Source organism: Candoia aspera, chromosome 1, assembly GCF_035149785.1.
Source record: "Candoia aspera isolate rCanAsp1 chromosome 1, rCanAsp1.hap2, whole genome shotgun sequence".
In the NCBI taxonomy this organism is placed as follows: Eukaryota; Metazoa; Chordata; class Lepidosauria; order Squamata; family Boidae; genus Candoia; species Candoia aspera.
The window spans coordinates 12065789-12209967 of record NC_086153.1 but is presented as its reverse complement, the minus strand read 5'-3'; the positions used below and the strand labels follow the sequence as shown (position 1 = coordinate 12209967).

General features: G+C 42.3%; 1 protein-coding gene and 1 pseudogene across 3 annotated transcripts; one reads left to right on the top strand and one right to left on the bottom strand.

Annotated features, from left to right (window-relative positions):
• Positions 1–49569: 49569 nt before the first annotated feature.
• On the top strand, positions 49570–142785 carry AUTS2 (activator of transcription and developmental regulator AUTS2). 3 transcript variants are annotated; one of them, XM_063297397.1, is made up of 15 exons: positions 49570–50313; positions 56554–56602; positions 94790–95255; positions 96579–96847; positions 100114–100355; positions 104252–104296; positions 110921–111016; positions 117644–117715; positions 121394–121423; positions 125803–125874; positions 126411–126552; positions 126995–127072; positions 129839–129922; positions 136494–136716; positions 139971–142785. In XM_063297397.1, the coding sequence occupies exons 4-15, from the start codon at positions 96754–96756 to the stop codon at positions 141199–141201; spliced, it is 2409 nt and encodes an 802-aa protein (XP_063153467.1). In that variant the 5' UTR covers positions 49570–50313; positions 56554–56602; positions 94790–95255; positions 96579–96753; the 3' UTR covers positions 141202–142785. The 3 variants fall into 3 exon arrangements, with proteins under 3 accessions (XP_063153467.1, XP_063153459.1, XP_063153476.1); XM_063297389.1 differs by lacking the exon at positions 49570–50313 and having other exon boundaries at positions 56558–56602; positions 100114–100334; XM_063297406.1 differs by lacking the exons at positions 49570–50313; positions 129839–129922 and having other exon boundaries at positions 56558–56602.
• Positions 137790–138009, bottom strand: LOC134488753 (U2 spliceosomal RNA; annotated as a pseudogene).
• Positions 142786–144179: the final 1394 nt, after the last annotated feature.

The window sequence follows — 144179 nt, the reverse complement described above, 5'->3', positions numbered from 1 at the left end:
GCAAAGGATGTAATCAATCTGATTTCGGTGTTGTCCATCTGGTGAAGTCCATGTATAAAGCCGTCTCTTAGGTTGTTGGAAGAGAGTGTTTGTTATGCAGAGTGAATTGTCTTGGCAGAATTCTATCAGCCTGTGTCCTGCTTCGTTTTGTTCTCCCAGGCCATACTTACCTGTAATTCGAGGTGTCATTTGACTGCCCACCTTAGCATTCCAGTCTCCTGTGATGAAAATAACATCTCTTTTAGGCGTGTTGTCCAGTAGATGCTGCAGATCCTCATAGAACTGCTCTACCTCAGCTTCTTCAGCATTTGTGGTTGGGGCGTATATTTGGATCACTGTGATGTTAGATGGCTTGCCCTGAATTCGAATTGAGATCATTCTGTCGTTTTTTGGGTTGTATCCAAGCACTGCTTTAGCCTTGTGGTGATTTGATGAATTTTGTGGATAAGTAGACTTTATCCCCCACAGCAAAAGTAGGTTCGCGGGAGCGTTTAGCATCGGCATGGCGTTTGTAGGTGGTTTGGGCATGGTTCAGAGCTTGTTGAATGTTGAGCCACGAGCCTTTGAGAGTGTCAGCCCAGTCAGTGAGAGAGGCTGGGAGTGGCTGCGGGTGCGGGAGTTCAGGGATCGGGACGAACTCACGCCCGAAGACAGCTTTAAAGGGAACTTGACCAGTGCTTTCCAACAACCTAAGAGACGGCTTTATACATGGACTTCACCAGATGGACAACACCGAAATCAGATTGACTACATCCTTTGCAGCCAAAGGTGGCGGACATCTGTACAGTCGGTAAAAACAAGGCCTGGAGCTGACTGTAGTTCCGATCACGAACTTCTTCTTGCACAATTTAGGATCAGACTAAAGAGATTAGGGAAGACCCACAGATCAGCTAGATATGAGCTCACTAATATTCCTAAGGAATATGCAGTGGAGGTGAAGAATAGATTTAAGGGACTGGACTTAGTAGATAGGGTCCCGGAAGAACTCTGGACAGAAGTTGGCAGCATTGTTCAGGAGGCGGCAACAAAATACATCCCAAAGACAGGGAAAACCAAGAAGGCAAAATGGCTGTCTGCTGAGACACTAGAAGTAGCCCAAGAAAGAAGGAAAGCAAAAGGCAACAGTGATAGGGGGAGATATGCCCAATTAAATGCAAAATTCCAGAGGTTAGCCAGAAGAGATAAGGAATTATTTTTAAACAAGCAATGCGCGGAAGTGGAAGAAGACAATAGAATAGGAAGGACAAGAGACCTCTTCCAGAAAATTAGAAACATTGGAGGTAAATTCCAGGCCAAAATGGGCATGATCAAAAACAAAGATGGCAAGGACCTAACAGAAGAAGAAGAGATCAAGAAAAGGTGGCAAGAATATACAGAAGACCTGTATAGGAAGGATAACAATATCGGGGATAGCTTTGACGGTGTGGTCAGTGAGCTAGAGCCAGACATCCTGAAGAGTGAGGTTGAGTGGGCCTTAAGAAGCATTGCTAATAACAAGGCAGCAGGAGACGACGGCATCCCCGCTGAACTGTTCAAAATCTTGCAAGATGATGCTGTCAAGGTAATGCATGCTATATGCCAGCAAATTTGGAAAACACAAGAATGGCCATCAGATTGGAAAAAATCAACTTATATCCCCATACCAAAAAAGGGAAACACTAAAGAATGTTCAAACTATCGAACAGTGGCACTCATTTCGCATGCCAGTAAGGTAATGCTCAAGATCCTGCAAGGTAGACTTCAGCAGTTCATGGAGCGAGAATTGCCAGATGTACAAGCTGGGTTTAGAAAAGGCAGAGGAACTAGAGACCAAATTGCCAATATCCGCTGGATAATGGAAAAAGCCAGGGAGTTTCAGAAAAACATCTATTTCTGTTTTATTGACTACTCTAAAGCCTTTGACTGTGTGGACCATAACAAATTGTGGCAAGTTCTTAGTGGTATGGGGATACCAAGTCATCTTGTCTGCCTCCTGAAGAATCTGTATAATGACCAAGTAGCAACAGTAAGAACAGACCACGGAACAACGGACTGGTTTAAGATTGGGAAAGGAGTACGGCAGGGCTGTATACTCTCACCCTACCTATTCAACTTGTATGCAGAACACATCATGCGACAAGCTGGGCTTGAGGAATCCAAGGCTGGAGTTAAAATCTCTGGAAGAAACATTAACAATCTCAGATATGCAGATGATACCACTTTGATGGCTGAAAGTGAAGAGGAACTGAGGAGCCTTATGATGAAGGTGAAAGAAGAAAGTGCAAAAGCTGGTTTGCAGCTAAACCTCAAAAAAACCAAGATTATGGCAACCAGCTTGATTGATAACTGGCAAATAGAGGGAGAAAATGTAGAAGCAGTGAAAGACTTTGTATTCCTAGGTGCAAAGATTACTGCAGATGCTGACTGCAGTCAGGAAATCAGAAGACGCTTAATCCTTGGGAGAAGAGCAATGACCAATCTCGATAAAATAGTGAAGAGCAGAGACATCACACTGACAACAAAGGTCCGCATAGTTAAAGCAATGGTGTTCCCTGTAGTAACATATGGCTGCGAGAGCTGGACCATAAGGAAGGCTGAGCGAAGGAAGATCGATGCTTTTGAACTGTGGTGTTGGAGGAAAATTCTGAGAGTGCCTTGGACTGCCAGAAGATCAAACCAGTCCATCCTCCAGGAAATAAAGCCAGACTGCTCACTTGAGGGAATGATATTAAAGGCAAAACTGAAATACTTTGGCCACATAATGAGAAGACAGGACACCCTGGAGAAGATGCTGATGCTAGGGAGAGTGGAAGGCAAAAGGAAGAGGGGCCGACCAAGGGCAAGATGGATGGATGATATTCTAGAGGTGACGGACTCGTCCCTGGGGGAGCTGGGGGTGTTGACGACCGACAGGAAGCTCTGGCGTGGGCTGGTCCATGAAGTCACGAAGAGTCGGAAGCGACTAAACGAATAAACAACAATGACCAGTGCTTTGATGCACAGCGTTGTTATAAGCGACTTCAGCAAATGGGAGTAAGTCCACCCAGTTGTCCTGTTGGTAATTGACAAAAGCTCGGAGGTATTGCTCAAGTGTAGAATTAACTGCTTCAGTAGATCCATCCGTTTCCGGATGCGATGCGATGGATAGGGCTTGTTTGGTGCCAAGCAGTTTCAAAAATGCCCGCCAAAACTGTGACGTAAATTGTGTGCCTCTGTCACTCACCAAACGGGCGGGGATTCCGTGAAGGCGGTACACGTGAACGAGGAAGAGGCGTGCCAGCTGTTGCGCGGTGGGGATGGAGGCGCATGGGATGAAATGAGCTTGTTTAGAAAAAAAATCTTTTACCACCCAAATGACAGTTTTTCGTTGACTGGGTGGTAGGTCGACAATAAAGTCCATGGATATGTCCTGCCATGGGAAGGATGGGGTGGCCACCGGTTGGAGGAGACCTTGAGGCTTGCCAGTCTTGCGCTTTGTAGCCGTGCAGACAGGGCATGCAGTTACATATGCCTTAAGGTCTTTTAGCAAAGTTGGCCACCAGAATTGACGCCTAACTAGGTGAAGTGTTTTAAGATATCCAAAATGTCCAGCCAACTTGTCGTCGTGGCAACGCTGGAGGATCGTTTTCCGCAAAGCGTCAGGGACATAGAGATGATCGTTTTGCCAGGCAAAATTGTCAGTGAAAGTTACAGTGTGTAGGTTCGCTTGCAACCAAGTATCAGTTTTAAGGTGAAATAGCAACTGTTGTTGCAAGTCTGATGGAATTGGCAAGCGCAGTGACCGGGAGGGAGGCGAAGCGGCTAGAGGTTGAGTTTGTTGCGCTCGCGCTTGGCTGCGTGTCACAGCTGCCAGACTCAGTTGCTTTTCCGTCCACACAGTACCCTGCACCGTTGGCCCTGGGCCAGCATCTTGGGGTCTGCGTGACAGCGCATCAGCTAAAAAGTTTTTCTTGCCTGGCATGAATTTGAGGGTAAAATCAAAACGACTGAAAAATTCAGCCCAGCGAAGTTGTTTGGGGCTGAGTTTTCAACTGGTGCTTAATGCTTCCAAGTTCTTATGGTCAGTCCAGACTTCAAAAGGGTTTGAAGCCCCTTCTAATAAATGGCGCCAAGTTTCCAAAGCAGTTTTTACAGCAAAAGCCTCTTTTTCCCAAACATGCCACTGTCTCTCTGATTTGGTGAACTTGCGAGAGAGGTAAGCACAGGGTTTCAAGGTGTCAGACTGGTCTGACTGGAGCAGTAGTGCCCCGACGGAGAAATCAGAGGCATCCACCTGTACCACGAAAGGCTTGGTGGGGTCTGGATGCTGCAAAATGGGTTCGGTAGTGAAGATTTGTTTGAGCGCCTTGAATGCCTGTTGGCAAGTTGGAGTCCATTTAAGGAGCGCTCCTGGGTTTTTAGAGCGTCGTGTATCCCCCTGCGCTTTAGTTTTTAACAGTTCAGTAAGGGGGAGGGCGATTTCGGCAAAATTTTGGGCAAATGCCCTGTAGAAATTGGCGAATCCAAGGAAACTTTGTAATTGACTCCTGGTACGGGGAGGCTCCCATGCCACAATCGCTTCAACCTTGGCAGGGTCCATTTCAATACCCTTAGCGGAAATTCTATATCCTAGATAATCGATTTGTGATTGATGGAAGGCACACTTGGACAGTTTAGCATACAACTCAGCTTTTCTCAATTTAGTAAGCACTTGACGCACCAAGTGAATATGTTCTGACATGGTTTCAGTATAAATCAATACATCATCCAAATACACCAGTACTCCCTTAAACAGGTGGACGTGCAAGACCTCATTGATAAGTTGCATAAAAACCCCAGGTGCCCCCGATAAACCAAAGGGCAGGACTTTGTATTGAAAAGCCCCAAGAGGACAGTTAAACGCTGTTTTCCACTCATCCCCTTCCCTTATGCGAATGCGAAAATAGGCTTCTCTCAGATCCAATTTTGAGAAGATTTTGCCTCTGGCCAGATGTGATAACATATCTTTGATAAGGGGCAAAGGATATTTATTTAATATTGAGACTGCATTGAGCCCGCGGAAATCGGTACACAGCCTCAAGGAGCCATCCTTTTTTGGTCTAAAGAGAACAGGGGCCCCCACCGGGGAGTTTGCAGGTTCAATGAAACCCCTAGCCAGGTTTTTGTCAATGAATTCCCTCAGCGTAGTTAACTCTTTGGGAGACATGGGATAGATTTTTGGGTGAGGTAACTTTACATTAGGGAGAAATTCAATGGCACAGTCTGTTTTCCGGTGAGGTGGCAAGCGATCTGCTTCTTTCTCCCCAAACACATCAGCCAAATCCTGGTATTGGTTGGGCAATCCTTCTAGCGGTGTAAGTGTTTGTACTGTAGTATTAGCCACCCGTCCTCCCTCCATGTCCTCTAACAAGTCCTTTTCAGGTACTTTATAAAATCCATCAGCAAACATTACAGTTCTATGCAGCCAGTTGATGAAAGGGTTTTGTTGCACAAACCAAGGCATTCCTAAAATCACCAAAGGCCCCCCCACTGGAGCTATGACAAAAGGCAATTTCTCCCAATGAGTTCCCATCTGTAAAGCCACCAGTCCTGTAGAGTGGGTGACTGCTTTCCCCCCCGTCATGGTGCCATCCAATTGCGTGAAGATCATGGGCCGTGGCAAAGGGAACGTGGGCAATTCTAGGGCAGCTACAACATCAGGATGCATCAGCGAACGGGAGCAACCCGAGTCCAGCATGGCCCAGAATTCAACAGTTTTGGTTGTAGAGCCCAATTTTATTTTGACAGTCATTGTAGGGAAGTTCCCACTCACCGAATCGTGGCCGCGCCCGATTTCTTCCACCTGCCCAACGGCGCCCTTCAGGGCAGGTGGAAGGCTTTTCCCGCTGGCTGGTCGAATTGTAATTCCTCTTCCTCTTCTCCGAATGGAAGGTCTGGAGGGTCGAGTTCGGCACATGCAGCCTTCATCTTGCGCGGGAGGGATGGCGATTTCCCTGGCGCTTTTCCTGGCCGTTCCTCTGTTCGGCATCTTGGGCACGAAGTGGCACAATGCCCATCTTTCCCGCATCTCAAGCACTGACCTTTCGCAAATCGTCGTTCCCTTTCTTCCTCCCAGGTTTTTGGTTTAGGGCGACTTGAATATCCTGTAGGACGAGCTCCCTTAGCGATTCGGGTTTGTCTCAGTTCCTTACTATGGGCATACATTTGTAAAGCGTTTTCCGCACTGCCCGCCAACTGAATCCAGCCGTATAACGTTTTAGGATCGTCCCTACACAAAGCCCAATGGAGGATTTCCATCTCCAGCCCTTGCTTGAACATCTCTACCAAGGTTGACTGGGACCAGTCCTCCACCTTTCCCGCCAGGGCTTTAAATTCCAAAGCGTAGTCTGCGACAGAGAGGGTTCCTTGATAAAGTTTTCTCAGGGAGCTTTTCGCTCTCTCTTGAGCCAATGGGTCTTCAAAGTGCTGTTTAAGTGACCACAGAAACTCATCAAAGTCCTCTAACTCCGTGGCCTCCGCTTGGCACAGCTGTACGTACCAATCGGCTGCCCTCCCCTTCAGCTTGTTGGCAATAAAATTAATCTTGCCCTGTTCTGACCGAAAACTTCGCCCCCAATCCTCCATATAATGTCTAGCATTTGTGATGAAGAAGGAGAGCGTGGTAGGATCCCCATCAAACTTCACCCCAAAGGGTGGAAAGGTTCTTACCGGCTCCACCAGCTGTGGTGGCTCTGCAAACAACAGCGTACGTCGAGCGCCCAGTGGTGGTCGATCTCTGGATGCCCTCAGCTCCCTTCCTCCCAATTGTCGGGGAGCCCGAGTCTTACTTCTTCCCCGGAATGATGACAGGGACCTCTGTCTTGGGAAAGCCAGCTGGGAGGGGTCTTCTTCCCAGTCTTCCTGTAGGGACCCCGGGCCCCTGGGGATATCCTTTAATAGGGTTACTATCATATCCATTTTGTCCTCTATTGCTTTCATGCGGGCAGGGGTGACAGGCTCTTCCAAGGGTCTATTGGTCACCACCACCCTCGGTGATAAGGGGATTTTGGGTTCCCAGGATGGTTGTGGAGATCCCCTCCCCGGTGCTGCTTCCACCTTGGGTTGGGGCTGGAGTACACCCCCTGTGGCGCCCTGCACTGCCAACAATAGATCATCCAATTGGACATCCCGCCTCTCCCGACGTGCTGCCCTTTGCGCTCTCGAAGTTGGAGCTAACAGAGTCTTCGTCGAGTCCGGCTCTTCTTCGCTCCCTTCACACTCGCGAAGCGGAGGTTTGATCATCGCTAGCGCTCCTCTTTACCCAAACTTTGGATGGGGCTAGCGGAAATGATATAATTGTTTCTCAGCTTTATGTAATGGTTGCCTAATCCCAAATACTCAGTCTCACAAGCTCGGGCTTAAAGATAACTGATTTATTAAAGGAATAGTATGCAAATACAGAGAAAGCTGAGAATGAGCCAAAGCGCACGAAATACAAACTTAAAAGCCTTGCCTTCAATCCAGTCCCGCCCCAAGCACCCGTCAGCCCGCACCCCCTCCCAGGTGCTAGGATCCGTTACACGCGCCTGGGAAAGTAACCTTGAATAGGAGTGCAAACCCAAACATACATTCCAAAGTTCCAAAACAAAGCAGAGCGCAGGAATGGAAAAACCCAGCCATGAGTAAGGCGGGTATACACGGAAAACGGTTTGACATGTGAAACGTTACGATGTTAACAGAACATTGAAACGGGGAACATGACAGTGGATTGCTGAAATCCTGTGGGATCCCCCCGTTGCTTCTGTAAGATCTCAGGTCCATGGTCTAGGTGTGATATCTTGTGTTTGTACTCTTTTCATGGCATGTGAGCAAGCAGTAAAAACAGCATCTATACAGTCAGTCTGCCATCATATTTGTGGCTTCTGGATGCCATTGCTGTAAAGCTAGGGTGCAAAAGGAGCATCAGATTTTGCTAGTACAAGACCAGGGTACTACTCAGGGAGATCTTATGCTCCTGTTTAATGTAGTCAGGGACATTTCGTATCTTCCTATAGCAGTAGTTTGGACATAGGACAGCACACTGTTGTCATGGTGGACATTGTCAGCATTGTGCATGGGAACTTACACTATATTAAGGAGTTATCTAGAAGCTGTTGTCTTTCTAGGAGATGTCATGAGTAAGGATGGCGAGCAGGGGGCTCCCATCCAGACTGTTAAGCGCATGCGTAGCAGTGAGGAATTGGTCAGCCATTCAAAGAGACACAGATCGGGGCCGCCTTAACCTTTGGGGTTTATATGTCTGGGTTTTTCCCACGCTTCTTCAGTTTGTTAGGATTCCTGTTATGTACAAGCAATAAAACATTAGAGACCAGTTCCTTGTCTCAGCGTGTTTCCTGGCTGTTAGGACAGGAATGCTGTTTATGCATCAGAAATCTATGCACGAGGAACACATGCATGTGCATATAGTTGACACTGTCAAGAACATGCCCTGGATTTTAAACCATACAGTATCTATGTTTATTGCTGACTGGAAACCCTTTGTAGACGTTTTGAATGAAACCGAAAAAAATGAACTTTTGATTTATGGCTTTGATGATTAAATAGAATGGATTATAGAAAGAACAGAGCCACTTTATTTCCATAGAGCAAGAGTTCTTGTTGTTTATTCGTTTAGTCGCTTCCGACTCTTCGTGACTTCATGGACCAGCCCACGCCAGAGCTTCCTGTCAGTCGTCAACACCCCCAGCTCCTCCAGGGACGAGTCCGTCACCTCTAGAATATCATCCATCCACCTTGCCCTTGGTCGGCCCCTCTTCCTTTTGCCCTCCACTCTCCCTAGCATCAGCATCTTCTCCAGGGTGTCCTGTCTTCTCATTATGTGGCCAAAGTATTTCAGTTTTGCCTTTAATATCATTCCCTCAAGTGAGCAGTCTGGCTTTATTTCCTGGAGGATGGACTGGTTTGATCGTCTTGCAGTCCAAGGCACTCTCAGGATTTTCCTCCAACACCACAGTTCAAAAGCATCGATCTTCCTTCTCTCAGCCTTCCTTATGGTCCAGCTCTTGCAGCCATATGCTACTACGGGGAACACCATTGCTTTAACTATGCGGACTTTTGTTGTCGGTGTGATGTCTCTGCTCTTAACTATTTTATCGAGATTTGTCATTGCTCTTCTCCCAAGGATTAAGCGTCTTCTGATTTCCTGACTGCAGTCAGCATCTGCAGTAATCTTCGCACCTAGAAATACAAGGTCTTTCACTGATTCTACATTTTCTCCCTCTATTTGCCAGTTATCAATCAAGCTGGTTGCCATAATCTTGGTTTTTCTGAGGTTTAGTTGCAAGCCAGCTTTTGCATTTTCTTCTTTCACCTTCATCATAAGGCTCCTCAGTTCCTCTTCGCTTTCAGCCATCAAAGTGGTCTCATCTGCATATCTGAGATTGTTAATGTTTTTTCCAGCGATTTTAACTCCAGCCTTGGATTCCTCAAGCCCAGCATGTCGCATGATGTGTTCTGCATACAAGTTGAATAGGTAGGGTGAGAGTATACAGCCCTGCCATACTCCTTTCCCAATCTTAAACCAGTCCGTTGTTCTGTGGTCTGTTCTTACTGTTGCTACTTGGTCGTTATACAGATTCTTCAGGAGGCAGACAAGATGACTTGGTATCCCCATACTGCTAAGAACTTGCCACAGTCTGTTATGGTCCACACAGTCAAAGGCTTTAGAATAGTCAATAAAACAGAAATAGATGTTTTTCTGAAACTCCCTGGCTTTTTCCATTATCCAGCGGGTATTGGCAATATGGTCCCTAGTTCCTCTGCCTCTTCTAAACCCAGCTTGTACATCTGGCAATTCTCGCTCCATGAATTGCTGAAGTCTCCCTTGCAGGATCTTGAGCATTACCTTACTGGCATGTGAAATGAGTGCCACTGTTCGATAGTTTGAACATTCTTTAGTGTTTCCCTTTTTTGGTATGGGGATATAAGTTGATTTTTTTCCAATCTGACGGCCATTCCTGTGTTTTCCAAATTTGCTGGCATATAGCATGCATTACCTTGACAGCATCATCTTGCAAGAATAGAGCAAGAGACAAACTTATAATTGTACTTATAAAGGCTGTAAAGAAAATCGGAAGCCACGTCTTTGTACCTTTTTTCTTTCTTTGCTACTTTTCTTTTACCATTTTACTTTCCTTGCACTGTTGGCCTTTTCTTTGATTTCTTTCTTTTTCTTTTTCCTACTCGATATTAGTTTGTGCTAGTTTTTGTCTGTTTTTGTTAAAATCTTTAATAAAATTATATTTAAAAAAAGGAAGAACATGCGCTGGATCTTATCATATATTAACCAAGCACTGTGGGTTATATAACATCTTAAATTCTTTGACTCCAGCTAAATCTGCCCTTAAAGGTTTGTGCTGCACTTCGTCTTTTAAACCTCTATTAATCGGCTCTTTTTGCACATAATGTTCTTTTCTTTTAATTTCCCCTTCCAAAAGGGAAGGGGGGGGGAGACTTTACACTCCCACAATGCCCAATTGATTATTTTTTCCTCCACATTGACAGTTAACATTTGCAAAATATCTCCATTTAAAAGGTTTGACTCTCCACATGGGACCTGCAGTAAATCTATCTCCTGCAACAATTGGAGCAGAGGCCACTTTGAAAAGAATTAAAATGTTCGGCTAAATGGAAAAGGACTGTTCCCTTAAGTGCCGGATGGTTCTTCCTGAAATGGAATGAAACGTGTAAGTGGCATATTGATAGGTTTAGTCTGCAGCCTTGTGGATCTGGTTACATGGAAAGAGATTATTCTGCCAACATGTGGGCAGCAGTCAGGTGGGAATGGCATTCTGGATAGAAGATTACTCTCCACAATGCGGAAGGTTGAGTTGATTTGATTTTTTTTTCAGTGCTTGTATTAATGCACCACATTGTAATGCGCCCTTGGAAAATGGTTTGGAAGAAATGCTTTGGACCTCACCTGAGCATAGCACCATTCATTAAAGCAGCCTGACCTTTTTTCAGGTCTCCACATGAATCTAAAAAAAAGCTGTGGATGCTTAAAAACTGCATCAAAGAAGAGACTCCTTGGGGCAGATACATCCAGACTCAAAATAAGGAGGAATGTCTTGGCTGTGGGAGCTATTGAGCAGTGAAACAGCCTGCCTCCTGAAGCTGTGGGTGCTCCATTACTGGAGGTTTTCAAGAAAAGACTGGATAGCCATTTGTCTGAGATGGTCTGAGGATTCCTGCTTTGGTTAAGGTGCTGGGCTAGATTTCCAAGGTCCCTCCCAACCTTCTGAATCTATGATTCTAAGAACTTAGACAGCAGAAGAAACAGACCACCATGTCAACATCTTTCCCATTATTGTACTTCCACTTAAAACTGAACCTAATGTTCTGTCTAGGAAAACCAATATGAAACAGGAAGGTCTTCTTTATGGCCATGGGCCCTCAACCCTTTGCTCCTTGCTAGTTCATGCAGTTAGTTCCTCCTTATGAAAGTTCTGTTTGTTTTCATTTTTAAAAAAGGTTGCTGACCTTCCCTCCTTTGTAGGTATTTTCATCTGTATTGATACATTAAATTATGTGCTGTGCCCCTTCTAAAGAGTACGGTTGGGATCATCATATTAACTTTTGGACTAGTGACCTAAAAGCTGACTAAGGGCATAATTGAATGTTGCAAAATTGGATTTTTCTCTTTGCAGAACAGTTGAGAGTAGATTTGGAGTAAGTGTGAAAGGTAGTACAGCATGCCACAAAAGAGTTGTCTTCTATATCTTGTTCCCTTAACTTGATGAAAGAGAAGTTGGTTTTGAAAATTCAAAATGTCGTTCAAAGAAGTTGCCATGAATGGCGGGTGGTGCTCTTCCTGCACTTAAGTAGTTGCAGAGTCGGCAAGTCGTATGGGTGGGTGAGGGTCCTGTCGTTCATTGCACAATCTTCTCCTTCACAGTCTGTAGTCTCACTGGTTTTCCAAGCTACAGTTCAAATTCCCCATCAAGGAGCCCCTCCTCCATCGGCCCAGTTAAGTTTCTCATGGGACCAAGTAGGGTTACCTGAGGTGGGTTGCGATGACCACTAGATGGCAACAAAGACATTTTCTGTTTCTTTGCTGACCTCTAGTGGTCCTTTGGATTTTTGTAGCCCAGATCAGGTAGCCCTAAAATAGCTCTATTGTGAGATAAATTGAAATGTTCAGGAACCCCCACCCCACCCCACCCCACCAGATGTTGTGATGCTGATGCTTATAATTGGCAACTCATGATTCTCAAAGCATTTTCTGTGAGTTAGCTTGAGTTGCAAATTCTTCAGGATGGCTGAACTGTAGCCATTTCTATCCAGTTTTAATCAACAAATTGAGTATCTTTCTGCTACAGCCTGGAGATTCCTCTCCATGCTTTTCTGCAAGAGCTGAAAGAAGAATCTTGCCAAATTGGGGGGGGGGGAGATGTCCCCAGAATGGGGAGAAGGGGGATTACATGATTTAATTTTCTTCAGCGTTGACATCACTCCATCCATGCCTGTCCTGTTGGCACCTATCAGTTTGCTAAATTTGTTGCCAGCGTGAAGGAGGTGTGCAGGTAGAAGGTGGAACTAACATACAGCCACTGGAAAAATAAGTATTAGCATGCTCAATAGAAACCTAAATTTGACCATGCAAGCAAAACAAACCCAAACTAGGACATGTCTGCCCCCAGATAATATACCCCAATAAGTTTTGAGTATGCTCAGTAACGATAGTGTTTTAATAGTATATTAAAAGAAACCTGGAATGTTTGGGGAGAGATGGGAAGAGGGGAACGTGGGCTGGATGGGTTGGAATCTTATATCCTAAAAGAGAAGCATTCTTGTTTGATACGGAGGGCGCTTTCATGTTGTTGCAAATCTCCCTTGCTGGAAGAGGACACGCAACCACAAGTCATCACACCTTCAGCGGACTCCTTTGGCACCTCCCCACAACCATCCTCCCCCCACCTGAAATCCGGATTTGACTCTTAATTTTTATTACACACAAAACCACCCCAATCCGACATCGTCCCTTCCTCCAGTAGCTACATGAGTTACTGTCTGTGTACAATCTATCCTAGTTTGACTACCTTGCCAACAGGTTTCTGTATTTCTCCCCCCCTCCACAAATGCCCTTTTTTTTTTCAATGAAGCTGTAATATTGAGTCCTCTATCTCATTGTCAGGATGATAATGTGAGAAAATCAGAGCTTGTTATTTCCTCCATGGGAAAGGCAACTGATTCTCTGGCAAGCTCTCCTTTGCCCACCCCTCCAGCTACCTATTTTTCCTGCCAGCTTTCCATATGCCTCAGCTGCCTTATACTGGCAGTTTTGATGTAGTTTCTGCAAGCAGCAGCCCGGCTGCTGGAGACTCTTCCCACCATGGTTTCCTGAGCAGGTTGGGGAAAAGATCTGTGTGTGTGAATGTGTGTGTTTGCACGTGCGCGAAAGGCCTGCAATAAAGGGCCGTGAATAATTCATGTGTGTGTGTGTGTGTCTCCACAAACCTACCCCCCATGTATACATGCATACATGCCCACCACCTCCATGTGCAACAGACATATCTTCATCCAGAGGTCTTAGAAATCATTGTTCTCTGTTAGCTGAGTCGAGCCACTGCTGAAATGCTAAAGTCAGTTGTGCCTTTGAGCTGCGTATAACAGCACCCTTTGGAGATCCATTTCATACAAAATTTGAAGCCTGTGTTTATTGCCCATTAAAGCAACCTTTATTTTATGGCAAATGTTGCAGTAATTGCCTTTTACGAAGAGCACTTTGTAACACGCATGCACTGTTGAAAGAAAACCACTCTGGTATTGTCTATCGGGACTTAATGGCGCAATTAATTTTACTCCATCTGTTCCTGAGACTTTAAAGGAAAATGGATTTTTTTTTCCTGAGCACACTTTAATGAAGAAGATAAAGCGGGCCGGCTGGTGTCCCACTGGCTCAGTGCAGTAAGTTCAGATTATTGCTCAGTCTGTCAGAATCGGCTGCGTCCCTCGGCAGCCGCCACAGCGAGCAGCCCTTGCCGGCCCCTCGCCGCGCCATTCCTGATGACATACTGCCAGCCGGCTTCCACAAAAGCACGATTAAAATGTCAACATAGGATGACGAAGGGGGGCAGGAAACCCCTTGGAGACAAACTGTGTTCGGTATGAGTTAATACTTCATTGCGGCTTTAGAGCGGGCCTTCTTCCTGCTGTTTCGCAGGCGTGCGGAGGAGGGGGACAAATAAGCTGGTTAAAATGGATACAGATTGCTGTGGCGGTGGACCCAGTGGGTGTAAAATGGCGCGGGGCATGGCCGCAAGCTGGAGGAAGCAGCCACCCGGCGATCGTGGCGTCCAGACCAAGTGGTGAGAAAGTCGCTTTGCTAGGAACCGTGGTTTGGTTATGAATGCCAGCAAGGGCCCCTCGTTGCACTTTCATTAGGAGAGTCCAGGTGGGTTAGGCTTGAAGGCCTGCCACGGTCCAGTGTCTTGTTTCACACGGAGAAATGTTTTCGAGGACCCCCAAGAGGCTTTTCCAAACTGCCCTATCATTAGGGGATTGAGGCAATGGTCCCTGGCCACAATCACTGGGAGCAACAGGAGCTGTTTCTCTTGAGCTTCCTCAGAAATTCATTTTCTTGAAGGGAGACAATGGATGTGGCCATGGAGCCCATCATGCATCATTAAGCTAACATGCTGCCTTGGGTGGCTTCATATAGAGGAAACTTGCTTGTCTTGAAGTACATTTCAACTGCCAAGCCACTTGAGTTCCATAATGGGGGTGTGGGGTGGGGGTGGTAGGCAGTATCTACACAGTCTTGTGCTTTACCTTACAGGTCTAAATGACTTGAGCTGATCCTGGCTGTTTTTCTACAGGATCAAACCAGCTTCCAGCAAATGCCATTCAGTGGTAAACTACCTCTGAATTGCTTACTGGAGAAATTGGAAGTTGCATTATTACTGGAGAAATCCATCCTTCCTATTTTGTTTGGTTTTTTTGCCATTCAACCTCATTTGTACTTCCTAAGTGAATTGGTGCATCAGAAAGCAGTTCTCCTTCAGGTCCAACAGCACAAGTCTTGACTCAGAAATACATACCAAAATATGTATAGTGTAAATACAAAATTTTAATGTCCAAATTCTATATTTTTAATGCAGATAAAATGGAAAGGGAGCGAGGGAAGAGGAAGGAAGGAAGGAAGGAAGGAAGGAAGGAAGGAAGGAAGGAAGGAAGGAAGGAAGGAAGGAAGGAAGGGGTGGTCCATCACTGGAGGTTTTCAAACAAAGGTTGGACAACCATTTGTCTGGGATGGCCTGAGGATTCCTGCCTTGCACAGTGGATTGGACTAGAAGACCTCCAAGACTCTTTCTCCAAGACCCTCCAACTCTATAATTCTATGATTCTGTGAATGTGTGTTGAATATATGCAACATTAACACCATTTGGAAACTAAGGGTTCCATTAATCCTCACATTGTAGCAAATAGCCATTAAGAAGCCTGGGATCTGTACAAGGATGCCTTAGATAATATGAAAGAATATAGAGGACTCCAAAATCACGTAGTAGAGCTAGAATAGTTCTGCTATCCAATAAAGTAAACAATCTGAAGCAAAACAGTGTTTAAAACAACATGTTGAGATGAATCACCATTTCATGAGTTTAAGGACAAATGAAAATGTCCAAGGTCCTCCTTTTATCTATGCCAGAGAAGAACATATGTGAGCCTGGGAATGAAATAATTGATGTAAGCAGCCCACCTTGATTACTTTCAAAAGCTCAACAGGATTAGATCTGATACTTGGATGGCAGAACACCAGGAAATCCCAGGGTTTTAGGCTACTGGGAAGTAAAAGAAAACAATCCAGAAGAAGGCAATGGTGAAACACTTCCATATTGTTGCCAAAAAAAACAAGGATGTGCTTGTGAAGTCATCAGGAGCTGAAATTATTCAAGTGAGAGTTTACCTTTATATTCATGGCAAGCTATCACTTACCATGACATCCAAATATGGTTGTAAGATTGAGCACTTTAGGATTGTCAGACAGGCCAAATGCCATGTGTGAAACCTAATCAGAATTGGGCATGGATTCAACATGGTGCAGCAGATAGAGAGAAGTAATACAATGTTCTGAGCCTTACCAGATATACCCACAACAGTCATACCTTCTAGGGTAGAAGCTACAGTTTATGAGCAATTCCATCTAACAGTCTGAGTCTTGGCAAGCAACAGGTTCTCTACTAACAGACCATATGGCAGAATGATAGAGTCTGTGGCATTCTGTAATGGCCATTTGGTCCTCCCTGGTAATCTATAGCAGCTGGTAAAGCCCTAAGCAAAAAAACAAAACACACAAAAAAAACCCAGTTTGTTATGAACAAGCATTGGGAATGATTAGGAAGTGCATTGTGAATAAGAGAGAAAGTGTCCTCACATCATTTGTTTCTTATGCTGTATTTGTTCACTTTATTTTTTTCAGATCAGCTAGTTGCTCAGTTTAAGTTATCATCATCATTGTCACCATCATCATCACTACCATATTGTCTGCTCCCTCTAACAATGAACTTGGGCATGTTTCATCATGCCTGGAGCTCAAACAGAGCCAGGGAAGATTGACTTATTTAGGAGACCAGCAGACATTATAAAATAAAACAAAGCAGGATAATGGGACAAAAGAAAAATGACAATTCCAAAACAATCACGTGGGGTGTAGGATAGATCATTCCAATGGAGGAAAATAATTTGAAAACTGATGGTGGCAGGAAGAGGTCATAGAGTGGCTTACTTGGAGGGAGTAAATTGTGGGAATCCTGTAAAATGAAGAATAGTTTTAGAGGATATGCTGCAAAAATGTTACAACTCCTTCTTGTGAAAATAATTGGCAGATCCTAGATAGAGAACCTATCATCAGATACTGAATGCCTGCAGGAATAACAGCAATAAAATTTGTCATTGTCCATGAAAATTAGCATAGAAAAGGACTGTGGTGGTGGATCTCCAGGGAAGTCATCACAGAGCCATCTCCAGGGGCCATCACAGAGCAGCCTCTACTCTTCATAGAGGTAAAGATGTGCTTAAGTTGAGGTGACTACACAGCAACAATGATGTGGTTCCCTTGATGACAATGAAGAAAAAGTTTGCTATTGCTTTCTTCAGCAATCATTTTTGGTTTCCCAGTATAGTCTACAGATGGTGTCTCATACAAATATTAGCCATGTCCAACCCTACGTAGTATCCGAGCTCAGAGATGGGTAGTCAGGTGCTGTCACCACACCCACGTCTGATGACAATGAGAAAGAGAACGTCCCTGATGGTGGACTTCTTGGGTTAATGGCTAGGATGTCTGAAGGATGGGTGCTTCTTATATGACTCTACCTGCTCAGCTAGTATAAAAAAGGAGTCTGGCCATATTTCTATATTTCAAAATCTGTACTTGCTAATATTTTGTATAAAATGCCTACAGAAATGTGCATATTATATATACTACATTAGGAGAATCAGTTACAAAAACCTGTTATTAGGAAAAATGCATACTTATAAGGTATTGGGAGAAATATACATGAAAATTTGTACAAGTTTCTTTGCAAGCTTTCCATCATATGATAGAAAACCAATGAAGGAATGAGATGGAATAAATTTAAGTATGAGGACAAAACTGAGAAATTGAGCATAATCAAACTCTGGGATATTGTATTCACTTCTGGCCAACCTATCATTAAAGGATATTGTAGATGATAATTGGAAAAGTGGATGAGGCATGGGGGGATGATGAAAAGGACCCCCAAAGAATTTAAGAATGTACATGAAGCACTAGAGTTCAGGGTCATGCCCTTAGAGTCAGGAAATATGGAATCAATTGCCATGGAGGTCTTCATGATTCTAAGGTTAGACAGCTTTGAAAAAGGATTAGATGGATTCAGGAAGGATCGCTTCCTGGCTATTAGCAATGACAGCTGAGAATGGAATGTCCCAAGTTGGAGGCAATGCATCTCCGATTACCAGACACTAGGGACAAATGCGAAGAGTTGGTCAGTGTCTTCTGCTGCTGCTTATAAGCTTCCTGGGAGCATCTGTTCACTGCTGTTAGAAACAACATGATGAGCTAGAGAGGGACCTTCACGCTCAACCATTGATTACTTTATAGCCTACTAAGGGGAAAGGTTCTAAAACAATTCTCTTGAGTCACTACACTAGAGCCACTGGATCTTGCCTGAAAATCCTTATTAAATGTAACAACATTGGGGGGGGGGGAGAAAAAGAGAGGGAAGCAGGTTTCTTAGGGCAAATGGAAACAGGTTCCATTTTGAATTTCCCTCCTGAGCTCTAACTGTGCTCCTACAGGGCAGCAAGTGTGAACCGTGAGCTGGTGTCTAATGATAAGGAGGATAATGAGCCCATCTCCGGCTGGTAGGTCAGCAGTTGTAGGATTGAAAGCTCCTCAGAGAGCAGGAAGTTTGATAGTTAGCACTTGCACTTCATATGACCTGTTCCTTTCTGATGGACTTTTAAGACTTTGTGATGGCCAAGAAGGGATGGGGTAAGGGGAGTGGGGTGGGGTGGGAGGAGAAGAGGCTTGTCTGAATTTCAGTGGTATATATTACCTCCTTGAGATGAAAGGCAATCAGAGTCCTTCTGTGATTATCTGAATAATCAGCACAAATCTGTCAGGGGCTGGAAAGCGGAGGCTGATGCATGAAGCAAGTCAACACCCTGGAGAAAAGGATGCATTGATTACCTGGCTTGGCATTCTGCAACTGGTGCCTCCAAATGAGTCAGTCTACAGCTCCCAATATCCACAGCCAACCTGGCTTTTCTTTGGACCCACTGCCATTGGGTTGGAGAAAGCTGGTACAGCCTTTTTCTTGTGGATGGAGGCTACAGGGTCTGAAGCTTGCATGGTTATCTGGAAGGAGTTTGAGCCCGTTGAACCTGAAGAAGTGGATGGGGTTCTTGTAGCTGTTAGGTTGGCCACTTCTATGTTAGATCCGTGCCCCTCCTGGCTGGTCAAGGCTGCCCGGGAGAGGACATGTGATTGGGTCTGGGCGGTGGTTAATTCCTCTTTGAGGGAGGGGTGGTCCCACTGGCTCTTAAGGAGGCAATGGTGCACCCCCTCCTGAGGAGACCATTGCTCAACCCAACCAATCTGGAAAGATTTTGTCCAGTCTCCAACCTTCCCTTTATGGGAATGTTGTTGAGAAAGTGGTTGCATGGCTTCAAAGGGCTCTGGATGAAGTGGATTATCTGGACCCCTTTCAGTCAGGATTCAGGCCAGGAGATGGGACTGAGACAGCATTGATTGCGCTCTTGGATGACCTCTGGAAGGAGCAGGATGGGGGCAGTGCATCCATCCTTGCTCTTCTTGACCTCTTGGCAGCCTTCGATACCATCAATCATGGTATCCTTCTGGACCAGCTTTGGGAGTTGGGGGTGGGAGTCACTGTGTTGCGTTGGTTCTCCTCCTTCCTCCAGAGTCAGTTCCAGTCCATGTTGGTGGGAGGGGAGAAGTCCCATCCACGGCCCCTACTGTGTGTGGTTCTCTCACCCCTCTTATTTAACATCTACATGAGGCCGCTGGGTGAGGTGATCGGATGGTTAGGGGTGAGGTATAATCAGTATATGGATGATGCCCAGCTTTATATCTCCTCCCCGGGCTGTCTGAGTGATGCTGTGGATGTCCTATCACAGTGCCTGGAGGCTGTAGTTCTTCCATCTTTGGTCCTGGATGGGGTGGCACTGCCCCAGACGGACACGGTGCACAATTTGGGGGTCCTCTTGGACTCACAGCTCCTGCTGGAAGAGCAGGTGGCAGCCGTGGCTAAGAGGGCCTTTGCACACCTTTGGGTTGTGTGCCAGTTGTGCCCATTCCTGGACCAGGAGGCACTACTCACTGTCACTCATGCCCTTGTGACCTCCCATTTGGACTGCTGCAACGTGCTCTACACGGGGCTGCCCTTGAAGAGCATTTGGAAGCTTCAGCTGGTACAGAATGCAGCTGCCTGGGATGTAAATAGTGTTGGCTACTCTGCACACGTAACACCTCTGCTTCGGGAGCTGCATTGTTTGCTGGTGTATTTCTGGGTGCAATTCAAGGTGTTGGTTGTCACCTTTAAGGCCCTTCATGGCTTGGGACTGGGTTACCTGAGGGACTGTCCTTTCCCAGTTAGTTCTTCCCATCCAATCTGGTCCAGCAGGATGGGCTTCTTCCGAGTCCCGTCATCCAAGGAATGACGGCTGGCAGGGACCAGGAGATGTGCCTTTTCTGCTGTGGTGCCTGCTCTCTGGAACATCTTCCCTCTTGAGATTACGATGGCCCTGACCCTTTTGGCTTTCCGGAAGGCCTTTAAAACCTGGCTTTGTGCCCAGGCCTGGGGCCCTGAGTGCGTGAAGGGCCCCGTTACAAGGTTGTGCTAACACCAATGGTTTTTAAGATCTCTTGGCTATATTTATGTCTATATTTATTTTTTGTATTATTTTTATTGTTTGATTGTTCTTTTTAAATTTATTTATTTATCATATTTTTATTACCGCCCATCTCCCCCACTCGGGGGACCCTGGGCGGTTCACAATAAAACAGTATAAAATATAATAAAATCAGAATAATATCAATAAATATACATATACATATACATATACATATACATATACATATACATATATATATATATATATATATATTATTTTTAACAGTTTTTATTACTGTAAGCCGCCCAGAGTCACTGGTTTGGGATGGGCAGCTATATAAATTGAATGAATGAATGAATAAATGAATAAATAAATCTAATTGTCATCAACTTCTGCAACCCAAACAGGATAGCCCTAATGGGGAAGAAGGGAACTTTCATGCTTTGTACATTGGCCCTTGCTACATTAATAAAAAACCAAAGCAAAACAAAAGGGATATGCAGTACAACCGAGTTCAAACATTACACAACTGAATTATGGTCCAATCAATGTGGGGATTATATTTAATTACATTTCGTTTCATCAATGTTGACAACATCAATACTTATAATAGAAACAGTTATTATGCCATGGCATATACAAAGAGGTGTGTTCGTTTCATCCTCATTCCTGGGGAAAGTATAAGGCCTTGAAGGAAAGGAAGAATTTCTCCCACCTCCATTACCAAGGGAAATATGAGGCCTTCTATGAAAGAGGGAGCTTGTTTCAACTCATTGCTCAAGGGAGATGAGAATCCTTAGATTCATGATTGAATTTTGGGACCACTCAGAGGAGAGACACATTAAATGTTGGCATACAGCCTTATTTCAAAACATGAGATTACCTAAGAGGCCTTTGGCAATGAGTAAGCAATATGTTTGGGTGTGTGGTGGGAGTGTTTCTAACACTTGAGATGGACTTTTTCACCTCTATCATGCTACTGGTGTATATGAGGATGCAGTACAAATCTGGTGTTAAGTACTTGTACTTAGTTGGCAAGTGAAGTTAGGGTTAAGCAAGTTCTGTCTGTAAGTCACTGTTACAGGAAAAGGGAAGAGACACACATTCAGCCAACTTTGACTGATTGGGCCATGGAGATATGGAAAGGATTTGTGTGTTGGAGGCTTCATCACAGGTAGGGAATTCTCATTAGGATCAGATGAGATAGCTATGATGCTTGCATAGCACACCTTTCTGGGTGAGCAGCTGAAGTGAAGCACACTTCAATTAATAGCAAGTCATGTGTCTTATTTTACAAAGAGTAGTCTTCTGTTTGAAGTCCATTTTCAAGATTCAAAAACCATCATCAGAAGTTGTCCATCACAACTTATTTAGTATCTAGACCAGCGCTTCTCAACCGTGGCAACTTTAAGATAGATGGACTTCAACTCCCAGAATTCCCCATCCACAGCTGGCTGGGGAATTCTGGGAGTTAAAGTCCACCTATCTTAAAGTTGCCAAGGTTGAGAAACGCTGGTCTGGACTGTGCAGGCTTGTAAGTCACCTATCTGCAGCTTTTCACATTAGGGAGAGATGCCTTGTATTTCTGTTAATGCAATAATAAATTAAAAATTGGCACCTATGCATCCAAATTAGGTCTGTTTTATATACATTTGGACTTTGTTGTTGTTGTTATCACCTTTTGGCAACATCTAAGCAGCCACCCTAAGATTAGGGGGGAAAAAAGTTTCTCAAATAAACATTCTTTTGTTAATACTGTGTAACTATTAGCAGAACCCATTCTTACCTTGAACATCTTCCTAGTAATTACACCTACACATTGCTGTTACAACACATTAGACAAATTCATGGACAGCTATAGGTCTGTCAGTGATGTTAGCAATAAGTGCTAAATGGAACACATGTCTTCAGAATCTGTGTATCTCTTAATGCCAGTTGCTAGGGAACAAGATGCGGGGAGGGGGGGAGAGAGATGTTGAACTCTTTCATTTCCTCCTTATGAACTTGCTAGAGATACTTGTTTGCCCAGTGTTGGAACAGAAGATGGATAAGATGATATAATACTTCCATACCTTCTGTATTTGATGGAAGGGAGTAATAGAATTGGGTGCTCTCTGACTATCGCAGAGGATTCATCTGAAGGCTCTTGGCATGTCGATGTTATATGTTGAGGAATAAAAATACAGCCCTGTGGAAGTTGGGTTCACATTAGAGGTGTGTGTGTTAGGTCCTCTGGGATCAGTTTTTGATCAGAATTTAACCCAACATGGTACCATCTTGACTTTCTTGACTATACACTGCAGATACCCTTGGGCTGTTCTGCTGATCTAAGTAACTGGGTATTCATAGCAGGAGAACATCCATAGCAATCATCAGATGACTGCTCTTTGGGGTAGTGGGATGTCAGATACTGGCACCAGATATTGGAAGGTTGGCAATGATAGCTGTCCCCAGTGTAACTGGGGCAGCACTTCTTTGTGCCAACCGTCTCTGCTGCTTCACCAGTCAGGCGTACAGGTAGATTGAGTCAACCATGAATACAGCCAACATTTCTGTATCCAAAGCAACTCACTTTTCCTTCACTGAAAAGGCCTTCCCTCGCTTGCCATTTCTCTAAAGAAGCCCTCTTGCATATATTGGGCGTGCAGAAGGCTTTCCCGCCACCAGGCTGCTAGAAACAGCATCAGATGAACTTTGCAAAGAGTTATGTAGCCATTGGCATTAGAATATTACATGCATGCCTGTTCCCAATCACTCATGGGGAGTTATTTTGTAGTTAACCCCCATAAAGGACTGCGCAGCTGAACCGAGTCCTGTCAGATGCACATTATTTAGAAGCCTTTATTATGATTTTATAGCCTATCCTTGACAGCTGAGGAAAAAACCAAGCATTTTAATCTTTCTCTTCCTTTCGTTTGCAGCAGCAGAACTGTGCATATGTGTGTGTGTATGCGTGTAGGCTTTTGATTAATATGTAACAGAGACGCAATTCTCTGCAAAGAGAGAAAGGGAGAGAAAGTAGCTATACTGTTGGAGGTCTGGAAAACAAACGGCACCACAATGGTTTAAATCTCAGTCCATTGTATTATACAGACATCATAAATAATGGAGAGAAAGCAGATATTGCAGCAAGCTTCATCTACATAGCACATCTGAGCTCTTTATAATGTGTTCAACTTGTCACTTTTACTACAAAGGAGAGGCAATAAAGCACTGCAGCTGACGAACCCACACCAGCCTTGGGTTCCTCAGCTCCACGGCCAACGATCATTAGGCAAGCATAGTTGTTGTTCTTGTTTTCTAATCAGTAACTCTTTAAAAAGATAATGGAAAAGTTACCGCGAGTGGTTAAAGGATACCTATGTCTCTTAAAACATTCCGTAGCAACGACTTCAGCCCTAGAATAAGGCCTACGGTTGTGATATCCATTGGGATTGGACTACTGGCAGGAGGTCCACGGTAGAAGGTCCAAAAAAGTCAAGATATAGTTGTGACTGCACCATTGAAGCCCCACCCCTTTTTGACAAGTGTCACACAATGCTTGTACAAAGGGGATGGGGTTTTGATTGTGCAGAGGCCAGCTGGATTTTTTTGACCCCTCCTGGTAGACACTCCTGGCCACCAGGCAGTTTTAGGGCTCCAGGGTTTGAGGAGCTCCAGTTTCAGTATTATATACAACTTGTCTTCTTTTCAAAACAAATTCCAATAATTTCAGGTGGGCTGTGTGCTCTATTGTTCTCCCTTGTAGAGACAAGTGGGGTGGGGTGAAAGAGAGACTAAAGGAATGCCCACTATGTATGTTGCGGGTGACCACAGAGGACATCTTGTCCCAGGTCTCTTCTACCCAGCATTGCCACTCCTTCTTTGAAGTGATTAGACTCAGTGGGATTTATCCCCGCTAAATAAGTCATGTGTGGATGCAGTCAATGTCTTAAACCCTAGTCAAATTTTGTGATTTTTCTCTTTAGAAATGGTTGGAAAGCTTAAAGCATTGGAGATATGGTGAGCACATCTCATATGATTGAGGAGGTCTTTAAATTTCATAAATAAATATTATTACGAATATCCACTGCATTAATGACAAGTACGTTGTATGTTTAATGACAGTGCTATAGCCTTATGAGTTTAATATAAACTTAATTCTGAAAAGGGGGTTAAAATGATTGGGGTTTGAATAGCTCCCCAGTGAAGAAAGACTACAGCAGTCATTAGGTAGATAAGTTATTAGATGGGTAAGAGGAAACATGACAGAAGTATGTAATTCATACATAGGATGGAAAATGTGGAGCAAGGACTGTTCTTCCCTCTGTGAGGAAAAAAAAAAGGGTGGGATCATCTATTGCAGTGTTTCTCAACCTTGGCAGCTTTCAGATGTGTGGACTTCATCTCCCAGAATTCCCCAGCCAGCAAAGCTGGCTGGGGAATTCTGGGAGATGAAGTCCACACATCTGAAAGCTGCCAAGGTTGAGAAACACTGATCTATTGACACTAAATGCAGGAGATTCAGGACTGATAAAAGGCAGTATTATTTCATATAATGCATAGTTAGTTTATGGCACTTACAGCATCAGATATGATGATGGCCACACATTTAGGTTTTCGAAACAGGCCAGACAGATTTCTAATGGCCTGGCCTATCAATGACTATTTTTGAGGCCATTAACTCATCCTGATCAGCATAACTTAAAAACTCTCTGCAACAGTGATGTTTCCTTCCTGACCATAGCTACGAACCTCATGGACACTTCTGGCTGGCCACCGTGTGATACAGAATGCTGGAGTGGATGAGCCTTTGGCCTGAGCAAAAATGTCTGTTCTTACGATCTCAACCATCCATCATAGTTTACTATCCTACGTATAAATGGAGGCTTCCTACAGGCCGGGAGAATAGGGATGTGGGCAGTTAGTTCGTATTTCACTTTTTATTTTTCCTGGGGTTTAGGTCTCCTCTACATCCCTCTATCACGTAATGCCGATTGAAACAGAATTTCTGAAATTCACTCCAGAACTGTTTCCCGCGGTTACACTTTTCTTCTGCTGATTTACAGCTTTTTATTCTCTTTTATATTATTGAAAGCAGCAGCGGTCTTGATGTGATGTATAGCATGAGTGCACCAAAATGGTTTTCACTGTGTGTTCTTCTGGGGCTAGGGAATCCTGGGTTAGTTTCTGGTTCCTTGTCTGTTTCACCTCGGTTCAATTAGGCTGATCTCATTTGTTTCCCAGGGAGGAAAGATATTAGAGAAAACATAAAGACAAAAGCAACTTAACCTGCATTGCTTCAGGATGAATGCATTTTGTATACTTTTTCTTTGACGTCGAACTATGCTATAGCCCTCAGATGCATCCATCTTGTAAATGACACCTGTCTTCTTCTCTGTGTATTGGTCCAAGTTTCAGCTGACAAGGTTGGATACGTCTTCGGTGGACAGCTCTCTCCATGAATCCAGTCTTGAAGCTTTCACCTGAATACGAAGGCCCTCCATGTGCAAATTCAGTACATCTTTGAATAAAAGTTGCTGGCCCATGTGAGGCCAGTGAGAATCGCAAGGAGTTTCTAGAGCCACATAATACACTGAAGTCTAACCTGATCAAACCGTTGTTCAGTTGTTTTTTGTTGCTCACACCAACAAAAACCTAGGCAAAGCTCATGGTTACCAAGATTAGCATGTTGTGTTAATGTAGCTACAAGGTTTTGACTGAACTGCCCAAGTATGTTGTGCAAGGGCGACCTGGAAATGTTTCCCTAACAAGAATGGTCTGCGGCAGCTTTCAGAATGTGACCAATGAACGAGAGATGATTCTCACTTGGAGGAGAGTGCCAGAGCCTGGAGGCAGCTACCTCTTCTTACTCCCAGTTTGGCCATTCTTGGGGTTGTCTAAGGACATTCAGTAAGGATTCTAAAGGCAGTTCTTCAAATATCCTAACTCAGATGTCAGCCAACTCAAGTATTTTTTTTAAAAAAAATAATGTTATTAAAGGGACACGGTGGCGCTGCGGGTTAAACCGCTGAGCTGTCGATCGGAAGGTCGGCGGTTCGAAACCGCACGGCGGGGTGAGCTCCCGTTGCTCGTCCCAGCTTCTGCACACCAAGCAGTTCGAAAACATGCAAATGTGAGTAGATTAATTGGTACCGCTTCGGCGGGAAGGTAACGGCGTTCCGAGTCGTCATGCTGGCCACATGACCCGGAAGTGTCTATGACAACGCCGGCTCCAAGGCTTTGAAACGGAGATGAGCACCGCCCCCTAGAGTCGGACACGACTGGACTTTACGTCAAGGGAAACCTTTACCTTTACTAATGTTATTAAAGATTAGAATTGCAATAGTAAAAACTAATACAAACTAAAAGAAAGGAAGAAGAGCAGAAATAACAAAAAGTGCAAAGGAAAAGAAAAACATAGAGAAAGAAAGAATATAACAAAGAGAAAAGAAATATATAAAGAAGTGACCTCCAACCTGCATCACAAGTATAAACCATCTTAGTAACTTTTCACCACCTCTTAATTTACGACCAATGATCTCTTCATCCCATATCCCATCTCTTATTTATAAACAAATCCTTCAAGCCTCATCATTTCAGTCCTGGTGTCAGAAAAAGTCCATTAAGGGTTGCCAGAAATAATAACATATCTATTTTAACCTTGATCAAATAAATGGACTTTATATTCCTTCCTTTTACTTCTAACAATCTTAATCTTTAGTCCATTCAAGTAATGGTGTAGAACTTGATTTCTTTTATTTCTTTTTTGCCCCTTCTCACAAGATTCATCCAAGCTTTAACAAATCTCTTTTGTAAATCCAATATAGGAATTCAGGTCACTCTCTTGGTTTATTATTTGTAATTCCCTTTTGATTTTTAAAACAGCAACCCATTTCTTTTGTATGTCCAATGAGACATCTTTTCCTGTGTCATTCTTGTAGCCTGTCATTTGTAGATCCACTTTCAGTGTCAACTCTCTTGCTGTCTTGTCAGATAAAGCATGTTTCTCTTCTGCCATTTCTTCCATAACGTCGTTTGGACACAGTCTATCCATAGAAGCAAACATCACTATTGACATTGTTGATATTAACTTCTGGTTGCCAATGTAAGTATTTTGAGAAACCTGGTAATATATTTTGAGGAAACAAATAACTGGAACTGGATTGGCCCAAGGCATTTTGCTGTCAGAAGCAAAGAACATGATGCACGTTCCGTTCCATGTATAAAAGGTAAATGGAAGAACAGCTGAATCTTGTCTGTCTGTCTGTCTGTCTACCCATCCATCCATCCATCCATTCAATTTGTATGGCCATCCATCTAGCCAAGAAACTCTTCAACACCAGCCATGAGAAAGGATCATCCATTCTACCTAAATGCAATATGTTAAAAGACTGCATGACCTAGAATGGACACTTCCAGTACTTCATCGTAGCTTCCATCTGCGTCACAACTGTGTCACTTTGCCTAATAAACCTTCAGATTCATCAATAATTGAAGAAAAATACCAAAGCCATATTTCTGGCAGAGTTTGGGGAGACAAACTTCATCTATGCTGGTATATTTTCACAGTCATCTGCCCCATCACCCTGCCCAGGCAGGCTGCCATCCTATAGGCACTTTGCCCCCAAAATGTGCTTATTTGAGCAAAGAGATTTGTATCATACCTGATGATGTCCTTGCTGAATATCTGTGGCTGTCCAAGATCTCCTGCTTCAGTTCAGCCCCCTGAAGAACAGGAAACAAATTTGCTTTATCAGTTCTGCTATTGATTTTCCAGTATTTAAAGACATTTCCAGTACTACCTCTTAACAGATTGGGTGGAAACCTGGTGCCTTCCAGATGTTCTAGACTTCAACTCTCATCTCTTCCAGCCAGCGTGGCCAACAGCAAGGCTTGTGTAAATTATAGTTCAGCTGATTCTGGCTGATGCAGAAAGGTAAGCAGAGTTGGATCTGTTTAGGGCTTGGATGGGAGACTACCTGGGAATACCAGGGCTGCAGATTAAACTGGGAAGTTGGAAAAAAACATCATGGAAGAAAGCAGTGGTAAACACTGCCACAAAATTTGCATGGATGCATGGTTGTATCCATGTAAGTCACCAGAAGTTGAACTTAATTCAAAGGTGACTTTGCTTGTCATCTGGAGGATATCAAGACTGCCTTGTGCCCTCTTACGTTAAGTCAAGTCCTGCCTCCGTTCCTCTTAAGATGCAGTCTTGATGCTCCTCTGCTCCTTTTTCCTCATTACAGGCCTCACCACCTTCTCATTTCTGAGCATTAATCTACTCACAGCGACTCAAATATGTTCCCCTCTCCAAAGTTGAAAATTACCAGAAAGGAGGAGAACGTTTGCCTGTGAATGATGGCGTTCAGGCAAGCGGGATCTAGGAAAAAAGCTTTCCGAGCATTTTCTCCTGGATTCTTAGCCGCCTGCCAGATGGCGTGGTGCAGGAACGGTCTTTTGGAATTAATAACTGCTCCTCCGGAGGGAAAGGTTCATTCAGGAACCGTTTCGCATTTTTGGCAGAAGTCTGTTCTGATGCCTGGCGTTTTCTAGCTGCTTGGCTCTGTAATGGGGATGTGAACTACGCTCCAAAGAAAGGTTACATTCAAAAAAAAAGTAATGATTCTTTCACACACCCATCAAGCGCTCTTCTTTTTTGGCTCCTCACGGTGCAGCTTTTAATCGAGGAATTATGGTAACTCATATGTGCATTTTGAGAGTATATCACTGCCACAGTTAATTAACAGTTATTAGCGTCGGCGTCGTGTGCTGTATTATGTGTCACAAATCATTGCGTCTCCCTGTGCAGCTACAGCAATTAAGAACTCCATCGCACCTTCTGCCTAGTCATTTGGTTCGCATCCAGGTCTTTTCAAAACTGGAAATTGCTAATCAAATCATTTCTGCTCTGTGCCTCGATATCGTTTATTCCGTTCCTAATGATGTGCGACTTTTCTCCCCTCCTCCTCCTCCTCCTCTGGCCGTTAACCGAGGCAACGGTGCAGCTCACCCATTTCACACGTCCTCGTCAGGCTTTCAAGAGGCGATAATGAAGTTGCAGGAGGAAGAGGAGGCCCTGGCGTGGGATCATTTTCTTCCTGTTTTTTTCTTTCGGATCCCCCGCCCACCCTGCTTTCTTCCCCAGCAGCAGTGTCATGCCACTCCTGCTGGTGAGTGATTAAATTCTGAAACTGTAAAATGCATTGACAGACTTACAAGTCTGGCTTGCCAGGGGCCCAGTGCCAGCGCTGCTTAGCTTCCCTTCTAAGATCAGCAACAGCCCTGCCCATCAATTTGTCATCCCTCTAAATGGAAACTAATTACCTCCCTGGGAAGATTGGAGGTTGATGACACCCTAGACCTCAGAAGGCTAGTTCTGCAGGGAGGTGAAAGCACCAATGGGCCATGGATCCTGCATGATAACTGGCCAATCCGGAACCACAGTCATATTCCGAAGAGGTGGTCCACCACAGGGGTACATAGATTTGGATCTACAGTGCATCAGCAAGTGTTCTTGGCTCCCCTAGTTGTCTGGTGAAAACATCCCATCCTTTCCAACATTAGGTTATCCAAAAAGGATGCTTGCAGCACTGGAGACCAGGAGTTCATTTTTGTGTGGAAGGCGTTGTGCCCCAACATAGCTCTATGGCAAATTCCTCTACTGAGCATGGGCAAAAAGCAAGTCTGTAGGTCTTCTTCCACCACTGTTTCAGATGAGGGGGTTGGCTTCAGTTGGCACACCTCTGGGATCTAGTTACAAAGGTTTCTGGAAACCTGGCTGTCTCTCGTTGACAGTATAGTCAAGGCAAGAATACAGAGAACACAAGTGAACATGAGCATGAGCAGATCCCTTCTGAGCTAGGGATATTATATCTGGGTTGTAAAAATCCAAACAGCCACTAGATGATACCAGAGTGGTACAGAAAAATCAAATTCCTGGCTGCCAGCTGGTAGTTATCCCGATTATTGCAGCCCAAATATGGTAGCTTTCTCTTGAAACAATCCTAAGATCCTATAGTATTTCAATCCAGCATCTCAAAAGGCACTTCCTGGATGACCTCAAGTGGCACGTAAAACGACAACCAAAACAAAAAACAAAAAACCCTCATTTTTCTTGGAAGCATGTGAGTTCTTCAATTCTATTTATTTGTTTATTTATTTATTTATTTTAATGAAAGATCACTAAAGCATACGAAGTCATGGAGCTGAGAGGGCAACAAGGGAGCTGCCTGTGGATGCATTAATCCCTATAGCCTAAATGCAAGACTTCAAATAAATAAATAAATCCAGCAAGTCCTATAAATATTAAAAGCACAACAGGTAAGCAAAGGAGGAAGAGCAAACCTGTTGCTCCCACATATTTACTGCTGAGAGAGGTCTGGATCTAATGCGGTCCAGGTCTCTGCTGGATCCAAAACTGCTTCCTCCTCTTAAAATTGGTCCAATGTGGCTACATCAGCTGCACTAGCCAAGAGTTGGTATAAGAAGCATTCCTTCCATGCAAGCAGTGGAACAGAAACTTAAGAACAAATTTTAAAAACCGCAGGGAGAGGAGGGAGCAGAAACAACCCACCTTCTTCCAAGACTTTGGATGCCTCATCATTCTTTCCTCCTGTTTGCATTTCTCTACCCTTCTGTATTTTCTATGGCAACTTAGGTTTGGGGGGAGTCCTGTAGCTCAGGCTAAGGCACCTGCTTTGCACACTGAATTTCCCTCCTTCCCCAGTTCAGGCTCCAAAACTGGGAAGGGCCTCTGTCTGGAATCCTAGAGAATCTCCAGCTAGGAATTTTGAGAGTTGTAGCCTTAATATGTCTGGAAGACACTATGTTGGGGACGGATGCCTTCTTGGTATCCTGAAGATGTTTGGAAATAACTGTCATGGTTCTATGGCATTAGCTCACAATCCCTTGCTCTTGGCCATGGCTGTGGTGGGTGGGATCTGAATGCTAGGAGGACACCCGGTTGCTTATATCTGATATATCTAGTCCAGTATCCTGTCCTCCACAATGGGCAATCTGATACTTCCAGGAAGCCCATGAACATTAAGTGGTTTATTTATTTTCTGAGATTTAAGGAATGCTCCAATTGCAAATGACTTTTAGCAGCTTAACAGGAATTAAGAAATAAGCTGGCACAATTTAGCAGAATTTAGTACCAAGGGATGCTCCAATACCCCTTCTCCAGCAAGGATCAAAATTCATATCACCCCTGAAGGATTCTCTGGAAAAGCCACATCTTAATGGCCTTCTGGAATCCTAGCAAGATCGGACCTGCTCTAATCTCTCTGGATATGTTGTTCCAGAGAAGGGGAACAGCAATTGGCTCATCCCCATGGCCCTGGTGGCAATATTGTACTTCCTAAGGGTCAGAACTCAGAATGAACCTTCCTTTCCAGATTTTATTGGATGGGCAGATGCCATTCAGAGTAGGTGGGCTCACTGATTCCCACAAGATGTTGAAGGCACAGAGTACAATTAAGGCAGAAATAGGAGTTGAATGTACAGCTTCCCTAGTCCCTTGGTAATGACTGTATTGGTTGGAATGGGTGGAAGAGTAAAACATCTGGATCTGGTTGCCTATGTCTACTAAAGATAAGATTTAGCTACATAGCTATGAAGGTCAACCAATATAGAACTAATTAAATTCCCTTGCCAGCTGATGATAGGTAGCTCTATAGTTGAGGCACCATGATCAAAAAGATGCTCTATTGCACATTAATATTTAGTCAAGTACTATTTTAACGATCAGGAAATCCCAGAAGTGTAGCAAAGAGAGAAAGTTTGAAAAAAAAATCCAGAAGAAGGCAGTGACGAAACCTTTTTCCTTGGCAAGAAGACTACATGGACATATCCTTGAGATCACCAGGAGTCGAGTTTAACTTGAACATCTTCCTTTATCTTTGATCAGATGTTGGGTGTGTGTGTGTCATCATTTACTGGAGAAGTAATGGGAGATGGAATTGGTCTTCTGTAATAGCAATAAAAGAGAGTAATCCATTTTGCTGTTCTGACATAAAGGCACCAATGGTGGAAATACATGTGGAGATACATAGAGCTAACAGAAAGCACTGAAGTATGATTTGGTCTAATTAGTCCTGTGAGATTAAAAAGCTATCCCTAGATCCTGGTTAGGAGAATGGGAAGTCAGTTTTCATCACTACCTTTTGACAGGGAAAAAAAAAACATAATGTTGCTTATCTCTTTGACAACCCTCTTGTGTTATCATAACAAGGTCTTTCCTGGCTCAGATCAAGCACATATCGATCCAACAGTCTGCTCCAATGGTGACCAGTCATTTGCCTCCTGGAAGCCACTAGCAGGAAATGAATGGTCTGTCCCTCCCTTTGTTGTGTGTTTTGTACCCTTACAACTGGCATTTTGAAATATCCTATGGCTGAAAGGCATTTAGTATTCATTGTCAACAACCACCTACTGGTGATCTGTGGTCATCCATCAGTTTGGCTAATGCCCTGATTACATATTAATAATAGCAGCTCTCTATAGGTCAATATCAGGACCAAAAATGGACTGGACAAAAAAATGCTGGGGCCTGAGCCAAACGTAGATGGAGATGCAGCTTGTTCTGTTTGGAGCTCTTGCCAGAATGATTGAATACCTAGAGAAGGTTTTTGAAATGAGGCTGAGGACTGCAGATAACCCTACAATTGCACGTTGCCCACTTCTAGTGTTAATGCAAGCATCAGGGCAACTGTTCAGATGAAGCATAAATTTCATTAACACCTACCATTCCATTAACAACAAATGGAATCAGACTAGTACAGAGACTCTCATCTTTGGTAATAAGAACCCAGAGATCCACAGTGGACTCTATCTAGAAGACTGACGATGTCTAGCTCTACCACTTTGTGGCTTAAGCAGGTGCAACATTTTTCAGACTATGCGCCACATTTGGGGCCACCCCTCAAAATACAGGTGGAAGCCAGGATAGAATTGAAAAATAATTTCATTTTTAATTCATTATTTGAGCATTAATTAAATGCTTCAGATTAGTCTCCATATATTTGATAATGTTCCTCTGTATGAGCTAGGATCAGGAAGGAACCCACATTCATCAGATCCTGCTCACATATCCTTTCCATGCATTAAAGTTTTTGAGTGGATTTTGATTCCTCCCCAAACCATTAATTTGACCAACCTTACCATTTCAAGTTCATCTGAGAAAGCTTCAGTTCCAGTGACCAGATGTTTGCAACTTATAAAAATCCCTGCTGGAAGACAATTTGGTGGACTTACCCATTGAATCTCGCAAGATGATGCTGTCAAGGTAATGCATGCTATATGCCAGCAAATTTGGAAAACACAGGAATGGCCATCAGATTGGAAAAAATCAATTTATATCCCCATACCAAAAAAGGGAAACACTAAAGAATGTTCAAACTATCGAACAGTGGCACTCATTTCACATGCCAGTAAGGTAATGCTCAAGATCCTGCAAGGTAGACTTCAGCAGTTCATGGAGTGAGAATTGCCAGATGTACAAGCTGGGTTTAGAAAAGGCAGAGGAACTAGGGACCAAATTGCCAATATCCAATGGATAATGGAAAAAGCCAGGGAGTTTCAGAAAAAACATCTATTTCTGTTTTATTGACTATTCTAAAGCCTTTGACTGTGTGGACCATAACAAATTGTGGCAAGTTCTTAGCGGTATGGGGATACCAAGTCATCTTGTATGCCTCCTGAAGAATCTGTATAATGACCAAGTAGCAACAGTAAGAACAGACCACGGAACAACAGACTGGTTTAAGATTGGGAAAGGAGTACGGCAGGGCTGTATACTCTCACCCTACCTATTCAACTTGTACGCAGAACACATCATGCGACGTGCTGGGCTTGAGGAATCCAAGGCTGGAGTTAAAATCGCTGGAAGAAACATTAACAATCTCAGATATGCAGATCATACCACTTTGATGGCTGAAAGTGAAGAGGAACTGAGGAGCCTTATGATGAAGGTGAAAGAAGAAAGTGCAAAAGCTGGCTTGCAACTAAACCTCAAAAAAACCAAGATTATGGCAACCAGCTTGATTGATAACTGGCAAATAGAGGGAGACAATGTAGAAGCAGTGAAAGACTTTGTATTTCTAGGTGCGAAGATTACTGCAGATGCTGACTGCAGTCAGGAAATCAGAAGATGCCTAATCCTTGGAAGAAGAGCAATGACAAATCTCGATAAAATAGTTAAGAGCAGAGACATCACACTGACAACAAAGGTCCACATAGTTAAAGCAATGGTGTTCCCCGTAGTAACATATGGCTGCGAGAGCTGGACCATAAGGAAGGCTGAGAGAAGGAAGATAGATGCTTTGGAACTGTGGTGTTGGAGGAAAATTCTGAGAGTGCCTTGGACTGCAAGAAGATCAAACCAGTCCATCCTCCAGGAAATAAAGCCAGACTGCTCACTTGAGGGAATGATATTCAAGGCAAAACCGAACTACTTTGGCCACATAATGAGAAGACAGGACACCCTGGAGAAGATGCTGATGCTAGGGAGAGTGGAGGGCAAAAGGAAGAGGGGCCAACCAAGGGCAAGGTGGATGGATGATATTCTAGAGGTGACGGACTCGTCCCTGGGGGAGCTGGGGGTGTTGACCGATAGGAAGCTCTGGCGTGGGCTGGTCCATGAAGTCACGAAGAGTCGGAAGCGACTAAATGAATAAACAACAACTCGTGTGTGGCAAAACAGCCCATCAAATTGTCTGCAACAGCCATAGAATTATTGAATCTTGATAGAGTCTGATCTTGCCATTCGAAAATGTGCTGATGTCGTTTGTAACCTCCCCAAACCACACAGCCAGTCAGATCCTGCTAGTTGCTGTACTGTTTGTCGCCACAAGAAAATCAACCACTGTAATTTTGCAAAACCTCTGTCTGTCTGACTTTTTCCATGTGATGATCTTTTTCCTTTCATTAGAAGCCCTTGCAGGCCTATAATTTCACTCCCTCTTTCTCCCTTCTTACCCATTAAAATGGGGAACTGTAGTAACTCCTGGTTTCCTAGAGGAAAAAAAGGTCCAAATCTATCTTGTGCTTGGTGATATATGGCAAAGATTTCTGACTTCCATTTAACAATAGTAGGGCCAACTGACTGTCTTCCCCCCACACCCATCTTTGCACCCTTAAACCTTCTCTGACTGCTATTGGTGAAAATTGGTAGTTTCACCCTAAAACTATAAGGGAGGTTAGCCATTTTCTCAATAGGTGAATTGTCTAGGGTCAAGCTTGGCAGCTATAAATAAGGTTAGGAATGGGTGCAAATTTGGCTTGGTTTCCAAGAGATATATAGATATATAGATAGATTGTTCTTGTTCATTTGTTCAGTCGCTTCCGACTCTTCATGACTTCATGGACCAGCCCACGCCAGAGCTTCCTGTCAGTTGTCGCCACCCCAGCTCCCCCAAGGACGAGTCCGTCACCTCTAGAGTATCATCCATCCACCTTGCCCGTGGTCAGCCCCTCTTCCTTTTGCCCTCCACCCTCCCTAGCATCAGCATCTTCTCCAGGGTGTCCTGTCTTCTCATTATGTGGCCAAAGTAGTTCAGTTTTGCCTTTAATATCGTTCCCTCAAGTGAGCAGTCTGGCTTTATTTCCTGGAGGATGGACTGGTTTGATCTTCTTGCAGTCCAAGGCACTCTCAGAATTTTCCTCCAGCACCACAGTTCAAAGGCATCTATCTTCCTTCTCTCAGCCTTCCTTATGGTCCAGCTCTCGCAGCCATATGTTACTACGGGGAACACCATTGCTTTCACTATGCGGACCTTTGTTGTCAGTGTGATGTCTCTGCTCTTAACTATTTTATCGAGATTTGTCATTGCTCTTCTCCCAAGGATTAAGCGTCTTCTGATTTTCTGACTGCAGTCAGCATCTGCAGTAATCTTCGCACCTAGAAATACAATTTCTCTATGTTTTCTCCCTCTATTTGCCAGTTATCAATCAAGCTGGTTGCCATAATCTTGGTTTTTTTGAGGTTTAGCTGCAACCCAGCTTTTGCACTTTCTGATTGATTGATTATGTGCCATCAAGTCATTTTTGACTCCTAGCGACCACATAGATAGATTTTCAGCCATGACAATCTAAGCCTAATCTGGTCCTTCAGGTCTTCCAATGGTGCACCCATTGCCACTGTAACTGAGTCCACCCTGCTGCTGGTCTCCCTCTTCTTCTCTTTCCTTCCACCTTTCCCAGCATCAGAGCCTTCCCCAGAGAGCTAGGTCTTCGTATAATGTGCTCGAAGTAAGATAATTTGACCCTGGTCATTTGTGCCTCAAGGTTGATTTGTTCAATGATCCATTGGTTTGTTTTTTTCTGTCCAATCCATCAAATGCTGCATAAGATATCATATGATGGGGGGGTGGAGCTACTAGACTGACATCACATGGTAAGGCCACTTTGGGTCCCAGAGACATCCAGAAGAATGATACCAAAAGGACAATACAGTACTCTTCTTATTACAACATCACACAAATAGCACCCTGATGGACTTATGGCTCGATGCCTTCTCAAATACACAAGTCACAGTACTGGTGTGACACGTGTTTTGTCATCTGCCTGTCTTGCTCCCTTTGTGAATGCTGACATTGGGCCCCCCTCTGCTTTACTTTTTTTAAAAACCTGACTTGACGTTAAAGTTTTAGATGTGCTAAGATACCTAAACGTTTAGTGCCTTTTATTTCTTTAGTTTTCCAACCGAAACTGGTAACACCCTGTGATGTATTTTGAGGGCACAAAGCTGAGTAGCCTTGGGGATCACAGAAATGGTTTGCAGGGATTGAAGAATCCCTTGCATATTAATATATGGAAAGCCAGATATGTTGCAGTTATCGGGAGGGTTTATAATTCAAGAAAAACACAAGATTCCCTTGGATACCTCTATACCTTATAATTAAACGAAGAGCAAGAACTAAATACAGACTCCTGAAATGCTACTTTCAACACTTGGGGGGGACAAACATGGACCTGCCTGGGCATTAAGATCTGCAGTTAAGGATCTTCTAAAGATGCCCCTTCTTTCTTGGACATCAATGTAGCTCTGAGAAATACCCTCCTTTCGCACTGCTACCAGGCTATGGAATGCATTAATTCAGGAGTTGCGTTTGGATCCCTAATAGCTCAGAATTTACAAAATCCATAAATATACATTTCCTTAACGAAGTCCTATACAGCAGGGTTTCTCAACCAGGGTTCCGTGGCACCCTAGGGTTCCACAAGAGTTCACTAGGGGTTCCCTGGGAGATCAGAACTTGTTTAAAAAGTTATTTCAAATTCGGGCAACTTCAAAGAGGTAAGCTTCGTTCTTTATTTTTAGTTGAAGAATACTGTGAATGCCTGTAATACAGCCCTACCCATGAAACCAATATAGTAATTTTGTAACTTCTGGCCTATATTTCAGCCAGAAGGTATGTGCAGGGGTTCCCCAAGGCCTGAAAAAATATTTCAAGGGTTCCTCCAGGTCAAAAAGTTGAGAAAGGCTGCTTTAAAGGCGCTGCTGCTGCTGCTGCTATACTGTGTATTCCGTATTCTTGTAAATGCGTTGTTTAAACCTCTGTCCTGCCTTAGGTGTTCATTTTGATCTGAAAGTCAGCGTATTAATATTTATTTCTTTAATTAAAAAATACCAGTCATTTATTTTGCATCATCCGGAAGGAAAATGATTGCGGCAAATGCATAAGAGATATCCAGCATATCAATAACGAGGCGTAGCTTACCTGCAGATGCCTACAGCTGATCTCATAGAATTCAGTATGTGCCCTTCTCAAGACGGTTCAGCTGCTGAAAGCTGAGCCAATCACTGCCTTCAACCGAAGCTCCAAAGAGAATTTGTCCTGCTTTTGTGCCTCCTTGTACACACACACACACACACACACACACACGTGCACTGACTTTGCGCTAAATACATTTTTCAAGCCTGACTTTGTGCAAACACAATGTTGTGCTGGAAGCATTAAAAGGCAATTTAGTACTCAAAGGATTAAAAGCTCATGTTAAATTGAAGACTGCACTTGGCATAAACATTAAAAATTGACAGAACACCCTGCACATTAACTGCGCCGTGCTTCGTAATTAGCATTTAAAAGTAAAACATCATTTCCTTACTGTTTCCTACTTGCTCATTTATAATGCATTTATTAAAATGTGAATGCGGAGAGGAGGCATCAGTAAGTGGGGTGGGAAAGAGACTTGTGTTTGGAAGCTAGAGTCGGCTTTGTGTGCTGCACAAAGAAATGGAGATGAGGTTCTTAAAGGAAGGAGCATTTGCTAAGAAAGAAATCAGAATGAATCAGCACCCACCAAGGACTAATTGGTGCAAGTTAAAAAAATAATATGGTAAAAAGGCAACTCTACGCTCTGGCCATAAGAACATAGGAGGGACCATGCAGCGGATCAGAACACCTTCTTTAGGAGAATAAATTGAAGGGGTGTTTAGTTTCAAAGGAAGGGGGAGATGAAATCTACCACAAAATGTTGCAGTGTGCCCCCCCCCCCCTGCCCATGCCCTGGACTGCAGAGCAGGCATGCTTTTGTTCAGAGGTTTTATAAATCAGCCAGGCCCCACTCCAGGGGACTATACCCTGTTGGCCTTTTGTAAGACCTTGAAGACCTGGTTATTTATTTATGTATTTGTCATATTTTTATTACCACCCATTTCCCCCACTTGGGGGACCCTGGGCAGTTCACAATAAAACAGTATACTGTATATATATAGCCGACTGTTTAGGGGGAGATGGGCGGTGATAGAAATGTGAATAATAAATAAATATATGTTTGTTTGTTGACATTTTGGACAGGTGTGATTCCTGGATCACTCACCTTCCCTCGCTATGGGAAGGGAAGCAAAGGCATTCATTTGAAATTATTATTATTTATTTAAATTTACTGGCCACCCAACTCCAGTGGACTGCACTACAGAGGAAGAGGCAGGATGGGAGGGTGGGTACATCTTAATTCATTCAGATTGTTTGCAAGGTTCTCAACTTGATGCTTCTCCATCTCAGAAAACCTTGCAGCTTTTGACCTATTTTGTGTTTGTAAAGGGAAGATGACTGAAGGAAACATTGCTCTAAGGGTCAAATGTATCTTTCTATGAAACTTCTCTGCTCCTTGATAGGGAGCAATTAAATAATTCCTTGCCCATCAAAATTTACTAGTGTTGACTACATCAGTTGATTTTCCCAACCTGTCCCCCAATATCACAGAAAGGGGGGAGGCACTATATTTTATGTGAGGTGCTGCAAAACCCCTCCCTTTTTCTTTCCAGCTTGGCAAAACAGGAAATCTCCAGTTTCACAGTATTCATGCCAATCCAATTTGCTCATGTTTTTTCTCTCTCTTTCTCATTACTTCGGTTATTTTTTTCCGCAGCCTTTGCAAAAACTGGGGGGAAAAAACAAAAACCATGAAACCTTTTGTAATCCTTCTCTTTTATCCAGAACAGATTGCAGTTTTAAGCTCAGGCCTATAAACTGCAGGTTCAAAGAAACTAAAGTGAATTAGCATAAAACACTGGAATTCTCATTTAGACAAACAGCAAGGCAGTTATTACACAAGCCGTTTTATGGGAGGTTTTGCATAGCGGGGCGTAGGATGGTGAGAAATGGAAACAAAGATTAAAAGACATGAGCAATTGTGGTTTCTCCATTCCCAGTTAAGAATCTTGAGCACAGCTGGCACTTGTCCCACCTTTTAGCCTTCCATTACAGTGATCATGGTAGTGTTGGTGGGTGAATCCTGGTCTGGGATTGTCATCCAGAATGAAATGCAGCCTGATTTCTACCTTGGACCAAAACATTATCCCTGACAATGTAAGAAAGAGCCTCAGTGCATCAACATGGCTGTGACTGATTTTCACACAGTTTGCTAAGCCACAAAGGCAATTGCTTTGGTTGTTGTTTAGCACGGTAGATCTTGCCATTGTGGCTTGTCAACCATAGTTATAATGTGGGTCGCTTAAGATCTCCAAGCTCTTGAATCTCCTTCCCACTACATTGCTGAAGTTCAGTTTTCTGGTATTTGGGAATGGGAATCACATGAAAAGGGTACCTATAATAGGCTGAATACAGTCTTTGTTTACATTGTTTTAGAATCAGGAAATCCTGGCCATGTTTACTGTCAAGCTCTTTACCAGTTACCCTGATCTGAAAATGATTCTTTTCCAAGCACAAGTCTCACAGAGTTCTCTTCAACAAGATTTATTGAAATGAAAGGGGCGGGTTTCCAAAAATTCCATCCAACAAGCTATTTCCTGTGGAGTTCTTGGTCCTCTCTGAGCTTGGTTGTTTGCTTGCGCTGATAATGTTACCTAGTTGGGTAATGAAATGTCTGCAAGCAAACAACCAAGCTCAGAGAGCACCAAGAACTCCACAGTTCAACCTGAGTTACAGATACTCTCTTCTATCGGAATGATGTCCTATCTAGGACCATATTCCTGTGCACCAGGTCAGAGACTTCGTGATTTTCTTTCTAAAAGCCTTCCTTTAGAGCACTGTTTCTCAACCCTGGCAGCTTGAAGATATGTTGACTTCAGCTCCCAGACCTTGCCAGCCATGCTGGCTGGGGAATTCTGGAAGTCCACACATGTTCAAGCTGCCAAGGTTGAGAAACACTGCTTTAAACCATGAGTGATAATTGGGAAGTTTGCAGTTGGCTGCTTATATAGGGGTTGCTATTATCCATTTGGGAACCAGTTCTTAAATCTGCATTGACACCATGGCCTCACCATCTTTACATAAGCAAACCATTGTTAATTGCACCATTATTTTGCATGATGCATGAACCACATTCAAACATCTGTTTGGCTTAGCATCCTTCTTTTTATTGTCTGTAACTAGGTCCTTCCAAGAAGGATTCAAGCAGAGCTAGAAACAATAATCTGCTCCTTTCATTCCACTGGCAAAGTTTCTTTCTGATCAGTACTTCCAAAGCCCCACCCCTTTCTTACATGGGTTGTGCATGCAATGCACATCAAAAGGGGGAGATATTTTATTGTGTAGTTACCATCTTGACTTTTTTGACCCTCCTACTGTGGATGGAATAGTTTTGGAATAGTATTCTATAGCTGTTTCAGCAAGCATTTGTTAATTAATTTTTAAAATATAAATGAGCTTGTTAATGCCAAGGGTTAAATGCAGGAAAAATCTGTTCAATCGTTTCAAAGAGAATCCCTTTTGAGAACACAAATGTTCTATTCAGCTATTGTTAATTTATTGACTATCTTCACACACTTGAGAGATCCCGTGGTCATTGCAAATCACCATTTCAAGAGAAAGAAAGTATTTTAAAAAGCTAATAACTCGTGATGTACAAAACTCACTGATTCGGACTCTACCAAACTGCCTGCCTCCTGAACCATGACATTCTGGAGATACTTTGGCAGTTTCTGGAAGCAAATCCTCCCAAAAGGTTGAGATGTCCTAGACATGTTTGACCTCCAAAATTGCTTGATTTAGAGAGGGAATGGAAATGGTCTAGAACATCTCATTCTCAGATTGGTGTGTGTTCTGCACATCTCTGACAACCATATTTTGATAGTCTGGAACAGCTGGCCAAAGCTGGAACACCTGGCCAAATCTGGATCCTTTCCAGATGCATGGACTTCAGCTTCCAGTATTCTCAACCAGCATGGTCAGCATTAAGAATTCTTAAAGTTGAGGTCCACACATCTGGAAGGCTGATCTTGAGAACCCTACAACCTTGTTCCCCACCAAAATAATGCATACAGTGGGGAACAACCTTCTTGAACTAAAGCCAATTTCTGAGTAAACATAGAATAAATAAATAAATAAATAAATAAATAAATAAATAAATGCGTCTTAATTTATTACAATTGACACTTCTACAATAATCACTTCAAGGTAAGTAAATTAAGGCCAAAGACTTTACCACATTCTGAAATAGGTGTCCAGAGAGCTGCTTAGGGTGGTTCAGGCCTTTTGTCATTTGTTCACTATGCTGGAGCCCTCAGAAGTCCATTGTAACAAGCTTTCAAAACATTTTGAGAATAGAATCACCTGTCTGTTGCTAACCTGAATATTGCTTTTACTATAGCATTTATTGAGATATTCAGAGGACCATCTGGTCTAATGTTATGGGATCAGGCTCAGTTTTTGAGCCTGAGAATGTAGAGGCCCACCATCATAGCCTCATAGCCTCATAAGGGACCATGAAGGCTAATGTAATAGTCTGTGAGAATGTCCTTGAGACAGGAGGAACAGTAGCAGCAGACTGGGCAACAGTCCGTTAAGAGGTGGCTTAGCCCACAGAAGCAATGGAGGTGTGGCAAATGTCTCAGAAGGGACCCTCCCTTGTTTCTTGGACTGTAGAAGTGAGTGGGAAGGGATGTACTTTCAGACTCGCAAGATTCTGTTACTATAATCTTACAATAAAGGTAGTGTTAGTACTCATGTTGGCTCTTCTTGTCTGAACTACCTCTAAGGGCTGACAGCCACTGAGTTTAATCCCCTGCTCATTTCAGGAATCTAGTTTAAAACATCCCAGATGGAAGGCTGTCTAGCCTCTGCTTGAACACATCCAATGAAGAAGACCCCACCACTTTTCTGGGCCATTGGTTCTGCTGTTCCACTTGTAACTATCTGGCCAACCACATATTTTCTTGATCCTTGTCCAGCCTGCCTTATTTGTACTAGTCAAGTTGAGGGCAACGTAAAGAGATGAATGAATCTTCAACCATCTCCTAAAACACATCATAATAGTGACCTCCCAGATATCAAGGGACCAATGGCATTTATAAATACTTTTGCCCTCCCTCCTCATCAGTTTTATACATACATACACACATTATACTGAATGTTCAATTTATTATCGTTTCAGTGTTTAAATATTAACTAGCATTCCTTCAAGATATTTTAACCTAGGAGTAGAATATATATTAAAAATATGTCCCAGCCACATATGTGATTATTCCTTTTTTAACAGTGGGCCTGCAAAATCTTTTTAGACCTGATTCAGTCACTGTACTAACTCATAATGTGATATATTTGCCTTTGGCTCAGCCTGTTGCATGTGAACCAAATCAGCTTTTGGTTCACAGTTTATGGTTTATGGCTCAGCATGTTGTGTGACTATGACTAATTGAGGTTTATTTCAACAAACCATGGCTTAGTGCAATTCCTGAATCAAACCATAGAACTTTTAATTTTAGATTGAGCAGATCCTTGAAAAACCAAGATTTGAAATGCTGTAGAAATGCAGTTTCAGCAAAATGGATTATTTGCTCCTTAAACCAATTAGAGATACTTTTGGAAGTACTCTGATCCATTTTTTTTCCCCAGATTCCCAAACATCTGGTCTTAATTTGTGAAGTAGAAATAAGATTTTAGGACATTTTCTCTAAATACATTCTTACTTCTGAACAACAGAATGTCCTTGTTTAGTGACCACAACTGAGACTGGCAACTCAATCATTAAATTAAGCAGTCGCTAAGTGAAACTGTGACTGTGCTTACGATCTTACTTCAGCTTTCCTTCGCTTTACAGACCTGCAAAGATCATAAGTGCAAGGATTGGTCATAAAGTTACTTTTTCATCACTGTTATAACTGCAAACAGTTGCTAAACAAGGCAGGCACAGAAAACTATATCTACAGAGCACTGTGTATAGTTTTCTGTGCCTTTTGGTGCCTCTGATCCACAATAATATATATTTTCTTCTAATTAACATAGAATACTACAAAAAACAATCTGATGACTGTCACAATGGATTTCCTGCCATGTTTGGCTGATGTGCTTCCACACTCCTGGACACCACTAACTATGCTAGAGAAAGAGAAACCTTAGGCAATACTATGTACAATCACATCAAGTTGCATTTTTCATAGCATTTTTTTTCAATGATCAGGAATACATCTGCATATCAATCAAGCACTGTATAGAGTCAATCTTGATGCCAGCCTGATAGTTTTTGCAAGCAAACTGGCCACAGAGGCAAAGGACTCATGCCACAATCCTAAATGATTTTTTTAAGAATTCCGTTAAGAATTAGGAAACAGCAAACCTACAGAATAATAATAGCAAACAAAACTGGGGAGATCTGCTTCTTCAGCCTCATCTTCATCCCCCTCACCTGAAAGATAAAGATGTATAACTAGGCATGAAGAAGAAAGTAGAGTGGCCCACTGAATCTCTATTACAGCTGTTAGATAACTAGCAAATCATCAGAAAGGACGTAAGGGCAAAGGAATGAGGATTTGATAAATATTTTCCACAACAAAACACAATTGGTTTCAATGGGATATCACTGTGTTTCTCATTAGTTATCCTTCACTTGTTAGACACGTTCTGAACTTCACAGAAACCCCACTGTGGGTTTTTCAGAGAGAGACAGACAGGTAGCCAAGGACTTGGATTTCTTGACAAGCCCAACTGTGTTTCCATATGCACACCTCTGTATGGTATTCTCCCAACGTCGCAATCTCTCACCTCTCACTTTCCGTGTCTTCTTAGAGCCACATGAGAAGAGTTTTAAAGTGGGTGGCAAGTCATTGTGTTTGATACTGAAGGAAAATAGTGACTCAAGAAGTGTGGAGTCCTTGGTTCTCTCTGAACCTTGTTGTTTTCTTGCAGATGTTTCATTGACAGACTAGGCAACAGCTTCCGTGCAACATCTTCACGCCACACTGAAGACGTTGCCTAGTTTGGCAATGAAACATCTGCAAGAAAACAACAAGATCCAGAGAGCACCAAGGACTTCACAGTTCAACCCTGGGCTACAAATATTCTCTTTGATTGACTTAAGAAGCTTATAGACCAAGTTACGTATGATAAAGCTATCATCATCATCATCATCATCAACATGATCACCAGCACATCATAGTCCTCCTGTTCCTTCTTCTCTCTGCTCCTTTGCTCTCTCCTCCTCCTCCTTTCATTCTCCCTCCCCTCTACCCCACCTTTCCTCTTTTTTCCCCTTCAGAAGCAGGCTTTTTACATTCATTAAATGCAACCTTATCTCTGCAGTGATAAGTGCGCCTAATCTCATTTTCTGACAAGTGATTCTGACAGCACCTTCCTTTTGATTCCAAAGACATGTAGTAGATGTATATTAATCTGTCAGTCATTGCCCCAAGGAAGGATGGCTGGGTTGGGGTGGTGGGGAGGAGGGTGGTGGCCACGGAGAGGAAGGAGCTGAGTATTTGTCAAAGTGGAAAGAAGGAGGAAGGAAGAGAAAAGCTGGCCGCTGGATATAGGATGGTGTGGTATTCCACCTATAAGACACAAAATACCAAATCCTGGAGTAAAAATGACTCTTATTGTAGAGATGATCACTAGGGAGTTATTAGACTGGAGACGCATCAGCCTATTTCCATTAGAGCTGACAGCTGCACTGAAATCTCTCTCTCTCTCTCTCTCTTTTCCTCTGAGATGAAAACCAAGTCGATCTTGCAGGATTTTCTACAAATAGTCTTTGTCATTAATGCTGTTTACTTCAAGGATTTTTGTCCAGAAATCTATTATTCTTACTTTCCAGAAGTAGCTTTGCCTTATTTTAATGTGCTTGTGGTTACTATTGTTTGTGTGTGTGTGTGTTTGATGCTGTTGGGATGGGGGTGGGGGGGATGGAGAAATATTTATTAGAAGCACCAAGGATTTGGAGGGGGGGGATATGTTTGACTTGGATCTTTTTCCCTCATAAATAGAAAGGTGGGGTATATCATTAAAACAAATCCTTAACTAAAATTAAACTGTGTGGAGTTGTATATGTCTTTCAAGATGTGCCTTGGTCTCAGGAAAGGGTTTGACAAGGTTGCACACAATATTCTTGTGGACAAGATAGATAAATGTGGTCTAGAGGAATTGTGGTTCAGTCAACTTGCAACTGCACCCAAAAGGCACTCATCAATGGTTCTGCATGTTCCTGGACGGAGGCAGTGAGTGGAGTCCCCCAAGGTTCCATCGTTGTCTTCTGCTATTCAACACCTCTATAGTACAGTGAGATGATGGAATGGAAGGGATGCTTATCAGCTATGGAGATGACTCCCCTTTAGAGAAACTGTCTAATACCTTAGAGGAGAAAATCACCATTCAAGATAACCTTGACACTGAGCCATATCTAATAAGATGATGTTGTGTCTGGTAAGTACAAGGTACTGCATCTGGTTGGAAAAATCAGATGCATAGTTATAGGATTGGGGAAACCTGGTTTGGCAGCAGGTGTATAGCACATCTATGGAGCACCACTAGTAGACCATCAGCTGGACCTCAGCAAGCAATTTGATACAGCAGCTAAAAGGCAAATGTAAAAATGGTTCACATTAACAGAAGGACTGCATTCAGGTTGTAGTAGCATAATAGTAGTATAGTAGTATACTATACTACAGCCATGCCTAATATCTGGAGGCTTTGGACCCAGAAGAAGAGACACAAAAGATCAGAAATTAAGCAGAAGGTTCTTATAACAGAAGGTCAAAGATTATCCCTACCAGTCTCTTGCTGGGTTAGTCCTAGCCCACATGCTTCCAAAATGCAGTAATTATTAGAAGTTAACATGGACTTGTCAGGAAGATATCTTATTAGGCTAAACTCACTGCATTTTTTTTTATCAGTAGATTGTGTTTTGGATATTTGTTTTTGCTGCCCAGAGTGACTTGGTTGAGATGGGTGGCTATAGAAATTACTTACTTACTTAATTAATTAATTATATCTTGACTTCAGCAAAACATTTCCCCAAGTATTCCATAACTTTCTGACTAGCAAGCTAGTTAAGTGTGGGCTAGATGGAACCAAATGCTCACGAACTATCTGGAACTCCCAGCACCCCTTGGTGGCATTGTTCAGTATCAATAGGAGGGTCAAAGGATCCCCACTTCAACCTAAAAGAGAAACCCCCAAACTATTTATTATTTAAACAATTTTTTAAAGAAATTGTGGCCATGGCAATTTCCAGCCATGGCCACAATTGTTTGCTAGTTCACCAATCCTGCCCCTACAAAGAAGGATGCAGTTTGATGCTTCCCAGGCCAGTGACAGATTGGTGAGTGAGAAAGTCTATTGCCTTAGACTTTCAGATCTTCCCAGTTAAGCTGAGATGGATTATACCAACACTTTCACTTTTGTTTCACTTCTCCTGCTCCTATACTGCAGTCTTGCATTTGTTTCATTTCACTTCATCAGTTTGTCTTTCTTTTAAAAATGTTTCTGTGAAAATGTATGCATTTATCAAATATATATACACCACACACTCCCAGCAGAAGCCAGCCTGCAGCATTTAATTTATATCAGTTGATATGCCTGTTCCCCTATCTTTTTTATGTTCATGCAGAAATCTGTCTGATATTCACAAATGTGCAGAGGTGAAATCTAACAGTTAAACTTGGTGCTGATCCTGGACTCTTTAACATTTTATTACAAGTAGAAATATAAGGAGGGAGATGCCTATTAAATTTGCAGATGGCACAAAATTGGATAGACTAGTTAATACCTTCAAAGGCATTCATAAGCTTGAGAATGAACTTTGTAAGTTGAAAAACTGGGCAGACAATACAAAAATGGAATTTTAACAGAGTTAAATGCAAATGTCTGTACTTAGGGTGAAGAGCTCAAATGCATAGAGTAACATGTATGAAAAAGACCTTGGAACTGAGGTTGAATATGAATCAGTGAATTGTAATGCAGCAGCAAAAATGGCAAATACAGTTTTACATTGCATCAAGAGATGCAGATGACAGGATGTATCAGTTCTACTCTATTACGTCTTGGTCACAGACCATTCCAAATGTTGTGTCTGGTTCTGGGCATCACATTTAAAAAAAAAAAATGATTTAGACAAAGGGGAATAGATTTAGAGGACAGTTGGATCACTGGGGACTGGAGTGATCATTACTTACTTGTTGTTTTTAAACTTGTTGGGTTTTTTAACTATGTTTTTTATTGTTTTTTAACTGTCAGCTACCTGGAATCATGTCTATGAGATGGGTGGCCATAGAAATTTATTAAATTAATTAATTAAAACAAATACTGTCTTACCAGTAAGCTTCCAGGACAATTTTTTAGTATTTTTATTAGACGTTAAAGAAAATATATAAACAACCCCCACTAAAAAAAGAAACAAAAAGAAGGGTAAAAAGAAAAATACAGATGAATAAACAAGGGATTTTAAAAAGTCATGGAGGTTCTGGTTTTCTATGTTTATCATTACGCAGTTGTAAATCACTGAATATATTACATTGCTTTAAAAGAACAAAAATCCCTGTTAAACTTTAAACTAGGAATGAATATCAAGAACCCATAGTCAACCCTTCTAGCCAGGCACTTTTCATTTGACCACAACTTTCCTAATTTATAAGCATTTCAGCAAATGAAGTCCAACTTCTCAAGGAAATGATGAATTTTTGTCACGACATATTACAGTCTGGGCCATCATCCGTTTGGTGGTAGACACTGAGTGCAGCATTGGACTGGATGGTTTAACTCAGAGTTTCTCAGCCGGAATTCTGGGAGTTGAAGTCCACACAACTTGAAGTTGCTGAACTTGAGTAACATTGGTTTAACTGCCTCCTTCCAACTCCATTGTTGTTTCCAGCCTTCACAACTTAGGGCAATGAGACCATCTATTCCTTCTTGCCGGTCAGTAAAGGAAGGAAGCTGTTGCATCTGGCACAGGTCTACCAGATTTGGGCTGCAAAAATCCGGGCCACCGCTAGAGGACCGCTACAGAGATCCAGAAAGCTCTGACTCCTTCCTGCCACCTAGCGGTCGCTTGCATTATTGCAAGCGCAACCTGGTAATCCTGACCTGGCAGACCAGGTTGGAATCGGGACGCTTTGGGGCTCCAAAGTTGCTGAGCTAGGTAAGAATGGAACTTCCATGTTCAGAGGAAGCCTACCTCCGGGTCCCAAGGGCTGGGGGCAAAGAGCGCCAGAGGGCTATCTCTTCCTGCCCTGCCGGTGGGCTTCCCGAAGGCATCTGGCTGGCGCTCTTCAGAAATCGGGATGGTGGAGTAAAGTAGTTGCAGCGGGTCTTTAATATTTTTTTTTAACAAGCCCCCGACGGGAGCTTCTCCAGAGAGGGTTTCGGCGGCCGGTCCCCCCTCGCACTCCGCTTCTCCCCTTTTTCAAGATTAACAATGGGAGCAGTTTGGATTTTCCACCAAGCGCGGAAGCTGGCTCGGGGAGGGTCCGGGCGGTGGAGCCAAGCGGCGACGGGGGCGGGGCGGGAGGCGGGGCAGGGCAGGGCAAGGGAGGAAGCGCCGCTGGCTCACACGGTGGGAAGGCTGCCGAGGGAGGCTGCGGAGCCGTCGGAGGGACCGCGCGAAGGGGAGCTGGCGCTGGTGGCGCGGGACGGGGGCTTCGGGTTGCCGCCGGAGCGCCTTGGGATTGGGCCACGGTCGACGCTGGCCCCGGATTATGGGATCGCCTGGCCGCTGGCGCGCCTTGGTGCCAATGGAATTCACTTGAATCGGGGCCGGTGGAAAGACGGCGAGACGGGCGGCCGGCCGCTTTGTGTGAGCTCCAGAACCGGCGGAGCTGGAAGGGTTGATATTCCCCCTCCTCTTGCTCCGTCCCCTCTTTCTGCGGAGGCGGCGAGACACCCTCCGGGGAACAGCCGCCTTCTTGGGTGCTGGGAGCCTCTCCGGAGCGCGCGGTGCCAAAGGATTCTCTGCGCCCTGGGCGCACATGGTTCCCTTTGTCCTGCTGGCTGGGATCTCCCGGCGCGGTCCCTGATTTCGATCCTCGCCCCTCCCCTTTATCAGCCGCCTCACTCTTGCGCTCCCTTCCCCAACCGACGCAGGAGCCGCGATTGAGTCTCTCCCGCCGCCGTTTCTCCCGGCATGGCCGAGCGCGCTGGGCTCCCTCCGGGGAAGGATTCGCCCTTGGACGGAATAGTTTGGTTTTGCCTTTGGGAATAAGCGCTTCTTGCTGGACGGATCGGAGTTGGACGAAAATTCACTTCCTCCTTCGGCGTCCCTCCCCAGACATGAACTTGCCGGCTGTCACTTGGGTTGTTGAACCCGCTGGACGACCAGGTAATTCGCCTCCTGCGCTCTGCCCGGGGCAAAACGGAGCGACTCTCCGTAACCTAGCTTTGTGCGTGGGCTACCTTTGTGTATGTGGGTTCGTAACTGTGCTTACTCGGCTGGAATTTCTTCCGCGCTCCGTCCGATCTTAGCAATGCTGGCGGTTCGGCCGTCTGTTAGTCTACCGTTCGAGGGTGGGGTGGGGGGCAGCATCCCAAACTATATATTGTATGGCTTCCCTTTCTTGTCTCCTGCATTTCTCCTTGCGGACGGCTCCGGGAGTCTCAAAGACAGGAGTTGAAAGACTCGGGGATGGAGAATTCCTTAAATAGTCTTAGGAGTTGATCCTCCCTTCCCAGGACTGAAGCCTTTCCATTAAGATTGGTCCTCATCCTTTTTCCCTCAAAGGAAGCAAGCAAACCACATTCTGGAGATACACTTGGAAATAGGGGAGTCTGTTTGGATTACAGTAGTCATTCCAGGTTCCAGAAGGATTCTGGTGGACAGATTAATCAAGAAGATGCTTGGCTACTGATTTGTGTTGACCGGTAATTAAGAGACTCACAGACAGACAGCTATTGAGGTCTTGGCTTTGCTTGGATGTGAAAACTAGGTTGGTAAGAATCTGGAGTCACAATTTTTGCTTGGTTGACTGCTTCAGGTTAGCTGGTTTTACTGGAGTGTAAAACACCATGTTCTTGTATTGCATAAGCTCCAGTGTTGTTGTCCTGCCCTTCTCAGGACTAGGCTCAACTGGGCATCAGATTTGAGCTCTGGCATAGGGCTAAACCCACTTTCTTTTGCCAAGGTTTAGCTGAGGACAAGATAGTTAAGAAAAAAAAAGCCTTCTTATACTGCTTTCCTAAACCTCACCTATTTCTCTTGCCACTAACGACCATGGCTTTTTGTGAGCAGCACCGTTTAATTGTGGAGAGACGCTCTGAGACCGAGTTTTCATTTTTGGAAATTATACATTTTATTTCATTTGAGAACCTTTAATTGTAGAGAGGCTTTGAGACTCATTTTCATTTAAAAAAAATATTTCGTTTGAGAACCTTTAAACAAAACTTAGAAGGGTGTCCCTAGAATTCTGGGGCAGTCTACAGCTTCAAGAATTATTTTAGTTCCCACAAAGTTGCTTAAGCCTAGGCAGTCCTTCTGTGCTCTACGTTCTATTTAAGATAGGCAAATCACAGCACAATTAATGCTTCAGAAGTGTTTTATTCTTACAACAACCCTATGAAGTAGATCCTGCTGAAAGGTAGGAACTGCCCCAAAGCCACCCGTGGAGCTTGAGTGATGATTCAAAGCTAGCTGTTAGTCCAGAGTTATATTCCACTGGCAGCCTCTGGGTTTATTTCTTAAATTTAAGTCCCAGCTTTCTTTCAGGACTTCAAGGAAGCATATATAGCATTCCCTCCCGCTTTACCCCACAGTCACTCTGCGAGGTAGGCTGGGCTGAGAGACATCGTGGCCCAAGTCCTGAAATCCCATGGCCAAGGGTAGGATCCTGATCCGATAGCTGCATTCCCCTGACTTTCTCCTTGGCTGGCAATCCCTTACCCAAGTCTTTGCTCATATCCAGGTGGGTCATCTTTATGGCCTGTCTTGCTGTGTTCCCAAGTCCAATGACCTCAGGCAGGTAAAGTAGCACCAACAGGGAGCATCATCAATTCGTATCCATCAATCAGTATTTTATCACAGTCACAGACCAGAATTACAAATAAAATACAAATTTATGCCAATACAGAAAAATGCATTAAAATAAAAGAAAACAAAACATGATAATATTAATGGTGGGATCATCGGTGGGCAATCAAAATCTGGTATCTCTGAAGAAGGGGGAACACTGCCTCTTGCTTGCCCCCCATGAAAGAAATCCCCAGGTGGTTCCCTAGATTGGAGGGATGAGTGGAAAAGCAGCTGGGCTGTTTTTCTCCTCTGTCTTCCCCAGCTCTGGGCTGATGGGCGAGAGGTTCCCTGCACCAGGCTAAAAGGCTACAGAGAGCTTACAGTATTGCCTTGATGCAAAGCAGTCTCCCAGCCCCTAATTATGGCTTGGATGATCTCTCCCCCACGCCTTCGCTTAGGCAGGAGGTGGCTTAGTGGGTTGGATCCCACTTTCAAAAGCCTTTCATGTCCGGGCAGAGTTGATGTTTTTGCAAGTGCTTGGCCTCGGCGTATGCCAAGAAACAAAAGTGCCAACCTTTTCTGTCTGGACAGGATATATATATCAGAATACATTCTGTCTGTATGGCTGTATATTCCTTGATGGAAGAGAGGAAAACCGATGCCTGGAGGTTTGCTGACTTTTAGCATCTGAAGCCAAGGGGATGAAAAGGCAGCCAGCAGCTCAGCTGAAAGGGAAGCAGGGAGAAGGTAGTGGGATGTGTGTATCTCTGTGTGTGTGTGTAGAACAGATACAGTTCTTCCTTCTTCCCCTTTTGTTACTTGCACAATTTCTCTCTGGTCCCAAGAGGTAATAAGAGTTTAGCTCTGGTCAAAGATGACTGAGGCTCAATGTGTATAGTGTATGTACTTACCTCCCCATCTTTCCAGTCTCAAAAGTCTTGCTTGTCCAGATCTGTTTTAACAGCCAGGTTTGTGCGTGCAGATTTGCACCAGTGGGAACCCCCCCACCCCCGGCAGTGTGAAAAGTGGCTCTACCTGAGGCAAGAGGTCAAGAGGCGCTACACAAAATGGATGCCTCCATGACTCCCCCCCCCCCCGCCCCAGAAAAGAGATCCCCCTTCTAGCCATTCCTGGATTAGTCATAAATGCCTGCTGGAAATTACCCCGTTCCTTCCTTCCCCCCAGAATGGGACAATGCCTAGAATTCTGTCCCTCTGTTCTTTTTCTTTACCCAATGGATGATAAAGTTTCCTTGTTCCTCCTAATAAACTCCCATTCCTGGCCATGTTTTGTTCTACCATTGGATCACATCTTTTCATGTGCTGCTTTTTTTTAAAAAACCAAAAACACCCTTGAGCAATTCTTACCTTCAAATCCCAGGTGGAAGTCAAGCCAAAATCAATCCAGGAAAAAGATGAATCTTCTCATCTATTATTTGACAGATGTCGGAAAGTTTATTTGAAGAGGGGATGGTCAAAGACCTCCTGTTTGGTTTTGATGGACAGTCAGGTCCGATTTAGTTTCTCATTTACCGCCACTAGTTTCTTATCCTTTCCGTTGCCCTGCAAGAATGTCTTCCTTGGATGGACAACAGATGTCACGGTTCTGCATTTAATCCTGGACTATGTACATCGCTTCAGTTTGTGCTTAGCCAACATTCCAAGCAACCTTTATACAACAGTACTGTGTGATATTTTCCAAGAGCAGTCGCTAGATCCTTCTAATTTTGACTGCTTCTTTTCTTTTTAAATAACCACCCTTCCTATCAAATTGTGGGGAATCCTGGCCTTTGTCTCTGTTTAGTATATGACAGTTGAAGGGGGTTTGAGCTACATGCATTGGATATACAGTATCTGAATACGAAACAAATTCCATCTCTCTTTTAAAAACAATGGGATTGTATGTACATATCCATGACATATGTACAATTATGTTGTGAGAGAATGAACATACATGAGCAGAGTTGGAGCTTTGGAGAGAGAGAGAGAGAGAGAGAGGGAGAGCGAAGAAATACACACTGACAATCGCAGATCAACTCCACTATTGAAAACTACTGTTTTATATTACATTTTGGATTGTATCTTGAGGTTGCAAAAGCCATGAGAAATCTGTTGAATCAGATGAAACAAGATGACTGGTGTAACTCTCTGGGACACCCCCGGCTTCAATCTTTCCAGTTTAGTTTACGTCCCGTATTAGCTTGGCTGTTTTACTACCATGATGAATCTGATGGCAGATAAGGCTCCCAGTATTTTCAAAGTTGGTATAATCAGGAACAGGAGATTCCAAGCTGATTATTCCCAAATACTAGGAATAAATCTGATTTTCTGTTTTGCATCCTTTAGAATGATGCCTCTTCAACATCTAATAAATAAATCCCTCATTCTTTTCATTTGGCTTCTGAAATAATCAAGCTGGAAATTTCATTTATTTATTTAATTTTCTTTTTATCCCACCTTTATTATTTTTATAAATAACTCAAGTCAGTGAACATACCTAATACTCCTTCCTCCTCCTATTTTCCCCACAACAACGACGCTGTGAGGTGGGTTGGGCTGAGAGAGAGTGACTGGCCAAAGGTCACCCAGCCGGCTTTCATGCCTAAGGCAGGACTAGAACTCCCAGTCTCCTGGTTTCTAGCCCGGTGCCTTAACAACTAGACCATACTGGCTCTAATTCTGTTTGAATCCAGTGGAATCTACTTCTGAGTAAAGATACATTGGATCAGGCACAAATTGTTTTGTGTGTGTGCATGGGCGCTTGTATACTGTCATTGGTTTGCATGCAGTGCGTTAGTCTATTTTTAATTCAGTTGTTTGAAGATAGGTTTGGGGATGGTCTACTTGCTTCTCTGAAGTTGTGATTTGTCCTCCATGCGTAGAATCTTCGTAAAACTAGATATTATATTTCTTTAAGGACTAGCCTAAAAGTTAAGCCAGGATGGACTTTTTTTTTCCCCTCATAAAAGTAGGTGAGTGACAGATCTCAGCCACAGCTCTTGTTATGATCTTTGAGATTTCAAAACATATAGTGGAGATGGTTGAGCTTGTTAAATATACACCCACACAGTGTGCTTTCTGGTATATTGCACTGCTTGTGCTAGAACATAAGTCTCATGGGTAAGGAAAGGAATGATCAAATGAAATTATTGGAGTAGTTCATCATATACAACCACATATGTACCTGGATCCATTTTGTAGGAGGCCAAGGATTACAGTTCTGTGTGCTCTTACGTAATGGCCTTCAGTGGGACTTACAGTGAAGGAAATGCGCCTAGGATTGTGCTCTAAAAAAAGAGAATGGAAGAAATGCAGGCCCAGCCATGATACCTGGAAGGAAACACATCTGGGAACATGACAGCCAAACACTTATTGTGATTATGTTGGCTGTGTACTGCTGAAGCAAACTCAAACATCTGGCTTTTGTGACCCTTCTGATACAGCAAAAGGCACACAGCAAACTGCAAGATGTGGTACGGGTGGAGGATGTTATCTGTTCAGTTTCTCTACATTTTAACAGATAAGGTTTGGCCTAAAAATCAGAAGATGTGCTAAGTTGGCTGGCATACTTTTGCTCACTTGAAAATGGGCTTTACTCAGATTGGGTTGCGGGTTTGAAATATTGCCTCTTGAGAACTTTATGAGAGAAGGTTGGGAGTCGGATTTGTGAAGATAGGAGAGGATTCAACTACCAAATTAAGGAAAATCCTGTAATGGCTGCAGAAGTCCTGTGTGATCCATTTTATTTTCGATTTGGCATAAGAAAGTGATATCTTAGATAGGTTTCTCTTAAATAAATATAAATAATAGTAAACTTGAAGGGAAAGGACTTGCATTTTGCTGAGATGATTGTGTAATTAAAATAGCGGCTCCGATCTGTGACTTGGTATGATCCAACCATTAAATAATGGAAAAATGTTCATATAGATGTCACTTGTGGAGGCTCTGAAAACACCTGCGTTTTAAGAGGGATCAGAGGAAGAAAGTAGCACGACAGAAATCTGGTGGTCTGGATACTTGTGAGCTGGGACACTATCAAGTCAAAAAACTTTGAGTTGAATCTGAGCTGTGAAGAAGTTCCCTGCAGCCTACTTAGCAAGGCCATTGTGCAAACAGATAATTCAGTGTATATGCTTTCTTGAGGTCTGGTTGGGATATAACCAACCACTACTACTGTCCTGCAGCTCCTTTGGAGTTCGACGCATGACAAATGATCAACATCTATAAGGTGCTTATAATTTAAATACAGTGGAAGAATGATAAAAAAAAGGAAAAAAAAAACGCACAAAAGCATTTCTACACAATTTCTTCCCCTCTTTCCAAAATGAAAAACGTAACATAGCTATATGTATAGACAACAGGATATTCCAGCACAGCCGAATAGCACCATCTTCTGGGCATGGACGATTTGAACATCATAGATGTTCATCTTTTGTTTCCAACCACACATCCCTGCTGTTGGTCCTCCCCAGATCTTTTTCTGTCTGTGACTTAGAAGGATAACATTTTCTGGTCTGTATATTCCATGGAATTAACAATATTTGTTTTCTTTGTGCTGTTCCATAGTTGGTTTAAGAGTTTAACGTATTTTTGTTTTTTGCTTTATTATTATTTTTAGGCCTCTGATGCCAGTTCAGAAAAGTTGTTCAACACAGTCACAAACAAAGGTAAGTTTACACACTTCTTCCCACAGTTCCATTTCTTGCGCTACCTCCATCACACTTCATAATCTTCATAAATCCTGTCTTTGTAGTTGGACATTTCTTCCACTTTTTAGGATGTTGTTTGTTATTCTGAAACCCAGTGAAGAGAAGCTATGCTTTAAAAGGGGGGGAAAAAAGATCATAAATATTACTCAGTGATATCTGATTTGCCAGATCTAAATGAATTTAAGTACCCATATTTTGAAATGTTTCAGCGTTATTTTCCATCTGGCTGTGTGACGAGTACACAATTATGAAGAACTCAGTTGTATGCCAGGAACTTACTGATGAATGCCATTTAGGGTTCATTTAGTGAGGATTATGCATGGAATCCTATCTGTGGGAGCTGCTTTTAAAAAGCCAATAAAACTATGCAACAATCCTGTTTAACATATGCTTGATTTCATTAATTCCTTCCAGGCTGCCATAAATGTGGGTGTGTGGTTAATGGCTATAACAAGACAGCATAGCTGGGGTTTGCAGCAATGTATTAATAGAAGTTATTTCAAGTGTACCACTGTATAATGGGAGTGTGTGTGTGTGTGTATACTCAGTGGGTACTGAGATGGAAAACTGAGAAGATCCTCATCAAACATGGGCAATTTTTAAGATTCAGGTTATCTTCATTTAGCCTTTATTTTCTACCACTTCTGCTTCACTGAGCCACTTATAATTAAGTTCCTGTTTGGTTAAGCAGACTATTTATAGAAAAACTTGGCATCCTGTGAAATCTAAAGACAGTTTTTGGGCAGGATTGATCAGTGATTGAAAGTCTGTCTGCCTTGAGAGGAATCGGAGTCAGCATTTAGCTTTTATTGAAAAAAAGGGTGGGCCATGAACCTGTTTTGAAGGTCCTGAGGCCCCCTCTGGCACTGTCTTTGAAGTCTGAGGGCGACTTAAATTCCTGGCAGTATTTAACCAAAAATGAATCAACCGAATGAAGAAAAATGCCATTCTGACTTTTTAACGTTTAAAAAAAGTCCAAACACTTTTGAGTTAAGCTGAATGCCTGGGATGAGCTTTCAACTTCCCAGTCCAGCCTACAATTCTGGGATTTTCTGGTAGACTCTCAGCCAAGAACTAGTCAGGCCTGACCCTGCTTAGTTGACAAGAACATCCAAGGTTGGCTTATTCCTACCACCTACTTTGCTTAAAACCTAAAAGGAATTATTAATCCACTCCTTCCTAAAAACCTGAAAAGATAGGGAAAAAACTGGGAAATTGCAGCCCAGAATGCTGGTGCTGTGTTTGGCCAAATCCAGCTGCCAGAAGTTGGAAAGACCCTTGGTTGGCTGTTTGACACTGTGGAGGGTTATTGTCATTCAGAATAGACAAGACCTCCTGAAGAACAACAGTAACAGGTTTTTGCACTGTTTTTCCTCATGCAGGCATCTCTTATGTGAGGGATAGGCACCTGTTCTGGGTGAGGCCCAGCTTGGCTTTTTGGTCACATGCAGACATTAATGACCATGGGTAGGAACTGTTCTGTTCTATTCCCATTGATCAGACCCCGGGGCATCCAAAAATTCAACATGGCAGCTGCAACTGTGTGATGGACACTCTGCCCCTTTTTCTACATGGGTTGTGCATGTGATACCTTTGGAAAAGAGGTGGGGTTTTCATTGTACAGTTGTGGCCATCTTGATTTTTTTTTTTACTTCATCTTGCAGATGACCCTGTTTTATCCTGAAGAGGAAGTTAAACTCAGTGGCTTAAAATTGGCCCTTTCTAATTCTAAGGTTCTGTGTTCATACAATAAAGTGAACAGGGCCAGATGAAGAACTAGCAGATCCTAAACTTGATTAGCATTAATCTTGGTTCAGTGTTTTGTGAGTGTGTGTGTATGTTTTATGGCTTAGTCTGTTGCATGAACCCACCCTGTTTGGCTAGTGCCATGTTTTGCAGCCTCGGCAACTTCCAGTATGGACTTTAATTCCCAGAATTCTCAGCAGTGGCCCTTTGGGTTGGGGAATTCTGAGAGTGAAACCCACATATCAGGAAGTTGCCCAAGAAGCAGTCTGTGACTAATGCATGGTTTGTTGTATTGTGCAAACCCAGATTATGGGTTAATTCAGTAACTGGCTAAAGAGTGTTGTATGAATACAACATGCCTAGGTAATATAGGAATAAAATTCCATTTGAATTCCATTTGAATTTAATTAAGGTTTAATTAAATTCAGTTGCTTTAATTACTCCTCCAGTATTTGATAATTTCCCTCTTCTATCTTCTTAACAATTTTGGAAGCACCTACTGGAAATGCTGTGGGGCCACTTCATGGCTGCAGGTACTGAACCTGGGGCATAAGCAACTCTTATTTGTTCGTTAGATTTATATCCCACTTTTCTTTCCATTATGCATGACAGAGTACAGAGCATTTTGTCCTTCACTTCCCCTAACAACCGGTAAGTTTTCCTGAGAGAGAGGTGTTTTTTTTTTTCCTGGTGCATTCAAGTCAGTCTTGACCTCTGGCAGCTACATAGACAAGTCTATGCTGTTTTCTTGGGAAGATTTTCAGAAGTGGTTTCCCCTGCCTTCTTCCTAGGGCTGAGAGAGAGGGATTGGCCCAAAATTGCTCAGCCGGTTTTTGTGCCTAAGGCAAGACTAGAACTCATGGTTTCCTGATTAATAACCTGGTGTCTTCAACCATTATACCAAACTGGGCCTCTCTTGAGACCAACTGACCCCAAGTTACCTTCTGTGACTGAGGTGGGATGTCAACTTGGATCTCTCTGGTGCCAGTTCAACAGCTTAACCACTATGTGAACTGGGCTCCCTTGAACTTCAGTAGGAAACCGAGCATCCTATATACGTCTTTGCCTTACCTTTGACAACTGGGTTAAACGAACTCGTGGTTTAATGTGGTGCAGGACAGAGTCATGGAGTATGATTCTCAATTGCCTTTATTTCAAAGGCTCATTAGTTACTTTGATATTTTCCTTTAACATGTGCTGGAATTTGCTTTTCAATTCCTAAAAACTTTTGTCCCCTGGCAAAAGAGGCTTCTGTTGTTCTTCCTCATTCTCAGGATACTTCGGCATTTATTTCAAATTTCTTTTGGAGGTGTTTTGGTATTACAAGTGATGGTCAGCGATTTTCCCATAATTAACATCACTGACATGATTGTTGTAAGAGTTACTGGATATGAGGATTTGTGAGCTGGCTGCAGTCAGTCTTCAGAGCATAAGGTTGTACTTGTGGTTTAGCAGTGGGGATATCTGCTCACTTTCTTGCCTCTTGTTCTCCAAATTATGGAATGTGGAAGATCTGCCACATTGGCACTCATCTGCCTTAAGATCTGAAAAATGAGCTTCTCTTCAGTGTGTGGTTATCCGAGATCCAGGCCTGAAGTTTGCAGGCCTGAAGTTCACGTACCGTAATTGCTGTCTTCTCATGCAGTGTTGAAACACATAAACTATGTTACGGCATATATTGTGACCGTGCTAAGTCAGTGCCTGAACCCTGCCAATGACAAATGATTCAACCCCAATTTGGTCTTAACTGGAGTATATTTATTATTTGAATAATATGGCCGTCCACCTCACAACAGTGACTCTGGACAGCGTACAGGGATTAAAACAATAACTACAACGATGAGCCACGATGTATGAAGTAAACAACACATCCAAATTACAGAAACCTCAGCAGAGGAAACAACCAGGTCTTCAGAGCCTTGTGAAAGGCTAACAGGGTTGGGACTATCCGGATCTCCATGGGACTGCTGACCAAACACAGCTGATAAGTTGGCTTTTTAAAATCTAGATACGGCAAAGATTAGAAGAAAGATTGGGCATTTTGTAAAGAAACTAGACAACCCTGGGATTGTTGGGTCACCCTTTGAGAGAAAGGTAGTGCAGTCTGATGTGACCAGAAAGAACATTAAATTTAGGCTGACCATTTTGTTTTTTTACCCCAATGCTGGATGGTTCTGTGACCATCTAAAACAGTGTTTCTCAACCTTGGCCACTTTCAAATGTGTGGACTTAACTCCCAGAATGCATGGGAGAGGTTATGGACTCTTGTTGTAAGCATAAAATCCACAGGTGGATAATCCTTTCATTAGGATCAACCAAATCATCACAAAAGAATTGGCAAGCTTTCAGGCTCTCTGGACCTCTTCAGTGGGCAAGGATATGGGGAACAAGTGAATCCCCAAATCAGTCCAGTGTTTCATTCATTCATTCATTCATTCATTCATTCATCTATTATCCCGCCTTTATTATTTTTATAAATAACTCAAGGCGGCGAACATACCTAATACTCCTTCCTCCTCCTATTTTCCCCACAACAACAACCCTGTGAGGTGGGTTGGGCTGAGAGGGACTGGCCCAAGGTCACCCAGCCGGCTTTCATACCTAAGGCGGGACTAGAACTCTCATACCACGCCTGATTGGCTCTTGGGCTGAGAGAGAGGGACCGGCCCAAGGTCACCCAGCCGGCTTTCGTGCCTAAGGCGGGACTAGAACTCTCATACCACGCCTGATTGGCTCTTGGGCTGAGAGAGGGGGACTGGCCCAAGGTCAACTTCAAGATGTAGTTGCAACTCATATGTGAGATGCTGTTGGTATCAGTTCACACATTCACGACAAAGATTCTTTTCATTCAAACCCACTTTTTATTATTATTAAGAAAATTATCCCCCCTCCCCCCGTAAATACAGAATTCCTAAATTAAGTGGCCAATTTGACTTGGAACAAGAACAGAAGTCAGAAGAATTACAGTATTTCCATGCACAAAGCAGGAGAGGAATTTTGGCAGCTCATTGTGGATTAACTAATGAAGTCAAATTACGGAGTATTACTTAGTGCTTGGCCTGGACCCTTAACATGGATAGTTCGTTTTCTGATTTTATAAAGTCCTCTGTCTCTGGAAGTACAATTCATCCTAGGTGGCTAAATACAGAATATGGTCAACCTGTTTGTAGTGGTGAAGACCATGGACCAGCTATGAAATCTCCAGCTATGAAACTTTGAGTCAGTCCCTCTCTCTCAGCCCAAGATCCAGTGCGGCGTAGTGATTAAATTGCTGGACCGGGAGAAGGGAAGCCCTGCATTTGTGATGGATAATTTTCCCATTTCTTTCCTCCCATCTCTTCCTCCCTCACTTCAGAAATAGAGTCAAGATCTATGTGAAGCCTGCTCATTAGTCCTGTTAGCCCTTGGGAATTATACCGCTTCTTCCAAAAGGCTTTGATGTATATTGAATTATATCTATTTTTAATTGTGATAGTAGAGCACAAGTCCTGCTTTACGCATTAGCATCTCTTTGAAGTTCCCCACTGTGGGATTTCCCGCTCCCTGCCTTATTGCTATTTTTTAAATTTTTAATTTCTTCTTTTTTTAAAAGTGGGTGTGGAAAGAGAAATGCTGAAGTGGTATTCTTCTGTTGATGGACACTAATACATTTCTCCTTATGTTGAGGTCAAAATCAGGCAAGGCACGGTTGGGAGTGAACAGCTACGTGGGGTGAAGTCATATAGCCACCCCTTATATATGGGGCAAATGTTTCCTTTGGAAGCTGCGTTGACAACCCTTTCATCTTTCAAGGAGATCAAATCGACATGGGAGCCAATCTGGAGACCCAAGATTCCCAACAGGGACTCATTGATAAAAGAGAAGAAGGTCTTCAAACACATACAAGTAATAGACACTGATCGATTGAAAGTAGACATCTCTTCTTCTCTGCCCCCTCTTCCTTTTACCAAAACACCCTTTCCAACCTTCTTAGTTTGTTTACTTACTTGGTTTGATTGGTGGCATCCATTTGGTTGTGAATAGCCTTCACTTGACAGGGACCCCTTTCTTCTCCTTGGCTGCAGGGTTTCATTCCCATGAAAAGCTTAAGGGTTTCTTTTGTGTTGCCCAAAGTCAACAGAGGGTTTTCTTTCCCTTTGCTTGGGAAGCTGTCGGCACATAAGCGGTTTGTTTTGTTTTGTTTTGTTGTTTGAGTCGATGGCGGATCATGCTTCTGCCCCCTGATTTCCATCCCAATGGGCTGCAGTTTTTTTCCTGCCCTCCTGAGAATCTTGGGGCCATATGGTAATTTCAGGGGAGATTGTGAATAGCTAGCTAAGGATCAGTGTAGAATTCAGGTGCTTCAAAAGCTAGTAGACTGTTGTTTTCTAGTGGGAAAGAGGAGAAAGAGAAGGGGACGGGGAAAGGGAAGAGAAGAATAAAAGGATAAAATAAAGTAAAATAAAATAATAACTTGGAAGGGAAGAGTTCTGTTGAAAAGGATTTAAATTCCTGCTGCTTAATATCAGAAAACTGACAACAAAGGTCCTCATAGTTAAAGAAATGGTGTTCCCCGTAGTAACATATGGCTGGGAGAGCTGGACCATAAGGAAGGCTGAGAGAAGGAAGATCGATGCTTTGGAACTGTGGTGTTGGAGGAAAATTCTGAGAGTGCCTTGGACTGCCAGAAGATCAAACCAGTCCATCCTCCAGGAAATAAAGCCAGACTGCTCACTTGAGGGAATGATATTCAAGGCAAAACTGAACTACTTTGGCCACATAATGAGAAGACAGGACACCCTGGAGAAGATGCTGATGCTAGGGAGAGTGGAGGGCAAAAGGAAGAGGGGCCGACCAAGGGCAAGGTGGATGGATGACATTCTAGAGGTGATGGACTTGTCCCTGGGGGAGCTGGGGGTGTTGATGACTGACAGGAAGGTCTGGCGTGGGCTGGTCCATGAAGTCACGAAGAGTCGGAAGCGACTAAACGAATAAACAACAACAACAATATCAGAAAACAAATCTATGTTAATACTGACAATTGCTTCCAGGCAGATGCAGAACAAAAGAAGAGAATCACTGTAGATCAGGGCTGGTTGTTTGTTTGCAGTAACATCCTCAGTGCTAGTGAGTGTGCTAGTGCTAGTGAGGGAGCAAACCCCACCCACCCACCCACCCTGCTCACTAGCACTGAGGATGTTACCCAGTTGGGTCATGAAACGTCTGCAAACAAACAACCGAGCTCAGAGAGCACCAAGGACTCTACAGCTGCAGAACACTTCCTGGACTTCGTTTTCTCTTCTACCATACCATCCTTCCATTTGCATCACACACAGAAGTTTGCCATTTGTTGTGCTTTACGTACGTCTCTTCGTTTAAGACAAGTAAATTAAACTTCATTATTTAGTAGGAGTACGCTCCAGGCTGTTCCTCTGTTTTGGTCTCTGACTGATCAGTTAAACGTATATCTCCTTTTTGGAAGATGAAGGCTGTGTCCCTCTGGAAGTTGCTACGCCCCATCTTGTAGCAGCTCGAATCAGAGTGAGTAGTAGAGAGATAACTGGGAATTGCTGTTCAGCAACAGTTGGAGGGCCATAGTTTTCCTACCTCTGGTGAAAACATAGCAGTATAGGACTCTGCTTTGCTCTACTCACCCACTTAACTGGTATTGTCTCCAGCCAGTGGTCTCCAGCCAAGAGTTGATGAATGGTGGCATTCATCTCTAGTGTTTTATTGTGCCAGTTGATGAGAGTAAGCAGCCCTAAACCTCTAGAAGAAAATGGGTGTGGATTCTGCCTAATTTTAGAAGGGCCCTCTTCTGTCCAACTGGGATGAGTAGAAGAAAACTGTCTCTGGGTTCCTTGCTTTTTTTAAATAGCTAACTTGAAAGGTGCTCAGAATAAGGGTTTAGCCCTGGCTGTTTGGAGATCTTATCATCCATATCTCTGCTTTTCCTTGGCTGCCTTGCCACCCTGGACTGTTTATGACAAATATTCTCAAAGAAACCCTGCCAGAATGTAATAATGTTATACTTTAAAAAATGTTTCAAAAATAAGAGTAGTTGTATTGAATCAGACACTCCCTACTTGATCATCTGATTCCAGCAGTGGTCAATTCAGCGCTTCTGGCTGGTCTTTGAGAAGACACCATTGATAAGTGGTGCCTTGGATTATTGTTTTCACCTTCAGTGGCATCTTTGAAACAGTGAACATTCAGATCCCATGGTTAGTAGGTGGTTCCTCCTCCTCCTCCTCCTCCTCCTCCTCCTCCTCCTCCTCCATAGTTCATCTAATCTACTTTTAAAACCATGTAAGCTAGTATCTTGCTCTGTTCTTAAGCTCCGCTTTGTATTTCTTCAGAACTTTCTCTCTCTCAGATTTTGCCTGTCCTCTGCATTCATCCTGGGAAGGGTTACTGAAGGTCCCAATCCCACATGAGATGAAGAAGATATGTGCCTGCAGGCAGTACTTGGTGGTAACCCCCACATTAAGAAACAGATTGCTCCCTGAGGTTCACCTCTCCCTCCAATTTGCTAGCATTTCATAAGGCTGTTAAAAATATCCCATTCCATCAAGCATTTAAGCATTAATGGTGGTCATAGGTTGTGTTTCGATAGACATGAATTTTTCTTTGTTTTTCCGTTTTTATTACTGTGTTTTTATTGGGATTGGTTTGCTTGTTGGTTGGGGAACAGTTCATGGCATGCCACTGTTATAAACAGCCCAGAGTCTTTCGAGTGGGTGGTATCCACATTTTTAAATAACTGAAAACTTTACTAATTAATTAAATTTATTTAATCAATACATTTATTTATAAATTAATACATACATATTTGCTGAATAATTGCCCATAATTTGAAGGCACAGTTCTCAGTCTCTTGGTAAATCAATTTTATTGAGAGACTTCCAACGTTGTCTTTTTTCAGCTAGATAATTGTATTAGGTGAGCAAAAGGCTGGTTTCTTGCAACTTAGTAACCACAAGAGAAGTCCAAGTAAGGTTAACACCAAGCAAGCTTAGACTATTGTATGAAGGCACCCCTTAAGTTCATAATAGACCCATTAAGCAAGTGGTGTGAACATAGCCATAAAGTGTCATACTTCTTGTTCAGTGTGTTTACACAACATGCTTAACCAAGGCAGATAAAGATCTAAATGGCTGCATTCATACAATATGCTAAGTTTAACTGATGTTAATCTTGGTTCAGTTTCCTTTATTACTCACTGTTGTGCAGAACCAGCCTGTTTTAGTTTATGGTTCAGTGTACTGAGCCCCCTGCCCACCCCACCCCCTGTAAATTCACTAATTAGATGGAATGTGTTGTGTGGGTATAGTTGCACTGTCCTTTATGTAAGAAAACTTGGGTCAGTAAATTCCCTAGCCAGTAGTTTGAGCATATACAGTACATTAAAAAGAGTTTATAGATGCATTTGATCATAATTCCTCTTTCGATGATGATGAGGATGAGGATGTTTCTGCTATTCATCATGTATCATATATCGTCTGGCCAAAGTAATTTGCAGCTCCAAAGATAATGGGTGTCAAATCAATTGCTAGTATTAATCCAATTATGTCTGTTGCATGGAGTCCTGTAACAAATTCCACAATTGCTATGCAGGTCTGTATGAATCCACATTTTCCCATGGAAAGCTGGTGCTTGTCAAATTCATGACATCCTTCCCTCCCCTCCCCTCCCCGGGGTATAATTGAGTTCAAGTGCAGTGTATCGGCCATAACTGAAATAAACACTTTTCAACATTGCCGACAGTTAAGTGCAAGAAAAGCTTCTGCAATTTAAATGCGTAAGTAGAAAGTAGCCTCTTCGACTGACAGCTCCATTCTCCGCTGGCTGAGATGTTCAGTCTGTTGTATTATGATGAAGTTTCCTCTTGGGTAAGGGGGTTTCTGTTGGGGCTTTTAAATGTTTAGATGTGTTTACAGAAAGTTCATGTAAACTTTATGAATCCTTTTGCTGCTGTTAGTAAGATGCCTAATCTGTTTGCAAGTTAGGGAATTTTGCATTGCACAGAAATAATATTTTTGCCCTTGTAGGCAGTGGAATACCTTTTCCTAGGCTGGTCCTATCTTTAGACAAAGATGGTTCCCGCTGGAAGCAAATGCTAGTTATTTGAGGTGCTGGTGTATTCTTCCTGGTACATTTTCTTCCCACTATTCATTAAAATAGAAATTGCTTTGAGAAAAGAAGTAAATGGTGATCACACTCACATGGGTGGGAAGAAGGCTTCTTGACTTATCTTGACTAAAGGGTAACCAGGAGATATATGTGTGAGACGCAACTCTCTTGGGTCACTGAGGCTATGTGTACTAAAAGGCTACGTATACTACATTTGTGGCCTGGGCTACAAAGAATGATGTATATTGCCATAGTATGTAGAGATCTAATTAGCTTTAATATTGACTGTCTGGCTGTTTGGATTAAAAGGGATATCATGTAGCCACGCACTACATTTCCACAGTGTAAGCTGATCATTATGTATAGCCTCCAAGATGACATCCTGCAAATACAGGCGCTTGACTGAACTGTCTTATCATCCTGTTTCCTGTTGTGATTAGCCAAGTGTTCCCAGGAAGACTGTGAATGGGCTTCTGCCTTTGAGCCCTAACAAGTTACATTCACTGCCTCAGAACGTAGAGGTTCCATGAAGATTTCATGGCCAAAAGCTATGGATAGCTATCAAATACTGCAAAGCCTTTATATATATTGTCCTATAGGTGTTTACATTTAAGAAATGAAGTTATTGGCTCCTTCTAATCCATGTTGTTATCAAATAATAGCACTTTCTTTTCACTATTCCAGTGAAGGTCATGTTGGGAAAGTTGTCCCAGGTCTATGGCTGAAGTTTTGCAGATCTGGCCTTGGTAGGTACCTGGAATGGGAAACTACCATCCAATTTTCTTTGCCAAAGAAAGACAAGGGGGAAAAGTGGGAAAGAAAATAGGACAATGTTTGATATATGATTGACTGAAAGCCTCTAGGAGAGCATCATAGCTAAGTTGTAGAGCACATGAGTTGCTTGCAGAAGTCCTCCTTCCATCACCAGCATCTCCAGATTGGGCTAGGAAGAACTGGAGCATTGCTTTCAGTCAGTGTGGGCAACGTGGAGTTAAATGGTCCATTGATTTGACTCAGTGTGAAGCATGTTCATAAACGTTTCAGCTGGACCTCAGAACCCAGCAAATGGTTGCTGCCTCCATCTGTTTCACAAAAGCTTTCTTTCAGCTACAGCTTCACAGCCAGGCATCCATTATGAACTTCCTCTCTCTTTACTTTAACCAACCATCTCCATTCTCCACTGAGTTCCATTGTTTCTGGAAAAGGGCCAGTTGAGCCCTCCCACCCCCTCCCTCAAAATCCCTTGGGAATTGCCAGATGGACTCACAGCAGAGTTTTGTTGGCAACTTCTTTGTACCATCAAAGAGAGAGTCCTGGATTTGTTGGCCTTTTGAGAACTGTGAAGGCTGCTGGGGAGTGGGGGCGGGGGCGGAGAAACTTGAGAGCTCTGTGGTAGAGCTTTACGATGCCAAATACTCCTGGAACAGCAGCTGAGCCCAGACACCTTAGCAACGGCACTGTTGTAAAAAGCCTGAAATTTGAAAGCCTGAAATCCTTAGCCAAACATACTGCCAGTCAGGGCTTGTAAGAATTACTGCTGGTTACAAAGGTTCAGGTGGTATGGGACTGGGAGTTAATTTCTTTTATATGTAACTTGAGATGTACTACCTTGAGGCAGTGGCGGGTAGCAAAGGTTTTGTGAAGGTCAGAGAAACCTTGATTATGACAAAGGTCACATGCCGGGGCCTTCTATACCCCAGCTTAGACACATGGTTGGTATACAGAATGGCCAAGCTCCATCTCTGATTATAGGGAGCAGATGACAGGAAGGACCTCTACATGAAGATCACAGTTGGTGCTTGGCAGACACCAATGGAAAAGACTTGAGTAGAAACTGGTGGGCTCTGTTTTTCTCTGTCTAAAACCCTGCAGAGCTACTTCGTATCTCAGTCAACAGTATTGGCCTGGATCATGAAATCACACCTTTCACAGAATTATGGAGTATAAAGGTTGGAAGGGACCTAGAAATCATTTGGTCCAACCCCCAAAGTTGGAGGACTGCACTTAGTTTTTGAGTGATGTGTTGTGAATCAAATGAAATAATAGATTTCATGCTGTTTACATTAAATATGAAGCAAATTAAGTAAAAATATGGTTACTTTCCAGTCATATCTATTTAATAATGTTCCCTTTGTATTACATGAAGAACAACAATCTGGGTGTCATATGCAGCCCTTGGATTTCAAATTGTGCATCTCTGACCTAATTGGACAAAAGTCTGTTCAACCATAAAAATGTTTTCTGGATTCCTAAGTAGAATGGAGACTGAGAATTTCGCCCTATCCCATCCATATATCACACAATTTTGTGACTGTGCTGGCAAGAGGCATGTGTTCTCTACAGCAAATGAGTCAAAATAGGAGGAGGAAGGAGCATTAGGTATGTTCGCTGCCTTGAGTTATTTGTAAAAATAATAAAGGCGGGATAGAAAATAAACTAAACTAAACTAAACTAAACTGCTGCATTTTTTGCCTAGCTTGTACTTGGTTGGAGCCTTGCTGCACCTTCTTGCCACCTTTGCACCCCTAAGCACCCTCCTTGAGCCTTGCTGCACCTCCCTTGCACCCCTGTGCACCCTGAGCCTTGCTGCACCTTCTTGCCACCTTTGCACCCCTAAGCACCCTCCTTGAGCCTTGCTGCACCTCCCTTGCACCCCTGTGCACCCTGAGCCTTGCTGCACCTTCTTGCCACTTTTGCACCACTAAGTACCCTCCTTGAGCCTTGCTGTGCCTCCCCCACGCACCCCCTTGCTCCCTCCTCCACCCAGTAGCAGTCCCCCCAAGCCTCTCTATGCACATGCCATGCCGGTCCAGCCACCAGCGCAACCCCACATCCCCCCCACCCCAGCAGCAGCCACTTACCCGCCTGTGAGTCCCCTGCGACTTGCAACTTCCTGCCGGCTTCTCCACTGACTTTGGTTGTTGGAAGCCGGCAGGAAGTTCCAAGGAGGTCCTCGCCTAATGACCATGGTGATTCAGTTAACAACGGCAATTGGGACTGCAGGGATTGCCGTCACTAAGCGATGCAGTTGCGCTTTACGATTGCATCAGTTAGGGATGGAAATTCCGGTCCTAATTGCCATCGTAACTCGACTACCTGTGTTCCATAAGTTAACTTTCAGAATTAGTGAGCAGGAAGGAATCTGTGGTTTATGTTTGGTAGCCATGATAGCTGTGTTTGGCTACTTAAAGAGAAGCTATAGGAAAAATAGTCAAGAACTATTTTCCATGGCCACAGAAAGAATGGGTCAAAGTTGTAGCTGCTTTGATTTTTTTTTTTAAGGAGAAACTTCCTACTGGTAAGATCGGTATAACAGTGCAACCATCTATCTATGGAGGTTGAGGGATCTCCATCTCTGGAAGTTTTTAAGAGGCAGAGCCTCTCTCTCTGTCACGGATGGTTGAACTGGTTTTCCTGCACACTGTAGAGGACTGGACTAAATGACCTATGCGGTCTCTTCCAATTCTTCAGTTTTATGATCCTGTGATTTTATAATGTAATCTGTGGCTAGAGAACAGAGTAGAAACACCATGTGTTTTTTGACTTTTGTTTCAAGACAAAAGGATTGTGTTAGATTCCTGCTGTTTTTTGGGGGGGAACCTTGCTGTGATACAGAAGTCCACTGGATAGAAGAAAGGATTGAGCATAGCTGGGACTATCATATCTCTCCCGCTAAAATTGCCAACAAATTCTGAAAACCCTCTTTGCAGCCATGTATTATTTATCCAGATTTTAGCAGCCCACGTAAGAGTGCCTTAGTATAGCTTCTAATATCAGTGGTTCTCTATACACAAAATGCTTGAATTGATTACTGAGTTAACACATTTTCTTGTTTTGCACAGTTCATTGAACTATAAATTGTTGCCTTGAACTGCAAATCAAGCAGGCTGCATTTGCACAATTTATTAAACACCCCGTGCCCCTAGTTGACAGAGAGAAAGTCCTGCATTTTGGGGGGAAAAGAGCAAGTATAGGGAGAGCCAGTTTGGTGTAGTGGTTAAGGCACCAGGCTAGAAACCGGGAGACCGAGAGTTCTGATCCCGCATTAGGCACAAAGCCAGCTGACCTTGGGCTAGTCACTGTCATGAGTGAGGATGGCCAGCAGGGGGCTCCCATCCAGACTGTTAAGCGCATGCGTAGCACTGGGGAATTGGGCAGCCATTCAAAGAGACACAGATCGGGACCGCCTTAGCCTTTGGGGTTTATATGGCTGGGTTTTTCCCACGCTTCTTCAGTTTGTTAGGATTCCTGTTATGTACAAGCAATAAAACATTAGAGACCAGTTCCTTGTCTCAGCGTGGTTCCTGGCTGTTAGGACAGTCACTCCCTCTCAGCCCTGGGAAGACGAAGGCAATGGCAAACCACTTCTGAAAATCTTACCAAGAAAACTGCAGGGACTTGTCCAGGCATTCTCTGAGAATCAGACACAATTGAACGAATTTTAAAAAAAAAGGGAGAGGGGTACAGGACACCTGGCATGAGAGCAATACGTATGAAAAGAGTCTGGTTGTTTTAGATAATTATAGGTTGAGCATTGGACAGATACTATTTTGGAATGTATTAATTGGAGCATAGAGTCCATATCATGAGTGGTAATTGTCTCACTCTACCTTCCTCCCACGAGGAATGTTGTGTCCAGTCCTGGGTGCCACAGTCTGAAAAGGACAATTTGGAGTGAATTCAGAGGAGTGGTACCAAGATGGTGAGGGGATTAGAAACCAGGTTCTAGGAAGAACAATTAAAGGGACTGTTGCCCTGGAGAATTGGGTCAGAACTAATGAGTTGAAACTCCAAGGAAGTAGATTCAGGTTAGGTATTAAGAGGAATTTCTTGAGAGTCAAGAGCTGCCAAGCAATGGAATAGGTTGCTTCATGAAATAACATGTTCCCCTTCTCTGGAGGTCTTAAAAGAGAGATTGGATATATTTCTTCTGGGGCCTGTCACCAGAAGTTTTCTTGGGGGATAGGAAGAAGGGAAGTAGCAGTGGTACCCGCAAGGAGCCTGAATGATGTTCAGCTTGAAGTTCTTCCTCTTTTCTAGATGCTTTGACATTGCACACCTACAAAAGAGGTGGAGTTAAAATTGTGCCCACCATTTTGCTGATTCAGACACCACCACCACCCTGGGAAATATTCATGGAGAGGAAAGTTGTTGAGAAGCAGCCAAAACGCAAATGGATGTATAACAACGTATAACCGGGATATATATGTAAGAAAACAGAGAAATTGGAAGAAACTCTGGAAGAGCCTGCTTCCTGGAGTCATGGGTCTTCCATCACTGGAGGTTTTCAAACAAAGGTTGGACGTACATGTGTCTGGGGTGGCCTGGGGATTCCTGCCTGGGCATGAGGTTGGACTAGAAGACCTCCAAGGTCCCTTTCTGTAATGGGTAGAAGGAATGACCTTGAGGAAAAGCCTCTATCAAGACAACAGTCAGATAAAAGAAATTTGATTCTGGGGCAGGAATGTAATTTGAGTAAGCGTCTCAGGCAAGACCTTCCTTAGTTCTCACAAAGATAAAGGGAGGGACAGTCAGGCACATTCAGACTGGAAATATTCCGTTACTATAACCTTATAATAAAAGTAGTGCAGGTAGTCCTTGGTTAACGATGGCAAGTGGGACTGGAATTTACGTTGCTAGGCGATGCGGTTGTGAAGTGCAATGTCACATGACCGTGCCACATAGCGATGGAAATTCCAGCACTTGCTATTAAGCAAATCCCGTGTTGTCGTTAAGCGGGGACGTCACATGGTCATCATTTGCAACCTCCTGCCAGCTACCCCACTGACTTTGCTTTTAGGAAATCAGAAAGGTCACAAATAGTGATCATGTGACCCCGGGATGCTGCAATGTTGTGATTGTGAGCCAGATGCCAGGCACCCAGATTGCAATCAGATGACTGTGGCGACACTGCCACAGCCAGAACTTTGAGGACCAGTTGTAAGTATCGCTTGTTCAGAACTACTGTAAGTTCAAACAGTTGCTGAACAAGTGGTTGTTAAGCAAGGACCACCTGTATAAACCCGCATGACTTTGGTTTCCTAGTCTGATTTACCTTGAACCGCTGACACTTCCATCCCTGTGATTCTATGATTCTGTGATTCTATAATACTATGCTTAAAACCACATTACTAAATGATTATCCATGGCCTACTTGTTTACAGTGATTGCTCCTCAGCCAGGTATGGGGCATCGAATACATTTACAAAAGAGACCTGGTGCCCTCCTACCCCATGACAACAGTCCTGAATCTCCCCCTCCTCATTAGTTTTAATACAGAAGAATCACCCTCTGTAGTGATAAAATGCACCAAAATTTATCTCAATACAAAGGACAGCAACTAACTTGGAGATTTTGATTAGGAAGACAGTATTTGCATTCACCCTTAAACCTTGCTCTGCTTATTTGAAGGGTATTGATAAGTTACCCCACTCCTTCCTAAAATGTCACCTTTATTGATTTAAAATGCAATTATGCTCTTAATCAGGTTCCAAAGATAGGCACATTCCATACTGCCCAAGCAAGAAGGACTTTGGACTTCTATTTCCTAAGCAGCAATTTTCTCACTCAGCTCCACGCCACAACCCAGACTGCTTTTGAAATGAAAGGTGCGGTCAAAAGCAGATGGTGAGCTACCAAATGGTGAACAAGGGGAGGAAGTCCACTGTCAGTGAAGCTGTCAACAAGTCCACCTGGAGGACTTGTAGCTGAGTGGTGCAGAACCTGCTTTGCATACTGAAGATTGCAAAGCTCAAATCAGGCACCTCCAGGTAAGGCTGGAAAATTATGGGGAGCTACCACAGCTAGTCAACATGGACAGTTCTGTGCTGGATGGTCCAGTTGCCTAAGATCTTCTGTTTTTAAGATCCAAGTTTTGGCATTGCCTAAATGGATTTGGTAGATCCAGGGTCATATTCTCAATTAAAAGTTAGGTGCACTAGTCCACTTTCCTTTGTTGGTTCCTTCCTTTTGAATAAAGTCCTTTAAATTGATGAATTTTTCCACAAAAAGAACAAGAAGGCTCAGACAGCTAGTTCACCATCACTATATGGAAATTGTCCATATTTTATTCACCTGAAGTTGCCTAGCTTTGCCACCAAGATTCATCCTGGAAAAAAAGGATTTTGATCTTTCATGTGTTGAAAGTGGATAGGTAACTGGCATGCACAAACACAAAAACACCCCTGATGTTGCTGAATTACTATTCTCAGCAGGTACAGTCTGCTTGACCATTGGTGAGGGATGCAGGGACTTGAAGTTAGATCTGGATTATTATAGGTTGTCCATTTGTGGTTGAATTTATGATGAAGACCTCTCACTTTCATTTAAAGCAGGGCATGGACAGAGGAGAAAGTTCAGGAATTGCTTTTTAAGGTTGATTAAAAGATGTCTTAATTATGAAACAAACAAGAAAGCATTTATTCAAATTAATTTCTTTGATACTACCAGTTTGTAGAAGCACCTGAATTAGCACTTAGAGACAGGATTGTAGATATTGCTCATGCTTGTTCTGATAAAATTGCTGATTTTATATTTATTTCTGTGAAGTTCTGTGAAGTTACTGCTGAGGGCTCAGCTTTTTGGTTGTGAGCCAACTCCAATCTAGCCTGCTAATCCTTAGTGACTTAATTCAAGTGTGTATAGGATTGCAGCTTTGATAGACAATGTGGATGTATCCATGAAAAAATTATATTGCATAGAAATTCAGCTTTCAGATATCTTGAGTTTTTCTGCATGCAGGGTTTTTGTTTAAGCTGCAAGTAGTATGACTGTGCCAAGCTATTGATCAAACTAAATGAAATAATTAACATTTTGTGAGAAGAGGATGATGGCATTTCTGAGCCGGTTCCTTAAGTATTTGAGGCTGTTGATTTTAGCCAAGTCAGACTAATCTACTGCCAGCTAGCAAAATGGTAATATTTACTAATGCATAATTTTTATCTGTTCTGACTGCTGTGTTTGTTTAAGAGATTAAGCTTTATTTGAGTTTCTCAGAAAAGGCTTATCAGCACCAGATTGTCTCCTTGTCTGCACAATGTATAAACACTCTGAAAGCCCAGTTCATTTATTTATTTATTTTGTTTAGAAAAATAATAATCAGGGTGCATCCAGATGGCAATTTCTCATGCGCCTCATTTAGAGTCCTAGTGTGCAACTGGGAGCATGGGAATTCTTCAAAAGAAAGGTTGTTCTCTTCATTCCAAGTCCACATTACAAGAAGCTCATGTGGATTTCCCAGTCTTCTTTGCTTCTTCTTACATTAGTCAACTAGCAGCAGAAAATAAACAAGGAGAGAAATTCTTCAGCATTTAAAAACAAATTCTCATTCAGTTTGGAAGAGAATGTTTTGAACTTTCTTTTCAAGAAGAAAAGGAGTGAATGTTAATGGGTGGGCTATGATGAGAGGCATCACAGGATCCATGGTGGTCATCAAAAGACAAAATCAATGTTGTGCCATTGACACAAGCTCGGCCATTTTCATAAGTGTGTGCAACATCACCACACATGTACAAAGGAGATGGTGCTTGTGTCGTATTGGTGCAACTCCGCTTTCGTAATTTGTCCCCCTCCTTTGCTTGTGATGTTCTTGTGTTTATTGAATTACAAATTGGCAAAGGTCAGTTTTGAATGTCCTGCCTTCCACTGTACCTTCTTCACTCTATCAATCTGTACTGTCTCTGGTTTCCCACACTTCCATTCATCTCCTAGCAAAGAGATGAAGGAGGAGTTTTTCCTTTGGGGCTATGTCAGTACAACAGTACTCTTATCATTGGGGGGGAAGCCCTGACCTTGCAAAAATCTTGGAGGAGTCTTCCTCCTCCTGGAGAAATTGGGAGAAGTCCACGCGGAGTCTCTGCCCACAGTTGGGTGGAGGATTTTGAAAGGTCATTTAGGCCTAGCATTAGTATCAGTAAAGGATGCTTCTGTCTCAGAATTGCAGAGCTGCTTGTAAGTAAAGAAGGATTTGACATACCCACCATTGGTGACCAGTAGCCACAATAGCTAACAGGAGTGCCTCCATCTTCAGGGGCAAGTAGCCAATATTTATTTTTATTCCATCCTTCAGCTGGAAATGGCCTGCAAGTAATCAGGAATGAATAAGCCCTGATCTTTGGCTAGAATCTAAAATGGTGGAAGGAAGGAAGGAGGGGGGGAGGGAGGAAGGGAAAGGGAAGAGGAAGGGACTAAAGCAAAGAAAGAATAATATAATAAATCTCATAGGTATTTTTTTTTCTTTCAGCAGCAGTAAATGTGCATCTTGCAAAGTTTTAAAGACAGTAATAATTCAGTATCCCCCAGTTCCGTGTCCATCCCCCTGCCTAGCAAAAACCACCCTTCATAATTAGAATCCTGATGATAAATTGAAGTAGAAGACAAAGCTTTTTTTTTTTATGTTCCACTTAGTAAGAGTTGTCATTTTGTGTGCTTTTCAGTTTCTATGGAGGACCAGTGTTCATCATTTGGAGGGAAAACCTAGGCCAGGTTGGATTATATGTGTGTACATGAGTGCGCGCGAACATGTGCTTACACCTACACACAAAAGTCTTTAGTCGCTGAGTTCCTACCAACCTTCCCTATTCTGAGGTCTTTCTGATGTCTTGAATGAAAACTCAGAATTTCTTGCCACCATTGTCAATGGCATTTGGGGAGTTGTGGTCCCAACACCAGACTGAGGGTAACTCTAAAATGTTACACTTAGCCCCTTAAGAATAAAAGTAAATAAAAACACCAGGATGCTACTTTGCATAATTCTGGGAAGAGAACCCCTGCTCTGCATAGAAGGCTTGGATCTGCTAAAGCATCCCACTCATCTATTCGATATAACTTCTCCCTGTGTCCCTTGCCTTGTCCCCAAATACAGTACTTGTCCACAAGACATCGGTAGTAGTGTTTTGCCTCAACAAATCACTTTGTGCTCCCAAAGGAACACAGTCATTGAAGCATTGTGACAAAGTGATTTGCATCAGTAGCTCTTACTGTAGAAGTGTCTGGAAAAGGCTTTTGCATGTGCACAGAATCCTCTTTGGCCTCTGGACGTTCTGGAGGGGGTTCCAGCAGTGAAACAAAGGACTCTTGACAATGGCATTTGGCACACATGGGTAGTTTTTGAAGTAGCTTTTATCGTACACCAGGACAAATTTCTCATAACATCTTAGATGGAATAACCAGCCCCCCCCCCCCGCAGGTTTAAATAGGTTCAGGAGAGGCTTGTTGTTTGCAGCTAAATAACCTTGATTTAAAAAACGGATTAAAGTTTGGAACATTTTTTGTCATATATATATATATAAATGTGTGCATGCACACACTCGCTTTCTTGCACAGTGTTGAGCAGAGCGATATTGCAGTGCAAGAATTCCTGTCCCCACCCCGCCACCCCCTCCCCAAATACCTTCAGCAGGTCATGTCATTTCCACCCTGCAGCCAAAGGAGAAGCTTGCCCTTGTGCAAACAGCCCTAACAGCCTGGCTTTATCTTATCGCAGCCGTGTCGGGCGGCTTGTCAGCCAATGTGCCTTTTACTGCCAAAATAAAATAAATCGAATCAGCTCACACATGATAACATGCACTTTTCTAACTCCGACTAATTGCTTAGCTAATTGATGTTTGTTGAACTTTCTCCATTTCATTGAGTGATTAGGTACAAAAGCTAACAGTTGACATCTGTAGGCGCTTAACTGGCATCTGTAATTAGTGTTAATGTTAAATAATTGTTAGTTAATTGGAGTGGTAACTGACTGAATGGAATCCAGATTGAGGAGAAGCAAACATGTGCCCCCACCCCAACAACCAACGACCTAGTTAAATAAATATTCCTCTCTGCTTCCCAGAGACAAAATATTTTTCCCCCTCTAGCGAAAAGAAACAGTATATTTGACCTGCTGCTAAGGTTGAAATGTCTGACTAGGGTCTTTTGGGGGGCAAGAAACTAAAATGATCTTGAACCATCACGTGTGTGTGTGTGTGTGTGTGTGTGTTTCACACCAAAAGTGTTTTTCCTACCCCCTACTCAATACCCAGATTTGTTCATCTTCCCAATGCTGTGGATGTTTCAACTGTTGGGTGATCAGTTCAAACATCCACTGGTGTGTGTAGATGTAAGCACATGTCCTAGTGCTCTGTGCTGTTTGCTACCGGTCTCATTCGGTTTAACGTAAGAAGGGTTTGCCCTCAATGTTTCTTCCAGAGGAGAAGATGATTTTGGAGAAATTTGCACAATTGGAGTAGGGCATGCTTGGACATATTAAATGAGAAGAGGGCCAAGAGGACTGTCTGAATACCCTGCATTTTACTGTGAAATCTTTTCTCCAGCAGCCTCTCTGGCTTCACCACATTTCTATTAAATCCCGAGAGATGAGACAGAGTGGGAATTCTTCCCAAGAAGCATCAGGGAGAATGGGCAGCCAGGGAGGCTCCAAAGCAGCCTTTCTCAACCTTCAGGCCCTGGAGGAACCCTTGAGATACTTTTCAGGCCTCCGGGAACCCCTGCACCTTCAGGCCAGAAGTTACAAAATTATTATATTCATTTCATGGGTAGGCCTGTATAGATGCACTGACAGTGTCCTTAAACTGAAGATAAAGAATGAAACTTACCTCTTTCATATGAAGTTGCCCAAATTTGAAATAATTTTTAAAATAATTCATGATCTCCCAGGGAACCCCTAGTGACCTCTCGTGGAACCCTGGTTGAGAAATCCTGCCCCAAAGGGATGTTAACAAATGTGTAACTGGAGGGGGAAAAAAGCTAAAAAAAGAAGAAGAAATAGCAGCTCCTTTCACAGCCCCGACAAACCATTTTCTAGATTCACACAATACAGTGAACTGTACTCTAGTCAGGTTTTCTTGTTTCTCATAAAACCCTGAGCCATAGAAATAAAAGCTAAGCAAGCTTGACATGAAGCAAGATTTGCATGTTGTCTGAATGCAGTCACTAGACTTGTTGTGTGAACATAGCCACTGGGTTCTCCCTTGCCACTTGCCGTTTGGACTGATTTTCCAGCTATTTCTCTGGAGACACCTTTGTTGATGTGGCTGGAGATGTTGTTTCTTGCATCTCCATGCTGGGATGGACAGCTAGCTTAATATGGGCTGCAGGTACACCAACAGAACTCTGAAGTAGGGCAAAAAAATCAGCTTACTTTTGGGGAAAGGTTTGGGGCTTCAAGGGTGTTAAGGGATGAAATGGGTATCTTAATACTTTCAGACATTTAAGGCATTTCACCCCTTAAAAATCGAATATTATTATTTTTTTCCTCCATTGGGCACATTTAATGAGCAAAATGGGGGCCTGAAACCGGTGTTGCATTGTGCTTTGCACTTCTTCTTTTCTGTCCTCATCTGTTTTTCCTTTTGTGCTACCTCTTTTCAATGAGACGCCTACAACTGTTACATGAGAAATATTTTGGCAAACTTTATTAGTCTGCCTTGATTCCCATGGAAAAAGGGCAGGCTTTGAATGCACTAAATCCCACAAAAGTTATTTGTCTCTTCTGCAGTACTTTCCTTTTTGCTTTTATCAATTCAGAATAAAAGTCTGCCATGCTGCATCAGATGGGTTCTTGGGGGACCCCAAATGGTAGAACCAAAAATGCAAAACAATTGTTTATTTCTGCCGTCTCTCCCTCCCCTCCCTTCGGAATCTTTTTATGTTTCTCTGACAACATAAGGTAGGACTGGTTGTGAAATTCCATGAGGAGCTTTTAATGTCAGATTGTTATTTGGTTTGACAGCAAATCCTGTCTAATCTTATGTGTGTTTTGGAGGCATTCCCCGTTCCCCCTCCCTACCCCAGCACAGGACTGACAGCTTGATGAATCCAAATCCTACCCAAACAAAGAACTCTGGAGGAGAAATGGACATGACTTGTCTGGCTAAGAAAACAAGATTAGATTGCTGACAAGTCCAAGCTGCAACCAAGTGTGACAGGGAGAAAGGGTTTCCCACTGTCATGTTCTCATCCAGAGACTCCTCTGCTTCTTGGTCCCCTCAGTCTTTCTCTGGCTGATTGTGTTAACCTAATAGTTGTGTTCACACAAGCCCTTCACTGGGGTGATTGCAAACTTCTTTTGCTCAGTGTGCCAGGCTTGGTCATGTTAAGCTTGGTTTGCTTTTCTGCAATAAATATTAGTTTATGGTGCAGTGTGTTGCCCATCCTTAGAAAAGAGTTTCATTCAGTAACCAGGTTAAATGTGGGGTGTGAAAAAAGCCCGAATGTAATCTCTCTTCATTTATTTATGTATGTATGTATGTATATATGTACTTGGTCTCTTCGAGTCAGTCTTGACTGCTGGTGACTACCTGGACAAGTTCTTGCAGTTTTCTTGGCAAGGTTTTTCAGAAGTGGTTTGCCGTTGTTTCCTTCCTGGGGCTGAGAGACAGGCCCGCAACTAGGGTCTGTGTCACCCGGGAAAAACATGGTTTCCGCGCCCCCCTCCCCATGTATACATTCAGTATACAAATACTATTTTGTCATTGTGGCACCCCCCCAGCACAGTGCCCGGGGCACATGCCCCACTTGCCCTCCCCCCCAGTTGTGGCCCTGCTGAGAGAGAGGGACTGGCCCAAGGTCCCCCAGCTGGATTCATGCCTTAGGTGGGACTAGACCTCACGGTCTCCCAGTTTCTAGCCTGGTGCCTTAACCACTAATAAGTGATGTGAACCCAGTTGTTATAGTTTGGAAATTAAGCATTATCAGATTGCAAGGTGCCATGGGGGCCAACTCCTTGTCTGAATCAGGAAACCAAATTAATTCTCCCTAGCATATGACTGTCTGCTCTCCTCTTGAAGACATCCAGTGAAGGGAGCCCACCACCACTCTGGTCATGGGTTCCACTGTTAAACTGCTTTTATTGTTAGGAAGTCCCCCCCCCGCCAACATTCATTCAGAATCTGTCACAGTTTGTAAATCATGATTTATGGCTTAATGCAGAGCTGGGTAACCTGCAGCTCCTAGTCCTCATTTTATGGCACTCTGTTCACTTTTTGATTATACTGATAAATATTGTTGGAAAATTGCTTATTTTAGTAGTGTGATCTCTTTGCTCTTTGCTTTATTTAAAGCTTGGAAACAGGTGTGATAAGCAAGGCTTAATATATCCACAAGACTTAACACATCTATCTTGAGGCTGTAAACTGTGCCCAAAGGTGAAAAGAAAGAAAAATGGGCTGATAAATTTTGCATCCCCCCCACAGTGATGTCACTGTATCACTAGACACATTCCCCCCACTCTCCAAGGTTAAAAATAGTAATCCTACAAAAAGATTGCCCATATCTGGATTAGCATGGTTAAGCAAGCTATGGTTTAGTGCAACATACAATTCCAATCTCAGTCCCTTCTTTCCATTATGTCTTAAACTGAGATATGTGAACAAGCCCATCACAATTCCCTTTCTGACAAAGTGTTGGGAGTTTAATTAATTCTGTTCCATAATCTGCTTTGCAATACTGTATACTATCTCTGAATTTTTCCCCACATGAAAGAAGCTTGTTGTTTTCAACGTCATTCTTGGGATGCTTGAGAATTTCTTCCAAATTTCTCCTCATGTTTTTGAGATTATCCTGGAAGGCATCAGTTTTCTGTTGCACTTTTCCCATCATTACAAAGCCTCCCTCCCTGCCTAGATTTTCCAGATTAAAAGGGCTAATGGAGTCTCCCAAGTGGAGCCCATCATTCCCTCTTGAAAGTTCCCTTGGGATGTAATTGAACTGTGGGAAACCATGAACACTGGCTTCTTATGTCAATGTTTAATTAAACTTGTACACAACATATAATTAAACTTGGGAATTTGCTACTATGAGATGTGGTACTGGCTACCAGCTTGGCTGGCTTCAAAAAGAGGTTGGACCAATTCATGGAAGTCCTGGGGATCAATGGCACTTAGCCTTGGTGACAGTGGGACTGCCTCCAAAGGCCATCTGCTGGGAGAATAGTGGGCTTCCTTGTGCAGGTGGTTGGCCACTGTTAACAGACTGCTGGACTAGATGGGCCAGGGGTTCGACCCAGCATAATGCGCTTATGCTCTTAAGGGACATTGCTCTCATTGTGCTCCATCTTTTCCATGAGGCTAAGAGCTTTTTGCCTGCCATCCTAATAAACTTGAGAAACATGTTTTACACAAAACTAAGCTAGGCTTTCTGAAAGCCAGAAGGATTAAGCTGGTGAAGCTTGTGGGAATCTCTGTTGATGAAATGCTGAGCAAAAAATAAATAGCAGCTGATTGATAGCCAAATGGAAAATTGAAGGTTTGCTATCACCAGATCGCTGTGACCTCTGTTAAATTGTGATTGGAGAAATCTGTCTTCTCGTTTGGACTATGTGGTGGGAAAAAGGTCAAGAAATGTCTTCAGTCTATATGCACCATGGCTAGGCTGCATAGCTATAGTAACTAAAGCCCTGAATGTAGAACTGAATATATTTTGTTTATTTGTTTGTTTGTTTATTTTTTCAAACTTCTATTACCACCCATCTCCCCCCAGAGAGTGGGGCTGTCTTGGAATCTTTCCAATGAAAAACGTATGAGATCTCATACAAGAACACTGAAATCTTGCATGGCTTGGTGATCTCATGAGATTTTGGACATTTTAATTTCTTTTAAAGGTAATTGTATTTAATTTAGTGGCTTAGAGACCATAGCAAGGTACTATGAACTGTTTAGACACATGGATGCCCTGTTGCTGACCCCCATTGTAAAGTGTGGCCATTTTGGAAAGCATCCTTACTTCCTGTTGGTCCCCTAATTCTTGAGATTTTCTAATACAGGATTAAATAACCTCATACCCTGAAGATATATAGTAATATATCTCTAATAAACTACTAGCACAACCAATAACTACTCAATCTCCCTCACATGGTCAAGATCTGCAAAAGGACAGGGTTGGGTGGAGGATTGAGGTTCTAAAGCCCCATTCTATCTTTGGACATGCACCCAGGACATCTTCCTCATGAGGTTTCCAAAGTCAAACTTGGAAAGTTTCAGGTGGGGAGGGAGGAAATGACCAATCAGTCATCATCCTCTCCAATCTTAGTGTCATGAATGGAGTTTTAAGAGTGATGGCTGCTTTCTTTGTTCATGAACATTGTGTATTTTCTCCATCTTTTCACCCTTTAGGGATGTTTTTGTGGCAAGAAGAAAGATGGGAAAAATGATGGGAAAACATTTCAGACTTATGGATGGGAGATGACAGTTTTAGATTCCAGACTCAGTGGAATTGTTAGTCAAAATCTGCAGGTCACCAAGTTGTCCACCTCTGTGTATTGTTCCATAGCTTCATCTGTCTTCTAGATCTTCTCATTTGTCCTGTAGAATCACAGGTGAGACCCCGTCTTCCTCAGCAGCCAGAGCCTTTGAGAAAGAATGATGGGATTCAAACAAAAGTCACAGGAACCACTTGGTATGATCTCTGATCAGGGAACATGCAGGTAAAAAAGTAGTGAAAAAGTAGATTTCTCTGTAGAAGAATATATGGGGAGCCATCGTTCCTTCACAAATAAATGGGTAGTGTTAGTGGGTGGAGTCTTAAATGACCTGCCCATAGCATCATTCAGCCCACCTGGTCAGTTGGGGATGCCGGATTTAGTCCTACTCTACCTATGGCTTAGCAGAAGATGTGAGCCCAGTTGCATTACTCAATACAGAGGGATGTGGTAAAGGCATAGATGGCTTAAAGTTAAGGATAAATAGTATGTACTGAATTTGAGAATGGCCAAGCCCTGAAATAAGGACTTTAGGATGTCCAGTTCTTATACTATAATAGCAGAATTGTTTCACTATATCAAGTAACATTCTTGGTCCAGACAAAGCACAATCATGCTCCAGTCTGCTTCTATTGCCCTTGACTTTTTGAAAGCCCAAGAGCATTAAAAACACTAATGAGAAAATCCTGAATAAATTGCCTACACTCTCAAAACTTGAGCAATTTGATACTATCTAAACATCTATGTCAAGCTTTGTGCCTTGGGCTGTGAGGGAAGAGAGTCAATAGAATGAATTGGAAAGCATTGATTATTTTGTTTGATTTGCTGTCAACACATCAAATGCACTGATTTAGCCTCCCAATGACCAGTAAATGTTTATCTTTAGCTGCAATAAAAAGAAACAAAATTGTGTGACCCTTGGTTACAAGAGTTAACCACCTTCTATATGTCCTGTTCAGACTATGAGACGGCCAGGCAGAATTACTATTAAGATCTTTATTTATAATAACTATTTACAACAGCAAAAAGTCCTTGTAATAGATTAGGCAATGCAATTCAATCAAGTCCACCCAGGCAGTAAAGGACACCCAGGCAAGGCTGCAGGTTCAGATTGTGGCAAAACAGTGAGGCAGAACTCAGCTAGTTCCATTATTGAACCTGCAAGACTCCATGGAGCTAGAGTGCGTGGCAAAGAGGGGGCTTGAGGCACGGGTCTGTGAACAGGCACGCAGGTTGGACTCAGCAGGAACACAGAGGCTAGACGAGGCTGGACCGGAGCATCTAGGCAAGGCTTGAGGCTGGACCTGACTGAAGCATCAAAGCAAGGCTTGGATCTGGAGACAAGGCTGGACTGGGCTGGAGTGTCCAGGCAAGGCTCAGATCTGGAGACAAGGCTGGACTTGGCAGGAACGTCACAACAAGACTTGAGACTGGAGGCAGGACCGATTTGTGCTGGAGTGATGAGGTGAGGCTTGGAGCTGGATGCGAGGCAAGGGGAGACTTGGCCGGAGTGGTGTGTGCAGGAAGCAGGTCCACAACGACAGAAAGCACTGGCTCAGGTTCCATGCTGGCTACAGGCAAGGCTTCCAACTGGAGCAAGGACTCTTCCGCAGATGCTGTGAGCTTGAAGGATCGGTTGTCTCCGGCAGCTTGCTCTTGGTGCATCTGCCTTTAACACGATCCTTCCCACGCTGTTTCTCACCTGCAGCCAATCAGGCTGCCCTTTGATTTGCATGCTTCTCTGCTTGTCTTTCTTGAGCACTGATTGGAGGATTTAATTCTCCCTCCGAAGTTTGTCCAATCAGCATCTCTAGTTTCTCCTGCTCTGCTGAGTCACTTCTGGTCTTTATTTTTTCAAATCCTTCCTGATAAGTTTCGTTTTCCCCTTCTGACTCCAGATAAGTTTCGTTTTCTGAGTCAGAAGCAGGCTCAAAGCTCACACTATCCAAAGTCCAGTGAGGGACCTATATTGATCACTACCAATGCAGGGTTTATTTTTTGAAGGGTGTGGGATCTAGGAAAAAGTCATCAGGTTAATCATCCGATTGTTGATGGGGAAGGAGGGATCAGAATTCTATTATGGAATGCTTTCTTTAAGGGAGTGCCATAGCTGAGCACCTGCTTTGTATTCAGGAGATTCAAGATTCAATTCCTAGTATCTCCAACTAGGGTTGAAAAAAAAATGGGTCAAATCCTGGAGATTTACTGCTAGTCATTCTCAGTAATGCAGGGCAGGGACTGCAGTAGTGGGGGCCATAGCAGATACTCAACTATTCTATCAATTTTATATCAAAATGTATTCAACATTCTATGCAAAAGTATGAGAACAGAAAGGGCAATGGCAATAGGTAGCTTGAAGTTAAGGATGGATCTGAGAATGGCCAACGGTTGTATTTCATAAAGAATACTAGACAGTCCAGATACTTGATATATGGCAGCTTGATGTGACTTATGTTCATAAATCTTATGTTACTTCTCCCACAACTTGCTTTTCCAAGTATGTATACATGTGCCACTGATCAATACATGGAACATGGGTCAAGATGACAGTAGAAGTTGTTTTTCATCTGTTTACCAAAGGTGACATTGGCATTAAGTGTGTATTAGACCCTTAGTGAAATAATGTAAGATTTATGAGAAGATTTGTACAAGATGACTGAATATATAACATTGTTGATTAGATTTATTATAACACTATTAATAGGTACTAATCACATTGGCTAAACATTATTGCCAATATACCTTTCCATTCCAGCAACTGAGGAATCCAGATAGGAATACTCATAGTCAACTTTGACCAACATGCAGTTTTTACAATCAAGGTACAAATGTCTTGGTCATATCTCTGTCTTTCTGATTGGTGGTATTTTAACAGATTTATGGTTAGAAGGCATATACATCAAATTTGCTACAGCTAAGCTAGTCCAAGCTGGCTAGGACCTGGATGGGAGACTGCCAGTGTATTTCACTTATTTAAAAGTTGAGTTCCTCTGCAATCCATATTGTAATGTTGCTTTTGCAGATGACAGTATGCAGCTCTGTGCATTGTTCTTGAGCTTCAGCTTTCTGTCACATATGGTGCCACCTTCTGGCAAGTGTGGTAGGTGAATGGCTAGCCTTCCTTTCCTCTTTGAAGCTGGACAGAAACCATTCCAGCAATTTCATGGAGAGCCCAATCAAATACCTAGTTGAGAGATGCTTGGCAACTTAATAGCCATAATACTAGTATACATGCAGAGAGAAACTGCTGTTGGTCGTTCTGATCTGGATAAGGAAAGGCAGATGGAAGGTGCTGAACTATAGGCATTGGCCAATGGGGGATGTCCAGATTAGTAAGCCCCTGCTAATTTTTTTCCCAGGAAAAGTCTGTCCTCAAGGTACAGAATAATCCAACACTTCAGAGCTGCCTTCAGAGCATTGCCAAACTGTGATGAAAGCGGCAAATCATTAAATCCTATTTGCTGTGTTTAATTAATGAATTTAATTCACTGAAAATTAACAGGAAAATAAACCAGATTGGGTTTTTGTCCTGTCTCCAGCTCCTTCTTTGTCCAGATGCCAGCCCTTTCTTGGAAATGCAGCTCTTGTCCCAAAAGATCCTTCACCTGAAGAACATTGCTATTTCTGGCTGGGAATTTTGGGAGTTTGTTTATTGATCATATTTTTCTGCCCCCCATCTCGAAGCAACTCTGGCTTACTACAAATTAAAAACAGTAACAATTAAATATCAATTAAAAGTACATTATAAAATATAAATATGCAAAAATAATAAAGGCTCTAAAATATAAAGTATAAAATATGAAAACTAAAACCCAAGATGGTGAAATGTTAAAATTTTCCAGGGCTGAATCATGGTGCCAATCTCCCCCACGACAAGCTATCCCCCCTTCCACCCCAAATGAGGTGGCACAGCCAGGTCTTGAGTCGCAGTCCAAACACTTCTGGATGGTGGTAGGTGGGGAAAGCTGCCCTAGACCATCACTGGTACTTGGGAGAGGGAGTGGCTCTATCCAGCTAGGCTGGCCATTGGTACTTGTCGACAGGAAACCCATAAAGGGATCTCTTTCTAAGGTTCTTTTCTAGTTCCAAACTCTTGGTTTAATGTCTGTGCATGCCTTGAAAATGATTTTGGAGCAGTGCTTCAGACCTCATGCAGGCACAAGCATAGCACTTCTCTGTTTTTCATTAAAACACCCACATCTTTTTTCAAGTTGCTGCTGAAGCTAAAAAAAATGCCACTGAGGACTTCTTAAAGCAGCAGAATCTCTTTTTCAGGCTTATAGGGAAGGCTGGACAAGGACATTGTTGCTTTAATAAGGTGCAAATCACTTCTTGCAAATTATTTTCAATTTTTTCACAGCCCTACTTGGTTTTTCACTCTTTAACTACTTGTAATGGTATGTGGGAATGACCTTGGGAGTCAGGAGGAAGAGCCACAGGCTAGGCAACAGTCAGATAAGAGGCAGCTGAGCCTGCAGAACGAGTGGGGGCATGGCAAATGTCTCAGAAGGGACCCTCCCTAGTTTCTTGGACTGTAAAGGCAAGTGGGGAGAGATGTACTTCAGACTTGCAAGATTCTGTTCATGTAAGCTTACAGTAAAGTTAGAACTAGTACTTCTGGCTGTGCTTCATGTTGGGACTATCCTGCAAGGTTGATACTACTGTTGGCTCCATTCTGGCAGATACTATATATTATGTTATCCTATATTGTACAGTAAATGGCAGCACCAAGGTGATCTCCTGTCCAAAAATTCTTCAAAGCCTGGCTGTTCTTCTATGTCTTGGCAGAGGTTGGTCTGTTGAGCCCTTGTAGGTTACTTTTGTTATTATAAGTGGTTCTCTCTTCTAGATGTGTATGATCTGTTTCTTAATTTCAAAGTGTTTCTTGCTTTTAAAACGTAAGTTCCCCCCTCCCCCATGTTGATTGGAACTGGGCAGCCTCTAATTTTATATAAATAAATAAATCTAAATAAATTAGCCTTTGAAAAGCTAAACAGCATTGGACCTGGTAAATACATGGATGGGAGATTACCATGACATCCCAGAGCCGTAGACTGGGTTAGGAAATTTTTTAAAAATCTCAGAAGGAAGCAGTGTCAAGTAACTTTTATATGGTACCCAAGAAACCCCCAAAAACAATAAGCATGTGTTCATGTAGCCCTGAGAGCTGTCTGACTTGAGGTAAATTACTTTTTGCTTAGTTTGCACTGGGCCTTGTTTGAAAAGCAGGGTATGATCCTGTACTATAGATTTCAGGTCTCTCACAACCAATGAGCTGAATGAACAGTTTCAAGCCTATACTCCAACTGCAGTGATAAAACCTCATTTATATATTTTTTCCCTGAAAGCTGTTCAGCAAGGTAAAGATTGTTTAGAAAACAAAGTACTTCTGTGGTAAAGACCCTAGAGGTGGGTCACCTCGCCCTGAAGATCTGTGTTTACTTTCATAACATTTGCCATGTCTGTTTTAAATTGTTTATCAACAATTTCAAGCTAAATAATGATTGTTTCATGTGACTCACTCACTAAATGGTTCAGCTTTTCCCACTTTTAAATCAACACTATCAAATCTCTGTTTCAGATAATCAGTCTTCTGTTTCCAGTTGTCAGTAAGGTTTTTAGTTGCATAAATTCAGACACTGTAACAGTATGCGTAGCATGAAAAAAAAAACGTTTAAAGTGGTAAAAAAACTCACTTTGGGATTCTTTTTCTTCTGATCTGGACTAAATTCAACTGAAGTGATCATCATGTCTGCTGCCAGCTCAATAGGCTGCTCTCCTTCAGGAAGTGGGTAGACTTTTGTTTTCTCTGTTTTTTCAAGTTTGGATCCATAGTAAATTAAGTCAGAAATACTGCTGGCCAGTAATTTAGACAGGAAAGATGTTCTGTTTACCAATTAAGTAATAAAGCAATCAAAAGGTAAGAATATTGCTTCTTAACTCAGGAGTGAGCTGAAATTGTAATTTAGCACATTGCCATATCCAACCAGAAGTCAGTATTATACGTTTGTATGCATATGAAGAAATGTCTCTCCTGTGGTTAGGAAGCCAGCTGTTTAAAATATGCATCTGTCCAAAACAAGGATGGTTTATGTCCCTCCTTTTCTCTAGAGAGTGTCGCAAAGAGTTAGGAGCTTAAATCCAACTACCCATTTACTGTCAGTCTCAAATGACAGTTGAACAAATTCAAAACAGAAGCAAAATGGGGTATTATGTTCTTGGAAAGATTTGCACCCTGGGGAACCAGCTTTTCATGGAACAAAACTTTGCTGAAGGATGAAAAAGAAACCCACATGTTATTTTATTACCATAATTGATGGGAGGGAGTTTAATATTTCCATTGCAACAGAGACTCTGTCAACAAGGAAAGCACATAGATTATTCTCTTTGTGTGGCAGGGTCTATAATTGCATCTCCCTTTCTGGAGGAGCCAAACATTTGAGTGTTGACTGGATGTGCGTTCTTACAATCTTGGCATAAATCTTTCTTTCAAAATTACCATTCCCAGGGTCTGTAAAATAGGACATCTCGACATCTCAGCAGTAAAACCCAAGCTTTGCACGCAAAAGGGTCATTCAGCCCATAGATTTCAACTAGCAGTGCTGAGAAAGACATTATGTATGATGTCCTCCAGATGTTTTGAACTTCCATTGTGGTATTCAAGCTCCAGATACCCATAAGGCAGCAGGTTGCTTACCCATGCTGTAGAGATCCAGTGGCAGTTGGAGTAATAGATGATATTAGGCTAAATTAGGGATGGAGGCTAAATTAAGAGTGGAGGTTTGAAAGCTTTGTGCAGTGATGGAACAGGGCTAAAAAGACAGCAGATAGTTGTTGGCCATTGGCCAAAATCAAAGTTGTCACATGAGATAGGAGGACAGTCTGCCATTTCTCACCAAAACAGCTCCTACTGTGTATTCTTTACCAGAGGCAGCCATACTGCCATTTACCCATAGCAAAACCACCGATCCTAGAGGCAGCAGTTAGGAGCTTAACTTAAGTGATACATTGGCTGGGTGCATATAACGTGCTAGGTTAGGTTAACATGTGGTTTGAGAAACTTGTGATTCAGAATCTTCTGGGAAATCCAGCTCTTAGCATAGCAGGTTGTGTGAAGCAGGCCATCACACTGCAAAATGGAAGGAGGTACTGGTTATTTGCATAATGATAAGAGAACTCAAATAGCCTCCTGTGAAGGAAGACTACAGCATTTGGAGTTTTAGCTTGGAATGAAGGAGGGTAAGGTGAAGTATAAATAAAATTGGAGAGAGAGAGAAAGACGAAGAGTGCATATAAAGACATAAATGGCATAAGCAGAGAATGGGAAGAGTTATCTTTTTCTTTCTTTCCCACCCAGTCGGGCAGAGAGGACATGTTACGGACCCTGTCCATGAGAGATTGTCGAATGGCAGGGTCCAGGAAGAGGGCCTTCTCTGCCGTGGCTCCTGCCCTCTGGAATAAATTCCCCCAGAGACGAGGCAGGCCCCCACTCTACTGGCCTTCCAAAAGGGGGTTAAAACTTGGTTGTGTCACCTCGCTTGGGGTGGAGGTGGGGATAGTCAAGCATGGGGGTGGTTGGCTCCTTAACAGGGACGATGATGACACCGTTACTCCACCATCTCAGACTTTATAGCTTATATTTTATATTTCTTATATTTATGTGTATTTATATTTTATACTGTATTTGTTTTAATGATATTTTAATATTTTATTTTTAATTTTACTTGTAAACTGCCCAGAGTCGTTGCAATACAAGATGGGCAGTAAAAAAATATGATGATAGATAGATAGATAGATAGATAGATAGATAGATGGATGGATGGATGGATGGATGGATGGATGGATGGATGGATGGATGGATGGATAGATGGATAGATGGATAGATGGATAGATGGATAGATGGATAGATGGATAGATAGATATTAGAACTCAAGCTCCTCCCATATTGAAATTCAGAATTGACAGAAGTAGATGATTTTTACAGAGAACATGGATAAACTCTGGAATTAACTGCCAGCATCTGTGGTAATAAAAATCAATTGGAATCAATTGCAGTGATTTATAAAGGAGTCTGGAAAAGTTCATGGAGGATCATCCTTCAGTTTAGGAAGGGGAAACACAAGTATGCTGATGATATTCAACTATACATTGCTGTGTCAAGATGGGCTGGAGATGCTACAAAAATCCTGACTCCGTGTCTGCAAGCCGTGTAGGTCTGGATGGGTGAAAACAAACTTAGGTTGAATTGCAGCAAGATGAAGTTACTGTTTGTGTAGAAACATCTTGGCTCCTTGACAGCCCTGTGATTGTTCTAGATGGGGGGGGGGGGTTCATGTCCCTCTGAAGAAACAAATCTGCAATTGGAGGTCTTCCCAGATGCATACTTCAAGAGGTACAGCAGGTACAAACCATAACCTGAGTGGTCTTCATCTAAGTTGATTAGGTTGTGCATAAGTTAGATGTTAGGCATAGTTGCAGCACTGTGTGGATTGTGAAGTTCTGGTGAAAGTGACTCACCCATCACTACTTACTTTGGTTGTTGTAATGAAACTCTACATGGGTCTGTCTTTGAAGACAACAGAGAACCTAGTTCCAGGCTCCTTAGGAGACTGTTTCTTCCAGGTGGAATCTGCCCAGTTGCATGCAAGCAGAGAAGGGATGCTTAGGGTCATGTCCCACAAAAGTTCAAAAGAACATACCATACTTCTAAAGGCGAAAATTCTCTGGAGTGTCCCATTGCTGTGCAACACCCCCAGCAGTGTACCAAGCATCCTCATTTTGTTTTCTGCAGAGCCATGAAAATTGTTTTGACTCATGGGCATTTGATGATGATTTTTAGTATTGTTTTTTTTTTGACTGTATGGCCTTGAGATGCCTTTTAAAACAATTGTTGATATATACATCTTGCTTTTGACCTTTTTGTAAATTGCCTGGAGTCTTTGGGCCTGGGCAGTGTAGAAATCCATGCCAATAAATAAGCAGAATTTATGGGTGTTTACTTTCTCTGGATTTTCAGGCAACTGACCTTAAATTTTGGTTAAGAGGAAGCAATTAAAAAAGAGGACTCTTGACTTCTCATCCAGGTTTGTGAGCTCCTCAGATACAGCCGTTGGATCATTGCGGAACACAGAAAACTGGACTTATTCTTGCAAGGCTCTTCTTGCATTCTTACGAACTGAAAATACACACCCAACTTCTTTAATGCCAGGTTCATGGTCATCTTCATCTATGGAAGGGGTTGCTTCATTTCTCATTATTGCGTTTAGATCCTTGCATTTCTTTCCTTACTTGGAGACACATCTCAAAGCCAATTCAGATGTTTTTAATAAAACTAGATTTGTCGTGGAGCAGAAACTTGGGCGTCCATGCCTGTTCCCTCAGCCTTTTACAAAGGTTTTCCATCATGTGAGGCCCCCAGACCTTCTGAGGTCTGGAAAAAGGCAGGAGCACTGGCTGAGGTAATGAATGTTTACCCAAAATGGCAGGCATAAAGTGGAAGCTCTGTGAGACCTGCCAAGGTCCTGTCAGCTCTCTGCCTCTGCGTGTTCAGAACTAATGGGACTAAAACAAGTCCAGAGCTTTCCCCTCAATTTGTCTTTGTGGATTTCAGCAACTGAGAAGAATTCTAAACCTTGGCAGCCTCCATCACATTTCAGGTTACAATAGCTTAATTGGAAAATTGTTAGGTCTAATGGATCCAGCAAGAAGGAATTGAGGTCTGGTGGAACTCCTCTTGAAGGAACCTTTATCTTTTCACCAGACGGGGAGTTTGCTCTCTCTTGGTAGCAGTGGTGGATCTACCATTACAGTCTTGATATGGAGGAGTTGTAGACCATATGTAGACAATATGCCTGGCCAAAACAACAAAGCAACAGAGCAAAAAATAGTAAAGTAGGGCATCAATTTGCTTAAGGTTTTTTATCTAGTAACTTCTAGTTTCAGATTTTGAAATAGTTACCATTTTTTAAAAAAAATAAAAGAATACAGTCTGTCTCACCATCACGGAGAAAGCTGTGATTCAGTGAACTGTGTGCTCTCAATGACTAGCTATTGAAGATAGCTCCACTTTGTTCCAGTGTCTGGAGGCTGTGCGGGTTTGCATGGGGAGGAAAAGGCTTAGGTTCAATCCTGATAAGGCTGAGTGGCTGTGGATGTTTGGACTGCCTGAGTCTGGATGATTCCATATTTAGCTGTGAATGGGATCTTACTTCCTATTTCAAAGCTAGTACACAATTTGGGGGTCTTCTTGGACTCACAACTCCTATTCAAGAAGCAGGTGCTAGCTGTGGCCAGGAAGGCCTTTGCATAAGTTTACATGGTATGACAGTGGTGGCCGTACCTCAGAGTCAATTTGGTCTAGTGGTTAAGGTGCTGGGCTAGAAACCAGGAGACTGAGAGTTCTAGTCCCACCTTGGGCATGAAAGCAAGCTGAGTGACCTTGGGCCACTCCCTCTCTCTCAGCCCCAGAGCCAATCAGGCGTGGTATGAGAGTTCTAGTCCTGCCTTGGGCATAAAAGCCGGCTGGGTGACCTCTCTCTCAGTGACCACTCTCTCTCGGCCCAACCCACCTCACAGGGTTGTTGTTGTGGAGAAAATAGGAGAAGGAAGGAGCATTAGGGATGTTTGCTGCCATGAGTTATTTATAAAAATAATAAAGGCAGGATAGAAAATAGATAGATAGATAGATAGATAGATAGATAGATAGATAGATAGATAGACAAATAGATAAATAGATAAATAGATAAATAGATAGGGAGACCTTAAGGTATTCACTTATGCTTTGGTCATCTCACATCTGGACTATTGCAATGAGCTCTGCATGGGGCTATCCTTGAAGACCACTCAGAAGCTGTAGCTGGTCCACAATGCAGTAGCACGGGCAGTTACGGGCATGCCATGGTATACCCATGTATGCCCATGCTTTGGTTACCCATAGGCTACCAGGTGCAAATCAAGGTGCTGGTTATCACCTATTAAGCCCTTCAGGACATGGAGCCTGATATTTGAGGGACCGCCTGTCCCTTGTAACTTCTGCTCAACCCATACATTCTGACGGAGTCGGCATGCTCCAGGTCCCATCAGTTAAAAGCATCATCTGGTGGGACTCAGGAATCGGTTCTTCTCTGTCATGGCACCTGCCCTCAGATTCACCCTGAGATTCATATGGCTCCCCACTTGACCCTATTTAAAAGAGCCCTCAAAAGCTGTCTGTTCTCTCAGTCCTTGGGGTACAGTGGGTGATGGACCTCTTATGTGGTGTTTTGATTTTTAGTTGGGATTGTTTTTCCAGATTCTTCTTTAGCTTCCTGTTTTCTATTGTTGCTATTTTGTAAGCTGCCCAGAGCTATGGTTTTGTGACTGAGTGACTGAGTAAAGAAATAAATAAACAGGCATGCTTCATAAAATGCACAGGCATGAGTAAAACACCCTGTTTCTAAATATTAAATAGCTACGTCCTTTAGGAGGCTCAGCTCAACTACTTCAGCGGCCTTCTCTGGCTGTCTCCACATGTATATCCATGCACAGCTTGTTTGTTTCAGTGGTATTTCCAGTAGGAGTGTTGTTTATGTGGAGATAATCTGTGGAAGCTTTTGAAGCTCCATTGGCACAAAATGGATTGGGTCATCTCAATTTGCCATCTCAGGAGGCTTAAAGAATAAGCAGAAGAATAAGTGCCTTCTCTGTTCTGATGCATGATTTTGAGATGCTCTGACAATTGACATTCATCTTTGAATCACTTGCTGTAAACAAAGAGTTCCACTGCATTTCTTCACAAGTAGTATTTAATTCTGTTACTTAGTGTTTTCACTGTGTTTTTGAAAACTGCTTGTTGCATTTGCATTTGCATTAATTATGGTTAATAAAGAGGTTGTGATGGTTTTTTTTTTAATCCTCCAGCTTCTCTCATAAAAGGTAGACTGCAACTAATGTTCTATTGGCAGCAACCAGATTTTCTATCAGGAGATGAAATGTTAATGTAAAATTGGTCAGACCATAGAGTGTTAACATGACAGGCCAAACTGTAGCTTCAGAGTATGTATAGTTCACCCTATTGCATCAACCATCTTTTTTGTGTTTGATGTTTTTGTTCCCAGATATAGACTTAGGAGTTGGTACGCTAACAGAAAATGAAGATCAAGAGGCCAGGTCTTTGGCAGTCCCCAAAATATCAGGACTAGAACGGAGCCAAGAGAAGAGTCAGGACGGTGGGAAAGAGCCATCACTTGACCCTGTTGTGCCTCAGGATCTTTGCCCTCAAGTTTCTCAGCCTTTGGTCCCACCTCGTTTGGAGCCACCAACAGAGGCACGTTCTCCAGAGCCTGCTGCAGTCCACCCTGCTCACTCATCCTATTCTGAAGCTCCAGAGAAGCAACCAGCCTTGGAAGAGGCCCAGTTTCCCACAGTCCCTCCTTCCCAAATACAACACCCACCAAGACCTCCCTCTCCTGGGCAGCTGGCCCATCAAAACCTACCACCTGCTCAGCTGCGTCCTCCCTCCCGTAGCCTTGCACAACAGTTGTCGGCTTATAACAGCAGCAGTTTAAGCCTCAACAGCTTGAGGTGAGGATCATGCTGAGCATTTTCCAAGCATCAGTTCATCAGCTGTGTTGTAAAAGTAGAGATGTTGACATTTCTTGAAAAGGGGCCAAGCTTTTTATTTGGGTGAGTGCCGTGGGAGATTTGGAAGACAGCCAACAAATTATAAATAACGTCTTCTTCCATAATCCAAAAACTCTGGGCCAGCCCTGGAAACTGAGACTAGACAAAAAGCTAAAGATTCAGAGGGGAAAAGTGCCAAATTCCAGTAATGTTGTCTCCAGTTTAAAGGCCTGAAAGTGGAGCAAGGCTCTTACTGTCTCAAGTGCCGGGGAGAGGCTGCTAATCAGAGAAAAAAAATACAGCGCTAAATAATTAGGCTGGATTCATGCTTCCGCTAATGAAACCCAGAGATGAGCGGCGGTACCTCTCACAGCCTCTATCAAGTTCTTGCGCTCCTCAATTTTAGTTGTTAGATGTTTTTAAATTAAAAATAAAGGGGAAACTGGCTCACAGCTCAGAAAGAGCATCAGCCTTTATCCGTGTGTATTTCCAATAAAGTGTCTGGGCTTCATGTAGACCCAAGAGACATTCTTCAGAAATCAAATGGCAGGTGGATATGGCTTGTGCTTTGTTTGCAAGTATGGCCCCTCTGCCTAGAAAACGTCAGGTAAGGTGAGAAGATCAAGTGCCTGCTGGAATAGCTGGGGAAGGTCTCAAGGATTGGTATTCTGGTAAATGAGCATTTGGGGACTGGTCATATCCAAGGTGGCAGCCATTTTGTGAGAATGGCCATAACGTGCTCTCAAAATTGCCCAAGTGTCAACCAGTCCCCTGGCTTACCTTATTGTCTGAACCTAGCCACTACAGCTTGTAAAACATGGTGCATGGCTTCAGGGCTGCAACTAGGGTCTGTGTCACCCAAGGCAAACATGGATTCCACTCCCATTTTGGCACCCCCCAGCGCTCCTTTTGGCGCACCCCCCAGCGCGGCTTGCCCCCCCCCCCCAGTTGCAGCCCTGCAAGGCTTGGTGTTTTGTGGAAGCAAGAGTGTGATGGTTGGTTAGCCAACTGTGCCTAAAAGAGACCGTGCTTTTAGCACAAAGGGTCGGTCTGGCCATAATCTATCCTGAGAGATGGCAAACTTGCATCTGCCCTGCATCCCACTTTCCATCAAGACTGCTGGGATAGGGGAGCCTCAGGCCACTTTTCACATGCCACAGATTAGGCGGTTCTGATCTGATGTGGAAAATACTTTGTTCCCACATTCTTTGCTTGAGAACTCCTTCCTGTGGGCCTGCATTTGCTAACACCTTCCTTTCTGCCTCTTTTCTTTCCCATGAACAGCAGCAGCAGAAGCAGTACCCCAGCCAAAACTCAACCCCTGCCACCCCCACCGCCTCCCCCACCCATCGCTCACCATCCCTCGGCATCCCCCTTCCCACTCTCATTGCCCAATCACAGCCCCCTCCATAATTTCACACCCGCCCTCCAACCTTCTACCCACACCCATCACCCCAATATGTTTGCCCCTCCCACGGCATTGCCTCCTCCTCCTCCTCTGACATCGGGGACATTACAGGTTCCAGGCCATCCCGCTGGCACTGCTTACTCAGGTAAGGAAGAAAGTGTATCTTGCTGGACCAAATGCTTGTTTCATTGCTTGTTTTAATTGAAATGTTAGCCTATTGCAAGGGGGGCAGGTTTAAAGTATTTTAAGAGGGAAGGGTGAAGCTTGGACATGACAGCATGCACAGGCAAGCTTTTTTGCAGCTGCAAAAATAAAGGTTCAGGTAAGTATATTAGACCTCTGCTAGGCTTAATGCATATAGGTTGCCCCCCAAACTCTTCTCCAGAGGACAGGACATTTTTGCTCTCCCACATCATTATCCTGCTGCGAGGGCACTAGAAGTTGGCTTTAAAAGAAAAAAAAAAGTATGGATGTGGCATGTAAAGGTTGCCTCCTAGGCTATACTAACACAAATTGGCATCCAAGTGTCTAAAACAGTTGATCTGTTTGGAGACCCTTTCCAATCTTGAGCAAATATTCCAGAAATCTACCAGTAGTTTCCAAACTACCTTCTAACACTCCCTGGTACGACAGATTTTATTGAGCTAGGCCATATTTGACAAGAGGGAATCTCAAATGGCAGCAAAGTTCATCAGGAGGAGGGAGGGAGGAAGGAAAAGGAAACCATTTTCTCTTCAAAAACAGAATATGGAGCTATTTAAGCCTCCTTCCTCCCTTCCCCTTCCCTCCTTCCTGCCTTCCTCACCATACATGAGGAAGTCCAAAAAGTCAAGATGGAGGCTGCAACCGCACAGCCAGGTGTAGCTTCAGTCATGCTGTCATGGCCATCTAGACTGTTTTGACCACCCCCATGGACACCCCAGGAAAGAAGGAAAGACGGCAGCCATTTTCACTTCAGAAACGAAAGCAAAGCTGTTGGGGCCCTTCTCTTTTGCTAAGTTGAACTAGAGATGCAAACAACAACAACACACGCACAAACACACACAAAAACTGGAACAAAACCTTTTTCAGAGGGTGTTTTCTCTCCCCCCAAAGGAAAAAAAAAAGAACGGAAGGCTTTTGAAACACTTCCTAATATCTTCTGTTTCAGTGATACATAAAATGGTGGAGGTATAGATATATAGATAGCCCCCCAGCCTTTATTCCCCCAAATGTATTTGTTTTCTAAAACAAAAACTTTTATATAAATCTGTCCCAATATCAGAGGATTAAAATCCCTGTACTGTATGCATAGGGCAAGCTGTACACTGCCCCTCTCAAACTCCAAAACAAGATGGCCTTTCTCCTCCCAAGGGCCACCGATGTTTATTTTCCCAACAGAAGGAAAGATTCCACCTTGTTTGCTCCTGTTTTTAATCCAGAGACAGGGGCAGACTTGTCCGCTATCCCTCAAAAACATTGGCAGCAGCATCCAGGTATTTATCTCTGTAAAGGATAATGAAATAGATAGTGCATACCTTTTCTTTTCCCCCAAAATATTTGGATCCTTTCCCCCCGAGACTTAGAAAGTAATATAGAAAATGTACTTTGATCCGTGCATCAGCCCAGCGCCTTTCTGCGGATCGTTAAAGCAGCCTGCTTTTTCAGGCTTCTCCGTAAGAGGGGGGGAAAAAAAACAAACAGGAGATTGCTCATTTAAGCAATCTATTCATTAAAGTTAATGCAACTCTTAATAAGTTTTTATTTTCCTCCAATCTCATATGGAAACCGGAAAAACAACAGCCTGCTTTAATCACGGGAGATGTGCTGGGCGCATACTTGAATAAGGTCCAAAGTCCTTTTTCTGAATAATTTCCCCTGTGCCCTTTCTTTCTCTCCTCCTCTCTCTGTGTTTAGATCTAGATCTAGACCTGTGACTGCATGAGAGCAACAGTGGTGTAATGGTTAAGGTGCTGGACTAGGACCAGGGAAACTCCAGTTCTAGTCTTCCCTTAGGCACAGAAACTGGCTGGATCACTCTGAACCAGACAATCTCTTTCAGCACAAGAGCCAGTGTTGTGCAGTGGTTAAGGAATGGGGAGACCTGGATTCTAGCCACCCCTTTGCCACAGAAACTACCTGGGGGATGTGTGGGTGATTCACTCTCTCTCAGGGCTAGATTGAGAAGTCTAAAAACATCTATCTACTAATCTGTGCTGGAACAACATGGTAGATTACAGTCCATAACTGGTAGAGGTCTGTGTCCTCCAGTTTCTCAACCAGGGTTCTGTGGCACCCTAGGGTTCCATGAGAGGTCACTAGGGGTTCCCTGGGAGATCACGGTTTATTAAAAAGTTATTTCAAATTCAGGCAACATCACATTCAAGAGGTAAGGTACATTCTTTATTTTTAGTTTAAGAACCCTGTTAATGCATATGTATACAGGCCTACACATGAAACGAATATAATAATTTTGTAACTTCTGCCCTATCGTTGAGCCTGAATGTGCAGGGGTTCCATGAAGCCTGAAGAATATTTCAAGGGTTCCTCCAGGGTCAAAAGGTTGAGAAAGGCTGCTCCAGTAGATTGATTTGGGTTGACAACCACAGCAGCAGCAGCAGCAGCAACATAAAATTACAATCTGGAAACTTACATTTCTAAACTGAGCACACATATCCTGCAAAGCAGAGAGAAGTATAAAAAATATGTTGTTCTTGTACAGGGGTAACTACAAGGGGTGGAGGGTCAACAGCATCCAAATGGTGGGCACCACCTGGTGATCAAAGCCCTGCCCTTGTTTAGGGTATGTCACATACATCTCACACATGTAAAAAGTCTCAGGGCTTCGATTGCCCGGGTCAAGCATTTTGATGTCATTGACCCCCTATGGATGCCCCTATCCTTGCATGAAGAAAGCAGGAGCTCAACCACACATTTCAAAATAATCCTCTGTGCAATAAGGAGAACTCAGTGGAGGGAAGATGGCTTAGGTCAAGGGTAGCTTCAGGATGGCCTTCTCCCAATAGTTTTTGCCCATCCAATAAAGTCAGATAGAAGGAGCTCCCTTTGGGTCTCTGCGCTGAGGAAATGGGGAGGCCTTCTTCTTTGATGTCCCCTTCTTTGAAATAGCATCCCCACTGGAATGCATATGGCTCTATCTTTGCTGGGTTTTAGGAAGGCCATCAAGACCTGGTTTCTCAACAGACTTTGGGGACAGACTTTGGGTTTCTCATATTATTCCTTAGTGTACAATTGTGAGTTGCCTTGTGCCATGTTGTTATTTTATAGATGCTGATGTACACTTTTAACCCTCTTTACAGAATTAAGCATGCCTGTTGCTCAGAGTTGGCAGTGATTGGAGTGATGCATAAGACCACTGAAATAAGTAAAGGAGGAAGGGAGAAACATTCATGATGTTGTCTTGCTTTCCAGAGCAAGATCTTCTCCGCCAGGAGCTGAACACTCGGTTTCTGGCCTCCCAGAGCGCCGATCGTGGTGCCTCACTGGGCCCGCCACCCTACTTGAGGACGGAATTCCACCAGCACCAGCACCAGCATCAGCACACGCACCAACACACGCACCAGCACACCTTCACGCCTTTTCCTCACGCCATCCCACCTACGGCCATCATGCCAACACCAGCACCTCCCATGGTGCGTAATCCAGGCAGAAATGTGAGGATAAGTAGCGCGCAACCCTCTTTTGTTGCAAAGTGTATTGTGACAGCTACAAATAACAACAACAACAAAGATGTTTGTGGAAGAGGCCATGGGGAAAAACGGTGCTATTAACTTGAGACATAAAGGCATTTGGGACCTTCTGGATGGTCCCACTTTGCAGTGCGAAGGGGGCTTGGGGCAGAGGGACTTCCATGCATATAGATTGGCTGATTTCACATGTTGCCCTTTCTGCCCAAAGAGAGCACCGTTTACATAAAGTTTGCTTATGTTAATGTATAGGTATAGTTGCAGATTGGGCAATAATAGCTGTGATTTAAGTAGAAATCAAATACCACCTCATTGGAAGAAGGACCTGTGATGAGATGTGTCACATTACCTATTGCTAATGCACAGTTGATGAACAGCTTCGAGGCTGTTTCTTTCTCTTTTTGTGTTTTTCAATCTTTGAAAAAAAAATTGTGACTCAGTGGCCCTTCAAGTCAAGCTGGGTTGGGGGCTTCAGAGTCCAATGGATGGATGGATGGATGGGTGGATGGATGGATGGATGGATGGATTTTGCTGAATCTTCAAGTTGGAAGGGGTCATTTAATTCACTGAGTCCCAAATTTATTACCCACATTTCATCATTGTGGATGACCTGGAACTACAAATCCCAGCATCCTTCAGTATTGACCATGCTGCCTGTGCAGCCAGGCCAATATCTGGAGAGCTATAGATTCCCTAAACCTGTAATAAAGTCGTATTTAACTACTGTAGTACATTGTCTGCAAACAAGACCATCTTTTATAAAGGACGTATTGCCACTCTACATAAATGCATTCCAAACAATCCCAGCTGCTATTGTCAGAAATATTATGCAAAAAAAGGACTAGGATGAAGCCTTTCTATATGAAATGTTGGTTTTCCATTGTTTGATGTGGGACATGATACAGATGTTTAGTAAAATGGAAGCATCCTGGATCTATAACCCAAATAATTGGGTTCCTTGCTGGTTTTATATAGTGTATAGTATATTTGGGTTGTATAAATATGGTCTCTGTTTTAACCCTGACACTTTCAGTTAAAAGAATGTAGGCAAATAGAGTTGAAAAACAGGCTGGGACTGTTCAACATAGAGAGATGTTGAAAGTACTCTATGGCTGGAGTAGAATTCAGCTTCATAGTTGTTTCTTATAGTAAGAATCCATTGCTATTTAATAATCCAGTGGTAGGTCATGCGCATTACACTGAAGAACTTAGAATCAGTTTTTCACATCTTCATCTAGAACAACCACCTACTATAGCCTACTTGAGACTATAGTTTCTTGTGCTTTTACAGAATAGTTAAATGAGGGTAAGAAACCTTATATAAATAATCTGGCATTTTGTCCTAAAAGTAACACGGTTCTCTCTTTAGAAATTCCAGATTCTGTTGCCCCAGAGTAAATATGAACCTTAATATCCAAGTATAGTCTGCGGATGTTGAACTGTACTTTCTTGACCTGTAGGACAGCCAGAACTTGGATCTTATAGTTGGATCTTAGATAAGAAATACATCTGGGAAGAGGCAATTTAGAGATCTTGAATGACAAATCCCATAAACTTCAGACAGCATAGTCAGTGGTTAGGGATTATGGGAGTGGTAATTTTAAACATCTAAATACAACTAGGTTGCCTGTTCCCATACTAGAGAAATTAGAGTGGAAAAGGGAGGTATACTGGGAAATGAGCTTATTGCTGAATTCTCACCATTTTGGTAATTAATTAGGGCTACCAGCTCTGGGCTGCAAAAATACAAACTACCATTAGATGGCAGCAACAAAAATACAGGAACCCTAACCCTTTGCTATCATTCAGTGGTCATCTGGTGTTCTGCAGCCCAGATCTGGAACTGTTAATTTAACAAGTAATTTAACCTTTCTTTTTCTTCTTTGCAATCAAGAGAACATCAGTCATGCTTATGTGAGGAGAAAAATAGTCGGTTAGTTCGTTATACAATTTATATAGCCACCCATCTCACAATTGTGGCTCTGGGTGGCAAAGAGAGAATGGAAACCAAAAGAACAAGTAACATGACCATTAAAAAAAAAAAACATCTAAAGACAATTAGGGTAACACTGCAGCACATGCCCCATAGAATTGTCTCAGTAATTTGGTTCCATGGCTGAGGTTTAGCTAAATTATACCCTGTGTATTTCTACCTTCCCTGATAATGAGCATGAAGTAAATCTCACTGAACAAGTACCATTTTCGATGTTCATTGAAAGTTTTCTGTATGAAAGTTCTGGCCATTTATTCAGTAGCTTAATATTTTCCTTGCTTCTGTTCGTTTTAAGTGGGAGGCAGGCTTTAATGGGTGCCTTTCTTCTATTCATCCTGTGCCTTTCTTTTAGATCAAAATAGAGCTATTTACCATATAGTAACAGTAATAATAATAGTAATATATGTTGACAAGGGACTTGGTAGGGAACCAATACTTTAGGGCTATTTGACCTGCAAACATTTGGACAGCCACTTAGATGGCAGCCAAGAGCTAGTATTTTCTGTGTCTGCTGCTATCTTGTGGCCATCTGGATTTTTGCCACTATATAGGATAGTCCTACAGTTCTTAAACTGACTAAAATGGTGTGAGTTCATCAGTAATCCCTCTACTAACCGTGGACAGGTCGACATTAAACCTGGAACCTTTTAATTAAAGGCACAAAAGCCCCAGTTTCGTTTCCCAACCTGGGGCCACCTTCACATTTTATTGCAGTCCCACAATTCAGTCTTGGAAAAAAAGGAGGGCAATACAGGGAACACAGGAGTGATACCGTCCAGTATCTTTGTATAAAGGGAGTAAACAAACGATGGCACTTTTGCGGAAAAAGGCCTAATGGGAGAATAACAAGAGTCTGCTGGCATCACGTCTTTATTGTCTTAAATAAAGATTTAAATAAATCTGAGGTGTTGGGGGAAAAGAAATGAGTGAATTGTCAATCTTGTTACTGGCACTCTCCTTTATTCTACAGCATTACTTAAAAGCTAGAAAGTTCTCAGTTGGGGTATTTCTATGTTTAGGCCCTTATCGCACGCTCCCTCCCTCCCTCCCTCCCTCCCTATCTCTGTCATTCTTAAGTTGAGAGTTGGGCAGCATACACATTTATTATTATTATCATCACCATCATCATCATCTTCCAATTTTGGTCCCTCTAATCAGAAACTCCATTTGGGTAGGTGTCAACAGAATTAGAACTAGCTAAGAGATGACTGAGAAATGGGAAGTAGGTATTGGTCAGCTGAGGAGAATTGTGAATATTAATACCACTACTACTGTTACTACTATTACTACTACTACTAAAACCTATTCCCTGTCTTCCAAAACCAAATCTGGTGAAAAGTGAGGATGCTGTAAAATGAGTGAGGGTTGAGATGTTAAGGTGGAGAAGGAACAGAATGTATGGTCCTTGCTTGTTTTATTTAATACCTGAAATTTTGTTACCCTTCTTTTCCTTGATCTCTTCTTCATTCTGACTACTGATTCCTGATCCTTCTTATCTCCAGGGACTTAATGTTTTAAAAAGATGTTTTCTGCTGGGGTCTATACTGAGGGGCATCTGAGGTGCGGGGAGGGGGGTGAAGCATCAAAAAAACTGAACGATGACCACAACTGGCAATTAAAGCCCTCTTCTTTTTTAATGGGCATCATACAATACACCTAAAAAGGGTGGGGCTTTAATTCTGTGGTTGTGGCTACCATCTGGATTTTATTATTCCTCTTGCCCATGGATGCCCCATCTACATCTTAAGAACTGGTGGCTGAACCTTTAGAGAGGGTAGCATTCAAAACCTTTCTTTGAATCAGGGGATTGTTTGCCACCCTCCCCCCGACACATGTAATGTAACGAGTCTGTATTTCAATCCTTTTACAGTTTGACAAATACCCTACAAAAGTTGATCCTTTCTACCGTCATAGTGTGAGTTCTTACTATTGCATTAAACTGATTTTAATTGCTTTTCTTCCATGAGCTTATATCATTCCTCAGTCACTGATGGAACATCCAGTTTTATGTTTCATTCCTTCACCTCCATTCACTATAAAAAGAGTCTATCATCAATATTGTCAGTTGCTTTAGCTGTCGGCCTATCGCCTTTCCTGAAGATGTAGCATCTTCTTCTTTTTAAAGTTGGCATTGTCTTTTTTCTCAGCACTCATGCCTAAGTCTAGTTTTTCATAATGAGGCTGGGTGTTCAGTGAATTCCCAAAGTCTCCCTTATTATTACAGGCTTCCTTATTCGTTCCAGGGTGATTGTTATTTTGCAGTTTGACACAGCAATGAAGACAAGAAAGCCGCGTTCTCATGTTAAATAGAATCCTATGTTTATTACTCTCATAGGATCTGCAGTGATTTGTCCAGATGCAGTGCACATGCCCATGTCTCATAACTGAGAACAGTAAAGATGCAAAAATGGGAAAGAAGTTTTGTTTTGACTTTAAGGCAAAACAACCCAAAATGGAACATTGGCTGTGTTCCAATGGGACAATACTCAAAACTACTTGAATATTCCAGTACATGGTGGTAGTCCATGTGGACTGCTACCTGCCACCCAATCTGCAGAATAATTAATCAGAGGGATAATTTATTTATTTTAAAAAAATTCTCATAGGAAAAATGGAAGCAGTATTTCTTCTCCTTTCTAGAGTGGGAAATCTTCCCTTGGCACATGGATGCCTTCTATTCTATTATGATTTTATTTTGTTGTATTTATTGTTTGATATAATCCACTCAAAGCTGTTTGGAATATAATCCTGAATAAACCAGTGAATTTCATTGGTTTATAGAAGTCAAAAGCTACAAGATTAAAAGGCTGAATCTTTTAAACAGCACCTTATTTAAATGCATCCACCTGATGGATTTTACTTAATGATCCAAAGCAAAGAGCTATTATGGTCTAAATTGGTAGGCAAACTAGAATTTGCTTTTTCCATTTTGGACTTTGGATCAGTATGTGCTCTCTTAACAAAAGACACCAATGTAATTAGAAAATTGGTATTGTGTTAAAGTGTATTTGTTTTCTCTGCTGTGATATTAGAATTGAGCATAAAAAAATAAGCAAGCAAGCAACCCAAATCAAGAATATAATTGAATCCTGACAAAGGATTAAGGCTCATAAAATCATAACAGTTAGAAGACCTATTTAGGTCATCAAGTCCAACCTCCTATTCCATGAAGGAATCCAGTTTTGTTAGTATCTCATATGGGAACATTTTTTTTCCCAAATGCATCAATCTTGCAAGTTTGAATGTGTTTTTCAAATTCCTGAAAGCATGTATTGATCACCCCACTAGGAATATATTCCTACCAAGTTATTATTTCCCCTATGAAGGAGGTAATAAAGCCTTACCTTCATGTAACACGTTCCATTTACCATATAGTTAAAAGGCTATATGACTGTAATGGTCAATTCCCAGACTGATAAAGAACCTGGAGACAGTTTTATAAATCTCCCCCTGCAAGCTCCATCATTATCATTCAAAAGACCTGACAGTTAACCAGTTCATAGTATAAAAAGAAAAAAGAGGAGGGGGAAAAAGGAAGGGGGGGGAGAAAGACTCCATCCTAATATTGTTGGGAATATATTGGCTAATTCCTTTCTTCTTAATAGAATAAATCCTGCGGGTTAAACCGCTGAGCTGCTGAGCTTGCTGATTGGAAGGTCGGCAGTTCAAATCCGCGTGACGGGGTGAGCTCCCGTTGCTAGTCCCAGCTCCTGCCAACCTAGCAGTTCGAAAACATGCAAATGTGAGTAGATTAATAGGTACCGCTTCGGCGGGCAGGTAACGGTGTTCCGTGTAGTCATGCCGGCCACACGGCCACGGAAGTGTCTACGGACAAACGCCGGCTCTTCGGCCTTGAAATGGAGATGAGCACCGCCCCCTAGAGTCGGACACGACTGGACTTAATGTTAAGGGAAACCTTTACCTTTACCTAAAAAGACACTGGAAAATGGAATTACTTCCTTTTTAGGCAGAGACCCAGAAAAGGAATTTCTTCTGGTTTTAGGCAGAAGTCAAGAGCTTGACAATGATCCAGGCTTAAAGATTTTAATAATTGCCCATTGAACTAAAGTTCAGAATGTTCAAATTATCAGGAACCACAGAGGACACTCCAAGATAGGTGTTGCTTCAGCATTATTTAGTTTCACTGGAAAGCTTTTGAGTAGATACTGTTGTCCTTGACTGTCATCATGGGCCTGGTTTGCAGCATGAGATGTGGGATCTTCTACTAACTTGCTTGATTCCCAAGAATGAGGTTGAGATGTTTGTTGTAAGTGTAATCCAAATAGTTGAGATGGGGGATGAAGGATAGTATTGTCATTGCCATAATGGTCATTTTGTTGTTAACAGCCAACAGGCAATGAAATTGCTACATCCCTCCATCTTTGTGAACTGGCACATTATACAGAAAATTAAACGTTACAGACATTGGAGTCTTTAAAGATGCTCATTTTAGGCATTAAAAAGTGATTTCAGACCTAGACCCTTGCCTGCCTAATGACTTTTTAAAGCTTTTGGTTCCAATATCAGCTAAACTTGGAAGTGTTTTCTGCATCATTGGAAGTTCACGCTGAAATGAATAGCATTAAAAACAGCAGTGGGCTATCAACAGGAAGAGATATGGAGCCAGGTGGCTGCATCCACAGCTTAAATTATTATATTTTCCTAATGAAGTTAAATACAAATGGGCTTGAGGATTCTTGAGCATATGGGGAATAATAATAGCCTGCTTTTTGAGTTTTGGGGTTTAGAAGGCCTGGCAGTTTCACTCTCCCTTGACTTTGCATCAGGAGTCCAGTGCAATCCAGTTTCCAAAAGAATGCTGTTTTTGTGAGCTTATTTTTGGTCTAGCTGCATTATTTTGGCTTAGAACAGCATCACTGTTCCTTGGGTTCGGTTCCCTGGTCTGTAAAATGGAAAAGATGGTGTCCTATCTCTCAAACTGCCTGGTAATGAAATGCATTAATGTTTCAGCCGAATTAAAAGCTTTGCTTTGCTGGGGATTTAATAGTGACCACACTCTTATTTACTTGTCCTGCTTCTTTTCAATTATCAGCATATTAGCAACCCGTACCAGCTCATGCAGCATTTTGCAATTATTTTTGACATAAATGCACGGCATAAAGAAGCAAGCTTTAATGAGCTCAGTTTCTCTCAAAACTGTGCTTTTTAATAATACACTCTTTTCTTTAGTAAATGGGGAACGGTAGCTCACCTGGTAGGCTGAGAGTGGAATCATTCTTTTATTTAGGGATATTTTCACGTATGAGATGGGAACAAAGCATGGGCTGTGTGAGGCCCACCAGTATTCATTTTGTGTCCTCTAGAGCGGGCACAGCCTCCCTACTCTCAAATTGGCCTTTTTTGGTTATTGTGGAGTTGAGGGGATAGTTTAAGGGGCAAAATTGGGACTTTAAATCATGCTCACCGAGACATAAGTAATGTTATGGTTCTTCAAATCAGACCTGACTCCTAGTCGCTACGTAACAAGTCCCTCCAGTTTTCTTGGCAACATTTTTCAGAAATGGTTTATCCTTACTTTTTTTCTAGGGTTGAGAGAGGAGGACTGGCCCAAAGTCTCCTGGTTGGCTTTTGTGTCTAAGGCAGAATTAGAACTCCAGTCCCCCAGCATCTAGTGCAGCACCTTTAACTACTAGACCAAACTGGTTCTTGCAATATAAATACAGCAGATAAAAGGATCCTGTTTCTGCCCCCTTTTCAAATATGACCATTGGAATGCCACACAAAGCCTCATGTGCCACTTGAGTTGATGAATGCAGTCTTGAAATAGGAATAGGAAGGGTCCTGTGGCCCTCCATCTAATATTAAAGTACAACTTCCAATTCCCTTTCTACACTTTGGCCATGCCGGCTAGGCTGTATGAAGCTGTAATCTAGGAACATCAGGAAGGGGTCAGACGTTTCCACCTCTGGCCTAGCATACAGGCTTTCAATCAAGAAAGCGAGAGAGTAATGTTGGTAATGCAGTCAGTCAGTGAATCCATGCTAGGTGGCAAAATGCAAAATACTGTTGAAGTGCATGTAGTGTTTAAGGTGTTGGATTAGGACCAGGGAAACGCAGGTTCAAATCCTCTCTCAGCCATGGAAACTGACTGGGTGACTTTGGGCCAGTCCCCCTCTCACAACCCAACCTACTTCACAGGATTACTGTTGTGGGAATACAATGGAAGGGTACCGTTCTGCAAGCTGACATTTGCCCCTGGAGAACATGCAGGATATAAATCTAATGAATACCGAAAATATATTTATCTGTAACATTTATATGCCACTTCCAACCTGTAGTCCAAGTGACAGCCATTACTATGCTTGCAATCTCAAGTCTCTAGTTCAGTGTTCCTCAACCTTGGCAGCTTTCAGATGTGTGGACTTCAGCTCCCAGAATTCCCCAGCCAGCATGGCTGGCTAGGGAATTCTGGGAGTTGAAGTCTACCATCTGAAAGCTGCCAAGGATGAGAAACAGTGATCTAGTTATACAAAGCTTCCAAGTTAGCTAGATAGGATTGCAAGCAATGTTATTGCATTTCCCATCTGTGCCTTTTGCAGACAGTTAAGTAATTATTCAAGAGATAAGGGGTGGAGAAGAAGCTGTTATTATTTCTCTGTACACTTAGTGTGATGAGACTGCCAGTAGATCACACTAATAATGTTGGAACTCTGCATACTTTTCATTCCTACGTATAGTATATGAATTCTGTACTCTTAATTGCATTTTAATGGTGGGGTGGGGGGTGGGTGGGAGTGGGAACAAGAATCCTGGAACTCATAGCATTTTCTTCCCCATCTTCAATTAAACAGTAATATTTGCCAAGTCTTATATCAAAAACTGCAGAGCCTTTTTTCCTTCCTTTTCCAATATGTAGAAAACTGGGGAAGAGCCTGCTTTCTAAACTGCTTTTAAATTCAAAAGCAACTGTGCTTTGCTCAGTGGCAAAACACATATAGATGGTCTCAGGTTCTACCTCCTGGCTCTCCAAATATGGATGGGAAGTCCTAAAAACTGTGGGTGGTCAGTTTAGACAACAGGAGTGTGCAAAATTTGTCAGTCTTGGAACAGAATGATATATCCCTCTCCAGACTGTGATAAACCTCTTCCCAGATCATTTTGTTCTGGAGATAGTTGGTGGCTTCTAGAAGTCAGTCCCCTGAACTGGAAGTGGCTTGAGATGTTCCAGATGAGATATTTTGGATGAAAGAGACTGTTGGGGGTTGGACCATCTGCCAGGTCACCTTGAATTGTTTAAATTCAGATGATTGACTTCTCAATCTGTTGAGCCTCCATGAGAATGGCATGGTCTGGAGGCAAACAACTTTTTGAAAGGAAACAGAATGTTCCATTCCTGGATCAATGATTTTTTCACCCTGAGAGTGCAGAGAACACCTTTCTGTGAGAGCCAGTTTGGTCTAGTGGTTAAGGCAATGGGCTAGAAACCAGGAGACTGAGAGTTCTAGTCCCGCCTTAGGCACGAAAGCCGGCTGGGTGACCTTGGGCCAGTCCCTCTCTCTCAGCCCAAGAGCCAATCAGGCGTGGTATGAGAGTTCTAGTCCCGCCTTAGGCCTGAAAGCCGGCTGGGTGACTTTGGGCCAGTCCCCCTCTCTCAGCCCAACCCACCGCACAGGGTTGCTGTTGTAGGGAAAATAGAAGGAAGAAGGAGTATTAGGTATGTTCACCACCTTGAAGTATTTATAAAAATAATAAAGGTGGAACAGAAAATAAAATAAATAAAATGTTCTATATTACTTAAGTCATGGATGCATCACTTTTCTGGGAGAGAGTGAGAGCTATATGCTAATTGCTGGGCAGGGTTCTGAGGCCTCATGCGATCAGAATAACAAGTAAGTGGGTGTGGGTCAAAGGAAAATATGCTCTTGTCAAGAATAAAAAATGCATTTTAAAAAATAATCCTATCCATATATTAATTCCTGAATTTCCCCGATTCTACCTTACCTAATCTTGCAACCATTAAGTTGAATTGTATTGTACTTACCAAATTTCAGCAGTAACTGAGAAGCTGTCTGGAAGTGGAATGAAAACTCTTCGGGGCTGGTACCTGAGGCCTGCATGCCATGATTTAAGTGCTGTATCTAAGGCAATTGACAATGAGGTCTTCTTTCTGCACTGGTTCCTCCCCCTTGCTCCCATAGTTTTTATAACGCAAGACTGCGGAGATATCTGCCTTTTATACCTGCTATAGTTCTGGCTCATGATGCGTCCTTGCAACTGAGTTCTTCTCTCCGCACCAGTCATCTCTCATCTTCTCACCTTGCATGTTGTAAATGCTCTGCACAACCTTTTGGTGTCATTGTTGTCATTTCTCTGTAGGCGCATCATCTCCTCCTTTGCCCAGTACTCAGCAGGTTGATAAACTTCAGTGGTCCTTCATGGTTTTACACAATCAGTTCACCCACTCATTCATGCTTGCATCTCGTTTGCTTTCTTGTAAATTGAAATTACAAGACTTGTATATAAAAAAGAAGAAAAAAAGACAATAGGCTCCTTTAATACTGATCTCTTTCTGCCATAGTTATTCCACTCCTACCCTCCTGCTGTATCTGGGATCCCTCCTATGATACCTCCAACTGGTCCTTTTGGCTCGCTGCAAGGAGCATTTCAACCCAAGGTAAACATAGACTGTATACCATGGACTGTTTTGCTTAGGTCTTTGTGTTGTGTGAATCTATTCTTGTTTGCAGAGGGGGTCATTTTGGGTCTCTTACAATGCCAGGTATGTGAAGATGGTAGTCTTTTTCATTCTCTAGAAGATGGCCACAGCAGACTGCAGACCATAGAAAAATAAAGATTCCAATAGAAGAGAATATCTGTAGCTCAGGGTTGAACTATGGAGTCCTTGGTGCTCTCTGAGCTTGGTTGTTTGCTTGCAGATGTTTCATTGCCAGACGCGGCAACATCAGTGCTAGTGAATGTGGGGTTTTATCCCTGTTTATATACAGTCGCTTACCCTATCCCCTCCAACACTGGCAGGGCAAGCGACTGTATATAAACAGGGAGCAAACCCCCCGCTCACTAGCACTGATGATTTTACCTAGTCAGGTAATGAAACATCTGCAAGCAAACAGAGAGCACCAAGGGCTCCACAAAGGTAAAGGTGCCTATGAATATAATAAGGTCTTTCCCTAGTGTTGAATAGCATTCATAGCATCATCAGAAGTGCTGCTGTGCAGAACAATTCCATCGTATTATTTTTTCTTTTTGATTCTCATTCATTTAATTAAGTTATTTCATTTAATTAAATGAAAGAAAATTTGCTTTCCAAATTTTTTCCAAAGGAAAAGAGAATCAGGGTGAAATTTTCATAGGTGGCTTGCATGGTGGCCCAAGGTTGGATGTGAATCCCTTACCTTTCCTTGTACAGTCTTCTCACTAGTAGTGTATAGCTTCCCTAGATTACCACACTTCCATTAAATCCCAGGAGACAACATCAGAAGGGAACTTCTTCCATGGGACTCATTCATACTGGGAAGAGTGAGCAGCAAAGAAGATTTCCTACTGATGGAAAGACATGTAACAGAAAAGACATTCAATAGCTACCCTAGTAATTTCCCCCTGCTCCAATGGGAAAAGAAGCTGAAAACTCGAACCATACACACAAACTTCTCAGGCTCCCAGAGATGAGGTTATAAAAACAAAAACCTTGTTGATAGGAAAAGAAAACCTTGATCTCAGGGTTTCCCATGAGCCCGATTAGAATGGGATTCTTTCTATCAGTTGAAAAAAGCCGTGTCAGATGTTCCCTGAGTTCAACCAGCCCTAGCACCCATGCCATAGGTCAACACACTGGCAATTCTGTGTTGATAGTGCTAACTTTCTAAGAGTTTTCTATGCTCCTTCCAAAGTGGTAGTGTTTTCTTTCAAAGACCTGTATCCAGGTGGAGACTATGTAGCTTTTAGGTTCTTTCACCTGCAGTTGAAATCATCCCATCAAAACCAGGTTTCAGGGAACAGATTGGAATTCTAGCCCAGCTAGAATTCCAATTTTTCATTGTTCTCTATTTTGTTTGGGAACCTATTCTGGCATGAAGGAAAGTATACTGAGAGCAAGTCACAAAAGGAACAGGGCATTGCTTCAAGTAGATGAGGCTATCTCATTGCGTGTTGATCATCCCAAACCAACTGATTCACCCCATTGGGTCTATTTGAAGCACAACCATGTCTGAATCTGCCCACGCAGTTGTGTAGCATTATTTAAATAGATTGTGCTTCACAAAGAACATGCATGACATAACTTCTCAAAGTCACTGGGAGTCGGGCAGTATATAAATTAAATAATTAACCTATCCTAAAGAGAACTTAAAATCTCATATTGACACAGGATGGAGGAACACAAACATGGAGCTTCCTTCCTTCCTCTTTTTCCCTTTCTTTCTTTTTCTTTATATTAGTTCTTGATGGTTTTTATCTTTTATTCAAAATTCTTTAATAAAAAAAATATACAAAAAAAAAGAAGTAAATACTACAGTGTCACCTCTGAGCCCTTTTAGCTTTGAGGTGGGTGACTAGAGAAAGCAGTTTGCCCCCCCCCCATATGGAGGTATAGCACAAGTTATAATTTAAAACCAAATTCATTTTAAAAAGTGAGAGAAAGTATAAATCTTTCTAAACTTTAAATAGTCAAAAATAAGAAACATATAGAGGAAATAATGCTGTTAAAAATCGCAGACAGTGTCTTAAAAAATAATTATACAGGAAAAGGTAAGATTCAGGGCAGAATGTCATGGAACTGCAAATATTTTAAGATGGGGACTCAGAGCAAAGATGTTAATGATATTGACCGTACCCAATCTGACATTTGCAGAGATAAAAAAAATAGAAACTAAGAAAGCAATACAAAAAGATCAGAGACAATCCGGCAGACCCACCCACAGAAAATAAAGCATAAAACCCTAACAAAGTGATGAATAACTGTTTCCTATTGCTTTTTGATTCAGTCATACCTAGAGCTCCATGTCTCCTGGAATCCCAATTTAATCAGAAGCTAGAATAGGTCCTGGGCTTTTTTTTTCTCTCAGCAACTTGGCCTAACCTTCTTGAGCTCCTTTCTGCAGAGAGAATGCCCTTGGGTCTTTTAAACACACATTGCCTCTTAAGGTGAAGGAGGGGGCCTTTGGATAATCTTCCTGCCTCTACTTTCATCGGTTCAGACATGACTCCTTCAGATGGCTTGAATATTGGATTTCTCTGACCTCTCAGTGAATGGGAGGACTCACCCCGATTTGTCTGGACGTTGCTTACAATTTAGGGATGGGCTGAAATTGGAGAGCAAAAGAAAAAGGGGAGGCATTTGTTTGCTTCACACTGTACTTAAGTTGGGGTGTGTTTTAACTATGGCTTGTTGAACAAACGATAGTGGATCAGTCCACATATATAGCCTTGCCAAGATTACAAACCAAATGGATGGGTTTTCATAATTTATTAAGCTAAAAGGAAATAATCCGCATTATGGTTTGGGTATATGAGCTAAGTCAGAAGGCAACCTAAGGCTTAATACTATAAATGCAGAAGGAGTATGAATGAGAAGATGATAACTTAGAAGTAGTGATGAGATCTTCAGACAAGCTTTCAAATTCCAGTTACTGTAAACTGTTTTTTGTGCACTAGGTATTTTATTTCTTTGTATGGAGTGTTGAGTGTGTGTGTGTGCAGGAGAGGATGCATGTAAAGTGTAAATCTCTGTTTTCAGCAGCGTATTTTAAATCCACCCTTTTTCAGCAGCAATCCACAGCTAAGTTTGCCCAATGTGAACACTAGCCCCACTAATATGATTCAGGCCGCTTAAATATGTAGATTATGGCTTCTAAGGAGAGACCTTCATATGTATGCTAATCAGACTGTTAAGAATCCATTTGAGTTAAATCATCCACAGCATTGAAGCTGGCTTGTTTTCTGAATATTTTTTAAGGAAGTACTTTCTTAAGTGAGGATTTTCTCTTGATTTCATAATCAGTTTCTCCTGTGGAGGAACAGTCTTGTAGTTTGTAATTTAGGATGGAAATACTTGACCCTCCTTATGCAGACATATGTCCATGAGTTGAACTCATGTGCTGTGATTAGAAGTGGGGGATAGGGAAGGAAAAGTTGAGAAAGATCAACTTTTAAATCTTCATCATGCACATTCTGAAATCATTCGACTTCCATCTATTTAAAAGATAGATTTTTCGAAACCTTATGATTGTTCTCAGGTGGCTTGAAAAGATTTGGCTCAAGTTTCAGCCATTTTCTTTTTTAAATCTATTCTCATTACTCGGATATAGACTCACGGAGTTGGACCCAGCAAGACGGGGGGAAATCAGCTCATGAACAGGTTGAAGAGGTGGGCATTGAAAAGACAGAGAAACTGTGCTTCGATTTCCCAAAACTCTACACACCTCCATAAACTTAGGGAATGGAGCTGGAGTTCCGGCAAGGCTATTTCATCTTAGATCAGATGCCCTCCCTAAAGCAACGTGGGATTTATCTAATTTCTGCTTTGTCTGAATCGAACTTGGTTGCCTGAAGACTGGAATGTGTATTCAGGATCTCACTGGCTTGCAAATTTAGTAAAATAGGCCATCAGAGAGACTCTTCAAGAAGAGAGGCAAGATTGGGGGGTCAGACATGAGGAACTCAAACTGATAGCATTCCGAGGGAAGATTTTCAAGGTGTGTTTCCAGAAGAAGCCTTGTCTTTCCCATTTGCCTTATTTCTCTGTAGTTTGACAGCATTGCCCACACAGATATGTGCAAGCTTCAGATATGGGCACAGCTTGGGTAATTAACTGCATGAAAAGACAGGTCCATTTTAGATGCTACAGTACGGAGAAATAGAGGGGGAGAAGAACTGTGAGACTCTGTTACTTTAGGTTCATTCCATTTCTCCAAATAGCCAAAGCAGTTCTCCATTAAAAAAAAAAAAGCCAATCAAGGGCTTCAGAAACCCAGTATAGGTAGTCCTCGCTTACCAACTGCCTCATTTAATGACTGTTTGAAGTTATGACAGTGTTAAAAAAATAGCTTTGCATTTATGCAGTCCTTGCATTTACAACCATTGCAGCAGTCATCCTTCAGTGATGGCTATTTGTGTGCTTCGCAACTGGCTTTCAACAAGCAGAGTTAATAGAGAAGGTGGAAGTAAAATCGCAAGTTGCAGTCACATGTTGCTTTGCTTAATGACTGCGGTGATTCACTTAACAACTGAAGGGGAAGTGAGGTTGTAAGCCTATTGTGGTCACAAGAATTTCCACTTAGCAACCACAGCGCTTGGTGACAGAGTTGCTGGTCCCAATTGTGGTCGCTAAGCAAAGGCTGCCTATAGAATAAGGAAGTATATTGAATAAACCTGAGGTGGAAGTGTGTAATTGAAACTTGCATCCAGTCCTTTAACCCATCAGATAAAATACAAGGGAAAACAGATGTAAACTCAGTGATACAGTGATATTAAGTTATAATAGATGTCAGCAGATTCCATCGTTTTGGTTCATATCTTTCACAGAACTTGTCAGGTTGTTATTTTGCATTTTTCCAACGGTAAAATTCTTCCATTTTGTTTGAGATTTTCTTTTCCCCACAAAAATCTGTGCCGTAATCCGTGCACATTTTCCCACACATTTGCCCCTTGACCTTATTTTCCCCTTATTTGTTTGTTCATTTGTTTATTAGATTTATATTTTGCCTTTCCTCCAAAAGCTGAAGGTGGCTTATGTGCATCTCTTCCTTCATTTTTATCCCCACGTTAGCAAACTGATGAAGTAGGCTGGGAGGACAGTGATTAGGCCAAAGTGTTGTTCCAGGATGAGGGTGGATTTGAACACTTTAACCATTATACCACACTGTCACAAATTTTGGTGCATGTTTCCCTAATAATTGAGCATCTGTGTGGGTCCACCTTTAATATACTTCCTTATCTTAATTTTTTGTTTGGTACTTCACTTTTAGCCTGGATATTTCTTCTTCTGTTTTGAGTATGGTATATATTAACAATGAGAGCCAGTTTGGTGTGGTGGTTAAGGCTAGAAACCGGAAGACTGTGAGTTCTAGTCCTGCTGGGTGACCTTGGGCCAGTCACTCCCTCTCAGCCCTAGGAAGGAGGCATTGGGAAACCAATTCTGAAAAACATTGCCAAGAAAACTGCAGGGACTTGTCCAGGCAGTCACCAGGAGTCAAAAACTGACTGGAAGGATGGATGGATGGATAAGAATAATCAAAAACTGACTAATAAATAATAATAGAATTTATTAGAATAGAATAATAAATAGAATAGAATAGAATAGAATAATAAATAATAGAAATATACATGCATACATACATATATGATTTTTTTTATTCTTTCTGTTAGCTGTTCCATAATGTAAGTAATGGGTCAGATATAAATTTGCTAAAAAGTAAAATAGGAGGACCTTCTTATGATTACCAAAGGACAATGGGAGGGGGGCGATGCATAAACTATGGTCCAGGGGTCACATGGGGCCACCAGCATGTCTTTTGGGGCCCAGAGGCATCCCTCTGGGTAGGACTCTTTTTTTCAATTTGTGAGGTTGAAGTTCTAAGGGGCAAATTAATGCTTTGCTGGAGCTCTCACTTAAGAACCTTTCAAAATGAATCACACCAGCTTTGGGTATTGATCCTGCCCACTTTAGTACTGTAGTAGCTAAACAGATGATTTTGCTTTGCAGGAAAGCTGCTAATCTGGATATGTAGTCCTAAACTAAAGATATATGCTCGTTTTCAGCCTTTGAATTGGCTCTTTATTGACAAATTAGAAAGACTGATCAAATGATACTCTATGAGCAAGTTATAATTGGATGTTTGCAGAGTTGCCATTATGTTTCTATTGTAAGATATGTGATTTTTAAAATTTATGTGCACGTGTTTGCTTTTTCATTTTCTTTTCCATTTGATATTTTTATAGGTATTGTTTTGAATTTTTCTAGTTGTTGATATATTATTGTAATAAAATTAAATTTAAAAATCTGGAAGTAAAATATAGATAACAGTGGTATGGAAGGGGAGAGCTATGTCGGGCATTAGAAAAAGCCAAAATCAATTTGAAAATGGAAGACCAGAAGAGTTGGCCAATGTTATAGATAGAATAATTCCTACGCATTCCCCTTTTACCAACATTCTACACCTAGCATTCGTGGGCCATTTTTGATTTAATAGTTCATTAAGGGTTCCTCACTTTTTCAAAACTGGTTTTATTTAAGTTTGCATATACTGGTATGCAACTATTATTTTCATATATGTGACTTTTGCAGACTTCAAATCCTATTGATGTTGCAACAAGACCTGGAGCTGTTCCACATACCCTCCTCCAGAAAGATCCCAGGGTAAGTTCTGTAAAGTTACAGCTTCTAAAAAAAACATGGACATTCGGTTCAGGCATTTTATTCATGCTTTTTCTGCCCTTTGGTAATGTGGATACTGAACCTATGCAAAATTACGTCGGCTACCAATTCCTGTGAATCATGTATTCCACCTGAACACAAATGGATGAATTAATGGAATTGACCATTCAGTAGACAAAACATGATCTTACAATATTAATAAGCATCCTGGTCATTCTATTCCTGGGAACACAAAAGTTATAACATCAGACTGAAGTTATATAGCTTGGGGGGATCCCAAGGAGATTAGTTGCTTCAGCAGAGGTCTTGTATTCCTCCTGGGCATTACTAACCTTCCTGGATTCTTGGCCTCTGTCCAGACATTAAAGGGAAGTATCTGGCCTGGATCTTAGCATTCCATTGGCCTTAGCATACCAGTCTTATGGATCAAATGAACTGGCAAGCAAACCCTGGACAACATAAAAACCTGGTGTAGAGATGGCCTATGCCCAGGGAGTCCCTGTTTATTGCTTGCTTATTTGTTCATTTGTTTTGTATCCTGTCTCTCTTCCAGCAGCTCAAGGTGGCTTACACAGCATTAATTCTTCTACTTCCCCCTTGCAAAAGTCTTATGAAAAGTTTTAGATGAGGTAGAATGACCATACAATGAGCTTCCAAGTGTGAGCGTAGACATCAACTTGGATCTTTCCAGCCATTACCCAATATGTTAACCTCTCTACCATATCTTAGTTCAACATAGCTTCTCTATGCTTGAAGATCAGGGTACTTCTTCTGCTTGTCCCCAGCTTCCCCCTAATCTTCCTTATCTAGAAGATGGACCAATATGTCAGTTTCATTATCACTACATTTCCCATCTTACCAACCACATGTTCAGTTCACCTGTTTCCATTCCAGTTTTATCAGTTCAGAAAATTAGAATCCCCAGCTAATAGGACTACTATTAATAAAAGTTGGAAGTTTTAAAACCACATATTTGGAGGATATCCAGGTTGTGGAAGACTGTGGTAGAGGCAATAAAGTAAAGGCAGCTGTTCACAACTATAGTCAGATATTTGTTAGCACATAAAGCTGATGTTGATTCCCACCATGGGGGTTATGGACACTCCCATGGATACCTACCAGCCTGCTAGTTCTTCCTATTTTTTTACAAAAATTCTTATCATGTTTTTTTCTGTTTGCTAGTTAAGTTCAAAGCAGGCTTATCAGTTTTATTTCCAAAAATGCCTTTGAGCCCCACAATACATCTTAGGAATAAAAATGATAGGCCATCACATGGCCAAGAAAAGATTAGTTTTCTTTATTTAATTTGGTTTGGGTGTTTTTTTTTAAATTGTGCCCATCTGCTCAGAATAAAAAAAAAGATAAACTGGTAATGATGGTGCTGGGGGATCAATTCTGCCTTTCTTAGAATTTTCCCCCAGCTGCATCTCTCTCTGATCAAGGGAGTAATGATAAGCATCTTTACAAATTTGCCTTCTGATAAATAAGTATTTTGTGACTGTCCATACCCACTGTGACAGCCATTTGAAGAACAGGCAAGCCTTCCTCATGGCTGCCATTTTACAAAACCACCCACAACAAACTCCTAAAATTTCAAATTTGCCTGCCAATTCAGAAAGGTTGGGGACCTCTTAAGCAAGTACTACAAATGAAGAATGGGATGTGCTTGTACTTCTTAGTCCTCAGCCTGGTATCTCCAAGTCATACTGCTCATAATACTTCTCATTGTCAATGCAGCAAGTGCTGATGTCTTCAAGCAGGTACATAGAAGTTCCATCCCATTTGAAAAGTTCATCCTGAAGAAGTCCAGTTTCATGAGGGACCTGGGCATGGTTAGTTGAATGATCACAGACATTTAGAGTTGGAATATGATATTGCTGGCAAATCCAGTATTGGTGCCTTTGCCCCATGCCCAAAGAAAATACAAATAAGATTTATAGGAAGATAATGAAATGGCCTGAAAAAGTGACAAGTGCGCACTTGAGCTTCCATGAATTCCTTCAAAAGGTAATCAGGGCACTCTAATAGCATGATCCAATCCTTGTGTATTTGAAAGTCAGTTCAACTGAGTTCAAAGGAGTTTAATCCCAATGAAGTGTGTGCAGCCAAAAGGAATTACAGTCAGAAAGTTGTTAGAACAAATTCAATTATATCATAGCCTCAAGTCCCTGTTAAGAGCCCTCCAAATGAGTGTTTCCTTGAGAAGTCATAAATAGCGCAGACTGCAGTACAACCCACTCTTAAATTTCTGAAACTGATGCAATAAAATCACATTCAAAGATAAATTAGAATTTAAATAGGCCACTATGAATACAATAATTTGATTTTCTCTAGATTCCCTTTCGTTCTGTATCCTTATCCGATTTCCTATCTTAAGGCATTTGATGCTGATCATTATTTAGTTAACTATTGAACCTGTCATTGCAATTTCTAGGCTCTAGAGAAAAGAGAAAAGTAGCATATGCAGAAGGTTGATCTAGCTGCCAGAGAAGGGGAGAAGTTTAGCAGCGATGATTATTTTCTGTATCAGCATTTCTCTCTTGGTGAAAAGTCTTCCTTTAAAATCTGAGCTTATTCCCAGTACTATTCTTCATTCATCTTTAATTTTAGAACTGAATGACTCAGAGGATGCTTAAATAGCAGGGGAGGTAGGGGATACAAATTAGCCATTCTGTATGGATAATTCAGCTTCTTCTCAAATGCATTCCCCCTTTTTACTTTCCTGAGCTTGTGCTTAGCCTGAACTCAAAGTCAGTTATTTCCTTTTCAGTGTTGAATGAATAAATGATGCAACTCCGGGACAGACTGCTTTGGAGACATGTTTCCAAGGTAGTTGACTAACTGTCAGAATGGTATATTTGATCCAGTTTCCCCTAAGCTCTCAGACTAGAGAGATATGGATATTACGTTACAGTATGTTGTCTCACCACATATAAGGTTTTACATGAGGAATTTCCAATTTTTATACAATATAAATCTTATGTGGTGTCTTTATTTATATTGACCACCAAGAGGCAGTACGTGATTGGATTCTTGCTATACTGGGACTCTTCAGACAGAATTCGGAAGAGTCCCAATATAGGATGAAACCAGCCAGGTTCTGCCTCCTGGTGGTCAGGACCTGTCAATTACCAGGAACCATGCTTTGCTTCCTGGTAATTGACAGGAAGGTGGATTGTGATTATTTATTTGCTAATTTATATAAAACATTTTTCCCTCACTGTTCTTTAGCCAAAAAGCTCCCAGAATGGCTTATAGATATTAGCAGTGGTGGATTTGTACCCCTTGGACATGACACACAGACAAAAACAGATGGGAAGGCAAGATGTGTTAAACAAGATTTCATCCTCTTGCAGTCCTCAGGATGATCAACTGGGAAGCCAACCGTTCAGATACATTGCTAGAAAAACAGCTGGCTAGATGGCAATAGGGATGGCCTAAGGCCAAAGCTAACAAAGCAATTGCTTTGTTTTTTTCCTCTCTCTCTTAAAGTAATAGAAAGTGCTTACTTGGGGCTACATATAAAATTTAGAACAAGGTAATGTTTTCCATTTCCAGATTCTTAACGAAGCAGTGCTGATCTTTCAATTATCTGAGCAGAGGTTTGAGTGACAGGTTTTAATTTTCTTTCTTTCTTTCTCTCTCTATCTCTCTTTCCAGTTGACAGATCCATTCAGGCCCATGTTGAGGGTAAGATGGCAACTAACCCTTTTCTGCCTTGTTTTGCTATGCCTCTTCTGCCTTTCTTAGAATTTCCCCCAGCTGCATCTCTCTCTCAGTTTTGCCTGCAAAGATGTACCAATCATGAGACATAATCTGTTCCTCCTTAAAAAAAAAAAAAAATTACCTTCCATGCTTTATAAAAGTTACTACTCATGCATTTTTTGTCATAAAATCATGGAATTTTGGAATAGGAATGCACCACAAAAAATTATCTAGTCCAGTCCTCTGCAATGTACAAGAAAACTTAAGTGAAACCGTTTTTGAGAGGTGGCTGTTCAGCCTCTTCTTAAAAACCTCCAGAGATGCCAAACCCACATGCCCTTTGCCTCTTCTGCTTTCCTCCATGCTTAACACAGACATGCACACAAATCGTAGTCACTAAAGAGTACTAGATACGGTACATTTTAATACCATTTTCTGTGTGTTTGCTACTTTGTGTTTGTGTGAAAATATCCTGCAGGATAGAGAAAGAAAGATATGAAAACCGAAAAGGAAGCAAAATCAGTGGCCAGCTGCAGATGCCCCACTTTGAAAGGATGGCAATACTATGGAGCAATAATGGGCCAAAATGCAGAGAATCCATTCAGATGTACCATCATTACTCTTATTTGTAATAGTGAATATTTTTTACAAGATGTGCAGATACCCCAAAAATATGTGGTGAATTTTTTAAAGCAACACAGGTGTCTTTCCCTTCTGGTTGTGAAAGGATGGGCAGGAATGACAGGATCTGATGCAAAGTAAGGCCCTTTGGGGAGTGATCATTCCACATCCTAAAGCCAAGTTGATGTATGCAAATAATACCCCCAGATGCAAATAGATTTACAAGGGGAAAAAACTGATTTGGGACATTCTCACACAAGGTAGACCCGGTGGAAACTATCTAGGAATGGACATGCCCACTTATACTAAGAGATGATTCATTCTACTCATTCATTTCAGGTAAACACTACAAAGAAAATCAGCATTTTAAAAAACTAAATATTAGGAGACACATCCTGATGGTCTAAGTTGAGTGACCGTGGATAAGTCTGTCTCAAATGGAGACTACATATTTCTAAGCAGGGAATAGGTGACAGCCTGTCAGGGAGTATGTAGCAGCTGATGTCATGGATTACCAAAGCAATGAACAAGAATCAGCTTTACAGCTTTCACTTGTTCCACCTGAATTCACTTCCCACGCTTCAAGGAATCTTGGTCTTCTAGAGATGACCTTGCGATAGAGATTGGCTAAATTGGCTAAATTGAATGCCTGGGTTAGGGCCCCTCTGACCTAATTTGGTGTTGTAAACTAACATTCCCATGTTGGTGCTATGAACTAACATTCTCTGGCCTTTAGCCATGCTGACATGCAGTCTCATCATTTTTGAAAAATCACAGGTCCTTTTACACCCCACTTAAGAGTCAGAGATGATAAGTCTCTCCTTATGAAGCCAATGCTGGTGAGAGCTCTTGATTTTGCAGTTTCCAAGAACCATCTGCATGCCAACTATAGGTGGGACTTTGGCAACAGGTGTCAGAACAAGTGGTTAAGGCAATGGGCTAGAAACCAGGTGACTGAGAATTCTAGTCCTGCCTTAGGCACGAAAGCCGGCTGGGTGACCTTGGGCCAGTCCCTCTCTCTCAGCCCAAGAGCCAATCAGGCATGGTATGAGAGTTCTAGTCCCGCCTTAGGCACGAAAGCCGGCTGGGTGACCTTGGGCCACTCCCTCTCTCTCAGCCCAAGAGCCAATCAGGTGTGGTATGAGAGTTCTAGTCCTGCCTTAGGCATGAAAGCTGGCTGGGTGACCTTGGGCCAGTCCCTCTCTCTCAGCCCAACCTACCTCATGGGGTTGTTGTTGTGGGGAAAATAGGAAGAGGAAGGAGTATTAGGTATGTTTGCCCCCTTCTTTATAAAAATAATAAAGGCAGGATAGTGAATAAAATAAATAAATAAATAATAACATGAAGTCTTGGGCATGATGATCTCATCCAACAAATGACATGATTATGTAACAAGATCGTCATGTCTCCACTGCATAAGTCATGTCATTTGTGTGATGATGTGAGGATGGTTGTGACATAATTTGCCGCTGGCTTACCAATGTTACTTAATGTTCTTGGCCAATAGTCCAAACCAGGAGGACTCTTTCTCATGTCCAGCCAGCAGTGGCTTCATAAGGACAGAGCACATGCTGAGAAACTGGAAATGAAATCTAGCATAGAGGAATCAAATGGCTATTCGGAATGCACACTGCAAGAGAAGACTGAGAAGCCTCCTCCTGTGTTGGCTGAAGAGCTTCTAGATTGCACAGCTTCAGCAAATGCTACAAGATTTCCTCCAGAGTGCATCAACAGCACCCACCCAAGAGCATCTTGCCACGTGCCAAAGATTTTCCAGACTGGACAACATACAGGAATTGCCCACAATATGTACTCAATGTGGCCAGCCTGGATGCCATGGAATACATGCCAGAAAGTTTTCCAGACCACCTGGCTTTAGTCAGTCCTGTAGACAGTCCCACAGCATGTGCGTATCTACCCAGCCATGTACCTCTTCCCAAGTGCCTGCCAAAAGCTTTGGCAAGCAAGCACTGCAGAGAAGACATTGCTCACCTCCTCAATTGTTCAGCACAAGGAGTGGTACCTCTGTGACACTTGCCAGAAGTTCTGGCCATCACTGTGGAGGTGAACTCTGCATGTGCAGCACTCCCCAAAAGTCAGCAACTGGACAACTTTTGACATTTGCTGAGGGGGTCCCAGGCTGGATGGCTTTGGGGTGTGATGTGGGCAGTCCTCAAGATGCACGACATGGAACCATTCTGGCCACAGTATTGACCCAAAGCACTTTGAGGCCACCCAGATTGTTTCATGTAGGCATTGGTGGTATTTTTGCTTCAGTGAAGTGAGTGATGGTGTCTCCATGGCCTAAATCACTTTATTGAAATAAATCTGTGTTGCTTTGTACAAGCCTCATGGGCAAGTCATGGCTTATAGGCTGCACAGTGTCCTCAAAGGTCTAGTCTGCAAGCCACCTTGGATGGACGTGGTTATCTTCTCTCTCTCATGTTGCCACAACTTTTGCCTTTACCACATTGACTTGGTTATTAAAGTTCAACTCCTACCAGAGCCACTCAGGTCCTAGCTATATTAACAGCCAGTGTGAGGACACTCTATGTTTGGTCATAGAGCCTCTCCAGAGGGGCTGGTAAATCTGCACATCTGTTTCCCCAAGTCTTGCTGGAAATGTTCTATGATTGTGAAGATTCTCAGGGCATCAATAGCCGTATCAAAAGCTGCATTGTAAAATCAGTGGCTGCAGCAGTTGGAGCGACAGTGGGAAGAGAGTAGGTGAAGGGTGTGTGAGTGGGCTTAATGTTTGCGTTATGGGCTATGACTGATGTCCATGCTTACATCTTTGATGCCTCATCAACCAGTTGGCACCATGTCCCAAGACAGACAGGTTGTCCTCACTCTCCATTTTACAAGCTGATCCTGTTATTTCTGTGGCAAAGTGTGAATCCTCTTCTTCCAACAGTAAAAGTGCTTTGTAACTCATTTATTTATTTACTTACTTACTTACTTACTTACTTACTTACTTACTTATTTAACAAATTTATAAGGCTGCCCAACTCACATACAGTGATTCCGGGCTGCTTACAAAATTGAAAACCATAAAAACACAAGAGACCGCCCCCCAGCAGCAAACCCATTCATATCTGCCATTTGATTGGCTCCAAAGCAGCCTGGGGTCCCCAGGCCCGCTGACAAAATCATGTCTTCAGGGCCTTCTGGAAAAGGAGCAAGGAGGGAGCCAATCTTATATCTGGGGAACTTACCTAGAAGGTGATTTAAACAGGGGTGCACAACTTTTCTCAGCTAAGAATTGGCAGAGTGGAGGCTCACAATCTAAAAGAATAGATGGACAAAACCTGGACATGATTTCACTTTATTGATTTTTAAATGTAATTATGGTTAATAAAATGACTCTCCAACCATGGAATTAATAACTTCCCCTTTCCATCATATTGAAAATTGAAATGTGGTCATAATTTTTGGAAGGATCTGTGTCTTTCGTGGTGGTGGGGGAGTGAAGTTTTCTGGGGGCCTATGCAGTCCTAGGGCCTTTGGTTTTGAATCTTTTGTTTAAATGTATATACTGCTACAACTTCTGTGAATCTAAACAATAGTTGTTCTCATTAGTGCCTGGATAGGAGACTCTTTATAGAACACTGCATTGCTTTTGTGTTGAAAAAAGCCCATAGATGACAACTCTCAAGCAACAACAGGTTCATGCTTAAATTCCATTATTCCTATAGTTAAGAGGTATTATTTTCAATACTTTTTAATGCTTGTTTCTTTTGTAGAAACCAGGCAAATGGTGTGCTATGCATGTTCATATTGCTTGGCAGATATACCACCACCAACAGAAAGTCAAGGTGAGCTCCTTTGGGCAAAGGGTGATTGATTGATTGATTGATTGATTGATTGATACTTCTTGGGCTTTTTATGAGGTCCATAGTTAAATGGTAGAGCAGGAGTTTTGCATGGAATAGGTCTCAGGTTCAATCCCTGAGACCTCCAAGAGACATAGCTGATAGGAGAAGCTCATCTCTGCCTGATACCTTGGTGAGCCACTGACATTCAAATGGAGTAATACTGGACCAGCTGGCCTGCTGAAGGCATTTCTTGCACTCATATATGTCAGGTAGAGAACTTGTGGTTCTCCAGTTGTTACAACATTGGAAATTGCGGTTCAGCATCATCTCAGTGGCCATAGGTTCCTCAATCCTGCTATATGTCATAGTCAGGAATATTAACTTCTTAGTTTTCAATTCATAAGCATGGATTACAGATATCTGCATCTATAAGACATGCATTGTAAAAAGAACCTGATCTGTCCTTGATTTCCAAAGTACTGTGTTCATTTTTTTAAAAAAAATCTTCCACCTTCATGATTTTTTTCCTATTTCAGAAACAGATGCAGACAGATCCCCATAAATTGGATTTTGGTTTGAAACCTGAATTTCTGAGCAGACCTCCAGGTCCCAGTCTTTTTGGGGGCATCCACCATCCTCATGACTTAGCTCGGCCATCAACTCTTTTCTCTGCAACCAGTGAGTTTGTAAACCACCAATCTGCTCTCTGTTTGGAAATGGAACAGGAGGAAGAGGAAGGGCAGGCAGTGTAGTGCAGTCTTCAGCAACATATGATTGTGTTTTAGTACTGATAAATAGTCAAATAAATAAACATCTGCATGAATTAAAATATAAGACTTGAAATCTCCTGGGATATTGTTGTTTTAAATGTATTCTTCTTTTGATCAGACTTTGGGGGGTGATATATGCATGTACTGCCCATATGCTTATTTGAGATAATCAGATACATTAGCATCATAATATTGGAAAGGGCTCTTTAGGCCATTAAGTCCAATGTCCTGCAATGTGCAAGAACCCAGCATCTCTGGCTAAACCAAATAAAGCTTAGGATACAGTGGCTACTCTGCAAATGCTCTACTCAAATGTTTTGGTTTGCTTGCTTTTGAATTTGTTTTGATAGGTGCCGCCCATCCAGCCGGTCCTACATTTGGTCCTCCCCCACACCACAGCAACTTTCTCAACCCAGCAGCCCATTTAGGTAAGTAGAAATTCTCAAAGTAAAGTGGTCAGAAACCTGTCACAGCTGAGAGGCTATCACAGACCTCAGGATGTTGTCTGAAGATACATGATGCGAAGCAGATCTGAGTCTGGTCAATGTCTACTTGGGAAACTGCTCCCAATCCCTATGTTTCATCTTGAGTTTTTTCATGGAGAAAAGGTGGGATGCAAATATCATGGAGATGAGATTGCAAATTATTTTAAATCTGAATTGGGTGGGAGAAGAGCATTTATAACTTTATATCATTATAGCTTCCATACGCTAGCATGGTGCAGTATAGCAACCTATCTTTTTCATTTTCTTTCGAATATGGTTGGAGGCAAACAGTGCCTCTTGTTCTGGGCTTCCTGCTTCCGTCACATCCATACGGTACTTTCTATGTTGTGTTTGTTCTTCAAGGTTGGCAAAATGAAGTGAAGAGTAAGTCGGTATGATCGTTTGACTATACTTCAATTCTCCTCCACTGAACTTTTCCGCATCCAAAGAGCAGAGTGACTTGCCCTTTATAACTTTTCCCCCAACCTTAGCTTAATCTTGGCATAGCTACATCGCTTAAACTCTGAAAGTCACTGTTACATCCTGCGAGAATCATCAAGTATGTAGAATAATACAAATTTAACTGGAGAGTGTAGTAGTTATTAAGCCTAACATCCTGCTCAGGGATCCTGCAATTATTACCATTCCCATCTCAGAGGCTCCCATCCTTTGCTTAAGTTCCTCTAGATTGGTGTTTCTCAATCTCAGCAACTTTAAGATGTGTGAACCGTGGAATTCTGGGAGTTGGAGTCCACACTTCTTAAAGTTGCTGAGGTTGAAAAACACTGCTGCAGAAGATTAACTTCATGAAGCAGCCTGTTCCAGTTTGTGTCATCGTGAAGCTTCTTCTTTCACCTAATGTTTAGGTGAAATCTGTTCCCCTTCAATTTAAACATATCAATCCTTTTCTACTCTCCAGAACAGGGATGGACAATCTTTTGATGGTCAAGGACTATATTTAATATTCAAAGACCATGTTAGTCAGAAGGACTTGGTTTGGGGGAGTTACTGTTTATTTTTTAATCATTTAGGGCTTATGCTACCATTTTCAGCGTTTTCCACCTCAAAATGATGAGACATTTTGCTATCACAATTTCAGCAATTATAGTCAGAGGAGGCTTGGAGGTCTCCTCAGGAAAAGGTCCTCATTCCCACCTTCAGATTGTCAATTCAGGAACATCAGAAGGTCTCTCCTTAGTGAAGAAAAGCATTCATAGCTCAATTGGAAGTGCTGCTGTGTGGAAAAAGTCTCCTGTATTTTTTTTCCCTATTGGTTCTCATTCACTCCCTTTACTTAATTAAATTAAATTTAATTCACTTCATTTAATGAAAGAGAATTTGCTTTCCAAAGTTATTTCAAAGGAGAAAGAAATTCTAGTAAAATTCTCATGGGTAGAATTTGTTTTGTGTGTGTGTGTGTGTGTGTTGTATTAGTTGCAAGATGGCTAAGGACTGAATGTGATTGTCCTATTTTTCATTAAATTATATTTTTACGGTATTCTGCAGCATCCCTGGTTTCTCACGCTTCCATTAAATCCTACCTATAGAATTAAATATCCCCTTGGGTATTTTTTCCCCAGACTGGAAAATGAGAGCAGCCAGGGAGGCTTCAGATTGATGGATAGTTATGTAACAGAATATAACACCATCAGCATAACATTCTTCACCATCCGTCTCTAACTGTAAAGGAAAGTGAAAAGCACCATAAGAAATTCTGAAACATTCTGAGCTTCAGGTAGGGAAACAGAACCATCTTTTGCATCAGAAGAAAATTTTGGAGAAATTACAAAGTAGACGTTACATAGCGTTCATCTCAAGCATGTTTGTCTGGCCTGAAGTTAGTCCCGCTGAACTGGCACATCCTTAAATTCACATGGTGGCTCCTCTCTGTATATTGAAGCATCCAGTTAACATTTTACTTGCTGTAGTGAAATGCAGGTCACCTACAGTTTAATCACATACCTCCCCCTCCTTTCTCCTTCAAAGACCTTCAAACTTAGTACTGTTATTCTTCCAAGATACAAAAGAATTTCTTTATATAAAATCAAATAAATAAATGTTTTTGCTTGCTGCTAGTTTTGCTAAAGCACAAGCAGTCACTTTTTTTCCCCTTTCCAATTATGTGTTCTAACACAAACTCTTGCAAAATCCAGAACCAGTGTGTTGGAATCTGGGGTTACTATTAGCCATAGTCTTTTAACCATTTCAGTGCTTGATGGTCTGTACAATTAGGAGGGGCACCAGGTTGGGTAGCTGCAGTGAGTCACTATATTCAGCACAAAATCTTACTGCATTATCAGGCTTGGGTATGAGCACAACAGGTGAAACATCAATGGTTTGTCTCTTCTGTCTTCCCTTCCCTTCCCCTTGTCTACTCCTTCTCCTCCTCCCTCTCCTCTTCCTCCTCCTCCTCCTTCTCCTCCTCCTGTCCCCTCCTCCTCTTCCTCCTCCTCCATGATCAATTGCTTCCTCTTCCCTCCATTTATTGCCTCCGTTTCCTTTCGTTTCCTCTTTTATCCCTTCCAGTTACCAACCATACTTTTCCTTTCTTGACTCCACCCTCTCTAAGTCCTCTTAGTTTTCCATCTCTTTTCCTTATAAGGAAGTGTCCTGTTAATGCTTTGCTTGCCCTAGCAAAATGCGAGTAAGCCGCTGTTTCATCACAGTAGGTGACACTCCTCCCATTAGCATCTTTCCGTTTGGTTTCAGAGACTTTTAATCGGCCCACGACGTTCACCAGCCTTGCAGCCATGAGCGGCAATGCCTTCGGGGGACTTGGCAACCATGCCGTTAGTGAGTAAATTCTCCTTCGGCTCTGGCTATGTGTAAAATTGAAAACTGCTCAGAGTTGGCTTTGATTGGAGCAGCTCATAAGCATTGTAAATAAATAAAATAAATACAAATCAATTGGCTTTGGAAGGCTAATCTTCTAAGTTCACGCATTTGTTTGGAAAGGAGCATTTCACCAAATTGAGCCTCTGTGTGGGTGTGGGTGTGGGTGTGGGTGTATACACAAATACATATACATGCACACACAGAGACATAAACGTAGTGAGCAAAAAAAAAAGACAAGGCAACTTGGACCATCATATTTATGCTTGCAATGAACTATACAGGTAGTCCTCACTTACTGACTGACTTGTTTAATGACTGTTCGAAGTTACGGTGGTAAAAAACCTAGCTTTGCTACCAGTCCTTTCATTTACAAACATTGCAGCATCCCGCAGTCATGTGATCACCATTTGTGTGTTTCACAAGCAGCTTCTGACAAGCAGAGTTAATGGAGAATGCAGAAGTAAAATTGCAAGCCATGATCATGTGTTTTTTCACTTAACGACCACTGTGACTCGCTTAGTGGCAGAATGGGAAGTGAGGTCATAAGTCCATCACGGTCCCATGATTTTATGCTTAGCAACCATGGCACATAGTGACGGAGTTGCCAGTCCCAATTGCGGTTGCTGAGTAGGACTACCTACACTCATATTTTGATAGAAGCATTGGTAGAGAATTATTTATAGAGACTCTTTATCTTTTCATCTGGGCTGATTTTTATGGAATACCAACCTGCCAAAACTGGAAAGCGCTGTTCCATTGACTCATGGGTTGCTTCAAAATCTCACAGGAATCTAGCTGGGGACTGTTGCAATTGCTTATTTCTGATTAGTTATTAAATGATCAGAAGAAACCGTATCCACATACAAGTGACATTGCCACCCTTCTCTTCCTTGTTTTCAAACCTGACATGCTGAGACTGAATTCACACATGATATCAAGTCATGATTTGTTTGACCATTCAGTGAATAACCATTGATTGGCTTACACATGCGAAGCATAAACCTAAATATGCTAAATATGAAGTGTAACTCAGCCATCAAAAGAAACACTATTCAAAATGTTCTTTTTCCACAGATGTATACACACACATGGAATGCATGAAAATTGAATATTTTTGTGGTCTCGGAGATAAGAGGCAGTTGTATTTCCCCCTTTTTTATTTTAGATGATTTTGAAATGATCCAGTTCTTTCCCAGATGATCAGGCAGATTCCCAAACTGTTCTCCTAGGCAGATCTCAAGGCACAGGAAAGGAAGCAACTCCATTTCTTTGCTTGTGACCTGTTTTCAGAAGTTGTCCTGGGAAATCAAGGTAGATCTAGAGCAAGGTTCTAGAACAACATTTCTCTAGAACAGCCTTTCTCGACTTTTTGACCCTGAAGGAACCCTTGAAATATTTTTCAGGCCTCAGGGAACCCCTGCATATTCAGGCTCAAATGTAGGCCGGAAGCTACCAAATTACTATATTCATTTCAATTGTAGGCCTGTATAGGCCTACTTTTGAATTATGCATTAACAGTGTTCTTAAACTGAAAATAAAGAAGGAAACTTACCTCTTTAATGTGAAGTTGCCCAAATTTGAAATATTTTTTTAAAATAAATCATGATCTCCCAGGGATCCCCTAATGACTTCTCGTGGAACACGAGGGTGCCACTGAACCCTGGTTGAGAAACCCTGCTCTAGAATAAGAGGATTACCTAGGGAAGTTAAATTTCTTCCCCCTCCTACCAAAGTTCATTGTACTGGAAAACAAACCATAAAATGTTACTTAGTTGGGAAAAAAGGTAAGTGGGTAAGGACAGGGTCAAGCTTCTTTTTTAATTTGAATCAGGCATGCTTGGCCATGGGAGCATGTGTCAAACTCAAGATGGTAGTTGTGATTGTACAAAGACTTGCCTCTTTTTTATGTGTTCCACATGCGACACATACGAAGGGCAGAGCTTCAATCACTTAGTTATGGGGGCCATCTGACTTTTTTGACACCCCTGCAGACACCCTCTCTTGGCCCTTATCTCTAATATTTTTCAGCCTGCAGAAAGTTACTGTCTGGATTCAGGCCCTGTCTCACAGGCTTCCAGTTTCACCAGGAGAGGCAATTAGTTTCAGTTTTGACCATATGAGACTAGACATGTGGGTGGACTTATTTTATATGTAGTTTGAAAGTTTCTCTCGCTTGCTTGCTTGCTTGCTTGCTTTCTGCCTTGAGTATCTTAGCTTGGTTATCTGGAATGCCTTTTGGTCTGTGAATTCTAAGGAAGAAGTTAGGGTACTCTCTGATATGATTGCACCATTGGAAGCTTGATCCATGCCTCTCCTGACTCTGAAGTGGGAAGGGTTGTGTGAGATAATTTAGATTGGGAGGTTATTAATGCTTTTCTTTGGGAGTAATTGATGCCAGCAGCCTTGAAAGGGGCTGTGGTGTATTGCCTCCCTAAGAGCCCCTTGATCTATCCAGGGCTGCTTGACCGCTATTGCCCTGCCTCCAACTTTCTTGGGAAGGTTGTTGAGTGTGCTGGGGATTCAGATATAGAGCACTAGAGGTAATTGATTATCTGGACTCTTTTCAGTCAGGTTTAAGCTAGGCATGGGATGGAGTCAGCTTTGGTCAGTCTTGTGGACCATCTTTATTGGGATCTGGTAGTGCATTTCTCTTGCTCCTATTAGACTTAGACCTGTTGGCTGCCTTTGATGCAATTGATCATGATATCTTTATGGACCACCTACAGGGCTTAGGTATTGGGAGCACTATGTTGTAGTAGTCCCATTCCTCCCTCATTTGGGTGGTTCCAGTTGATAGTGGGAACATGGGGTTGGCCAAGTGGCCCTTCTCTTGGTGGGTACCATATTTAACATCTATATGAAACCACTGGGATAGGTCATCCGGCAATTCAGCATGGGTTACAATCACTATGGTTACAATCACTATCCTGTACTCAGCTTATATTCAACCAGCTGGAGCCCTGTCCCATTGAAGCCCTGTCCCAGTGTAGATGCTGTTGGGGTCTAGATGGGATGCAGCAGTCTGAAGTCAAACCCTAGTCAGACAGAGCTTCTGTTTGTTCTCTATCAGTTCTACTGTTGCCTCGTGAGAGGTGGCACTGCCCCTGAGAGAGCAGGTCCACAACTTGGGGGTGCTCCTGGACTCACAGCTACTGCTGGATGGGCAGAAGGAGGCCATGAGGAGGCTTTAGTTTAGTTCACCAAGCTTTAGTTAATACAGCAGTTGTGGTCCTTCCTGGAGTGGGAAGATCTGGCTACAGGGACTCATATCCTTGTCACCATGCAATCAGACTTTTCCATGCACTCCTACACAAGGTCCTTTGGAAACTGCAGTTGGTCCAAAATGGAATGCCTGACATATTGACTTGCACTAATCACTATAGTCATATTACACCTATTATGTGGGCCCTGCATTGGTTACTAGTAGGGTTCCAGGTGCAATTCAAAATGCTAGTTTCAACTTATAAAGTCTTATATGGCTGAGCAGCTTAGAATTGGCCTGTGGTACCCCAATTCTGTGAGGTAAGGGGGGCTGAAACCAGAAGGTGTTTTTTTTTTTCATTCATAATGCCTATACTCCAGAACATCCTTCCTTTAGAATGGGAACTGCTATTGTAGTCTATGGGAGTGGGCAGCTGGAAGGGAGGGAGGGAGGCCTTCTAGAAGATGGCTTTCTGGAAGATAGCAAAGACTATATTCTTCTAGAGGGTCTTTGGTGACTGTTTCTGTGCCATCTCAACACATTTTTTTTATTATTTTAGTTTTATTAGGAGCCAGTTTGGTGTAGTGGCTAAGGTGTTTGGCTAGAAACCAGGAGAACATGAGTTCAGGCATGAAAGCGGGCTGGGTGACTTTGGGCCAATCTCTCTCTCTCTCAGCCCAACTCACCTCACAAGGTGGTTATTGTGGGGAAAACAGGAGTTGGGAGCATTATTATGAGAACTTTATCCCACCTTTCTATATTGATAAACCTTGTGAGGTGGGTTGGGTTGAGAGAGAGTGACTGGCCCAGCCAGCTTTCATGCCTAACAGAGACCTAGAACTCATAGTCTCCTGGTTTCTAGGCCAGCACCTTAACCATTACACCAAACTGGCTCTCATACATTAGGTATGTATGCTGCCTTGAGTTGACCAGAAATAAAGGTGAGATAAAAATCTAGTAATAGGCAAACAAACAAATGTTAATTTGCTTGGCATTATATATTGATTTGTGAATTTTGGTAAATGTATGTAATCCTTTTGTATGTTCTTTTTACTGGCAGTTTCAATAGCATTTAATGCTGTTCTATGCTGGAATGAATCTAATAGATTCACCATCATATAATTTTGATGATGATGATTAAATCTGAATGTTCGTGTAATCTAACATAAATAGCTCTCCTGTTTCTATGAACACATCCTGAGTATACTAGTAGATTATTTCAGCCATTGTAATAAAAAGAGTATGCTAAATGGCTTTTGTAGGAGAGAAAGTCAAGTTAGGGACAGGTTAAGTCCCTAAATTTAGAAGAGGGAGCTCCATCAGTAAATGGTAAAATCTAGTCTTCTAAAAATGAGATTGCCACTTTGGGGCCAAAGCTGAAAGGTTCCTGCCAGTACAGTATTTCATTCAACAGTAAATAGGACCTGCTCTTTGGAGTTGGAAAAGAATCACAAACCAGTGTTCTCCATGATGCTGTTGGTTGCAAAATGCAGACACTGCTAGCTAAAAAGGAGGATCTGAAAACTGAAAAGGATGATAGTTTGATTAACAGTTAGATCAAGCAGTGAAATGAATTCATAGGGCTTGACTGCATCTGATAACAATTGCAGTCAACTGAATCTGGTTGAACATATCCTATCATTGGCTGAACCCTCAGTCCCTCAATAGGGACTGCTGAAAGGGAAGGTCCTAAATAATTTAACTCCAGCCACAGTTGTATATTCTAGGCTGGTCTCAAAGGCCCCAGAAGAACACCTGCCATACTGACATGTCCTTGACCAAAAGCCTGCGTTAAATGAGCCCATATGTCTGCTAAGACACCTTGCCCATATTAATTGATTGGTTATGTGCCATCAAGTCATCGTCAACTCTTAGTGACCAAATAGATAGATTTTCTCCATAACTATCTGCCCCTAACCTGGCCTTTCAGGTCTTCCAGTAGTTTTGCCCATGTTCCGTCCTGTTAGTATTCCAGTAGACCAAGCAAAGGCAATACTGTAGAAATGGAGACGGCATGGTTTTGACTGTCAACAGTTGTAACAGGAAACATTGCTGGTGTTCTTCCTTCATTCAAAGTACTTTTAAATCTATAAAAAGGCAGCTAGCAAAAATTTTAAAAAGGAAGAAAAGAACAAAGGCATTAATAAAAATTGGTAAATTGAAAAGAAAGAATTTGTCCATAAGCATACACAAAATTCCTCCTTGAATGAACAACAGGTATTATCCTGCATGTGGGCAACTCTGTCGCCTTAGGAAATTACTGATTTGGCCATTTGTCTCTCAGTATATGTACATTCTGAAATGCTTTTAGGCAGGGACATCCACGGAGGGGGTCAAAAAATCAAGATGGCAACTGCGACCCCACAATCAAAGCCTTGTCCCTTTTTCACATGTGGGAGAAACATAAAATGGGGCTTCAGTCATGCGGTCATGGCCACCACCTTGACTTTTGTTGACCCCCTCCCTGCAGATGCTCCTGCTTTTATTGTCTATGTTCTACTCTGCTTCTGTGGATTGTCTTCTCTGTGAGCTTCTGGATGCTGCAGCTACTGTTTAAGGATTTGTTTCATTTGGTTTTGTTACACTGAAAAGAGGACTAAATATTTCCCTTGCACCATTTGTTTTCAAAGTGTGGTCTGGGAATCCCTGGGGGTGCCCGAGACCCTTTCAGGGGCTCCTCAAAGTCAAATAAATAAATATTTTAAAATTTCTCAGTTTTAATTTCTAATGCAGTAAATATCCATAGATATAACCCACATAAACCAAAGCTGTTTGTGGTCCTCAATCATTTTTAAGAATATAAAGGGGTCCTGGGGCCAAAATGTTTGAGATCCATTGCCTTAAACTATTGATTTGTTTAAATGGAAAATTGCCTTAAATTTGCTGAGAATCCTGTAATGGAGGAAGGACACTTTTTTTTCCATCTATGTTTTAAAATGTAAAATGCTTTGCGCTGGCTCCTCTTCCTAATTAGTTTGCGGTTGGGTTTACGTCCTTTGATTATTACTGCCTTATGATCTATTTTGGAGGTTGCTCCGGTTAATAAATAAACAAACACTGAGTGGGGGGGTCACCTAAATTGCTCCGCCTGCCTTTTTAACAGAGCAATTGCATCTCGTCCACTCAAATGAGTTGCCATTGTTAGGAATGCCAAGTGCTAATGATGATGTGTTAATCTCCTTTCCTTTTCCAGCTCCCCATAATATGTATTCATTTTAAACTCTGAGTGCTGTTAAAATAAACAAACTTGGGTTTGATTGGTAAGTACCGTCCACTGAGTGTATTGCTTTCTATTTCCCCCCCACCCCTTCCACTTCACCATTTCAGCACCCAACGCTATGTTTGGCCACAAGGATTGCCCCAGCATGCAGAGCTTTAGCAACCCCCACGAGCCTTGGAATCGTCTGCACCGAACGCCTCCTTCGTTCCCAATTCCTCCGCCCTGGCTGAAGCCAGGTGAGCAGGAACGCAGCACGTCTGCTGCAGCCCATGAACGAGATAGAGATGTAGATAAAGGAGACGCTTCTCTTAGTAAAGATGACAAAGAAAGGTATGAAAAGAACACATCGTGGAGGGGAGCCATGGGATGGGGAGCCATGCTTAGTTTTATTCCCTGCTTATTGGGGAAATATATATATATATATATATATACACACGCACAAAAGCTGCTCAACTTGTGGTTCCAGGGGCCACTAGTGGTTGGTGATGACACTATAAATTATCCCTGTACCAGTATCTCTATCTCTATCTCTGTCTTTCTATTTACCTACCTATTTATGGCCAAAATCTTGTAGAATTGCCAAGATTTTAGCCAGCAGGTTTTAGCATTCTTGCTTGGAATCTCACAAGCTTTTGACGTTCCCGATGAAACTCTTGCAAGGTTTTAGAGGGGAACACTAAAATCCTTTTTGATCTGGGGGTTGTGGGAGATTGGCCATTAAAAAATAGTTGTATTCAGTGTTTATCCCCCTGGATATGTTTCGAGCAGTTACACTGAAGTGGTGCCCACAGGTACTGTGTTGCTGACGTCGGAGTTACATAATGGTCCTCAAAAGCTTTTGATGATTTTATGATCTGCTTAAAAGGACAGGTTGGGAGCTACAGTTTAGAAAGCGGCCTGGGAAACAAGTATTTCAGATCTAGCTTTACATCTGATGCTTCCATTTGAAGATTCAAATTTCACTCCCTAGAATTCTGTGACTACAAAATATTTGCATTTGATACTAGACTAAGGTTGCAGTCTTTATTCTTTACCTGGGAACTTGCTCATGGAACCCAAAATAATTGTTAGGTTACATCGCATTTCAAAACATTTAAATATCTTGATGTTCAATTTAATTTGGAGAATGGTCTTACATAGGACTTTTCTAGTGTATTCGGGTGTTTGGTTTTTGGTTTTTGTCATAGGTTGCTAAAGACGACTTGGAATTTTCCAGAACTGGGGTGGGGAACCAGGAGCCCTTAGACTTTGTCTGATCTGCCATTACCTCTGATCACCATGATAGCTGGAACTAAGGAAAGACAGTGTCCAACAATATCTTCTGGTGAGATGGGCAGCTATATAAATTTGATAGAGATAGACAGACGGACAGACAGACAGATGATGGATAGATATCTTGAGTCTCCAGTTCCTCATCCCATCTCTAGAACAGCATAGAGAAGTAGGGGTGTGAAGATACTGGGGTCTTACCTTTGTCAAAAAGATGGTCTACCCCTGAATTAGGAGCTTCATATATTAAATTATAGGGTGGCTTTCCAATTCTGCATCTGATGTCACTTCTGATTTTTAGAAACACATGGCATGATACTACACTTGATCTTAGCCAAATGGCTGAGAAGTGATTTCTGGGAAAAATGAGATAAACTTAGATTTGTCTTACAGCATACTCTCAGCTGAAGCACTGCTAATGCTTGGACCACAGAATTCTATGGTAAAGATCAGAGTCCTTGTTCTGGATCTGCATAATGACAGATCTCCATTATTAAGAGGGCCTCAGCGGCAGATCTTTCTCTATGCCTAGTTACCTCTCCACGATTCTCTTTTTTCTGCATAGGAGGCCACTTACATCAACAGGAATTTTTTTTTAATCTAGTTCGGCTTCTTTACTACTCAAATTTGTAGCTTTGAGTGGTTTATAAAGCATCAAAACACTGAGTTTAGAACATCAAATCACACAGAAAGCTCTTTACTAACAAACCATGAATGTTCCATCCATGGTGATAGGCTTAATCCTCCATGTCCCCAAATTTTACCTAAAGAGCCACTCAGAAGCTAACTGGCAGCCAGAGTAACTGCCCTACAAAGGCAAAATTTAATGTGCCCATAGTTATTTGAGCAGCTACATTACATTTTATGTTCAAGTGTGCTGGAAGGGAGGTTCAGCAACCCTGCCCGTGTTCAGATGAGGCCATCAAGATAATCTTAAATTCTTGGGTGCTGCCCCTTATACCATACTTGTTGCTTTCAATAGTCCCTCTCCTTACTAAATATACAGGTTGGCCTGAATCTGAGTTTGTGCATTACTGATGGGTCAATCTACTTAAATTTCTTGGAAAGATCTGAGTTCTGCTCAGTTATTACTGCTGTTAGAAGATGCTGGATTTGAATTATACTTAAGTTTAAATGGTCTGATTAGTTATGCTCTGTGTAAAAGCTGAACCATATTTAATGTTCACTACTAATCTTTTTCCTTCTAATATATTAATTCCTTTTTGTTGTTGTTGTTCTAATAGTTTTAGTGTCAATGCCCATGACTGTGGGGGTCACTGGCATTCCCCCTTTTTGGATGGGTGGGTGGGTGGATGGATGGCATGACACTTTGTAGCATCTCAGCAGGCAATTTGCTTTCCATCTAGTATTAGTTGACAAAGGGTAGAAAGGAGTCTTGTGGGTCCTGAAACCAATTGTAGAAAATAGGAAGGGGACAAAAATTAAATGGTTATAATCCAGTACACTCTAGTCATTTAAAACAAAAAAAATAATCCAGTACAGTCTAGTCATTTAAAACAAAAATAGAAAAGATTTGCAGAAGCCAAAGAGCAAATAGTTTTCTAAAAGCTATTCTTGCACTCGTTTGTGTCATTCAGTGCACTTAAGAAGATGCTTGTGGGAAGGGCGCAAGAAGGAATTTCTGCCAACATTATATCCACATTTGGCAAGAATATCCCAAAGGTCACAATTCTATCCCACCGTGGCCCACTAGCAAATTATACCTTTAGGTATCTCAAGGGGTCTCACATACTGTAAAAAACCTCCCAGCGTCCCCCTCTTTGGGGGGAGAGGGGCAGTAATAGGAATTTGAATAATAAATAAATAAATCTGTAGAGGTGTCTCAGGCCACCTGGCTGTTTCCTCTGGTGGAACAGGGGTCTTCTGAGGGAGGGTGTTATCTCCCTGGAACTCAAAGTATGTGTTAGCATCCTCATTAGAGCTGACCCCTTGTGTCAACACCACTGAAATAAATCAGGCTTCAGTGCAACCTTCTACAGCCTACTGCAATCCAGATTCCTTGGATTAAAACTCCCATTATCTCCAAATAAGAGTGAAAGAGCTGGAAGGTGCCAGGTTAGGCAGGGCTGTTTTGATATATAAGTGGCAGGGAGTTAGTAGCCTTCTAGATGTTGTTGGATTCTGATCCTCACCAGCTATGATCTTTGGCCCAACCAACTGAAACTGTTAGGAGCTGGAACTAATTACCCATACTCGGTGGGTAATAATTATGCAGGGTATTTACAAAAATTTGGTCCTGAGCCTCTCTATAATCTTTCTGCTGTGTTAATTTTTTGTGCTTTTAATACTTCTAGGGAGACTATTGAGAAAAGACATTCCAGCCACCCTTCGCCAGCACCTATCCATTCTGTGAGTTCCCTTGGACATAGCCGCAGCTCAGTGGAACAGATCAGGAGCCACCTGAACCCAGAGGTTCGTGAAAAAGAGAAATCCAAAGACCGAGAGAGGGATCATTCAGAATCACGGAAGGATATCAGTGTTGATGAGCACAAGGCAAAGGACAACTATATTTCGGACAAAGAAAGTCTGACCCATGATAGCAGACCATTGGAGGAATCTAAACAAGCATCTCGGGTGCCTTCACCCTACACCAGGACACCTGTTGCAGAAAGCACCAGACCTAACAGCAGCTCTAGTCGGGATGCTGAGAAGAAGAGTGAGCCTGCTTATGAGAATCTGAAAAAAACTAGTGAGGTCAAAGTGAAAGAGGAAAGGAAGGAAGATCATGACATTTCTCCTGAAACACCACAGACACACCGGCCATCTGAGCAGCCACCACCAATGCCCACAGCCAGTGTCCATCCAGGCCCTTTAGTGTCAATGCCCATGACTGTGGGGGTCACTGGCATCCATCCCATGAACACCATCAGTGGTCTAGATAGGACTCGCATGATGACACCGTTTATGGGGATTAGCCCAATTCCAGGTGGCGAACGCTTCCCATATCCTTCATTCCACTGGGACCCCATGAGGGATCCCTTGAGGGATCCCTACAGAGACTTAGACATCCATCGGAGAGATCCTTTGGGCAGGGAGTTTCTCCTAAGGAATGATCCACTGCACCGCCTCTCCACACCAAGGCTATACGATGCAGACAGATCTTTCAGGGACAGAGAGCCACACGATTACAATAATCATCACCACCCCCTTTCGGTTGACCCACGCCGTGAGCATGAAAGAGGGGCCCACCTGGATGAGAGAGAAAGGTTACACATGCTCAGAGAGGACTATGAGCACGTACGGCTTCACTCTGTGCATCCCGCGGCCCTGGATGGTCACTTGGCTCACCCAAGTTTAATTACTCCAGGACTTCCTAGTATGCATTATCCCCGAGTTAGTCCCCCTTCAGGACTTCAGAATGGGATTCTCAATAAAACGCCCCCCACAGCAGCCCTGAGTGCTCCTCCCCCTCTAATTTCCACTCTGGGACCTCGGCCTGGTTCCCCCCGAAGGACTACCCCTTTGTCGACAGAAATGAGGGACAGGCCACCTTCTCACACTCTCAAAGACATAGAAGCACGATAAATAATGGAGCGAGTCCAAGACAAACTGAAATCTATCGGATCTTCTTACTCAATAAATGTAGACTTTGGTTATGACCCAACTGTATAAAATGTATAGACCCAGGTGTCCTAAGGTTTTTTCTTTTCTTTTCTTTTCTTTTCTTTTCTTTTCTTTCCAAAAAAATGGTTGGGTTGTATTATATGTTGAAAAAAAAAATGTTTTCAGAACCTTTTAGACAAAAGTTGGCACATTTTCTACGTAAATACTCTTTCTTTCTACTGTTTGGAATCCCTACAGGAAGAAGATGTAAGTCAGTATTTAATCTCCCAAAAAACCAGAGTACTCCTTCCCTCTTTCCACCTCTCTCTCTTTTCATTGTCTCCAGGTTGAAATGAAGAAAACTATAACTCTTTTTTTTTTCCTCCCCTGTAAGAGAGTTGTTGAAAATAATGCTATTTCAACGGTTAATGGGTCATATATGCAACATGGGTAAGATGAAAGCTTTACTTTGTAAGTATGTACATAGGGAAAAAAATAAGTAACATAATGCATTACTACTTCTTAAACTGTGCTCTTTGCAGACTTTAATTGTGTGAAAGACCGCAGCTGCGGTACATCTAATGTCATAAGACAGCTAAACCCCTTCAGCTATGCAATTAATTTTGAGGTTTTTCACAAAAGCCTCTTTAACTCAAAGGCGCCTTGTCAACACACTCAACTACACATAAAGTCATACTTTCCCTGAGCAAACCCACAGATCCCTGACACTTTTGGATGAAGAAATAAACCATCTTCATCTTCAACAAATAGGACTTGGGCATCAACTGTTGTTTTATTTCCTACCTAGTGCTTTAAAAAAAAACACCTCTTTGCTAGCTAGTGTTTTGTTCGTTCTTTCTCTTTTTTTAAATTGAAAAATGTTGTACAATGTTAGATCACATCCAGCCTCTACATAGCTGTTACTGGGTCACTGTGAATCACACTTTAAAGCCCAGAAGTGGACCATTTTTGCTGAAATTCATTTAGAGGAGCCAAGCACCCGTTGAACTTAACTCCGAGAACCCAGCCAACAATACTGTCTGGGCTGTCCTTATTTTTAGGCCTTATAAAGTGTAGGAAGTGGGCGGGAGGGGGGGACTCACAATCCCTCTCCCCCAGGTTTTCTGCCAAATTATAACTTTTAATATGAAAGAAGAAGGAAATTATTCAATGCATGAGAAATTACTGTGTTTTAACAGCATTTAAATATTTAAATTCCATCAAATGCAGCTCATTGTCCTGACTTCGCCCATTTGTTCATCCTTGTTTCATCCAACACTTGGACTGTAACCAAAGGTTTCTCCAGGGGGTACAAGTGACAAAATGAGTGTCATGAAACAAAACCTACACTTGTGCAGGCTAGTCCACCTGGAGGATCAAAAAAGTGAAGATGGCAGCCACAATGACATGATCAAAGCCCTGCTGATTTTTTTAACCTGTGTTTTTTTGTGCCATGCCTGTAAAAATAAACAGGGCTTTGATCAGGCAGTCACAGCTGCCAGTTGATACCCTAATCTCTCCCCCAGATGCCCATGAAGTTACATACTTGTACCAGATGTTGAAATTGGATTAAAGACCTAACAACAATATTCATATGTCCTAACCTTGGTTAATATTCACCTTGGTTAAGTTTATTTGTGGTTTAACATGCTGCAAAAATCCAGTCCATTTGGTGAGTTTACATGTTGTACAAACTCAAAAAAGAACCAAATGGTCTTCCGGATGTTTGCACCCAAATCCCTAATTGAGGTACGGCAAGTAAGGAAGTGTTGCATGCAGATGAATGATGGGGGTTTTAGTCCAAAATCCTGGTGGGCAGTTGGTTATCTCGGGCATTGCCTTAGTGGTTCTACCCACCTCCACTACTTAGCAAACAAAAGGCACCTGACGCTTCAAGATTTTTTGCCCAAAAGTCCTCTAAAATCTTGACATTGGTTAGATCTGATAGGAGTTGAAGCCCAATACAACTGGAGCACACCATGTTGCCTGTCCTGGTGTGGGGTATGAGTTTATTGCTGGGCCTTAAAATATTAACCTCATTTTTCCTAAATGCCACCTGTTGTAAACCTGATACCTCTTGTGCTATATGGAGTAGCAACTTGGAACTATCTAAGGATTTGGATATCCTTGTCATTTACGAAAAAGAACCATTTTTGTTCTCATTTTGGGGTTGTGTACCAATTTTCTTAACCCCTTTCCCACATTCAGACTCTAGTTCTACATTCACTAACATAGGAGTAAGCCTTGTTATATGGAATGTACTTTTGACTAGGTGCAGAACTGTGCTATTAGCTCTTGAGAGACATTGGCAAGATGACACTCTTACGTTAACATTTTTTCCCACAGTCCCATAATTCTAGGGGTGAGCAGCAGAGGGTCATGAGCATCATGTTTCCTGTAACCCCCTCTGGTATCCACAGACCACCATGATTATTCCAGAAATGAGAAAAGGCTTAAAACTCACAAGACCATCCCATCTAGGAGATGTCAGTGATCTCATTTGAAATCTCATGCATTTTCAGGTGAGAAGATTGAAGTCTTACAAGACTTGGGGTGGTGGGGAGGGGAGGAGTGCTGAGAATCCTAAAATTGCATGAAATTGGCAATCCCATGAGATTTTGGACCGACAGGAAGCTCTGGCGTGGGCTGGTCCATGAAGTCACGAAGAGTCGGAAGCGACTAAATGAATAAACAACAACATGAGATTTTGGCCATTTTAAAAATGATACTCTGATTTATTTTGGGGGTGCTCATGTCATTACTCAAAATTGTGATGATGTTCATAACTGAAAAGGTTGCTATCATGCATTGTATGATGTTGGTTTCTGTGACTGTTTTAGCAACAATCACAGGCAAAAGGACAAGTATCCTATTTTTTTTCCTAAGTAGAAATTGTTTTCATATGTTCAATGCCTTCATTTTCATGAGTGTCTTGTTTTTAAATGCTGAATTCTGTTCTG

Excerpts from the sequence above, each read along its gene's own strand:
- AUTS2 (XM_063297397.1), top strand. The coding sequence starts at position 96,754 with ATGTTTGCCCCTCCCACGGCATTGCCTCCTCCTCCTCCTCTGACATCG. Across the intron at positions 121,424-125,802 it reads CATTCAGGCCCATGTTGAGG|AAACCAGGCAAATGGTGTGC; the intron begins GTAAGATGGCAA and ends TTTCTTTTGTAG. Across the intron at positions 126,553-126,994 it reads AACTCTTTTCTCTGCAACCA|GTGCCGCCCATCCAGCCGGT; the intron begins GTGAGTTTGTAA and ends TTGTTTTGATAG.